At 40.9% G+C, this 144,179-nt stretch overlaps 1 protein-coding gene across 5 annotated transcripts; it reads left to right on the forward strand.

Annotated features, from left to right (window-relative positions):
- Positions 1–28,132: 28,132 nt before the first annotated feature.
- On the forward strand, positions 28,133–99,678 carry TAFA2 (TAFA chemokine like family member 2). Of its 5 annotated transcripts, XR_010922846.1 has the most exons (6): positions 28,133–28,281; positions 30,864–30,970; positions 70,423–70,575; positions 71,579–71,703; positions 87,148–87,395; positions 96,544–99,678. XR_010922846.1 is itself a non-coding variant. In XM_067564136.1 (5 exons), exons 2-5 carry the CDS (start codon positions 30,865–30,867, stop codon positions 87,157–87,159), a joined length of 396 nt encoding a protein of 131 aa, XP_067420237.1. In that variant the 5' UTR covers positions 28,133–28,281; position 30,864; the 3' UTR covers positions 87,160–87,425. The 5 variants fall into 5 exon arrangements, 3 of the variants coding, with proteins under 3 accessions (XP_067420237.1, XP_067420235.1, XP_067420236.1); XM_067564136.1 differs by lacking the exon at positions 96,544–99,678 and having other exon boundaries at positions 87,148–87,425; XM_067564134.1 differs by lacking the exons at positions 87,148–87,395; positions 96,544–99,678 and adding an exon at positions 81,128–81,253.
- The last annotated feature ends 44,501 nt before the right edge of the window (positions 99,679–144,179 follow it).

Below are 144,179 nucleotides of genomic sequence, written 5' to 3' on the forward strand. Positions count from 1 at the left end.
CTCCTCCTTGCTCCACTTTCAGGTGTCTTAAAGGAGCTATGCCTCAGAAGTGCCCATTCCCAAATATTACATTTCCCCCCTCCGCACTCTTTATTTTGTATAACCTGACAGTAACACATTATATAATGTAAACCTTCAAAATTCCAGAAATTCCTTTCGATGTTATCCCGCAAAGTCCGTCAGCCAACATGGGGGCTCACAGGAGCCTAAAGGTCTATTGGAATTGAAAGTTGTGACCCAAACTTGGACTCCCTGTGTAGTCTGTGTACATGAGCCTATTGCACCACTGCCAAGGTCTTTCATCCTGGCTCTCCATTTATCATCAGTGTAACCTTTGGATATGCCAGATACTTCTCTATGTGGTTGTGAACCTCCCATGGACCTGAAATCCTGGGATCTTTAAGAAAGGGGTGTAATAAGTCTAATGATTAACACAACTCTCACCCCAGCATCAGCAAAGCTGGGGACTCTGGGGAACAGCCCGATAATGCTGTAATACTGAGCAGAGATCTTGTGGAAAGGACAAACCCTGGGACAGATGAGTCTGAAACCCATTCTTCAATGTGAGATTAAATCTCTCTACACCCCCATTATCTTGAGGGGGGGTAACTGGGAGTACAGATATGCTAGATCCCTTTATCTGTCGGGAACTGGGTGAAACAAACAGAAACAAACTGTGGTCCATTATCAGTAATTATTTTGTGGGGATAATCCCACCTAGAGAACTGCTCCTCCAGCCAATCACAGATGACTTGTGATGTCACTAGGCTGCTAGCTGATACCTCTGGCCATTAGGAAAAAAGATTGAAGGCTACTAACAGAAATTGCTGATGCTGTGGGACAGGAGTTATTTTTACACATATGTCTAGCTGTATGAACTGCCACAGCCCAGGCTGTAGTGGGGTAGGGATCACAGGTACTTTGGGTGGCTTATGGGATTTAGCATTAAGTAAACATGGTTCACAGTATTTGAGCAACTCTTCAATGTCTATCAATTCCTGGCTACCATACTGCTGGGCAACACTTGTTTCATATGTACCATCCCAAGGTGGCCTTCAGGGACAGGGGCCAGCACCTCTGCCTGCACGGCCTCTGGTACTACCACCCGGGAGCCACAAAGTAGACTACGATGTGTCTCACATGGAAATAAGCCCCCAAATAATGTGGAACAGTTTTTGGCCAACCCTGATGAACATGTCTGAGAACTTCTTGTAGCACTTTATCCTGGGGCCTCTGACAATGATTTGGGAGTGACAAGGGAGAGATCAATCAACGCATATTATCCTCTTCCTGGCTCAGAACCCCCCTTTCTGTGGCTTTGTCAGGTAAAGCCCTGCACAGGTGATCAGCCACCTAATTGAGTTTACGTGGATGGTACTGTACTGAGAAAGTGTACAGATGTAGGCACTCAGCCCATCTGTGAATATGAAGGGGTCAGTGCCTTAACCCGGACAGTGTTAACAGTGTGGATAACGTATGGTGGTTGGTGTGTAATGTGAAAGTGTGGCCATACAAATAATGATGCAAGTTCAAATTGAGAGCCAAATCTTCACTACTCTGTGGAGTGTCAGGAAATCTGGTTCCATCAGGATGTGCTCCCACAAGCGTGGGGAAGAAATCTGCTCCATAAACTGATACTGAATCGTCTCGTCAGAGTTGCAAATTTGCATGTAACTGCTAGTTTGCAGAGGCTGGCTACAAACTGGCAGACTGATTCCCTGGGGAGCTGTGCTTGCTGCCAAAACTTAATATGTTTGAGCATAGCATTGGAGAGTGCTAATGCCCTTACCGCTCCCCTGACATGATATGTTGGTCTCGAGAGTTGAGAAAATCCAAAAGCCTTTGATACCTAGCACATGGAATAGGAGTGCTTGCCTGTGAGCTTGAGCTGCCACTTCCAGACCAGCTTCCACCAAGTACATCTTGAATTCTGTGATCCATTTGGTTCATGGCAAGGGTGCCTTCCTTGGTAGCATCAGGAATAGGGCAGGTGTGGTCACAAAGGTTGGGAACTGTATGGTAGCCAGGGGCAATGTGGTGTGACAACCTCATCGCCACTCTGATATCCCAATAACTTGAAGACCACTCAGGTTTAAATGCAAACAAGAACAAACTATTTCTGGGGTCTTACTGGCACACCCTCTAGGTTTCTTTTCCTCATGACCCCCACCAAGGCCACTCCTTCTCCTCCTGGCTCCACTTCCTGGTTTCTTAAAGGAGCCGTGCCTCATAAGTAGCAGTTCCCAAATACTACAGGAATCCTACTGAAGTCAGTGGAAGTTCAGTAAGTAGAACAAATGAAGCGTATGTCCTAGAACTCCATAGTGCTTACCTTGTTGAAAGAAGAATTTTGCTGAAGCTTGCAGATACAGAGATGGTAACAAATACAACAATGTATTTACATAAGCTACTAATATATCTCTGATATACTAGCTTTGATGAAGGAAAGCCTTACCTGCTGGTAAATACCATAGTTAGAAGGAGTGTTGGTTTGTTTGTTTTTAAATTATTGTGTGGGTTTTCAGCAGAGAAATTTATACTTCTTCAAGTAATTGCACATGTCCATTCTACTGTAGCTGTTTGTGTGCTCCAGTGCCCAGTTGTTTTCCAAATTCAGTACCCACTGAGGTAGCATGAGCACCCTTTGCTGCTTCACCATCATGTTCAGGCATAAAGGGACTGAGCTGTCCCTGACCTCATTTAGTTCCTTCTGACTGCCCATGATGATTGTTGGAGCTCCCTGTCCTTGCTTCTGCAAGTCTTTAGTCAAAACCTATAAATAGCACCCATTGTATAGTTAGTGAAGCTTAGTAGTTAGTTACTTAACTGGTTAGTTCAAAAAAATTGTTCTGTGTAGTTCTGGCACCCAGTCTGGGTACTAGTCTTGGTAGCTGAGATATGTCGTGCTCTCCGGGTTACAAACCCTGCCACTCTTGTGGTAAGGCAATACCTCCTAGTGTACCTCCCCCAGCTGCCTTAAGTGCTAGAGGGAGACTCATGTGAGTGACACGTGTGTCATTTGTCAGGGCTTTAAGCCCTGTTCCAAAAAGACTGGGTAGCCAGACTAAAATACCTGCTGCTTGAATTAGTGCTATGTCCTCCACCTGAGCTGTGTACCTCGGTCCAGGTTCCAGGACCTCAGCATTAGTCAGTAGTGCACCTCCAACACAACTGGTACCAAGATGGATATCAGCGTTGCCAATACCTAAGAAGAGGAGTTGGAAGTTGGACTCAGTGCAGGCACCATTGAAAGATGCAAAGAGGTCAAGCTCTTCTAAAGACTTGGGAGTGCATTCAAAGAGGTAGTACTCTCCAGAGCACACCTCTAAACAGGGGAGTTTGTGGACTCCAGAGCCCAGTATGGGCACGCCAAGACCAGCTCCTGAAGCATCTTCATCAGCATCTCCTCACGCCAGGGTATTGCAGAGTGTCTTCCCAGTACCATCTGTTCCTGAGGCATCTGAGTCTACAAGTGAGCTGTTAAACCTCTTGGTATTGCCACCACTGGCAGTTCAAGACTCATCCAACACTGGCAGCCAAGGTACTTCTGTCAGCGCTTTTACCTCTGCACTGGGCAGTTTCATCAGATTCAGTCATCAGGGGACTCCTTTAAAGTGGTACAGTCTACAGCAAAGCCACAGATAATCTCCCAGGCTCTCTTTTCTTCAGGATCTGAACCCTCTTCACCGGTACCAATGCCTTGGTCACAAGAAGAGGCTTCTCCTTCTTCATCAGACTCTGAAGCAGGATCCTGTGTGTTCCAGCCTAACCGGTCACACCATCAGGAATCACCTGCTCACTCTGCCTCATTTCCAGCAAGAGGATTATAGAAGGGATCCTTGAGCTATGTTCAGTTGGGGGCGGTGGCTGTACCAGTGGCCCTTTCACAACCTGTGAGGCTTTCTCCCTCAGTTGTGAGCACCTTGGCTGGTTCCATCTACTGATCGGAGCATCAATGCCACAAGCACCTTAACGTAGGCACTGAGCCCAGTACCAAACAGATTCAGGAGCCCTCTCACAAGAGGAGCAGGAGCTGGACCAGCCCCCGGTACCGTTGGCATCCTCTTCCTCATCCCCTGATGGGGAAATTATGGTGTAGCCCATTTCTTCACCTCCTGATAATTTTAAGACTCATCAGGAATTGTTAAAGAGGATGACTATAGCGCTAGACATCTGCCCAGAAGAGGTCTGGGAAAAACCCCACAAACTGGTGGACATTTTGACATCTGCATCTCCAGCCAGAATAGCTCTCCCTATAAATGAGGCTATCTTAGAGACTACCCAGGTGCTCTGGCAGACCTCAGCTTCCTTGTCTCCAACTGCAAAAAGAGTAGAAAGGAGTTACAATGTCCCCTTTCAGGGATTCAAATACCTGTATAATGATCCCTCTCCAGGCTCCCTTGTAGTGGCAGCAAGAAAGAGAAACCGAAGCACCAAAATAATGAGGACCAGAAGCTGGACTTACTTGAGAGGAAGCTTTATTCCACAGGTGGATTATAAGCTTCATGTTGCAAACTAGCAAGATTTGCTGTGATTTCACCCTGTGGGTTACCATTTTGGAATTTGAAGAAAAGCTCCCAGATGAGGTGAAACAGGAGTTCAAGTCTTTAATTGAGGGGAGGGCAAGCTGGGTGCCAGAACGGCTCTGCAGGCGGGTCTCAATGCAGCAGATTGTGCAGCTTGCTGCATGGCCTCTGTTATCATGATGAGGACCTGTTCTTGTTACACTCTTCTGGCCTCCTTCCAGAAGTGTGACAGACAGTCCCAGACTTACCTTTAGATGGGCCATTGCTCTTCTCAGAAAAGACAGACAAGACTCTGCATAATCTCAAAGACTCTGGAGCAACCTTGAAATCCCTGGGCATTTGCACCCCAGCAGTGAAGAAGGAGACATTCCATTCTCATCAGTCCCAGTGTTTTCAAGGGTTTGCCCCTTGAGCCCAAGACATGCTAAAGAGAAGGAGCAGAGGTTACCAAAGACTCCCACGACCACACTTTGTTTTGGCAACTGCTGATTAATGAAGGCAGGTGGCATCTTCTAAGAACTCATTTTTATGGGCAGGTTGAGGACAGACTGCCTGTTCTAAGAGTGCCATTTGTTCCTTTTCCAATTTTTGCGGACGCCTTTTCCCACTTCTGTCGGGCTCACATCATAACAGATTGGTGGGTTCTCAGCATGGTGGAAGTGGGATATACACTCCAATTTATTTCTACTCCTCCCCATCTGCTTCCCCATCCATCTTCAGGGACCTCTCTGAAGAGACAGGATTACTGCAAGAAATACACTCGCTTTTCCTTGTAGGAGCTATAAAGGAGGTCCCTCCTTTGTTCAGGGAAAAGGGGTTTTACTCCCAATACTTCCTGGCCCCAAAGATAAAAGAGGGTCTCAGGCCTATTTCAGATCTAAGGCAGTTAAACAAGTTCCTGGAAAATCAAAATTCTGGTGGTCACTCTAGCGTCCATTCCTTCTCTGGATCATGGGGACTGGTCTGCTTCTCTTGACTTAAAAGACACAGACTTTCCCATGGCGATTCATCAGAGCCACAGAAAATTTCTGAGATTCACTGTCAGCGGTCGCCATTATCAGTTCATGGTGCTCCTGTTTGGTCTCTCAGCTGCACCATGTGTTTTTACAAATCATATGGTGGTGGTCGCGGACTTCCTCCAGAGATCTGGGGTCTATGTATTCCCTTACCTAGACAATTGGCTGATAAGAGGTTCATCTCAACCAGGTGATTTCCAGTATAAGCATAATCTGATCCACCTTTAATGCTCTTGTCTGCTGATGAATTCAAACAGGTCAGTCCTGTCTCTGGTACAAAAATAGAATTTATTGGAGCAGTCCTTGACTGTAAAATATCTAGGGCCTTACTACAGCAGGCAAGGTTTCATGCAATGCAAAGTTTCCTTCTGGACTTAAAAGCTTATCCTCTCACCATGGTAAGAAACTGTTTAAGGCTGCTGGGGCACATGGGAGCATGCACCTATGTGGTCCAGTGTGCCAGATTGCATATCCTTCAAGGCTGGTTGGCAGAGTTATATTCTCCAAAAGGCACCACACAGACCTGTTAGTGCACATACCAAGTCGTATCTGATGCTCCCTAGATTGGTGGTTAGGCCTGATCTCCCCAAGATCTCAGTCTACACATAAATATCAGGGAGTTGTGAGCTATCCAATTAGCTTGCATGGTGTTTCTTCCTTGCATCGGGGATGGGGCACTTTGGTGCTGACTTACAATGTGACTGCCATGCTTTATGTAAACAAGCAGGGGAGAGCTGGGTCCTCACTATTCTATAAGGAAGCAATACTACTCTGGGATATCTGCACCAACAACTCTGTATTTCTGAAAGTAGCCTGCCTCCAGGGGTTCAGAATATGCTGGCAGATTGCCTGAGCAGGTTGTTTCATCAATCACCCTGAGTGGTTGCTTTTCCCAGACACAGTAAGGTCAATTTTTCAGCTCTGGGGAACTCCCCAGGTGGATCTGTTTGCAACAAAAGACAACACAAAATGTCATCAGTTCTGCTCCAGAGCAGGACACAGCCCAGGTTCATTGACAGACATTTTTGTACTGTCATAGTAGAGGGTCTGCTGTACACTTTTCCCCATCCCTCTTTTTCCTACAGTTCTGTGGAAGGCCACGCATGACAAAACCCATCTTATCACCCCGGCATGGCCCTATCAACACTGGTTTTCACAGCTCTTCGACCTCTCAGTCAATACCCCATTGTCACTACCTGCTTCACACAGACCTAATCTTTCAGAAGAGGGGCTGCCTCCTCCACTCCAACCTTCAGGCCCTTCATCTAATGGCCTGGAAGTTTCATGATTAACTTTGGCAGAGGAATCCTGTTCTAAAGAGGTGCAGGCAGTACTACTGAATAGTAGAAATCCATCAACTAGGATAACTTACTTTGCTGAATAGAAGAGGTTTTCCAGCTGGTTGAGACTGAAAGGGATCTCCCTTCTTCTCGCTTCTATTCAGTAGTCCACAACCTGGATTATCTTTTGTATCTGAAACATCAAGGATTGGCAATTAGCTCAATCAGGGAACACTTAGTGGTTATATCGGCGTTCCACCTTCCTGTGGATAACTGCTCCTTTTTTTCCAATCCAATGGCTGTAAGATTTTTTAAAGGGTTTGGACTGACTGTTTCCGCATGTACAGAACCCTATTCCACCCTATCAGAGTCTGAATCTACTCTTAACAAAGTTGATGGGTCCCCCTCCGTTGAGCCTCTAGTAGCCGTTAGAGCGGCAGGAGAGCATGGGAGTTGAGGGCATTAGTATCACATCCCCCATACACAGTTTTTTATGCAGATAAAGTCTACCTTTGTCCCTATACATGTTTTCTTATGAAAGTGGTCTCCACTTTTCATCTCAACCAAACAATTTTCTTACTGACCTTCCTCCCAAAGCCTCCCAGTAATGAGGAGAGACTACATACTCTAGACGTCTGAAGAACTTTAGTGTTTTATCTGGAATGGACTAAACCTTTCAGGTCTTCGTTTTACTTGTTCATTGCATTTGAGGACAGAATGAAGGGCAGCCCTGTTTCCAGACAAAGGATTTTATAATGGATATCCAGTTGTATTTGCCTGTGTTATCATGTGTTGGCTCACGTGAAGCCACTGGATAAAGCATTGGGACATTTGACTAGATCCCAAGTGGCTTCTGTGGCATTTCTGGCTAACATATCTGTGTTAGACATTTGCAAGGTGGCAACCTGATCATCATGTCACACATTTGCCCCTCACCTCCAGCTGGAAATGCTTGTGAGTTGCCTACAGTGGAATGGACATGTGCAATCACTTGAAGAAAAAGCTGTTATTAACCTTTCCATAACTGTAGTTTTTCAAGATGTGTTGCACATGTCCATTCCTGGAATCCATCCTCCTTCCCCTCTCTCTTGGAGTCTTGAGGGGGGGGTCAAGGACAGCAGAGGGTGCTTGTGCTGTCCCAGTGGGTACTGCTACGGGAAAAATTCTCTGACAACAGTATACTGGAGTGAACACACACCTACAGTGGAATGGACACATGCAACACATATAGAAGAACAACAATTATGCTGTGTGTTTGGTTTTTTTGGTGTAGGGTTGTAAAACAGTCATGAATTACCCTCAAATATCCGTCAATTAACAGCTGGACAAGAATATTAAGTACTGAATTTTGCAGGCACATTTTTGATAAAAATTAGTCTAGTCTGTTCACTGACCCCTAATTTTCTTTTCCCAGTATAAATACTTTGTAATGAATTGACTCTATAATCTCAATGTGCCTTTTAAAACAATGAACTCTTGACATTTTGTAAAACTGCTTTAATTCAGGAATGGGCTGAGACCAGTAGCTAACATAAAGTAAAATTGTACCTTCTTATTCCTGAAATATACCTAATCTTTTTCACAGAGTAGAAACAGTATTCTGTAGTTTGCCTAGAGTTTCACAAAGGATTCCCAGCTAGTTACAGTAAAAGCACAGCACCTGCATACAAATAGTTTGTTTAAATGGATTTCATGCAATTTTCTTTCTTTCTTTTTTTTTTCTTTTTTTTTTTACAAATTACTTTAAAAGGTGTCCTGTCATTTCACAAGTACTGACAATTGTTACTTTTTCACAGGGTGCAAGATACAGCACTGTACATACTTGACCTAATTTTCTGATTCACAGTACCCTCTCCAATATTTGCACTGAAAAACATTTTCAGGTATCAGATAAAACTAAGTACTTCAAATTTCTGATTAAACATTAAAAAACAAGTTACCTTAGGGCTAATTTTGTGCACTCAAAGTCAGGGGCCACGGAATGCCTTTTTGGTTGAGGGGGCCAAACAAACCAACCAACCCCCGCCCCCTCCCCAGCTTCCACCGCCCATTTCTTACTTTACATTTTCACTTGATGTCATTCTTTCTTACATACATTCATCGCATAATACATATAGAGTATAATTGATTATTATTAACATAATGTTATTATTATTATTAATACAATTAATAATCATGAAATTATTAAATTACAAAAATCACACTGTGTGCAGTAGTATAGGAAGAGTAACTGAAAAACATCAAGATATAACACTCACCAATATTTGTCAGCTCCTTGCTTGTGAATATGGAAGTGCCATTTTATTGTCAATGTGTGTCAAACTTTGCAAAGAAAGTCCTTCTGTGATCATTTATTTGTAAATTTAGAACAATCAGGAGATAATACAGCAAAATATTCCCAATCCCAAATCTGACTAGCCAGATAATAATGACAACACTGATTTAGGCCACTACAAATGAAAGAATTTTAAAAATGTATCGTAGTTGGTAACTACTTATGTGCTTTACTTTCTGCATTTCTCTAAATGTAGACAATGAATAAAAAATAAGAAAATAGAGCATTGGAAAAAATGGGAAAGTTTTAAGTGTAATTTAAACTATATTTGTGGTATGACAGCATTTACTTATTTCTTCACAGCAGGGAAAGATTCCGGGTGGTCATTCTTCAGTGCTGCTCTTGCAGCCTGAAACTTCCAAAGCTGGGCTGTCTGTGAGGATAATTATCACCTGAATGTGCCTGGGGCTGCTGCTCAGGAGGGGGAGAGAGTTGCTGCTATTGTGCTGTGTCTACTGGTGTCACAAGGAGCTTGCTCCTACCTTTTAAACATGTCAGTGTGAAGGTGAGGGGCAGATCATGATGAAATCTGCAACATCCTCAGACTAAGCATAGAGCCTGCTGAGAGTTTGCCTTGCTTCCACTAGCTGAGCCTATTTGTTTTTTCAAGATTGAAAAGTGCTGCAGAGACTCCCAGCGCTGCTATTGGTTCTGCCACGTGCTGCATTCTTATTGGCTGAGCAAAGACTAGGCCAGTGAGGGGAGGAAGGAAGAGGAGCAAGCAAAGTAGTTGTGTTGCTCTGAGTCCTAGCAGGTGGGGGAAGGGAAGGAGGGAAGAGGAGCCAAGCAAGCTACATCACTCCCAGCTGTTGTTATGAAAAATCAAAATGCCATACCCTGCTAAAAGTTGGTCGGCTCATGGGCTGGGTGGCCCACCCCATTCCGCGGTCTATGCTCAAAGCAAGGATTAATTATGAGTGCTCAAAGCAATCAGAGACAAAGTGGATCAACATTTGTAAGTAATCCTGCAGTATGAAAAAAAATCTGCATTTGTGGCATTTGGGGCAAGCAGCAAATTTTTCCAATTGATTACAAGTTTGTTGACAATACATTTTCTGTAGTTGGTATAGCATACAGAAGAAGATGAAACCTACCCTGGAGAATGGGAGAACTGTAGGCTTAATTCATTCATCAAAATGTTGGAGTTAATTGGCTTTGGCCAGATGGCTGAGAGGAGACCTGATTTAAAACCCCGCAGAATTCTTATCGCATGATTAATTTTGATAATTTTGATGATTAATTTTTGAGTTGCTTTTTGTCCCAAATTGGGATAAAAATTCAAAATACTAGAACTTCTTGTAGAATGAAAAGTTCTGAAAAAATTCATTTTGGGCATTCTGTTTTAGGTTGATATTAGTATCTCTATTTTCCAGAGCTCTGCAGCTCTTCTTGGAATTGTAGTTCTGGGTCCCCCATGGCTCCATCCTCCCCATCACTTGAACTACATCTTCCAGGATATACTGTGGTCTTTCCTGTGTCCGAGCTGCCGTGATGCACACTTAGAGGACCATGTCTGATTACTGAGTCCCACAATGCACTACAGCTGCTCAGCAACAGGAAAGAGAATCCAGCCAGAAAGGAAGGGGGCAAAAGGGTCCTAGACCGACAACTCCCATTAGGCACTGTGGCATTTTAGGAGGCCACAGATTCATATTAACATGAATAAAATGTGTTTCCTTCAAGAAAATGCTGCTAAAATCTCTCTATTCCTGTGGAAAATTTCAATTTAGATGAAACTCCATTTTCCAAAGGAAAATTTTTCACTTGGTATTTTTGACCAGCCCTGACTGACAGGCATGCCACATGTGAATATGATAATATTTATACATTTCCTAAGTGTAAAGTCTATCTACACAATATTTACAAAACTAGGTACCACTTTGCTCAGGCAGTATAATATAGAACATTGTGTATATTCCCCTTGAATCAGGGTATTAGCATTTGCTTATGCTGGCTCACGCTATGGATTGTCCTGAGGATGTGATGGAACAGTAACATTAATACACAGGAAATGTCTATTATTAAGGAAGAATGACAACACCCTTCCAATCAACTGATCTTAAAAAAGAAATACAGAAGCTTATGGCTTATGCAGACCTGCTAGCTTTTAATCAACCTTTCTTGTAGAGATAGCCCAAGTCACAAAGTTCTTATCTGGATCTGAACTTCCCCAGGGTTTGTGGGTCTCTGATCTGAGGTTTTGGACTGGACGATCTCTAATTTCTAGATCCTGTTCCTAAAAGTCACACCCATTTGTGCACATGTACCTCTCTGTTTCAACTTTAACTAACTAACTAACTAATAATAATAATAATAATAATTAACACTTTGCATTTTTACAGAACTCTACCTCTCCAATACACTTTTCAGACAATAATTAAGCCTCCCAGAAACGCTGTGAAGAAGGAAAAACTTATTCTGAGGCCTAGGGAGTTAGAGGAACTTGTACAATACTCTACCTGATCCAACTTCAGCTATTTCTCACAAAAGAGTGTTTCTGAAAAAAACCAAACATGGGAAATATCTTATTTATCTTTTGCCACTCATGAGAGGTCATTAAAGCTGAGCAAAGAATTATTACTTAATAAAATTATTCTCTCTTTCTGCTTGCAAAATAGCCAAGAAAACATCAGTTTCCTTAAATCTATTAAAAGAGTACTGTTTTGACTATTTGCCTCCTTCCCGCACATTCATTATTTCCTCAGCTATAATTGCTGTTCATCTAGTAGTTAACAAGCAGATGATGTGCTATTTGGGATCACTAGTGACTTCTAGGGTAAATGCATAACTCAGATCTTGGGCTCTATCTGATTAATTATTTCTAGGTTAGTAGTTAAGATCTAATACAAATGCAGGCTTTGAAGATGTCATTAATCCCATTTTATGTGTAAAGAGCTGCTTATATGCTTTTCAGGTAGATCTGTGCTCACACCCTTCTATTTTTACAACTTGAATTTCCATCACCTAGAATTTTTTCTTGAATTGGGTGCACAATGGCAGCCCAAATACCACTGAAAAATTTATACCAGAAGAAAATGACTTTATGATTTCATAGCTATTGTATTTTTTAGTGAATTACTTCTAGAATTGTGTCCATGGGAGTTCACCGTTCTAGCTGCCAGTCAGACAAAACTGCAGATTTCTCTTAATAGCTTTTGTTTGTGGCAGTGAAAACAGTATAGTCTGAATACATATCTTTCTATGATTACAATGGAGAAACCCCAAAAATGAAAGTGATCATCTAGTCTTCTATAGAAATCTTATTTAATCAGTAAGGCTAACCCACTACCCTGTTTCAGGTAACACATTGTGCAGGGAATTGGCTGCACCATTCATGTTATGATTAAAAACGGCTACAAATTCATGTCTGTGCTCTTTTCAGACGTCTCTCTTATAGACACACTTTTATATTGTCTTATCTTGATTATTCCATTTATCTTAACAGGTTTTCATTGAAAATATGACTTTTCTGTGATAAGTATGTCTCGTTTTTCATACTTCAGTTTCAGACTCACTTGTTGGCTAACTTCTCTTGACCCTGAAAGTTCAATTTGGGGGAAATCCCATTCCCCCCCTCTTTCCTCCAACACATATCCATTCTCACTTACCTTGTGCAAATTCTTACTATACCCAGTTAGGCATTTAGATTAATTAGACATGAACAACAATGATGTGAGTGAACTTATGATAGTTAATGTCACTATTAAGAATACATTTCCTTGCAGCATCTGTACATAATTTGGATAAGGTAGTACAAAACTTAAATTATTACCTTCCTCTATTATTTTTAAAGCAAAAATTGGAAAAATATGATTAACTTGAATTTTTATCTGTAGTTCTCACAAAGAGGTTTATCTTGACTGCACATTGAGACTAGTAGATAAATTTAGTTATGATGCATAGACTTCCTCACCAATGGAGAAGAAAGTCAGGGTATACAAAAGGAGAGGGAAATAAGGAGACAGGAAGTGGAGAAGTCCATAAGAGATCATGTAACTTCTGATGACAAAGGGTCGGAAAACACAAAGTGGAGAAAGCCATTAAATAAAAGGTTCAAAAAGACTTGGAGACAGTCAATAAAATGGAGTCTAATTGACAGCCCAGCTATTCAAACTTTCAGTGTAAAACTGACAGGAAAAGTAACAAGTTTCAGCCATTCACTGGCTATAATAGACAACAAAAAAGTGAATATAGGCCATGATTCAACAAAGTACAAGTACCTCACTTTAAGCAATAGAGTAGTCCCATTACCACAGTCAGGGTCATATTGCATAGTCCAGTGGAGATATTTATCAAAATATTGACCTGTTGAAAGATAAGCTAGAAAATGTGTTTGTTGTCTACTCTTTAGGGCTGGTGGGACCATCTTGACTCAGGCCTCCTAAAATAATGAGCTTATCTGAAAAAATCATGAGATGTTAAAATAATGAATATTGGGTTCTTTTTATTTGCTTCTTGGTTTTTGAGCCTTGAGGGCTCCTCTTTTCAAGTTTTTGTCTGCAGTCACTGGGGAAAATTAAAACTGTGAGTGTCACATAATCAAGAGACTCTAAAGGAGCTTTAAGAAAAACATCAAATACTGCAAGACTTGTGATAAAATCAAAGGAGTTGACAACATTGCAGTAGGTAAGTGAAATTAAGGCATTGCTAGTGAAGAGTCACAATTGCAAATTACACAAGGAGCAATACACGAGTAACAAGAGTCCTTTGTTGCAGCAACATGATTAAAGACTCTTGTCTCCTGTATCTCCTACAATGAAATGTAGAATCGCTCCTCTGAAGCATGCTTTTTGAAACTGGAAGCTGGATAACTTGGATTAAAATTACATTTAAACCTAGAGGATCAACTGACATAAGATGAAAGTTGGTATCATTTTGGTTTAGATTGTGCAGATTCTATGTTCTTCTCAGATTATTCCTTCCTTCAATTTTTGAAGATTACAATGATCTCACAGTATTATACCAACATGTAATGAACTGTTGGTGGCAGTATCAGATCTATATAATTTAATAATGGACTGGCAAACATGATAATTTCTTCTGGTGGTGAATGGCAATGCAATATCTACATCATTTCAGAATGTTTTCTGACTGCAAAGGTGTGAAAATATCATAGTAGTTTCTCTTATTAGATGATGCATACAATATTATACCTGTCTACGTACTATTAAATTGAAATCCTCCTCTTATTAAATTTAAATCTTGATTTTAAAAATAAACAATACTGTGAACTTTTCTGTCTTACTGTCTATCTTCAGAGGCCTTGGAAATTTACTATTTCATTTCTGGCTTTTCCTCTGTCATATTAGCTAATCATCATTCTTATTGAAATGCTCATTAAGTCTTGCACATTTGGAAATTGTTGTTCTCTTTTGGTATATGAGAAACACAGAAAGTATTTTAGGACAGCAGTAGAAGAATTCTGTTAAACTCTAGGACTCTCATATGCTACCAAATTAGATACTGTGATTTGTACAGAAAGCAAAATAGGCATTCTTTGGCTCAGTTCCTAGACTGCAACAATTAATTGTTATAAAATGAAAAACTGAAAAATCAAAACCAACCCTCTCCAATCTCTGCTATAACAGACACTGGATACAATCCACTTTGCCTGAAACAAAAATACGCAGAATCCTAGACAGCTTTGTGTCTAATGTCAGTGATAATGTGAATGATAAAAACACTATACTAAAATAAGCCTCTTTAATAAACAAAGACAAATGAATGTAAATAAGATTTTTGTTCCATTGAGCTTCAGTGAAAACACAAATACAAAGATTGTTAGAAGCAGTTAATCCTGGGTAAATGGGGTAACATCTGAGAATTTTCTCAGCCAAAGCTATTGGATGGAACACACACAAACTTTGGGCAAGATTCTAATATAAATTAATGTACTCCCAGTTTAAGGGCCCTTTACCCTGCAGAGTGAGATAAGGGGTCTTAGTGGCCTTTATTCTGTGAAACACATTCATAGAAAAGTCCTTGGGCTCACTTCTCACTTTGTATCCTACTGCATATCTCCGAAAAGTGTGACTTGTTGTTAAGCTACCTGTGAGGGGTTGACCACTCCCTCCATGCCTACCTTCTGGCCCACAGTATTCTGCCATTCTCCTAAACTTGTGAATCCACCCATCCTAAACTTTTGGGATGGTGGATCCCTAACTGGGTGGCTTAACTATATATAATAAAATATATATGTCCCGCCCCCCCCTGCTTAAGTCTAGTTATTATACTATGTCTGAAAAGGGCAGATATGGAGTCAGCACAGGACCAGATGCTAATACCTTTGTAATAAGCTGCACCTTCCTCCATCAGCTGGGCTGCTTATAGAGTAAAGTGATCACTGTGAGTAAGGTTATTAGAATCTGCCTGAGAAGCCCGTATCTTCAGTTTTCAGTGTAAAAGGAAATAGAAAGGGAGAATTTATCTGAAGAGATTCACTGTGTGGGAGAATGAAAAGATTCAGTGAACTGCAGACATTTATGCTGCATTTTGTAGTGTAAATTATGGGCCTTGGTGAGAGGAACATAATGCAGAGAGTAGCTGTTCCTTGACTCCTCCAAGTGGTCAGGCTGTCCCTCCTTTGTGCCATGGTGTCTTGTTAGGAACAAAGGGGTTAAAGTGTGGAAATGGAGGTAAGTTTCTGATGTTAACTCTTTGAAGGAATTCCTGTGTTAATGTGGGCAAGTCACCTACAATTGGGTTTTCAGAGGTGCTGAGTACCTGGAGCTCCCACTGATTTCAATAGCAGCTGCTGGTGCTAAGCCCTTCTGTGAACCAAGCCAGTGGCCTCTCCTTTGCTTCAACTTCTCCATGGGTAAATGTTTTTTCTTGTTGTTATGAGCATTAATTAATGTATGCAAGTATTTATAAGGTTCCCAGATCAAAAAGACTCTAGAAGTGCACTTTTTGTCCTGAGCAGTTAGTAAAAAATTGGGGTCCTGAAGGCTGTTTCTGCTAAGAGGAGAAATTGATGATGGATGGAGCCAGGTATCTTTGATGTAATCCTACGTATTTACAAAAAAAATTTACAAAGTTCTGTTTTCCTGAGCACAGGAGGAATCACACAACAGAAGATAATTTCTTAGCTCACCGTTCCAAGCCTCTTTCAGCCAGCACTCAGACCAAAAAGATGTCTCTAGGTTTTTCTCAGAGCCACACTTTCAGTGCTTTTTCAGGTGTCCTTGATGGTCCTTCTCTGTTGTCTGTCTGTGTGGTGTTTCTCACTGCTTCTTTCTTTCATACATGTCTCTCTACTAAAATTATACCCAGTGAAACCCCTCTGCCCACATATGCCTTGCATGTACATATGTTTTGGACAGTAACATGTGCCTGTGTTTTGGGTGAAGACGCCTATTGTTTCATCTACCTGGTTCCATAAAGGAGTTTAATAGTTTCTTACATTTTTCTGAATGAAGGATTGAACACTGCTAACTCAGAGACCATTGACTGGCTCAAGACTATTTAGCTGTTTCTAAATGTAACTTTACTAGTCTTGCCCACACTTAATTGCTATGTATTATAAAGGGTGGCTGTGGTGGCTACCTACCTGTTTCAATAAAATATAATCCAGCCCATAATAATAATTAATAAATATATTTTGGCAGCTACTCAACAGGGAAATGCTCTTATATAGACTGTTCTTTAAAATGCGAATCCTGTGCTCCGTTTTTCCTGGGATCGCTTCAGGTTTCCTCATCCCAAGTCAGGTAGGAGAGAGCGGTGTATGGTCTTTAGAATGTGTAAGTTAGAATTGACTTGAAGAAAAAAACATAAGATGCTTAAGCTCCTTCAGAGTTGATATCAGTAGAGAGCTCTGCAGCTAAATCAGAGAGCCAACTGTAACATACAGCAAGTGGAAAATTTTTGTGACACTCCCTGGAGGACTTTGAATCCAGCAATCAATAAGGATGTGGACAAATACAAATTGAGGATGGCACAGATACTTTGCTATTTGTTGTGTTAGGAGCTTGAATGTCACTCACTTTTTGATGGTATTTATAATTTTAGAGAACTCATTCTCTTTATCTCTCTAGATCGCAGATCGCTGGTCTCCTCAGACAACCTTTTTAAACCTATCCAGGAACCCCAGCACAACTTTCTGCCCTTCGGCTTGGGTCCCAGTGCCACAACTTTCAAATCTCATATTTGCTAGGGCATGTATTGTGACAGAGCCCTACCTGAAAGTTAGGGCACCAGAGCTAATATTTAAGTTCTAGGGCTGCTGCCATCCCTGAAAAAAAGGAGTTATAGATAGAGAAGATGTTGGAAAATTCAGTGAAGTTGCAAGGAAGAAGGGGGATGGGTTTCCAGTCTGACTTTTTAACCTCCCCATTCTGAGTCCTCACATAAACCCAACTGTTAGGGTCTGTCCCTGTTCCTAGAAATTCAGTGCATGGATTACTCTGATCCATCATGCAGTCTTTTCAATTGCAGCCCATTATTAATATATATTCATAACTGTTGCAGAATGCTGTGGGAGGGGACACAGAGAGAGATGAGATTGCAGAATTTTGTGACATGTAGTATGATTCTCAGGAAACTGTTTCATTACATTGTGTCGCAGGTGAGGCACCGTGCGTGAACAAAAAAAAAAGGTGATAACACCTTTCACTTCACTGACAGCCCTGCCAGAGCATGCTGCAATATTGCTGTATCAATAACTCTGCTCTACTGATATGCTGTTGCTATGAGAATTGAGGCATTCATTGTGTGTATTACATACCCACACACACAAACATTATTCCAGTTACAAAGTCAAGCATTCAAAATTTAGAAAAGGCCAATTTTAAGACTGCTTGTTCAACCTTAATTCCTCCCACACCGTTTTTAGTGTCCATTCTGAGCACTGACTGAGGCAGTGGTTCTGTGGGACAAATGGCATGTGATCATGAATAAAAGACCTGTATTATCATGAAAACACACCGGGGCCTGAATTATGGTTTCAAGAGCAACTGAAAATCTGGCCTATCCTAACTTTTTGAGTGATTGGTTTTGCAACCTAAATAATCTTTTAACAAAGGCTTTTTGTGTGTATTTCCTAGTGTTGTTTTTTTTGTTTTTTTGTTTTTAAGAAAAAGGTAAAACCAAATCCTATGATATGCAGCCGTAACAAACAACCCACTCTGCATCATGAATATCCAGGATGGTTGAATCCTGACCTTGCAGCACTGCAGTACAGGCTGCTACTACACGAGCATACAAGGCTTGACAGTTTTAGCTGGCAGCAGAAAAAGGCTGTTTACCAAGGAGGGGTGCGTTGCTGGGTCCAGCTACTGCATCCAGCTAATGACGCCCAGACTGGCTTGGCTTTCTCTATCCCTTGCCCCCAGAACTGGACAAGCTCCTACCTCATATTTTCCCCCTGGAGTGGGAGGATTGGCTGTTGACACCATATGGTGGATCTAAGTGGTATCTGGGGGAACCTTGCCCATCTTTCTTTTTCTTCCCTCACCCCCCATGATAGTTTGGAGAGCTTTTGTTCAATGTGGTTCCCCTGAAGCAGATAAATGGTCCACTGAAGCCATGTACTGGGTCTAGGGGGTTTAAAGGGCGGAGAAGCCTGACTTTGCTGTCTTTCAACAACTTTAGCAGCTCCCTGGTGATCCCAATGTAGTGTGTGTTGCTACAACTACTTTTGTTGCAGCATGAGATCAGCCTTGGAACATTCAGCAATTTTGATTACTGCCATTTTCTATTTAACAACTTACTCTTAATTGCAAGTGTGACCAAAAATGCACGGGAGTCATCTATGAAAACATATGGGTTCAACAATGATTGCCTTTGGCCAAAGTGCACGTCTGTAGGCAGATCTAATCCTCTTGAAAAAGAGAGCAGATTTGAACATAAGTTCCTCTGCTGCCTCGGTCACAAACAGAGACCTGCCAAAATGTGGCTGTGCTGGACAAAGATCTTCAGAAGAGCAGAATTTAATCTTCAGGCAGGAAAGATCAAGTAGCGGAATTGTACCTGCACATGTAGCTCTATCATCACTAATGGAAAAGGTGCAAAAGTCTAAAAATTGCTTCCCTAATGTGGTGTGAAAGAGATTATGGATGGGAACAGAGCCGTCTGAATTTAAATCTATCAGCGTTCACTCTTTCTGTACCATTATTTCAAACTTAAATCCTATTGTTTCTTCTGGTTTTATCTTTAAAACAATTTAATTAATTCCTGCAAATAAAAAACTTATGTTTTCTCCAGGTGGCCTCTTGAGGAAAACAATACACCTGCCCATCTTCTTGATTGTGTGTATTTTCACTGCTTCCTGGGTGCTATGTTTCCGTGATGTCATTGCTAGCAAGTTGCGAAAAAAAATCCCTTGGTGAGAATAGAAAGATTTTCAATTTCAAACAAGAGTGATGGAAAAGGGAGTGAGATATAAACAAACGGAGGGAGTGTAAATCACTGAATAACCACCCACCTTCAATCGCATTGCTCTAATTCAGCAAAGAAAGGTACAAAGCTATCTTAGTAATGAATGATCTCACAGACACAAGAGAACTATCTGTTTGGGTCATCTTAATTGTTACAGAATGGAAATTGGGGGCACATTGTAAAGGTATTAAAGGATAAGAGAAAGCATATTTGTCCTGATCAAATCAAAACTAACCAAAAATGATAGCTTGCTCGTTTTTTCAGTGATATTTTATTACAAACAAGGTCTTATCTGATTTATCTGTACTTATGGTTTTTAATTTTGTCTTTTATTAAATTAGAATGATAAATTTGACTTGCTTAAACAGAGAATTTAAAAGCTTGAATCATAGCTCAGGTTGGTAGAGCTCTGTCACTATATTGCCATGATATAGATATTTTAATATTATTTGGTCTTAAGATTTCCTGGTTAACATGTCCTGCTCAAAAAATAGGGATTCTCAAATGATTGCTAGTTTTGAGCATCCTGAAATGTGTGAGGTTCACAGAAACCAGTGTAGACACGGTACCTACCCAGAAAAGCTTGCAGTCTAAAATTAGACATGACTTTGCAGCTAAAGATAATAAAAGGCAAGGAAGGGGAGAGGCAGGAAACTACCATAACAAAAGCAAGTGATTAGTTGGTAAGGCATTCACATATCTTGATGATTTCAAAAGATATGTAATTTTAATGTCTAAATATATTAATTAGAGTTGGTTGAGGAATTTTCAGCAGAACAGTTTTTCATTGGAAAATGCCATTTCATTGAAATATTTCATGGGCATGTGTCAATTTTGATGAAATTTTCAATGTAAAACATTTTGAAATGATTTGAATTTGTTTTGACTTTCTTGCTTGTTTCAGTCTGACTTTGTCTGGTTTGGTTTGACTCTTTCTAAAAAATTTTTTATAAAAAAAATTGTCATTAATGTTGATCTTACATTATACATCTGTGTGTATTATAACGTTTCAATTATCAAAATGACTCAGGTCGAAATAAAATGTCAAACTGTCAGAATTTCCTATGGGACCAGCTCTAGTATTAACTTGTTTGTGGGGGAGACTACAGAAATCAGACTTTAAGGGATTTTGGAGAGGCAAGAAAGATGGCTTGTTGAACAGGTTTGAAAGGGTTTCCATGTATAAGGGGCAGCAGGGTAGGTAGAGGGAGAGTGGGAGAAGGAAATAGAGGACATTGGGGCTGGTTTTGCTGGTGAAGCAAAGAGGGATTATAAAATGAGACAAGGTCTTAGATGTTAGAGCTGTGAGAATAATGGGTTTTTTTTTGGTTCTCCGGGAAATCCAAATTTAAAAACAAAATAATTGTGTGTAGAACTGAAAACATAATTTTTCAAAATTTTTAGTGAATCAAAGTGTCATTTAAAATAATTTTGGAATAAATGATACACTTAGTTTGACATGGAACAAAACATTTCATTTTGATTTCAAACATTATTGAATTTTTAAATTAAAAAAATAAAATTAAAGGAAATTTTGAAATGAAAACTTATTTTGAACTGAAAAAATCAAAGCATTTTGATTTTTCCATATCTTTTTTTAGTTTTTTTTTTCAACTGAAACAATTTGAGAAACTCGAAACAAATTCACAAAATATTTCAGTATCACCAAAACTGCATTTTACACTGAAAGAATGTTCAGTCGAAAATGTTTGCCCAGCTCTGGTAGCTATAGATGAGATGTGAATGATTTAAGCATTAAAAGGCAATGTTTTAAAGGTAATGGGGAACAGAACAGTTGGTTGGAGTCATCAAATATTATCTGAAAGTACTCAAATTGTCAAGTAAAACTAGTGCGTGACATTATTTATTTTTGTATAATTTCTAGGGAACCTAACACCATGGTGTCTAGGTGTCAGGTTACTGGACATTAGTTAGCTTGATACATTTATGGAGGGGATGGTATGATGGGTCAGCCTAATTTGGCAATTGACTGATTTTTAACTACTATCGATAAATACGCCCAATGGCCTGTGATGAGAGGTTAGATGGAGTGGGTTCTGAGTTACTACAGAAAATTCTTTCTGGGTGTCTGGCTGGTGAGTCTTGCCCACATGCTGATCGCCATATTTGGGGTCAAGAGGGAATTTTCCTCCAGGGCAGATTGGCATAGGCCCTGTGTTTTTTTTTTTTTTTTGTCTTTCTCTGCAGCACGGGTCACTTGCTGGTGAATAATCTGTACCTAGAAGTCTTTAAATCATTATCTGAGGACTTCAATAACTCAGTCATAGATTAGGGGTCTATCACAGGAGTGGGTGCATGAAGTTCTGTGGCCTACGTTGTGCAGGAGGTCAGACTAGATGATCATAATGGTCCCTTCTGACCTTATAGTCTATGAGTCTATGAGGAAACCATTTGTGCTTTCTCTTCATGTAAGATATCCCACAGAAATATGTGGGTACCTTTTTGCAGTGAGGGTGAAATGACTTGAAAGTAACCAGTATCATCATAGCCCAGTTTGTGGTTTTCGTCTTGGAACAAATCAGAATCTGACTTGCTGAGCCAAGGTACAAAAGAGAAACATACGCAGAATGATGAAGATATTAACATCTCCTCTGAAAGCTTATCTCTGCCCCTGCAATGGCCTTTATGAAATCACAATACACTTAGTGTTTCGGGTTGCAATGAGACGCTGTTCAAAGCCTAGTGAGCTGTTATCCTTTTTCTCCAGTTCATCTTTAGAAGGTTTAGTGAGAAAGGAATAAAGAAAATGTAAATAACCATCTGCAAAAGGATCAAGTATAAGAGATAAGCAAATACTGTTGCAGTGATGATTAAGTGAATAGATAGTACCTCCTACAACCTAAAATCCCTAAAGCACAGAAATTGAGAGAGAGTTTAAAATGGCATAATAATACAAATGATGTGAATTGGAGCCTAAGCACTTTTATATGTTGAATGCTTAACTATGAGAGCTTATTTTACAGGAGTCTGGAAAATCAATGGCCAAATTAAACATGTTGAGTACTGTAGATACTTAAATATTTTGTAATGCTTCATATTAGGTACTTATAAGTACAACACAATAACAGTTTGGATGTACTATGAGGCACAACCAGTAGTGTTAATTTTGTACTTTGATTTTTATAACTCATAAGGGTTCAGAGTGCATTTACCCCCAGATATATGTTATCTGAGCTCTATTGTCTGGATATTCTGTAATGAAACAGCATTGCTACATCAGATGAAACATTACTTTGTATGAGTTGCTGAACTGATATGGAAAAGAGAGATTAAATACACAATGAAATTTGTCTGTGTTGTCTGAGTTACAGCTGGCTCTTCTCTGTTTTCTGTATTGCTTTTGGTTTTGGTATCGTGTCTGAAAATTTATGAAGGTGAAAATTGCAATCAGTCGTGTCTACAAAGAACTGGTGTTAATTTGGAAGCACTGGAGATGTATTTTGATAGTGGTTTAGAAAGAAGGCCATTCATCAGCATCAGTACCATATCAGTTTTAAAGACAGTATCTACATATCTTATTAGGAAAAAAATACTTCCCGTAAAATTTCAGTAGATTACCTGAGGAGATTTTAGCTATGAGATCCTGTTAAAGTTGTAGAGAATCAGGTGAGTAAAATTAATTTCTTTGGAAATTTAAAGGACCATGTTTATCAGACTTTCTGTACAGTATTATAAATGTAAATATCACATCCCAGCAGTATGAAATATTGTGGGCACATATCATTACTCATATATACTCCTATCTCTTGTATACCAGTTATTGGGCAATTAATTGAACTATACTAAGAGAGTAATTTTATAATTTGTTGCCTGTTTTCACATTTTATTGCTTCAATATTTGGAATTTCTGCATTTTCAGTGTTTTTCATATCTGCTTATTCTCACTGGAGCTTACTCTCTTATGCCCTAATTCAGGAAAGTATTTAAGCACATGTTGAAATCAATCCCTGTTCAGGACAGTGCATGGTTAACATTAAATATGTGCTGAAGACCCATTGTCCCAATACGATTTAAGTATGTACTTAAGGTTAAGCGCATGATTAAATGCTGTCCTGAAAACGGATGTTGTCATGTAGCAGGATCTTAATAGCATGATGTTTTTTTCATGTCTTCTTTACAGAGGTGTCGCTAAAAGTTCTGTGTTGCTGCCACTTGTGCAGCTAGACTGATGGTAACCATGTTCATAGAGATTGTGTAGATCAGGCAGCAGTGTTTTAACCATTTCTGAATAACATCTTTCTGAATGGCAGTGCACTAAACACCCTCCAGGTACCCTGTCCTTTCTACTATAAAAGTATCCCTCTGGTAAAGGATCACTTTGCAAAAACAATACCTTTGCTTTGTATATCAAGATTTCCTCTGTGATTCCTATGCTATGTTTCCTAGTTTTACCAGGCTAAGTGTCCATTTTCTTTCTTTTCTTACTCATCTAGATCAAACAAAGTAGCTTATGAGACTAGACCTGTATTTTTCCCAGCTTCATTTCAGAATCAGAATGCACTTTGTGTCTGTTATAATCTGTGATGTATGAAGCAGAAAGAAGATTGATTTTCACAAGCTACCTTGTACCTGAAGTAATGAGAGTGCCACATTATTTGTTCACTGAGCAAACATGACAGGAATGGCATAGAGGGAATTTATATATATTCAAACACATAGGGGTCACAGAGGTGTTACTTTTACAAAGTGACCTTAGCTACCAGAGGGAGACTTTTAAATCTGCATTAGTTTACAAAAGAAAGGCTGAATAAAGCTGCACTGTTAATAAATAATGTAAGATTCAACATAATGCAGAGTATAATTTAAACGGCTGAATTGTTTCTGTACAAAGACTTCAGCCGCAGGCCCATTTCTACTGGTCATCTAGGACTTTTTAGAAATAGAAAATAAAATATTGACTGTAAAAGAAAAAATCAGAGAATTCTGGTTTGTTATATTCTGTCAGTGGAAGCTTTTATTTCTTGAATACTAAATCAGTGTTTATGGGAAAATAGTCACATTTCTTCTATGTGTAAACATTCTCAGTGTGTACACAAGGCTTGTGACATCCTCAGGGCATGCAAAAGGGACTTGTTTTCTGAAGGCAGCTGTATCTCAAAGGCACTGAAAGTTTATAGGTGTGTGAAACATGAACTAATTAATATTATGGTGCTTCATGGATGCCAGGTTATGTAAATGACTATAAATGAGAGAAATGGATAGAGACATTTTATTTCTATTTAAGATGTTAAAAGGAAAAAGAAAAAAAGTTATTTTTTTCTTACATTCTTTTGCTACAATAAGGATTGCATATGGTTGCACTTCACTTACAATAGGCAATCCAGGCCACTTAAATACTGGCCTACACAGCTAGAAGGTACTGTAAGTCCCAGGTGATTCTCCTTTACTTGAGAGTTGTTGGAAGGGTGCCTCATCTTGAATTCACCAGCATGGGGTTAGCAAAAGGTAAACTTGCAAGCTTGTGCATGCTACAAAGCAGCTGAAGACATCAAATACTCACCCAGGTGTTGGAAGTATTTCTAGGGTACCCACGCTGGGTATCCTTTTGGTGGGCCCCATCAAGTTGTGTAGCAGTGCAGAGGGCCACTCCAACTCTAGTTCTACGCAGGTTTGTACAGTCTCATGGTAGCTTCTTTGATGAACTGGGGAGATGGACCTCAGAGATTTCCACAAAGACAACATAGTGTTCTAGAGTTTCCCTGGGCAGTCTCAGCTGGATTTGCACATTGAGCAAAAGGCATGCAACTGTTAAGATACTTTTGGCATAAATACTTAAGGTGGACTAGGATTGGGCCCTGGTATGGTGTGTTAATGTGCTATTGTTGTACCTATTAGTGGAACTATTTATTCTAAACCAAATGCAGCAAATTAATATCAATCTTCATTAGATAATGGTGTTAGTGAAGTCCTGGTCATAGTGCAATCATCTCCCAGCCTCCCACTGTCAAAGAAGGTTATATTGTTGTTGGGTTTTTTTTGTTTCAGTTGGGTGTGTGCCTAGAATCTAGGGACAGCCCATCCTTCCCTTCCCCTCCCTGCTGATGCACTGAAAAGTGAATTCCAAAGGGCTATACTTACAATTCATTTTCTGGGTTGAAAAGTTGAGACTGAATTGTTTCTAATAAAAATGTTGAAAATATTCTTGTCTGCATCTTTCAATTAGAAACAGACTATTTTGTTTCACATGGAGTTGTGAAATTTCATTCCACTTCAAAATGAAATTGATTTTGAAATTTCAAGTTTTCCTGAATCTTGATGTTCTGATGTTTGAAGTTCTAGCTGATATAATACAACATCACTGGAGACTGGCAGTAGATGGTAACAGGGTTTCTGAAGGGGGTCTCAGAAAAAGAATGAAGGAGGGAGAGTGCCTAAGAGGAAAAACTGTTCAGGTTAATGGCTGCAGTTTGTTTATATAGTTCTGCATCTCCCCTCATAAAGCTTGCAAATAACTTTTTCAGACCTCATTTGTTCTATTGACACAGCCATTATGTTAGTATAACAACAGTGTGACACGCAGAAGTATTGGTAATGGACTGAACTTTATTCCTGGGACCCAGTCACCTGACGTGGTCAGGGTTACAAAAAGGTTAATAAGGCTAAGGGCAATATTTTCTGGCTCCAGTGGCTACTTCTTGTTGTACCTTGGGCTGTTTTGGAAATCAAATGTAAATAAAATATATCAGCCGAAATGACCATCACAGACTAACACTGCCAGATGATGATGATGATAAAAAATTGCACACAGAGATACCTAGGATTGGGTTCAAGATGTCTTTGTCGCTAACTAACCTCTCAGAACCTCATGATTGTCTGAAAGATGGTCATTTTTTCTCTAAATCGTTCCTTTTACAATACCCTGTTGGGCGGCTGAGAAGGACCCACCACTTCAAATTTGTGTTTGCTGCCCTGGTTTTTTGTGCTTGGCAGTGTCTCAGTGGTATATGTTATTTCTGTAACATGAACATGAACGTGAAAGCTGCCTGTAGCATTCTGGAAATCCTCAAGAAAAAAAAAAAAGCCAGTGTTCTTCTAGTAGGTTATACCTCTTGGGCACGCTCATGGAAAGAGGGTGGGCGCTGCTTTTGTCTCAGAATCCAAATCACAGCCAGGTGTCTGTCCCCTCCCTAATGGGGTGGGTAGGTGTAAAAGTAGTCCAAACAAAACGTCAATATACTTCCGCAGCCCACAGAAGGCAAAAGTCCAAGGCCTTTGGAAAGCCATGGAGAAAAGAAAAATAGAAAATAATGGGCTCTTCTCCTTTCTGAGGGGGCCTGGGTCACCAAGACTCTCAGGCTGTTTCCCCAGTCAGCAACCCCTGCTTCCAGGGCTCAGTGTGAAGCAAACTCAGCTGCTGCGGTGAGTCAGCCCCAGACATGCATCAATGAGCTATCACCAAGCAGAGCCTGGATCCCATGACTCCAGGCTCAGGTATTTCTATGACCCCAGCAGAGCTGCATATCAGTCTGAGCAACAGTACAGCCTGGTCAAGAACCCTCCTGCTGCCTTGCAGTGTACCAGACTCCAGAGACTCCCAGCTTGCTTATGGTCTAGCCTTGTCTGAGCCCTATCCCAGTGTTGTCCTGACCTTACATTAGCCTTGCTTCAGTCTTGTCACAGACTCGCTTCAGTCTGGACTCCACCTCCTAATCTCCCCTCCAACCCTTGGACTCTAACTAACTGGTTTTGACCTTTGGCGCATATCTGGACTCCAGCTTTGGTATCAGCTTGTCTTGTCTTTAGATTCTAACAGCCAAGCTGCAACCGTTGGCCTGCCCTAGGGCTCTGGCTACCGTTCTGATTCTGATTAGTCCACGGACTCTGATCTTGGTTTGATCCCAGCATATCCCCTGATCACGATGCCCACACAACCTTTGATCCAGGCCTTAGCCTCCACCTAGCTGTGACCTATGCTCCAACCATTAGGCCTGATTCCCATTAACTCTGAGTTCCAGCCTTATTCTGTCAGAGTGCCACCCCAAACTGATTAGGAACCCTCCCATTTAATGATCCATCTCTCTCCAGGTTTGTCAAGCTTCACAGGTGAATTGGTTTGGGGCTGACTGTACCCAAGAAAGCTGCTTTTAAACTCTTCCTGACTGCGGTTGGGGTCTGCCTCACTTGGTTCTCCTTGGTTTTGTTTAGATGTCTTCCATTCTTCCTGCAGGACTGACCTTCATAGATAGCTATGACAAAGAACCTTGGTTCCTATTGTACAGATGTTACCTTGGCCATCATCGACTTGAAATCAAATATTTCTCTCACTTGTACTGGGGATAATTGTATTTTTCCTATTTTAGTTGCTGAGCATATAGTTTTTTTGTAACTACCTCAGGGTAAATAGTCTTTAGATTAAAAAGTTTGATATGTGTTGACTCTAAGGATTTTGTCCCCTGCCCATAAGTCTCTGAGCTGGCAAGCCACCTGTGCTGACATTTCAGCTGACCCATGTGGCTGTGCATTGTAAGGGCTTCAGGCTCATTAGAAGATTGCTAAAAGATAAAAAGGTGTGAGTATCTGCTCAGTTGAAGATGGCTTTTTAAAGACATGCAACACTTTCACCTGCAAGTACTTAGATTGTGAACACTCACAGCTTCCCATGACTTGATTGGAATTAGGTTGGGATGAATTTAGTGCTGTTGGCAAAGTGATGGAAATGGCTCCATTACCAATAAGTTCACGAAAAATATTGCAACGCTTGGATTATTTGACTTTAAACAACACAGGTATGTTGTATGGTGAACATTGGTTATTTAGCCTGTGGAAGTTCTGATTTATTATTGTCATTAGGATTGAAAAAAATCATCATTAGCATGACAGGACAGTTGCCACTTAGTTAATGTATCAATGCTGAAAACTCCTTTTCTGTGTGTGCAGGCCAGACCTTTTGAGACCTTGGGTTTTGGGGGGTCAGTGGGGCTGCTGATTACTAGGTCACCACAGTCCCACGTGCAGGGCTGGCAGCAGGGAAGGCATGTGTCTTTTTTAACCTGCTCCTTTTGTTACCTGCCATAAGGGGCTGCCGTTTACGGGCAGACTGGTTGCCTTTCTCCTCACTGCCTCCCTCTGCTGCTGTTTTCTCAAGTCCCAGCTTTGTTTCTGCAGCCTGTCTCACTGCAGAGCAAATGAGAGTATCTGGCAACATCAGTGTGTGCAAGGAGGGGCATCATTAACCCCATTTTGCTTACTGGTTCAAATCCCCTTCTGATTCGAGTAGGGCTGGCTGTGCATGGGAGAGACATTATTGTAATGGAATTTTGATGGGCACCAGCATCACAACAGGTGCGATTGAGGACTGGAAGTGAAAGAATTAATTTTTATATTGTTCACATAGATGGCTATAAGTCAACATTGTGAACATGTTTACATTTTTTTATTCCTTTTTTTAGAATGACAAATAATGAATTTCCCTTCAGTTCTGGGCACTTCAGAAACCTGTAGCCGACGGCGAATAAACAAATAGCATTCCGAAAGAACTGGAACCTTAGTGCAAAAAAGAGCAAACTGATATCAGAAATGCACTGTGGCTCACAGCATATTGTGATTGCTACTAAGATTATTAATCAGTCAGACGTTCAGGTGCACAAGCTATTAGCAGAATACTGAATATTGTACTCCCCCAGCTCTGTGTTATCCCCTGGTAACTAAGAAATGTACACACAACCTGAGGGGAACACACCTTCTATAGTAAGTGTGTTACTCCTGTCAAAGAGCATTTAATTATTTGTTTGTTCTGAACTGAGATGTTAAAGGGCTTTGGTACACTTCAATTTAATTAGATTAAAATCTTCTCATTGGTCTATTAATTTGAATCACGTGTTTTACAGGTGGCCCAGTATGAAATCTTGCCTATGTTTAATAAGATCATATTTGTCTCTCCAAAGGAGATTTAAGTTTTGGGGGCTGCCATTTGCATCACTAATGTGCCAGGTCCTGGTATGAAAAGAGAGAAGAAATTGGGATTGCTTTTAAGTGGAAAGAGATCTGGAATTTAACAGTCTAATGCTTAATTCTGAATGATAGTATAGTATAGTGTGCTTTTTCATAGCACTTTTGGTTGTCAGGGTAGTGTTGTGCATGAACAGAGCGAGAGAGAAAGAGGATAGAATCTTTTTAATATTGGCTTCTTATGAATGCAATAGGGGAGAACTGTGGAAATTGCACAACGGTACTGAAGCAGTGCAGATTTTTCTGCTCTGAAGCAAAAAGGCAGCATAGCTCCAGGCATTGTCAAATAGTAGTAATTTTGTTCAAATGGTCAAGTTTTCAGCTTTTTCAGTGTAAATGGTATGGAATGGGCATCGTTGTCCTCTTGACCTATCAGCAGAAACATGACCATCCTGCAGAACTGTTTCTTAGCCAGCTCTCTAGAGGTCTTCCATGGAGAATGAAAAGTGAGAGCGGGTTTCATTATAATACGTCTCTGCAGAACTCTAATTCTCTAGCACTAGAGACAGTGCTACTGTCCTTGTTTTTTGGCACCTGGAGACCTACTTTGCATGGAGTTGCACTGATGTAATCAATGCTCAACCTTGCCTTTTACCATCATGTCTCAATGCCACAGGTACTGCTGTAAAGTCACAATGAACACATCACAATGCAACATCAGTACCTCACGTTGCAATTACTTTGTGACTTTCTGCAACTGCTTTTGACACAGTATCCCCTGTCTATTCTTGTCCTTTGGGGTAGACATGGAATGATACTGGGAATCCCATGTGTTTGGCTCAGCCTTCAGCTACTGCCTTGAGCACCATGGGGACTTCTCATGTTGTGAGGGTGCTGCATTTGCTGGTACTCTGATCAGATTCATTATCATGACTTGTATGCAGGGCTTCAAAGAGTTGCAGGTGGCCTTAAAGCCATATGCTAAATATCATTGCAGTAGAGTTAGAGGGCCAAATCACTATGATCCACTGTGGTGCACATGATAAGGCCTGCTCCAGCAAGATCTGTCGCACCCCAAGAGAGTTGGCTGGGTTTCTAATGACGGTATCCCTTGGGAGGCTTTTCTGGTGGAGGGCGCAGTTTGGGGTTCCATATATGTCCTTCTGGTACAGGGCTCAACTATTCTCTGAATCCCAGAGATGATCCTTCTGTATCAGGGAGGGGGAACATTAGCAGGGCAGAGCAGGGAGGAGAAGACTGCACTGATGCTGTTTATGCTGAACCTCTTCTATGGCTCAGAAGGATTTCAGACTAAGAGTTGTCAATCAAGCACCTTTTACAAGCATTACATTCAGTTTATAGTGGTAAAAAGAAAAATGTTTCATTTAAACACTTATTGTATTTTTATCTTTATTTTCAGGATGAATAAGAGATACTTACAGAAAGCAACAAAAGGAAAACTGCTAATAATAATATTTGTTGTGACACTGTGGGGGAAATTAGCATCTGGGGCAAACCACCACAAAGGTAAGAAATTCTGCTCTATTTAAGTATATTGTAGACTGTGTAACCTCCATCAAAAGACTCAGAATTGTCCAGCTTAATGGCCCCATGCCACCTTTTCTATGTTGATTTGCTTCTCAAGGTAGTTAGTCCACAAATCAGTGTTGAGAGAAGTTTTCAATGAGCAGGAATATTTTAGTTTCTTGAGGATTACTACCATGTGAATTTAAGTATTCAAATTCAATAGTTGTGAATGTCTGACTTTAGCAACTACTCTGCCATTTTGTTATCTAAAATGGTAAAGTTGAAAAATTGAGTAAACACATAAAGATGCTTCCCTCATAAAAATAGATACATCAGACAGAACATATAAGTGCTGTAGATGAGTTGTTGAAATGAGTCTCATAAAGAAATAATCTTCAGTAACATGCATGCTGCTATTGCATGCAAACTATCTGATAAGGGTAACTTCCTGGAGAGTGTGCACTGAATATTATTGTCTATTTCCTCAGGAAAAAAAGAAGAGCAGGGGAGACCCTTGTTTTCCAGTTTGTCTATCTCCCTGTGCATGCTGGCACTTGGACACACTTGTTGTAACAGCAACTCTAATAACTTTGCCTATGTACGGCTCCTTTCCTCCTGGCTGTTCCAGCTTCTAATCTACATGCACATGAGTCTTGACAGTTCCTGGCAGTTTATAAATGCCTCTCCATTTTTACTTCTTTTTTATGGTGAGGGGCCCTAATCCAAGGAATGACTTCCCTTGACTTATGAATTAATATGAGACAACTTCCTATTCTTTCCATAATTAAATACAACTTCAGAAGCCAACTGCAGCCTTTGCAGTACAATATGATTTTGAAGTTCACATCTCCCTCTGCGGGGTCTGCACACTGGCAATTTGTCTTCTGATTCCAGTTCAGAATGAACTAGCGGAAGGCATGAATAAACTCGATGTGGGAGATGAATGTCACTGACAGTTAAGAAGTAGGGAGTGACATAATAAAGAAAATCATTACATCTCTATATTAAAGTTTATTTTATAATTTTTTGTGTGTGATAAGGATTCTATGAGCAAGTATTCCCTATATCTAGCAGTCAGATTTTTTTTGGGGGGGGGGGGGGTCTCTGTGGAGATATTTTTCTTCAGATACATTATTGATTGAACGTTTTAGGATGCAAAGGCATTTTCCACCTAGTCTCTTTAATTTTAAATTTAGCTGTGGTCAAAAGAGATTCTGACATGGTTCATCAAACCACTGAAGCTGGGGTCATATCTTGTTGGAGCCACGTTCAAAACTATGCTTGTGTTAGCTCCTGATTCAACCACAATCCAGTTTAAATTGTGCTGGAATATGGTTGTTATTGTTGCTGAAAGATCCTTGTATTAAGGATCTGTCTTATTTATAACCAGCTTTATTTTATATAAAAATAAGATTTTTTTCAAAAAGCATATTGGGAATTACTGGTGTGTAATTGAGAGGAAATGCTGGCTCTGTAAATTCAACTTTCCAGATATATGCCTACAAATGAGATCATAACAGGGCTATTTCTTTTCTGGGACACATTTGGTATTCTGAGTCCCAGCCTTAGAGCAGAGAGAACTTGGAAAAAAATTGATTTAGATGTTTTTTAGTTTACAAATGTGGGGGAAGGGGAAAGCCAGGTTATTCTGTATTCATGTAGCTTAACAAAAGCTTTCCTTTTTACAACTGTAATTTTACAGGCCTTTAGCAAATAATGCGAAGGAGGGGGTTTGAGCTTCTGGGGAAAAATAGAAAGACGAAACATGATTGAGATATTTAATTTAACCATCTACTTTGCATGAGGATTTTTTGGTTGTGGATTTAGTACATGTGCAGAACATGTGCATTGCTTATATATGGGGAGATTTCAAAGGCACAAATAAGAGCCAGGTGCTCAACTTCCAATGACTTTCAGTAGAAATTCTGAGCCTAACTTCTCTTTGGGCCTTTGAAAATCACTCCCATGGTCTATACTTGGAAGGAGCTAAGATTACCTAAAGAAGACTTAACACCATTCACCTTAGAATACAATTTCCAAATACAAATGAACACAATGGTTTCTTCAGTCACGATTACCTATTGCATCATTAATCTTCATTTATAGAAGTTCCTAAAAACATATTGACATGACAGACCTTAATTACTTTGAAAAAGCCTCTGCAGTCTATTAGATCAATAATCTACATTTTCAAAAAAATCTTTACATTTTGTGACAGGGTTAGACCTGATGGCTACAGGAGGGTAGTAGAGGGGGTCTATATTAGCCCCAGAATGAGCAAATCCCTATTCCCTGGGTGATCCAGCTGGGGCTACTCTGGGGCAATTAGGCCAATTAAGCCAGCTGAGGCCAATCAAGGAGCTTGCCCCCAGTAGTTAAAAGCCTCCCTGTCAGGCAGACAGGGGCAGCTGGAAGGGAGTTAGGAGAGGGAGCGGAGCTGCTACAGGATTTGGAGCAACCACTGCCACATAGTACGGCCCCAAAGGTACCAGAGACGATCGGGGGGGTACCTGTCTGGCTGCGGCCGGGGACCCAAGACACAGGCCTGAGGGAGAACCCCTCCCCACCCAGTTCTGGCCAAGGAGAGGCGACCCAGGGAAGGAGTAAGTCACGGACGTTTGAAGACTACTCCACACAGGGTCCCTGGGTCGGGGCCCGGGGCAGAGGGCGGAACCGGCCCTCCCCCTACACTCTCCCCCCCCCCCCCCCCCGGCGTGCCGTGGTCGTGGCCGAAGAGGGCACCGTACCCACGAGAGGGCTAAACTAGCCGCCCACGCCACAATTTATATTGCCTTAGTCATAAAAGGTCCAGTTCTCAAACACATTTCTTTTTCTTTTTATTTCACACAAGATTATTTTTAAAATGTTCTGTTCTAAACATTGAGTACGGAGGAGTTGTGAACAGCTGATTCTGAGAACCCAACAGTTAGTCTTGTTGCATCTAAGAATTTAAGAGGTATGGCAGACATGAGAAACTCCAAGTCAGTACCAAGACAAGAGCATGATGGCCAATGTGTTAGGCCTAGCTGACAGCCATGTCTCTGGAGCCTGCAGCAGCCAGGGTTAGAACCCAGAATTTCACTCCTACTGAACGGTGCAAGATCAATGGGCAGTAAGGCCATGATCTTCTATGACTTGCATTCTGTCAAGATGCCCAACTTGATGTATGTTACAGAAATCTATCTTGAAGACACTGCTGTCCCAGTGTTGCCTCGGCTAGATGTTACAGGGTATTTAGCATACCATCCCCTGAGTGAATAAAGTAGAACATGGAGTTGTTGTTATTATTATTATTATTATTATTAGTAGTAGTAGTAGTATTATACTCTTTGCATTAGATCTCAAGTACAAGACAAACTCAACTGCAAAAACAAAAGCCATCCCAAACTCCGCCCCTCCCTCCCCCACGCTTGTGTGCATCCACCAAGCGTGTGAATCCAGGGATGAGACCGATATTGACACTCTTCTGATCTACAGACCACCTAACAGGAGTGTGTAGAGTAGCACTTGGTCTGTTATGATCCTTCCTTTCAGGAAGATACCAGAGGGCTGTGGTGCGTAGTTTCATCTGGAAAGGTCTTGCCTCTGGAGACCTTTATGCTTAGTTCTATCCATCATGTTATTCAGCATATTTGTAAGCCCTTATGGGTGATCATGCACTTTAGTGCATGCAGTAGGAAAGCAATCCTGAGCTCTGTATATCCTTCACATCAAATGCTCCAGCACCGTTCTCCAGTTTTGCCAGTGTCGGACTTGAATGAAGGGAAATGTCTGAACTTAAACAAGGGAAGGCATAATTAATCTGCCTGCTAGTCATCAAGTTGTTAATACAGTCTTAAGCTTTTTGTGAAATCTTTGCTGTTCCTGGACACTCACAGCAACAAAGCAAGTAAAGTCTTCTGGCCATAAAGCTTCACTCCTTCCTATAGGATGAGGACCTGACCATAGCGATACATGTGTTTGTCACATGCAGGCACAAGAAACTCCAGTTGCTTGATGTATAGTGTCCCATCTGCTTAGTAGGAGAGAATGATGAGAACACATCACTTTGGTTCTCCACACCATGCGCTGAAGTCCTGTGTTATTCTAGGTCCAGTGGGAGGTCCTGGGTGATCATCAAGCCTTGGCTTTCTCAGGGATTGCCTTTCTCCCTTCCATGAGACCTGCGTTTGTTAGGGATGATGGAGTTCATAGTACCAAGGACAGTGGGAGGGAGCAAGACTTTCTTGGTGGTGGGCCAATGGCCATGAAATGCTCTTCTTCTAGAAAACTAGAATGACCACTGATCATACTGCTTTCAAAGCAACATGTAAGACTTATCTCTTGCCATAGCAGTCCCATAATAATAGCCCTAAGAATGACTTCAACTGCAACTGAGCAAAATCCACGCAGAACTCTTGCAGCATAGTATGAGGAAAGGGAGGAGAAAACTGTCTTTCCCATTGTTTGCTTTATATACATTTTTTGATGTTTAAATACAACAGTGACTAGCACATAAGAAATACATATTACGATGCATATCATTGCTCCTTCTATCTGTATTAAGACTGTGTAACTCAGTGCTAAGTAAGATGAGAATGAATACTAACCTCACTGTGTTCAGAACTAAATGCAAAGCTCCCTTTTTTGACTTAGCTTTCTCTCACTAAGCTTATGCTCTCCCTTTCACACGTTTGTGTGCACACACAAGCTACCTATCAGGAAGAAAGCTCCTGCATGCTGGGATGAACCCAGAATATTCTTTCTTTTTAAATACTTGGGAGGCACTGTTACTATAGGGATGAGTGCCTTATCGGAACCTAGGTACACAGGGATCTGTGAATCAGTACACAGAATTAGACACCATTTGTGCTGCAATAGGTACACACAAGAAGGCAAGTAAATAATGGAGTATCAGTCTTAAAAGGACACTGGCAAGGTTACTAGCCTAAAAACTGATATACCTGGAGAGTAGCTCTGACAGAAAGATTTTTATCTAGAGAAATCCATAAAGCGATTTTATTTTTAAACTGGTACTGATCCTCCTCCTCCTCCTGCCCCTCAGCCCCTGCAGAACAAACAAATGTGCAAAAATACAGTGCTCACTGATAGACATGGCAGGCAGACATCAGTTCAGCATCAGTGGCTGCTTGCTGTCTTCAACATAAGGAACATGCACTGATGTGCTAAACATCAAATCAGATCCCATTTTTAAGGTTTCAAGCATGAGGAATGATCATCTTGGAAAACTATATTGACATGCCCTTATAGGTACTCCCTTTGTAGATAAGACCACTGCTGAAGTACAACAGTTTCTAAGACCAATATCTAGGCAGAATCCCCAAAACTTGAATTTCTTTGGTGGTTTTGTTAGTTTGTGCTATATCCTTAAAATATAAATGCTGCCAAAGTAATGTTATCAACACACAAAAATACTTGAGTAATTTCACAGAAGAAATAAATCATAATTTTGAGATCTGAGTGTAAACTAATGAACCTCCAAGTGCAAAAAACAAACTTTTTATTACATTTTTAATTCTTGGAAAAAATGAACAGTTATCCAAAAACATCATTAATAATAAATGTCTCTGCTTGTCAAGAAATTTGTTATTGAACCAAAAAATATCTAAGTTAGACAAGAAAGTAATTCAGTCTCTTGGGACTTACTAGATGCACCTGAAGTGTTCAATGACTGAGATACTATTTTGTTTGAAAAAAGTAAATGAAATTACTCAGCTGATGACTATACGTTGCTTAAAATACAAACATTTTAAAATGATTTTTTTTAAAAATGTAATCATGGTTCTGATTAACTTGCCCTCTAATACTAAAATTTAAAGGGGACTTAAATCAGTGTGGTATTTTATAGCAAATGTTATACAGCAGGGGATGTAGTTACTATGATGTTTGAGGGTGGAACTTTAGTCCTTCAAAATTTTTGATATCACATGGTCCAGATACTGCTGCTCCTACTGTTCTGCTGATTTGCACTCAAGTAGGAGTCTGAGTGAGTGTCTTGCAGTTAGTAGGGAGAAGATGAATCTCAGCTCTTTCCTGCTGGGGAGTAATTTTGCTAAAGTCAGGCTGAAAGCTAGGCCAACTGAGCACTTTGGTGCAAATAAAAGGATGGCAGGAAGAGAACTCCGAGCAAGGACCAAATAGAGGGCAAAGTGATGATGCTGTACTCAGATTTCACCCACAATCCCAGATTTTTACCATAATCCCAGAGTAGCTGGGTGTTTCTGCTAAAATAATCACCTGTGAAATAGTTCATAATGCTGCTATTTAAATTTTAGTGTTTGATGTTAACACCTCATAGTGAAGAACGGGGCAGTTTGCACTTTTCCTGAGGCTATTGTCTAAGGCTGTGTGTAGACTAAAGACAACAGCAGGTTGGTTCAGCTTCAAGAAGATTTTCTTTCCAATTACCAGCTTTGTCTACATTAGCCTTTTTTTGGGAAGTCTCCTGTTCTTGCAATCCCCCTGGTGCAGCACTATCAGTGACAGGGATGGTGTGATCACCAGGAGAGGGCCTAGGACACCATCTTATTTACAGATGCTGGAGTGATATGAAATGAAAAACCTGTCTGTAACAGTGACAGTCTCCTACTTTCAAGTGCTGCAGAGGTATTTCCTGAAACAGCTGTGCTTTCACTGAGTCATCCTACTACCTCAGTGCAAAACTTCATATATTCTTTGACAAGAATACAAGTGACATCACTGAAAATGTGTGAGGAATTCTGGAATCCCGACAGTGCCCTTGACAGGAGTAAACATTGCAGTTGCTATGGGACCAGGTTAGATTCACTACTTGATTTCAGTTATTCTCCTCAGACTTCTAATTTCTCTTGTATTCTGTTAAAATAAAGTAAAACTACCTTTGGATGGTGTGGCAAAGTGTTGGTGTGCCACTTTGTGGCCAGGTGCAGCACTGTGGGGTTTCATTCTCTGTAGTCCTGATGCTCAGGTCCGCTAGTAGTCTCCTTTCACCTTCTCACTCGATCCTGTGGTTGGGTTGCCTTTGGTCTTGCTTTTTTCAGGGTAAACCAGTGTTCTTCTTAGCGTGATTGCACATGTCTATTCCACTGCAAGGGGTGTGGTGTGTGCGTGCCTCGTGCACAGTTGTCGGGGAATTTTTTACCTCAGTAGTACTTCAGTGCCCTCTGTTGCCATAAGCTACTGCATGCCCGTATGAGAGGGTAGAGATACCCTTGACCCCCTTCAGTTCCTTCTTACAGCCAGTGACGGTTGCTGGAGCACTTCTAATCTTGCTATCGCAAATTTGTTTCCCTCACTCATTGTATATAATCTATTTGTCATTTAGTAGTTAGTTAACTATAGTGTATAATTAGTGTTTAGGTTTCAGTTTTTAGATCCTTTTTGGACCAAATTTGATTCTAGGTATTGGGACTGGGATTGGAACCATGCCTCGCTCTCTGAGGTTCAGATCCTCCTGATCATGTGACAAACTGATGCTGCTCAGTGACTCAGACCCCAGCTGCCTAAAATGTTTGGGAGAGTCCCACATCAGTGACAAGTGTCACATTTGTAGAGGGATTTAACCTGGCTCAAAAAGAGAGAGAACAGTGAGATTTAAGTGTCTCCTTATGGAGCCAGCACTTCACTCTCCATGTGTGCTCCAAGTGCCGCACCATTGGTACAGCGTGCACCTCCCAAGATGTCTTTGGCACTGCGTTCTGTATTTCCATTAACGAAGAAGAGAGAAAAGATCTTCCAAGGACATGGTGTCTTGTTCAGCAAGACGTTCAGTACTGAGGCCAGCCAGAGGCATCGACTCTAAGTGGGACTCTGCAGGAAAGCGTTCCCCAGAGCATTCCTCTGCTACCGAGAGGGGGAGGTTCATCAACTCCAGAACCTGTGCCAGGTCCATGAAGGTCGACCCCTGAAGCTCCTATATGCCAAACTCAAGGCCCAATTCTAGTGCCAATACCACCAAAGGCATATACTGCTGGCCAGAGAATTCCTTAAACTTTTGGTACTGGTGTCTCTGGCAGTGCAGGAAGGGTTTCAGCTAATACCAGCGACTGTAGTTCCTACACAAGCCCCGCAAAAGCATGTAGTTCTGATGCTGCTTCCAATACCTAGGAGGCTGGTATTTTCCCGGGGCAAGCCACCATTAATATCCCCGGTATCACCATCTCCAGATTCGACTTACCTATTGTTCTCATGGGTTCTGCTCCATCTTTATTGCAAGACTCGGAGTCATGTTTGTCGGATTTGGAAGTGGGGTCTTTTGTATCTCAAACCAGATACAAACAGATCCATCAGAGTGTTGGATTCCATGGATGTCACAACAGTCCCAGCAGGGGGCACTTTGTAAGGGACAATGGCATGAGTAATCATGGGGCCCACCACCACCATGTGGTATCCCTCCTTCTGCTAGGATCTCCTCTTAGCTGTCTGAGTTGACTTCCTCAAGTGTGCACCAAGATCATCAGTATCACAGACAATCTCCGATACCTGGTACCAGCGTTAGCTGAGGTTCTGCCAACTCAAAGCTCTTGGTAAATTTACTCTGTGCAAGATGGTGTCAGGAAATAAATCAAATGGAGACACAGCCATCCAGCTGATAGATGGACTGGTAGAAACAGTATAACACGAGTGCTCTTACTTTAAGGCTCAAGCACTTACACACGTCCACAACAAGTTAGTAAAACACCCCAACCCTCAATAATTACCAAAGTTTGTGGTGGCTTTCAAATGGAAACAGTGACAGCTTTCCGACTGGCCTGATCTTCCAGCTGTCATTGGAGGATCCCGAAGCTGTGTCCAAGAAGAGATCCCAAAAAGCCAAATGTCATCCCTCCCATTTATGCTTGTTAGTAGACAATAGCATGCCAAAAAAGAAAAAAACTTGTTGGGCCAACAGTTTCAAAAGCCAGATCTAAGGTCGCCAGAGTACCAATTAACTAGATGTGTTCCTACAGAATCTGCATATCTTGAGGCCCAGACAAACATCTCCCAGAGGGCATGCATAAATAAGCTTCTTGGTCTTTTCCTGAAACACAGATCCCAGCTCATCCACCAGAGACTTCATCAGGGAGGGTTGCCAGGTCAGGCAAAGGTTGAATAAGAGGCTCCTTTCCCTCCTGGCTTAGTCATGCCAAGGTTGCTCAGGCCTGTGGGAAGGCCTACCGATTTCAGCTGCTGTTAGCAACAAATATGATAGTGTAATATTGACTATCAAGTGGCCCCTGGCCCGTTTACTGATCTATCAATATCTCCCTGTACACCAGTACCGGTACTCAGCAACTGGAAGTTGCTCAGACAGCTTCTCCAATGCAAGAGGCCGGTCAGCCATTGCCTCAGCATCCTGGTTTGTCTCCTTCCTCATCATCAGATAAAACTGTAGAGATGGTGAGCGATTTTCCACCATTAGAGGATTACAAGGCTCATAAAGAACTGTGTAAAAGGGAGGCCTTGGTTTTAGATATTCAGGTGGAAGAAGTCCATGAGAAATCCCACAAAATAGTGGATGTATTAGCATCTGCGGGGCACTCCAGCGTGGCTCTTCCAATTAATGAAGCAATTCTAGAGCTGATTAAAACACTTTGGCAGACCTCTTCTTCCATCCCACCTTACAGCTAAACAGGCAGAGAGGAGATACTACGTGCTTTCTAAGGGTTTCAAACACCTCTGCTCACACCTGCTCCCAGGCTCTTTGGTGATCGCAGCAGCTAGTGAGAGGGAGAGGCAGAAAGACCAAGTGTCAACACTGAACAGTAAAGAATCACAGAGGCTGCACTTGTTTGGCCATAAACTTTATTTGCCAGGAGGCCTACAGCTTAGAATTGCTAACCAGCAAGCTCTCCTAAATCACTGTGACTTCACCCTATGGGAAAACATCATGAAGTTTAAAAACAAGCTAGCAGAGCACTCCAGGCCTGCATTTACTTTGATATTACAGGAGGGCAAGCTGGTGGCAAGGACAGCTCTTCAGGACAGCTTGGATGTGGTGGAGTCAGTAGCTTGATCCATGGCATCTGCCATATCTAGGAGGAGGTGTTTGTAGTGCAGTCTTCTAGTCTTCCTCCCTCAGGCCTATTGTAGATCTAAGAGATAAAAAAGTAACTGAAGGAAATAATTGTTACCATAGCTTCCACTATTCCTTCCCCGGAACAGGATGACTAGTATGCTGCTCTCAACTTAAAGGATGATTATTTCCATATTGCGATCTGTCCAGACCACTGGAAGTTTCTCAGGTTCATAGTGAATGGAACCCATTATCTATTCACAGTATTTCCATTGTGTCTCTCAGCAACCCCTTGTGTTTTCACAAATTGCATGGCAACTGTAACTGCGTATTGGTGAAGATTAGGAATCTATGTATTCTCCTCCCTGGACAATTGGCTGGTGAGAGGTCATCTGAGTCTCAAATACTGTCCAATATCACTGTCATTGAGTTCACCTTTAATGCACTGAGGCTATTACTTAGTCTGGACAAATCCATTCTAACTCTTGTGCAAATAATAGAGTTTATCAGCGCACCCCTGGGTGCTATAAAACCCAGAGCATTTCTGCCCCAGTCAAGGTTCCAAACGTTCCATGACCTGGACTTAGATCTAAAAGCACAACCTGTTATGATAGTGCACACTCGCCTCTGACTTCTGGGGCAATAGCAGCATGTATCTATTTAGTATAGCACGCCAGGCTAAGCCTCAGAAGGACGCATTGTTGTATGTCCCCTATTGACATTGTCTGGATAATGTGATTTGCTTTCCAGAGGTAATTTTGTCCTCTCTGGACTGGTGAACAGACCCTCAGAACGTATGTCCCTTCATTTCTCTGTAACCAACGCTCACTTGGGTCACTGATGCCTTGTCTCTTGGTTGCAGGGCCCGCAACAGGATCCTGCAAACTCAAGGGCAGTGGCCTTTGCAGGGTCTGCGGACTCAGAGAGTTACATGCTATCCACCTAGCCTGTTGAGCCTTCTGTCCACAAACTGTGAGAAAAAGTCCTTTGGACCCTGGGTCCAGGGTCTTTCTGATAGCACTCTGTGAAGCCACAGGGGAACCCTGTCTCTGTCTTTATCATGGGCTTCAGCCTAGGGACCCTTGTAGCAAGTGGTTACAGACTCTGTGATCAGACCTTTTGCTTCTTTCCTGGGCTACTTCCTACATCAGCCCACCTTCTATTCAGGGGACTCATTCTCAGCAAGGGTCTGCCCCAGGCACAAGCCCCTAGTCTCAGTCCTCAAAATAACAAAGGAAAAGGAAATAAAGAGCAGCACCAACCTCTCTGTGCTACTGTTCTGTTTTCACAGGCAGCCAAAGGTATCTTGGGCTCTCTGCTGTGGTCCTTCGTGGGAACTGAGAGTGAGAGGTCCATCCTTCTCCCCACACTGAGGCCTTCTGAACTGAGTTTCTCCCTTTTTAATGTTCCTTCTCCAAGACTGGCATGCCTCAGAGGTGCAGCAGGTGGGGCTGCCTGGGTCCAAAGCTCCTTAATCTTCCTTAACTCCTTCTTGCCTTGCCAGTCAAAATGGATTATAAATGGCTATTTGCCCTGAAGTAATTTATGAGTAATGTACAGGGTCTTTTGTGGACAATGGGCTAAAAGGCTGCAGACTTTGAAAAAGGCATGATATAATTTAATCAGAGGTACTTTGAGAATTGTATGAATTTATTTATGAGCTCTCCAACTTTTTTAATGATAAATCTCTTTACAATTAAAGAATTTTAAAGCAGATACAGAAGCCTAAATGGGCTAGATTGTGTCTAGTCCTGTGGGAAGAGCTGGAGACACCTTTAGCTCTTCCCTATGGAGTGGCTAGATACTAACTTAGGCTTTTGGTTCCAGCATTCAACAGGAGAACTTGAGTACATACAGTGGTGCTAAAACCCCATTAGATAAGGGAGGGGCAAGGCCATGATTATGCTTGATCCTGCAGCCCTGCCCTCCCTGTCATAGGGAGAGTTAAAATTCTACTGTGTTAAAAGGTGTAACACTGGCTATAGCTGTGTGCTCTCGCCCATTGCTCTCCTCACATTATACCTATCTTAGACATAGTGTACCAAATTCACTGATATACTCTGGCTACTTTGTGCTGCTCCAGTGATGCAAAGCAGATGTTAATATGCCTTAAATGGTGGGTTATGCCATGTTTATGGCTGCTTTGCATCATCCGAGCAGCATAAAGCAGTTGAAGCGTGTAAGTGAATCTGGCACAATGCCTCTAGGAGCTGCCACTGATGTGGGCTGTGGTTTAAAGAGTTTAGTCCCTTGTTGTTACAGCAGCCTTTCCCCATGGCAAGATTTCTACTCTTAGGCTAAGTCTCAGCTACCAACCTTTATTGGTATAACTATGTCGCTCGGGGTGTGAAAAATGCACATCCCTAAGTGATGCAGTTATACCGACCTTTCCCGCTGTGTAGACAGGGCGATGTCAATGGGAGAGAATCTCCCATCAACATAGCTACCACCTCTCAGGAAAGTGGATTAACTATGCCAATGACAGAAGCTCTCCTGTCAGTGTAGGAGCGTCGTCAGTTAAGCGTTACAGTGGCTCCGCTACATTGGTGCAGCTGCGCCAATGCAGCATTTAAAGAGTAAACCTGCCGTAAGAATGCTATGGCTATGAGTCATCCAATCCTGTGTGTTAAGTGTACTACTGTACGCACATTTCCGCTTCAGCACAGACTTTAGTGTTTAACTGAATTGCACTCTCATTAAGGGTACATCTACACCGCAATAAAAGACCAGGGGCACGGAGTCTCAGACCCCAGGTCAACTGACTTGGGCTCGTGGGGCTTGGACTGTGGGGACAAAAATAGCAGTATAGGCATTTTGGCTGGGGCTGGAGCCTAGGCTCTGAAAGTCTGCGATGGGGGAAGGGTCTTAGAGCCCAGGGTCAAGTCCGAGCTGGAATGTCTACACTGCTATTTTTAGCTCTGTAGTCTGAGCCCCATGAGCCTGAGTTAATTGACCAGGCTCTGAGACTCCCTCTAAGTACCCTCTAAGGCTCTCTTGAATCTTTATTGTGAGCACTGTTGCATAATACTGACCTAGTTAAACATACAGTAAGAACACACATTGCAGATATTTCTAGAAACTGATGAATGATTCTAGTAATTTGCTTGACTGACTTGCTGCTGACAATATTGTAGGTCCAAGGACATTTTAATTTAAATTAAAAAGTAAAATGTTAATAAACAAAACTTTAATTGTACACATACTTTATATGAAATAGAAAGTTGCAAAGGAAGCATGACCTATCCCATGAGAAATCTTGTTAACACTGTACACATTAAACCCAGTTGCGACAGTTTGAGAGGAGTTTTGAAAACTGAGAGATTACACTTCCCCCATCGCAATGTAGGACTTTACTACAATATCTGTTAAACTTTAGAGCTTAGTAGATAACAGCTAAAGATATCAAAATTCACTGAACTTCTATTATTACATAAAAGAGAAAAATAAATTACATTTATTCCTACAACTATGCCCATATAATTACAACAGATTACTAGGGTTTATGTACAAACAACGAAGACAAAAGTAGAGTTATGCTCTGCTGTTGACTCCATAGTAGTTAGTAGCTGCCATGAAAAATGTTTTTCCTTACAGCGATACTTTAAAGAAAATATGAATTTATGCTTATTGGTTATGAATTTGGCTCCTTAATCTTTTTCAATGGTAAGTAAAAAAAGAGTAACAACCTGAAAATTATTCAGTTTGGCCTTCTCCTATAATCTTTATGTAAAACTCCCATGCAGCTTTCCGTGAGTAGGAATGCTGGATCTGTGCTTACTACTCTCACTGCATATTTGCTTATATTTAATATAATATTAAATTAAATAAAATTGCATCAAATTTGTCATCTTTTTTTAAAAAGCAACCAGAATCCTGTAGCACCTTAAAGACTAACAAATTTCTGCGAGCATATGAGTTCTCACCCTTGGATGTATATATATACCTCCTATCTATGGTTTCCACTTCATGCATCTGAGGAAGTGGGTTGCAGCCCACGAAAGCTTATGCCAGCAGAAATCTGTTAGTCTTTAAGGTGCTACAGGACTCTCGTTGTTTTCGCTGTATACAGATTAATACGGCTACCCCCCTGGATCTTTTTTTTTGTTATACATTTAATCCTAACTTCCAGAAAGCAATAGAAGATTTCTTAATATTTTCAGTAGGTTTTTTTTATTTGTAATGTTATCTTTTCTAGAATGGCTAGATCACTCAGGCATAATTTCTATACCTGATTTCCATTTTGGAAGATTAACCTTCCCCTTGCTCTTTGTTACTAACAGATTATAAAGATGTTAGGATTTAAAAACCTGATATTGTGCTAACCCTGCTGTTACTTCTTCCTGTAATAAGTAAACATATGGACATTTCCATAATATAGGAATAAAATCTGCTTTTCCAGTTTCACAACTCCAGCATTTATAATTCGTACTGATGATACCTGCATTCTTTATGAGTCGGAGTTCAATATGTTCTAAATCATGTATTCTGCTGGATTCCTTTTAAACTTGTATCTAGAGATGGCAGGCTGGTTATGATCAGACACTATAGGGATAAGTGATTTTATAAAAACTTAAATTAAAAAGCACCCTCTAGATACCCAGACTCATTCAATTAATCCTGTTATCTTAAAGATCAAAATTCTTTTTAAGTAATGCCAGTTTACATAATACCATGGTACATAATAATTTCTTGCAAACATTGTTAAATATGGGTTTATCCCATAAACTACATTCTCATACATATGTGAGATTAAGAGATTGAATAAAGTTTGCTCAACTTTGGCACATGCCTATTTTTCTCACATGCTTTATAGTAAACAGGTCATCTGTGATTATTCTGAAGATAATGGCAGTTGACTTCATGAAATAGATATGGCCTTAAAAACAGTCTTCAGATTTTGCCTATTCTGCTGTCACTTTTCACCTTTTCATTATAGTGGACAATCTTGATGGTTACAGCTCTCTTGGTCTAGGACTCTGAAATCTCCCTTTTCTGGCGAAGCAACATCTTTTACATTATAACTTTATTCCCCTCCCCCCCTTTCTTAAAGAAAGCCTTACAGCATTGTATTAATGTTTTTAAAGTGTTTAGGAATTTAAATCAGTGAGCAATTAAAACAGTTCTTAGAAAATCCAGCTATCACACTGTTTTGTACTATACTTACCATTTCCCGCCAAACTGAACATTGAAGATTACCATTTTTGTAAATTTAATTGAATGGGTCACTATTGGATCCAAATTTAAAGATCTCAATCCTGAAAGACGATCTGATTGAGTAGAATTTGTATTCTGGAGGAATGTACAGTGGGCCTCTAAGCTATAGATCTCTTGGCCATCATTATTCCTGTGTGGTCTCTCCAGATCACTCTGTCATCAGGCTTCTTCCCAATGGAATTCCATTGGAGTCATGTTGCCAAGGCTCCTATCAGCTGTTGCTGCTTTTAGGAACCCTCATCCAATTCTCTAAGGGGGTTACCCTAGTGTAGAGCATGTTATGGAACAGATGACCCAGCTTCAATCTACTTTCCACTAGCTCTCCTGTAGCTATCCAGTAGAATTATGTGTTTATCCTCTGACTCTTCTCCTCCACCTGGAACTAGAAATATCCATGCAAAGGGCACTCCTCTGTGCTGGCGATCATGGGACTATATTTGCACAAATCAACCATTCTCAGTCAACAGAGTTTCTGTGCATGTGTGTAGTTGAGTTGCATGAAACAGAAAAATATAAGATTGTCATGGATGACCCAGTGTATTACTGAGAGTCCCTTAATGTTTTTAAATGCAAATTACTACTATTTCTTTTCAGTGGCTTCCATAAAGTGCTATGCATTTTCCAAATATAAAAGGAGAGACAGTGCTTTTCCCAAACAGCTTACAAGCGATTGAAAAGATTTTGGAATTTTCAGGAAGCCTGTTTAGCAAGAGAGCATCCCTGGGAATCAATACTCACACTCCTCTGTTTGTTAGTGGAAAAACTTTCTTCTAGTATTTGTCATATTGACTGTGGAAATTTCATTAAATGGAAACCAGAAGGTGTGCTAAGTGCGACACACTGTAGGGTGAAAGTGTTTATGTGTATATGTGAGATTTCCAGTGAGTGAATATTGAGAAAATTAGGCATCTGGAAGAAGTGGGAATTTTGGATTCTTAATTGCATCATTTACCTCATAACATCTGCCAGAGATATTAAGAGCAAAGATAATGGCATCCAAGGGAAGACAGGGGAGAACGATAATATTGTGCTATATTGCTGAACCATCTTGCATTGTCCATATTAAGATGAAGGCTGTGCCTCTTCCTCTGATTTTGGTTCAAATACATACTAGTGAAATGAAATGGAAACTTGTCATTATTATGGTTTCAGAAGCCATTGGCTGCATTTTGAGTTTGATTTATGCAAAATGGAAACATTAAAATGAAAACTAGGTTGAAATGATGCTATCATAACCTAGCAAATTGTCTTATTTTCATCTTTCACCGTAACAGGACATTTTGTAAAGAGTCAGGAGACAAAGTATGTCCTGATATTCAACATTGGGGACAGCTAAGGAAAGTACTCCAAGAAACCAGAGTCACCCTTGGAGACAATTCTACTCTGTCCCCATCACTGGTGTAGATTAGGGCATCATAAGGATTGCTTTAAATTATGCTGTCGGGCTATGACTCCAAGAGGCTGATGTGCTATTCAAAGATTTCTGGAAAACAGTGAAGCCACACCCCTTTCTTCCTAGACACACTTCCAACTCTCCCCTCTACACTGGGGTTTGGGAGGCTGGATAGTATAGTGGTAGCTACAAAGCTCTGATCTACTTCCTCCCAGGCCAGGAGAATTTCCAGTTGGTCAGTTATGCCTGTTTCTTGGCCTCTCTGCACAGCCAGAAGGACTGGTGCAGGTCCAAGAATCTGCCCCATAGTGTCATATCATTGCACACATTTCCTCTCTTGTGGTTTGAGGTCATCACACAGTGACCATCTTTTTCACACACTTCATTAACATAGTTAAATTTTGTAGCTTTTACATTGAAAAGCTTCTTGTGCAAATGTGGAATAAAAGGGAAAGGGTTAAGAGACAACTGTCCATTTTATCAGAGAGATGGGTTAGTTATGTTGTTAAAACAACAGGGAACATACTATCATTAAAAATTTCAAATAAAATCTATTTTTGAGCAAAAATAGAAGATTTTAAAATCTCATGTCACTTTTTTATTTGCTTTTTAAAAACAAATAGCAAAAGGACCAGTGAACATTGTTGCCTGTAAAGTGTCATATTTTGGAACAGCTGTTGTTTAGTTATACAGGTGCCAAAGAACTGTTCAAAATCAGTAAGCTATTTTTGGAAATAGCAAAACAAAAATTATTTAACTAATTCTGAGCTTTGACTTCCATTTATAGTGTTTCATCCCCGAGAAAATAAGTTCACATTATAGACATCTACAAAGTGAGTTCACAGCAGAAGGTCTAACACAAACTTAACTAGAGTAGTTCAAAGGGCATTGTTGTAATAGACAGAAATTATATTTATTAAACCATACATATACATTTCTTTAGTTGGTTATCCAGTTTGTTTTTCAGGTAATGTGATTTATTTTATGATGTGCCAGATTCTACCCACCTTCCTTGTGATGAGTAGTACTTTATTTCTTGAGTAGTCCTATTAAATGTAATGGTACTAATCACAAAGGAAGTAGGAATGGCAGAACTAGCTCTTTCTAAACTTCTAAAAATCGTGATGTCATTTAAAGAAAATGCTTTTCTCAATTCAAATCCTTGCTTCTGTTTGGGATCATAACTTCAGTCCTAAGGAGTGTATTCACACCTAGATATGCTGCCATAATCATCATTATCATAGCTTCTCGCTCCAAAACCACAGCCAAGATGGAGTCATAGAATCATAGAATGTTAGAGTTGGAAGGGACTTCGGGAGGTCATCTAGTCCAACCCCCTGCTCAAAGCAGGGCCAACCCCAATTAAATCATCCCAGCCAGGGCTTTGTCAAGCCACACCTTAAAAACCTCTAAGAATGGAAATTCCACCAGTGCTTCACCACCCAGTGCTTCACCACCCTCCTACTGAAAAACTTTTTCCTAATATCCAACCTATACCTTCCCCCACTGCAACTTGAGACCATTGCTCCTAGTTCTGTCATCTACTACCACTGAGAACAGCCTAGCTCCATCCTCCCTGGAATCCCCTTTCCAGTAATTAAAGGCTGCTATCAAATCCCCCCTCATTCGTCTCTTCTGCAGACTAAACAAGCCTAGTTCCCTCAGCCTATCTTCATAAGTCATTTGCTCCAGCCCCTAATAATTTTTGTTGTCCTCTGCTGGATTCTTTCAAATTTGTCCACATCCTTTCTGTAGTGGGGGGCCCAAAACTGCACACACTGCTCCAAATGAGGCCTCACCAGTGCCGAATAGAGGGGAATAATCACTTCCTTCGATCTACTGGCAATGCTCCTATTAATGTAGCCCAATATGCTGTTAGCCTTCTTGGCAACAAGGGCATAATGTTGACTCATATTCAGCTTCTTGTCCATTGTAGCCCCCAGGTCCTTTTCTGCACAACTGCTGCCTAGCCAGGTGGTCTCCAGTCTGTAGCAGTGCATGGGATTCTTCTGTCCTAAGTGCAGGACTCTGCACTGTCCTTGTTGAATTTCATCAGATTTCTTTTGGACCAATCCTCTAATTTGTCTAGGTCCCTCTGTATCCTATCCCTGTCCTCCAGTGTATCTACTACTCCCCCCCAGCTTAGTGTCATCTGCAAACTTGCTGAGGGTGCAATCCACTCCATCCTCCAGATCATTATTGAAGATATTGAACAAAACCGACCACAGCAGCGACCCCTGGGGAACTCTGCTTGTTACTCACTGCCAACTGGACATTGAATCATTGACCACTACCCGTTGAGCCTGATGATCTAGCCAGCTTTCTATCCACCTTATAGTCCATTCATCCAACCCATATTTCTTTAATTTGCTGATAAGAATGCTGTGGGAGACTGTATCAAAAGCTTTGCTAAAGTCAAGGCAGGGGTTGGCAACCTGCGGCATGCATGCCAAAAGTGGCACGCACGCTGACTTTGATTGGCATGCGGTGCCCTGGCTGGAGCCGCACCGCTCCATGCTCACCACTGACACAGCCGCTGGAATGGGGCTGCAGACTGCCCCCGCCGCCCACTGTGGACACTGCCGCAAGGGGCTCCAGACCCGCCCCCGCTGCGGACACAGCTGCAGGAATGGAGGCTGCAGACCTGCCCCCACCAATGACACTGCCGGTGGAATGGGGCTGCAGACCGCCTTTGCCATTGACACTGCTGCTGGCACTGGGAGAGGGATGGGGGGGGCCCTTGAGTCAAAATATATCACATCCACCGCTTTCCCCACATCCACAGAGCCAGTCATCTCATCATAGAAGGCAATCAGATTGGTCAGACATGACTTGCCCTTGCTGAATCCATGCCAACTGCTCCTCATCAACTTTCTCTCTTCCAAGTGCCTCAAAATGGATTCCTTGAGGACCTGCTCCATGATTTTTCCAGGGAGTGAGGTGAGGCTGACCAGTCTGTATTTTCCTGGATCCGTCTTCTTCCTTTTTTTGAAGATGGGAACTATATTTGCCTTTTTCCAATCATCTGGGACCTCCCCCAATCACCACGAGTTTTCAAAGATAATGGCGAATGCCTCTGCAATCACATCAGCCAATTCCTTCAGCACCTTCGGATGCACTGCATCTGGCCCCATGGACTTGTGCGTGTCCAGCCTTTCTAAATAGTCCTGAACCTGTTCTTTCAGCACTAAGGGCTGCTCACTGCTTCCCTATTCTGTGCTGCCCAGTTCAGTATTCTGGGAGCTGACCTTGTCTGTGAAGACAGGCAAAAAAAGCAATGAGTACTTCAGCTTTTTCCACATCCTCTGTCACTAGTGTAAGTGGGAGAATGGTCCCGCTATTGTGGGGAACTTTCCTGGCTCATACACTACCCCGGTGGAGCTGGCTTGCAAAAGGATCTGAGTCCTTGCCCCGACTCCCTTTACCCAGAGACCTGCCTGACCTTGAGGGCTCCCCTTCTACTCTTTTGTGTGACAGGGTCCCTGTAACACGGACAAGGCTGGGCCCAGGATTCCTGGGAGGCTCAACTCCCAATCTTGTCATGGTCACTTAGGGCAGGGGCTTGGGTGTCCCCACTCTGGGGGGTCTCTCTGCACTGGGTGCTTCCCTGACCCACTGACCACTGCATACAGTTCAAAGCAGATACAATTTATTAAAAAACTATCAATTAAAAAAAGAAAAGAGGAAAAATGTTAAAGGAAAACACCTAAGGCCGCCCCTGGCCCGGGGGCACCACACACAACGTCTCTGGGGTGTGAGGGATGTTGTTCACAGTCGGTGTCTCACACGTCACAGGTCTCCTGGCTGTGCTGCAGGGATGCAGAGAGTCAGACGTGCTCTGGCAGTGGCCACACATTCCCAGGCTCTGGGGAACAGGGCTCTTCTCCCCAGTGTCTGCCCCCCCAGTGTCTGGGTCATGATCCCCTCCAAGGCCTCTTGGCTGATGCTGTCTCCCTGGAGCTAGGCTCTTCCCAGGTCCCCCTCACTCTCACTAGCTGCTCACCACATTTGGCTCCAGATGGCTCCAGTCCTAGCTCCAGCCCCACTCTGCATCAGCGTGGCTTGGCTCTGCTCAACTCTCTGGGACGCTCCTCGGGCCACTCTGATTCTGCTGCTGTGGGTCACCTCAGCTCAGCTCTCTGAGCTTCTTCTTTGGCCTCCGCACCCAGCTCCCGACGGACCCAGCCCCAGCCCCGGGGCTCTCTGGCTGCTCTTTGGTTCTGTGGCCCTGCTCAGCTTAGCTCAGCTCCCCTCCCAGGGCTGGGTTCTTCTCTCATCTCCCAGGCACTGACTGCTCTGTCCTTAGCTCAGCCCTGCTCTCCACCCAGGCAGGCACAGGCAGGCATCTGCAGCTCACACAGAAGGTGGGACACCTCCCCACCCTCCTGGCTCCCTCACTGGCCTCATGCCCTGTCAATTAGGCTGACTTGAGTTGGCCTCTCTCCACTGGCCCTGGGGGCTGTGTCTGTTTCAGGGTCCTGCTTCTTTAAGAGATGACCAACCAAAAAGACCCACTAAGTTTCAGTAAGGGGCTAATAGATCCCTTACATTAGGTTGCCTCCTATGGAGTGTTGTCACTTATCTTGAATAACTCCTCAGGAGTACAGGTTGTTGACAAGGGGCACTGCAAGTGTTTGCTTAAGCTCTCCATATTCACATTTGGGGTCATTCCTCAGCTTCCACTTGATCTTTTTGTTTATCAGTCACCCCAGCTCTCATTCTATTTAGATTACACAAGATGTTTCTGTTTGACATCAGTGCCTGGAGGATATTGCTCTGAAGAAACCAGGTTCTCTCAGAATATTCACATTTTGCACCATTTTGTTACTGTGTAGCCTTCTACAATATTATTTTGAGGTACAGGATTTGCAGCGGCAAATGTTTTTCTGTACTTCAGCCTCTTAAGTAGTGGAATGTGTCCTTACAATAGCTGTCTTGGATTTTGTCTCTCTTTTTTACTGAAGGCATTCTGGCATTATTGACGGTGGTGCAATCCCTGCAATGCAATGTATTGACAGTTAGGGAGTTGGTTTCAAAGTCCCTTTGATGATCCTGCAGGCTTGAGTCCAATAATGATTTTATGTGTAAGGCTGAAGATGAGTGTGACCATAGTGAGGCACAGTACTTTGCAGTTGAATAACTGAGGGTGAGACTGACTGCTTGGATTGTTTTGGGATTAGCTTCCCATTTTGTATTGGCCAGTTTCTGGAGTACAGAATTCCTGGAATTCACTTTCTTTTTTATTTTCTTGATGTTCTGTTTGAGTGTCAGTGTTCAGTCTAATGTGACACCAAGGTACACTGGATATTTGTAGTTTTTCAAGGATTGTACCATCCCACAATATCTGGACTTTTTGCTTAGCCTGATGGTGTTTCTGGTGGAAAGCGCACATTTGTGTCTTACTAGGATTGGCATTCAGAAACCATGTGTGATAGTATTTTCCAATTATACTTGGGAGCCAGTTAGAATGCACTCGCTGTCCTCCAATCTTTCCAGCTGGGTGGTGATGCAAAGATCATCTGCATAAATGAATCCCACACAGCCCTGAGGGAAAGGGCAGCCATATTGTCTCTGGCCATTAGGTCATAGAGTTCTGAGAGGGAGAACAGCCACATTGACATTGGCCATTAAGCTGCACCTCCTGAGGCTAAGGGGGTTGGGGGACACATCTGCAGGGCTATAGTGACCCTTGTGTGCCCCAAAAGGGGGACAGACATGGTTGCTATACGAGAGCTTTGTGGAGAATGTGGGAAATGCTCAGGACCTGCCAAAGAGTTTCATAGGAGGGGAGAACTGTAACCCACCACCTTCCTTCTGCTTCTTGTTCCTCCTTCTTTCATGTTTTTTTTTGTGTTGACCATTCTGAGGCCAAGTAAAATGGAGGTAGAGAAGATCTGGAAATGGCTGCTGGATAGCCAACAGATGGCAACTCAACAACAGTAGCAATTGGACCAACTGCAAGAACAGCAGCAGCAGTTGCTGCAGGAAATGTTGGCGCTACACGAGGCATAGTAGGAGCACCTGGTGCAGCAGTTGGCAACATTGTTGCAGCCCAACATCCCTCTGCCCAGGCATGCCTACAGGTGGCTTGACAGGACCCCCTGTATGGCTAACCAAGATAGGACCCCTCAATGACCCCAGGGACGTGAACCACCACATTGCCACCATTCCCGGCCAGAAGATCCACAGTAACCACTGGCCATTCTGAAGAAGATGTGGGACGTGGTCCATGAAGAACTCCAGGTGATGCTGGAAATGGAAGTAGTAGTAGAGTTACAGAGCGAGTGGTGGAGCCTGATCGTGTTAGTCCCAAAATGTGACGGGAGCGTATAAGTCTATATTTACTTCCCGAAGATGAACATGGTATTTCAGTTTGATGCCCACTCGATGCTATGAGTTGATGAATTACTCCAACGGTTGGGTGCAGTCAACTTTATCTTCATGCTAGACCTTACAAAGGGGTACTGGCAAATATCACTGACCTCTGTGTTCTGAGAAAAGATAGCCTTCCCTACCCCTTTCGGGCTGTACCATTTAATCACCAAGCCCTTTGGTCTACATAGGGCCACAGCGGCTCATGGACCATTTATTGCAACCCCATCACCAATATGCCACCACCTACATAGATGATATTGTGGTATACAGCCCCATCTAGGAGGGACATCTCTGCCACCTCACTGCCATGTTGCAAGCCCTGGGAGAAGCAAGACTTATGGCCAACCTGGCTAAATGTCATTCTTGAACAATGTGAAATGACTTATCTGGGATATACAGTGGGGTGGGGGACACTACGGCCCTTGGTTGCAAAGGTACAAGCCCTGAGAGAATACCCAACACCCAGGACAAAGAAACAAGTACGCCAATTTCTAGGTCTGGTAGGATATTACTGCTGCTTTGTGCTGGACTTTGCAACCCTGGCCACCCCCTTGACCAACCTAACCAAAGACTCCCAACTGCAGACGGTCCAGTGGTCAGAGGAGTGCAGAAGGCCTTTCAAAATCTGAAGGACTGATTGACCAGGGAACCTGTCCTATTCCACCCTGACTTTGCCAAACCCGTCATCCTGCAGCAGATATGTCAAATGTGGGGCTAGGGATGGTGTTGTCCCAAGAGGTCAACAGAGAGAAGCACTCGGTCCTCTACTTAAGCAGGAAATTGTTCCCCTGCGAATGAAAGTATTCAACTATAGAAAAAGAGGCTCTTGCGGTGAAGTGGGCAGTCAAATCCCTGAGATATTACCTGCTGGGGAACCCCTTCTAGTTGGTCACTGATCATGCACCCTTGAGATGGCTCTACAGCATGAAAGAGATCAACGCCCAGATGATGAGGTGGTATCTCTCCCTACAACCCGATAACTTCCAAGTCACTCATTGACCACATAAAACCCACGTGAACACAGACGATTTCTCCTGGGCAGGAAGAGAAGATGGGGGAGGGGAACCAGCACCGGACACCCTATTGAGGGTGCTTGCCCTACACTGGTTCACCAAGGTTAACTCTATCCTGTGGGCTGAGGAGGCCAGGTCCCCACAACGCTGCTGGGCATGCTCCGGCTGGAGACTAGGTATAAGAGGGAGTCAAGCAACTCACTCGGAGCTGACCACTGAAGAGGGAGGACATAAGCTGCCTGCCGACCAGATCTAGCGGGAGCCACCCTAGCTCCCCCAGCCAGCAGCCAGTCCCTGGGCTACTTCCTATCCTGTCTCCTCGACCCCAGCCACCCCAGCCAGCAACCAGACGGGGTCAGCATGATGTGGTTGGATCCTTGCTGACCCAGCAGCAGAACAACCTGCCATTGTCAGGGCCCTGGGCTGATACTCAATGGAGTCCTCCTATCCTGGCTGCCACCTGCCACCCTATTGTCTCTAGCCATTAGGCCTTGTTATTCTGTGAGCCACGGCTGGGCTATCGACCCCTGCCACTAGGCCTTGCTGCCCTGTGAATCAGGATCTCTTACAGCCTGCAGCCACTGGGCCACATCGCCTTGAGGGAAGGGCAGCCATATTGATTCTGGCCAATGGGCCATAAAGTTCTGAAAGAGAACAGCCACATTGACTTTAGCCATTAAGTTGCAGGCTAAGAGTGTTGGGAAACACACGGGGGATGGGCACGCTTTCCCCACGACACTCAGACTCATTAATTGTACTTGCAGTGGTCTTCAGGAAAGGGACCTCCAGAGATCACCATTCATTGTCTATCCATCCAATGGAATAAAAAAGTAGATAAAATGGATAATGAGCAAAAGAAGAGGATGAAATTACTCAATCAGGATATACATTTTAGAAATTCTGATTCTGGATTTGTGAGTCTATTAAATATGTTGCACATATTTATGAGTCTTTTAAATATGTTGCACATATCCAAACAAAGAAAAAGAAGCAGTGTTTATTAGTGGCTAGGCACTAGACTGGAATTTAGCTCCATCTGGTTTCTGTTCCCGGTTTTGCTACTGACCTGCTGTATGATTGTGCGCTAATGACTTCAGATCTCTGTGCCACCCTTTGTCTGTCTTGTCTGTTTACCTTTTGAGGGCAGTGACTCTCTGTCACTATGTGTTTGTATAGCACCATGGGGCCCTGTTCTTAGGTGGGACCATTAGGTGCTATCATAATAAATAATGATATATAGAGTAAGAATTTGAATTGAATAATTCGAGACAAATTTCTGCAGTTAATTTTTTTTAGTTTCCCAGCCAGAGCCACTTTTTAAATGTAAATGACTATATATAGTGCAAACACTTGAGTAATAATAAAAATAAAGATAATTTTAAGCAGTCTCTTCTGTTCATGTGGGTGTAGTGCTGCCATGCATGCTTTTCAAGCACTGAAGCCTCAATGCACAGTTGATAAATTTGACATCTGCATGTCAGTGATGTCAGAGGACAGTGTATATATGCAAAACCTATGTGCTGTTAGGCTCTACAAGATGCATGTGCAGGTGTTAGTGTTCTAAAAGTGCACATACAAAAATGGAGACTGGGTTGAACCTCCCACTCCTGTGAAAATTTGGACCACAATATCTGAAATAATAAACTAATTTTATACCTTGTCAACACTTCTGTTTTACTAATCCTGAAACTGAAATGTGATCGCTAACCATAAAGAGAAATAACAAGCTGTGTATCATACATGTTCTTGCTTTTGTGATTTTTGTTGACTTTCAGATACATAACTGCTAAGCACTGCAGTATTTTGACACAAAACAATTTGCTGTTAAAGCGGTGGTAAACTACTGAAGTCTGAAAATGCTGGCTCTCTTGTTGAATATTCCGTTTCCGATCCCCTTCCCTTTACTTTGTTTTATAATGCTCTACTACACTCTGCTACACCTAGAAGATTTGAGTTAAGGTTATTCTCAAGATTTCACTGACTTGCAAGAACTATGAAGATAAGGTACCCACCAGATATGTTTACGTGACCAGACAAGGTACCTCATGAATGCTTTTTTGGCTAGAACTGCATCGTATCCCTTGCTGCATTGCTTTTTCAGGTGCCTGGTGGAGGGGGGAAAGAAGCCCTTCAAGATTTCTCTTTTGTTCTCTCCCCTACAAAGGCATTGTGCTGTGACAACCTTCTCTTCAGCATTGTGGATAGATTATTCTTGGCTTTCCTCAGAACCTGTCAGCACCACAGACCGGGGAATATTATTTAATACACACCTAATTCCTTTTGGCCTGGGAATTCAGGGTTAGAACGGTAACAGTGTTTAAGATTCAGCAGGTAACTGGGAGGTACCCACAGAGGTCATGGGTAATTTAAGTACTGTTCTATAAAAGTTTGGTGTGCTCCATAAAAGCAACATACGGTCCTATGGGTGTGCATAAATCAAGAAATGTTCTAGTGTCATTTATGGGACAAAGTTAGGCACTGCAGAAACCTGGACTTTGCGTATACATCCTATCTGGTATTTAAGGGTTTGTTTCTTTAACCTACTCTTGGCCTTCTGAAAGAGTTAAGTGTTTGTTTAATTTTCTAGGCTGACTGTATTAACTACTTATAGGTCCAAAGGTCTTTCAATTATTTGAAATTAAAATGAAGATTAGAAACTGATTCTATTCATAGAATAGTCTGTGTTTTGAGGTCTGAATGTGAAACTTTTCACTGAAAACCCTTGTGTCCTTAAATTGCAAAGTTCTAAAGGCCTAATTTTTAACCACAGACATAGCAAACATGCTTGCTGCAAAAATGGTGCACATGGTATTCAAACACTTTCAGTGTGTGCACAAATGGGCATTTACTTGTACAATTTGAGAAACTGTGTGCTTTTAAATGCTTGTTTGCATTCACAATAACCTGATCTGCAAACAGTTCATTGGTGTGCACATGCTCATCGTGCCTGTGCATGAAAATTTAGCCCTTAACATTTTCTCTGTTCATTACATTTGCAGAACTTCTCCTCAACCACTGCACTGTACAAAAATGATTTTGGATGTACTGAGATTGTTTGAATCTTTCTTTGCTCTCCCTACTGTAGTTGTACTTGTAAGAGCAATTTACTGGAATGATGGCCTCCAATAGGAGCTTTGACTTGGCCTGGTCTCTTGAGTCCTTCTCATCCTGAAGGGGTGCTAACTACAGTATATGGGTCTCTATTGAGGGAATCGTTAAACCAGGAAAGATTCAGATCATCAGAGCTCTGAAAAAGATGGAGAGGACACCATCACTTCCAGAAAAGCAAACTACATATGACCTGGCATTATTTATACCTTATATTTCAATGTGAATTTTGAGGTGTGGTACATTTTGAGAGGCTCTCACTCCCCCACAATTTTAAATCACATTTATATAATCCTGGTGACTCGTATAATGTTTTTGGCTTCTGACTATAAGGAGTAATGGGAGTGATATTTATTGTTTCTAACAAATGCCTCTATTAATTGGGGTTCCTTGTAGAAACAAAACAAGTGTCATGTCTGGAAAGCCTGCTATAAACTCCTTAAAAGAAATCTGATCTGCAGGAAGAGACATCAGAAGATATTATCATGTGGGAATCCCTGAACAAAAAAATCCCAGATGGCATTGCCCTGTATGTTTCCCCTGTTGAACTGGTTGTGGGGTGTGTGTGTGTAGGGAGGGGGGGGGGGGGGGGAAGGGGAGGGGAGTGGTGGTGTTTTTTTTTTTTTTTTAAATAATAGCCAGTTTGTTCCCTGTCTATTCAGGTTCATTTCTTAGACTCTGTCTAGATACTTATTGATTCATCATGCCCATGTCTTAGACACTTGCTATTTATATGGAATCAATAACGTGGAGGGAAGATTGTAGCAGGTAAGATAATTCTAAAAGAGAGGATTTCACAGGACTAGACATGTGCCTTGTTAACTATTTTTTCTAAAGGCTTGAGTTAAGTTCCTCCCTTGATGCTGCACTTGAAAGAGTTTGCCTGAGGCTCTACAGAAAGAAGCTGAAACTTAAAATTAAGATCTTTCTTTCAGTGGGTGAGCTTAGTCCTGGGACATTCTACAAAAATTTCTCTTGAGCATGAGAGAGAGTGTTGGTGGAACCTGATGTACTGTAGAGGATTCCTTGAAAGAGGAGGGTAGGAATGAGAGGGTAAGAAAAGAACTACTGTAGTTTTCATTAAAAGCAGGAATGCTTATACATGCTTGTGTTTTGTGAGAGGTATATTTAGAGTCAGAGATAATCTTTGATATTCTGCTTTAGTTGACTGACTACAGAAAGGGAAAATGTATTAGAGCTGTGAAATGGAATGTAACCTACTGTAAAAATGCACTGTAAAGGTACAGAAACTTGTAAAACATTAGTTCAAGTAAACTGCTCTGTTAGGATATTAAAAAACCCAAACAAACACACAAAAAATCCCCCAAAACAAAACACACCACAACAAAAAAGGAAGTTAAAAGGTTGGAAATGTAGAATTTGAGGGATTCAACCTTTAGGGGAATTTAGATTATATTTTATCCTCTATACATGCATTGAAGGCAAAATGATCCTTTCACAAAACTCCAGTGCTGTGTACATAAGAGGAGCATAATATCAAAGAACCACTTGGCAGTTGGAGAACAAAATTTTATATTGGGGAATAATTATCTATAATGTGGATCTTGAAGTAGTATTTTCACATTTCACATAATGATCTTATTAAGTGAAATATATAGGTCATCAATAAAGCACAATAGTGTTTCTTATAGCACACGTACCATAAAACGGACTCTAGTTAAATCAGCTTACTGGTGCCTTCTTAAAGTTTTCAGCTGTTCAAGCAAGTGATGTTCAGGCCCATCCTTAAAAAACTAAAATCATCATCAAGAAATGATGACCTTGTGATTTATCACCTTCTCCTTACTCTTCCTCTTTTGGGGGGAAGAAATTGAGAAAGTTGTGATGAGACAACTTTGGTGTCATGTAGAATTTTCTGGTTCCTTGATTCCTTTCAGTCTTGCTCTGTTTCTGCATGTGGCACAAAGTCTGCATTAGTCACATTAGCAGCGGATTTTCTAGTAAAGAATAAAATTGAGGTGTTAATACTGATTCTTTCAGCTGTGTTGGCAACATTTGATTCCATTGACCACAATGCTTTCTTGACCTATCGGGTAGACCCTGACTGGGGTAAACAGTTCCATTCAGTCCTATCAAAAAGTTCCCAGAGGGTGTTTTGGGGGTAATTAATTATCTACCTTAAGTGAATTCTTGTGTGGTGCTCTTTAAATAAGGTCTGTAAGCATCACCATGTCTGTTTTATAGGTAGGGTAACTGAAGAATAGAAACACTAAGTGCCTTTCTTGCAGTCATGGAGTGAGTTAATGACACAGCTGGGGAAAAAGCACAGGTCTTGTGACTCCCAACCATGTCAACACACCACAGCTGGCCTTTACTAGGCTTCAATTACTCTTACCACTGTGGCACCTGAGATCTGCCGAGGTGCTTGACCTAACAGTCCCTACATGTAACCATGTGGGGGCTGGAGGCAGGATATTCTAAGTATAGCTTGATTCTGAAATTTGCCTTCCCATCTGTCCAACAGCACTTGAGTCTATTAGTATATAGGGGTGCAGTGTAAGGTTCTTTTTTCTCCAGCTTTTATTTGAGGTGGAGCAGGGTGCAGCATGGGAATTCATTTCTGCGGGGAAGGAAAGTGGAGGAATCTTTTTTGCTGACTCTCACAATTCAGAATCATGTATTTTTGTCGCATGTGTCCTGGACAGTGCAGGTCACATTTAAGAAATGAAAGAAGTTTAATAAAAAGTGAATCATTATGGAATACTCAAAACAATATTTTCCATAAATTTTGTAGATTATCATAGAAACCATGAGCTACCTGCTGTAGAACTGAAGAAACAAAAAGCTTTTTTTTAAAAAACTCTGTCAGCTCCTGAAGGCTGCTCTGAGACATGTGCCACTGCTTCTTGCTGAGTTGAGATTTCTGGCACATGGCCCATCAAGTGAGAGAGGGAAAGGGAATAAAAAGTCTTTGTGCCAAGTGTTTCTTTCAGTGCCTCAGAACTGGATGTTTTCCCCCTATTAAATCGTATAATTTGTAATCTTGAACCTCCATCTGTTCGGATATCTGTTAATTTGCAGAATGTCTACACACTTCATTGTATCATTTGCTTAAGAAGTTCAATAACATCCAAGGAAAGAATGGCCATTCTACCTCCTGTAGCATTCATAAACAGCTCCCATTATGGGCTCTGTTGTGCCCCTTCAGCACAGCCCTGTGTTGGGGGTGATGTCAAGCTACATCAACCGAGTGGACACACAGGAGGCATTCTGGCTACCAGTAGCAAAATACCGCATGACACTCAGCTCCACCATTGATGCACCGGAGAGCACACAAGCCGCCGCACTCATTTAGGGAGTACAGCATTCTCCTTCTCACATGGCTGATCAGCTCTCCTGGCTAGCCCCTGTGGAGGTACGACATCATGACTGACAACCTGTTGTCACTGTACATCTACTTTGGGGCATCGTGTGCCACTGTCGCTGCATCTGATTAGTAGTCTTGCATTCTCCCAAGTGCAGCAGAGCCAATTCTAGCTGGTCTTTACAGCTATACAGATGTAGGGAGTTTTCTTCCTCTCTTCCTGCTCCTGTGTGCGCAAATGACAGGACTAAAATGATCACTGACCCTCTTCCCCACAACCCTCATCCCAGAGTTGTATGCAGTCTCATGGACCCAGCAAACATAGTTTTCTAACGGTAAGTGATGCCTCAAAAGGACAAGTATATATGCTATATATAATACTCATTCAGGATAGTTTTAGGATAAATTATTTTTGAATTCCTTTATCAGTCATAGCTTTGCTAGTGAATCCTCATCTGTAACCATAGCCATCAAAGGGCGTTGACTTTTGAGAGAAAGAAGATTAGCGCAGCTGTGCCAAAGGACTGATTGAATAAAATTAGCCTCAATAAGTCTAGGAGGATAAAATCAGATGGCTCAGAACTCGCCAGGTCTAAGAGATTCTACATGAAGTATTCCATCTGTGGTTTTATGTTTTGTAAATATGATGTACCCAGCTGGGGCCAAGCCAGTTTGCTGTGTTATTCCAATAGGTCTTTTATTCAGTCCACTGAGAACTTAATCCTGCTTTCCATTTCAGGACCCAACTGGTGTCATGGGAATATTTGGAGCTCAGTTTCACTGGGTCATTAGTGAGCTGCTCTCAGGAAAATGCTTGCATCATAGTTTTCTTGATGTTTTTCCCAAGGGGGCAAAAGTCTTTCCACACAGATGGCTATAACTGGTGGCTGGCAGACAACCGACAGATGAGATTTTTCTCTGGCACCATGCAGCAAAGCATCCTTGGCAATGTGATTGCGGCAAACCATTCTTTAGCTTTGTTTTTAAAAGGATATCAGGGATGCTGTCAGCACACTGACATGTGAACTCTGCCTACCATCTTTCATCTAACTGGATTTACTTGGTTAATTGCATGGTAGAGGTAGCTGGCCAAGTGTAGCTGGGCTAACATCTGTAGGACAAACACTTATCAAGAATGACTCCGATGATTTTAGAATGTCTTTCTGTGGAAGCACTATGCTCCATCCAGCAAGCCTAGTAGGGTTGCTGTTTGAGATATGCAGGGTCTAATGTTCACACATTACCTGCTTTTGCTGTTGGGTGGTAATAACACAAACCCTATCTGAATGGTCAAACAAGTATCTGCTCCTGTATTTGTTTTAAGGATTCAAGTGAATGAACTGGTTCAAAACCTGTCCCGTAATGTTAGAACATACAAGGGGAAAAAAAAAAAAAAGGATCCCAAAAGAAGTGCTGTACATTTAAATCAGTTAAAAGAAAGTTTTTCTTTACACAGCATATTCTACTTGACTTGTGAATGGACTTTGCTGCTGCATGAGGTCTTTGAGACAAATAGTGTAGCAGGACTTGAAAATGACTTTCCATAACCCTTGCACTTATTTAAGTTTAGGACAATGTGAAAAGGGTAATAAGCAGGGTTGGCAATCTGATCAGTTTACCAGTTCAATAATGTCCACTGCCCACCTATTATTTGAGCACGCTCAAATATTGCCAAATATTCTAACAAGAATGCACTGATGTAGGTGGCAGCTACCTTTTTTTTGTTGCATCATGGTGCCATTCTTGCATATTTTAGAACTTAATTAAATTGCCTTTCACATTTTCTGAGTTAAAATACTCAGTTAAGTAACTTGTTTTTGTAATTGGGCATAAGTATCTATCAAAGGCTAAGCCTATTTGAGATAATAAAGTCTTACTCTTTGTTACTGTTCTAATAAACTAGTACTTTAAAATATTTGACCATTTTTGACATTATTTGACCAATATTTGAAGGCAAATTGACCAGTTGTTTTTAGATTGGTCAAATGTCCAACCCTAGAATAAGCTCTCATGTGCCAGACAGCAAGATATGTTTTATTAAGGGATTGAAGGTATATATGAACAGGAAGGAATTTCCCATATCACACATTATGGTTTTTTTTAAATCATTATCTTATATAGCGAGTGTCGTATCAGGCTACAGTGGACCATTCTGATTTGCTATGGCAATTCTTCTCTTCCACTTATTACAAAATTTTTTAGTATGTGCCTTTTTATAGCTGTTGATTGATGAGCCTGATGCATAAACCTGTCTAATGTAAGATGTTTCCTTGCTAGTCTGTGTAGATTTTTAGCCTATTGCTTCTTGGTGGCATGATCTTGTTAGAAAAAAGTTTTGCTAAAGCTTACATTAACGTTCTCTCTTTCTCCCTTTCCTTGCTTGTTTTTCCTTCCAGATGTTCACAAATCATAATGGGCTCAATCATCAGGTGCATGAAAGTGACACTCTGCACAAATCAAGGAAGAGGGAAAAGTTGAGAACTTTATGCCATCTTTATACCCTCTTCTCCCCAATACTGAGGTTGCCGAAGAACCATTGTGCCCCCGCACCCCGTCAGCCTAATTTACAGCTGCCTCATTTATGCTTGTAATGAAACCCTAATGGCCACGACACTGGCCTGGGTTTACTAAAGTGCAGTGTGGTCCCACCACACCCAAATATGCCTCCTTCCCCTCATTGGTGTTCTTCCTACACTTGCCAAGGAGAGATACTTCCCCTGTTCCTCAGGTGAAGAATGTACTCCTGTGAACGCTACCCCACAGTCACAAAATAGTACAGGGAGAATGGGACTATGTCCCATGACCCTCTCCACCAGACACAAAACCTGACTAGCTGCTCCCATTATGTTCTTAAGTGAGCAGCCCTCCAGTTTGTGGCTGCACCCTGTGTGGATTCCAGGGGTGGGGTGGACTTCCTGGTCCCTCTCTGTCCTCTGGCATTTTCATGGAAGGCTACTATGATTTGGCACATAGTATATTCTAGATATTTGGAAAATAAATGCTCAAGACACTAGACTCTGAAAAAGCGGAAAAAGGTTACTTCACAGGGGGAATATAAAGGTACATTTTCCTACATGTACTGTAACTGTGAATTACCTGGATATGCTGAATTCCTGAATATGGCATAAGTGAAGGCCTCTGAAGGAAGGATTCGAGTCTATTGAGTGAATAGCACATCTGTGGGAAAAATATCAAAATAACTATTTAAGTAGAATGGAATGGTGCAAAGGGCAGGATGAAATTATTTGTTTTATGGCAGATTCCATTGTGCTACTTCATGTGTCATCTGTAAAATGATGCAGTAAGAATGCTGTAACTGTTACCCTTCCAGAGACACAGCACTACCATAATATGCCTCATGGTCACCACTGAGGATGTGAGAATCCCACATGTTGCCTCAGACATGGCTATAAAACATAAACTGAGGCTAAATATGGACTCTGCTCCTGTAGTCATCTCTCCTAGAAACTGAAATCATCTTATGTCTGGGGCATGTGCGGTTGTCAGAGAGAATGTCCCAGTTGTTATCTAAGCTCCATGTTTTTATAGCAATATGATTTGTTAACTCTGCCATTAAGGGCCTGATCAAAAACCCACTGAAGTCAATGATAGACTTTCCATTGATTTACGTAGGCTTTGGATCATGCCCTTAGTGAGTTATCTTCATTCAAGTTAACTTTCGTATAAATAAACCATTGCTTATATAGTTTTCATTAATGAAACACAAAACTCTCCTTTGCTACTGTTGGGTGAACATAATACAAATAAGTTGAAATTAACCACATAAAATAATTGTTCTGTATTTTTCATTTTTGCACAGAAAAAGCTGAGTTGGAAACCTTGTCTCAGCCACAGATTTGTATTTCATTTTACCTTTACATACACAAGTATACTCTTGTACCTACTAGCATTTGTTAATATAGCTTTTAAAAACTATGAAACCCGGATTTTTTTTCCTAATTTTGCAGAGATATTCATATCCTTCCTATCTAGAGTGACACAGCGAGACTGACGTGACATATTGAAATTGCTGAAGTGTAGAGGAAAGATAACCTAAATTTGCTTTCCATGTCAGTCAGTATGAACAAAGCAAACATTCTCCATGTGAAAAAACCCAGTGCTTTCTCTGGTCACTTAATAATATACTGATTTAGGGCTTGAACTGGAGGACATTATAATCAAACTATTAATTTTGTTTTACTTTTTCTTCTATTAATAAAAAGTCATACTTCTTTAGACATTACCAGGGCAGAATTTTGAATAATCATTCATTGTAAACCATTCAAGGATGTGGCAGGTTGGTAACCTGCTGCATTTAGTACAGGGCTGCTTATTCTGTTGTTCCATTTTAGTTCTTATTGTAACTACTCATGTGGATAAGGAAAATTTGCATAAATAAAGACTACTCACATGAATAAAGGTTTGAAGGACAGGACTCCTCTGCATTTATTTTGTGCAGGATGTCTCACCCATTAGGCAAGAGAAGACTGGGAGGCCCATACTATCAGAACTCTACTTTAGCTATCACTGGAATATAACTTCATGTCAACAAAGCTTTTACCCTTTCCTCTCCCTTCTTTTGCGTCACCCATTTGTTGTTTCTTGTTTCAGCTAGGGGTATGATTCTGCAATGAGCCTACAAAAACTTGTACATGTCAATGGGACTACTCACAGTACATTAAGTTAAAAGTGCCTGTGGGCTTAAGATTGTTAAATCATTAAGACAGGATGGGGGTTTAAGATTATAGGGTTTTTAACTCCTGTACAGAACGTAGCAGAAGGGACCTAGACTTGACAGGGACCTTTATATGCTATTAGATTACAAAGTAATAAAAAGAACATTGAATAGTGGAGTTCAGCTGAGCCCCACCCTTATATATAATTTTAGTGACTTGCATATAATATATTCATGTCTGTTAAAGCAAAGGACTAATCCTGTGTATAAAAAACCCCAAAAATCTTAAACAAATTTTGCCACCAGATGCATGTGTGCAAATCCCATTGAAATTACGTTAAGCTGAGGGCAGAGTCTGCCGCTTGAAGATAAATACATTTTAAAACTAAATAACTGGCTTTTATGTATAAGCAGGAATCTATAGCATATATAGTTTAGGGAGCTTTTCTTACTGAGTTTAAAAGCATTCTTTAACATTGTGCAAACTAAGGGATAATAACTATCTAGCCTTAATTTTTTCATTAGCATAACTGGTTAAGTTTCAAGGTATAAAAATTGTGTAAATACTCTTTTATATGGTAACTGTGGACCATATAACTACATGAAAACTACTATAAAGTGGTAGATTAATTACAGCACATGCCATTACAGGGTAAAGACCTGATTATTTCTGTTTTCTAAATTGCACTCTAAGGTTACATAATAGCTTCTGGAACTACTATGTGTAATTATTAATAGCACTTTGTATGTATACAAATACTTTAGGGCATGATTCAGCAAACCTCGCTCACATGTATGTTCCTATTGATTTTATAGAATTAGACATGTGAATAAGGATTACTCACCTTAGTAAAGGTTGCAGGATTGAGTCAATATGCTGTATTTTTGACTAATGAATTTCTGTAGAATTCCAGAAATGACACAGCACACTTTGACGTCTGTGCTATGAGAAGAAGAAACAAACCAAAAATGTGACTCTTATAAGCTACTATCTCAGTTTGGAATGGTTCAATGGTTTAATGAGGTTAATTTGTATTAGGTTGAGGGAAATCCTTTATCTACAGTATAGAGGCTTTCATTTCACATGAATGTGACAGATATTGTAATTACTGCACTGGAACTTAATTATTTGATAGCACAAGGAACTGAAATTCCCACATTTCCTCTCTAGGAACATTCACAATATACTCTAGATGATAAATAGAAACTAGAGGATAGTTGCCCTAGATTTTTAGTGTATTGAAGAGCCCTGGTAGCCTTTTCTGGAAGACTTTATTTTTCTACTCCAAAAATGGAAACAGTTTTACTAAACGGTCTCTGAAATGCTATCGTTGGCATTTGGTTATTTTTTGCTCTAATCCAATCTTCACATATCACAGCATCTTTTGAAATGCTTTTCCTTACTGTTCACAAACATAAATGATTGTTTCATTTAATTAGATTACTCTGGCGTAAAAGCCTTGAAAAATGCTCCATGTTCTCTCTAATGACTACAAAGTAAGAAATTAGCTATCTTGAAAAGTTTTTGTTTCAGCAGTCATTTTTTCCTCAAAGCATTATACAACAACCTAAATCCACTAACTAGCTTGCATTTCAGATGACTATTGGTGCATGTAGGTGATGCTTTATTTCTGCTTAGAAGGTGTAATATGGAGTCTCTAGAGAGCCAGTCAAGCTATGTAAAACTGTTAAATAGAAGAGCATAGAGGAAAACAAAATTTCAGAATCAATGAGACAAATCAGAATACAAATAAGGACTGAAATCTAATAGAAAGAAAAATAAGCACAACAAATTCACATCCTGACACTACATTTACTTTATAGCTTCAGTGTCAGGTTTGCTATGTGAATTTCATGTCAATTCACTTAAATGAATTTGTGTTAGTGTGTGTGGGTTTGAAATGCATAATTGCCTATTATAATAAAAATGAATGTAACTTTTCAGAACAGGTATGTATGTCTATTCTATGTTCATGCTATATATTATATATAAGAAATATAGTATATAAGTAATTTATTTTACTGTATACACAAGTTAAAGATGCTCTATACTCTATAAAACATATACAAGTTTAGTTGAGAAAAAATATATGTAATTCTTTGAGTCAACATGTTAACCCATGTCAACGTTTGGAAAGTAATTACAAATAATTTTCACTGTGACTACCATGTACCAATGAGCCTAAAAATATCTGCTTAAAAATTTCATGGATATTGGGATAACATGACCCACTAACTTCTTAGAAAAGGTCAGGTGGATAGCATGAGCAGCATCCCTCTTTCTCAATTTTATTACCTATAGTTAAAACTTTTTAAAACATAGAAAAGCATTTACTCAAGTTCAGTTTTTCAAAAGGTGGAACCTCTTTTGAATTTCTGACCTGATATGTCATCTTTCAGTGGATCATAATTAGAATGACCATGGTTCGGTCAGTCACATTGTGTTATATCATTTCACCTGTAACACTGTATGGTACAATACAACATAATCCAACCTGGCACTGTATGAAGTGATGCTAAAACTGAAATGTGTAGAGAGTGATTACAACAATCGCAACCTGCTTGACTGGCTTTGTTCTAGTGAAAAAGACGTATTGCTTGAATATAATGTTCTAAGCAGTAGTTTCCATTTTGATAACTAAGAACCAGATTGTGGGTTGCCCCTCTATGGCTGTGCATGGGGCAAGAATGGCAATTCAGTGGTTGCACAGTTTACAATAGCTGTCCTTGAACTATTGGGAGGGTAGGAATTTGCTTGTTCCTGCTGCCTGTTCTCTCAGGAAGAAAGACTCTGAAAAGGTGAGGGTGAGGGAAGAGGCAGGGTTAGGCCCTGCTTCCTTTTCTCCCTACCACTGATCAGCAGACTGGAGCAGGTTCACTGAGGGAAGCATCTGCTGTATCTTAATGGGTAATACAATCTCTTGAGTGTTCATCTTGGGTTACTGTGGCTCTGCCTCAGCCCCAAGTTAAACGCTAAGGCTTAAATTCATAATCTAGTTTTAAGAATATTGGCTGCTTGCCTGAGAGGGCAGTTTGCGTTAGAACGGTTATAGATTCCCCATACACGGTAGCATGTGAAGAAAAAGCAAAGTCAAAACTGCTTGTAAAAGGGCCCAGTCCTACATACCAGCTCCAGGCAAGACTCCCATTGGAGCCCCACCTTTTGTATTTGTTTGCTTTGCCAATTCATGGAACCTTCTTATCAACTTTTGGAATTTGTGCAAGAAGGGATGGAGAGAGTCTATATTCCTGATAAACTATCATAAAGTATTTTGCACTTGCTACCTCTCCAGTGCCCCCTCCATGTGATTTAAATATAACTATCAAAGCTGAGGCATTATAGACCTGAGAAAAAGAATTTTTACACAATATTTTCTAGTAGTCTCCCCAAGGTAACATCTCACAGTCTTATTTGGGGACAGTACAAGTCCTATATATAGAGAGTGACTCTCTAGTACTTTAGTAGTAGTTTTGCAATCTGTTCATGATCTGCCCTACAATTTCTAGCAGCCACTGGTGCAGCTTGCAGTCTCTGTAAGCTTTGATTAAATGCAAATGATACAATAATTAGTTACAATACCTTAGATAGTTAACTCTTCCTCCAGGCAGATTTTCTCATGGGACTGCTATAGTCTCAGGGCTGCAGTAGTTCCTGTGACTGGTTAGCTCATCCTGAAGCAAGAGAGAATGGCTAGTGTGTCTGAGTAGTCATTGATCCACTTCCCTCCATGCCTGCTTTGCACTGCAAAACAGAGAGCTCCATGAGATTACATTCCGCGCACAGGGTCCCAAAATCCTGCCACATCTCCTTCATGGAGCTGACTAATGAAATGAAAGAAACAAACAAACAAAAAATGGGACATTTCAGGTGTCCTGAAGAAAGATCCCAGGACATCATATGAAAAACTGGATCTGTCTGGGGACATGTGGTCATCTTATGTTTATTATGTATGCATTCCAAAATATATCTACCTGCTGCTATTTTAAAGTCTTTTCTGGGTGTCACCTTAAGAAAATATATCTTATTAATTTTATACAGAGATGCAGATGCCTATGATATTCTGGAAATAAATATATTTTCTATGGCCTTTTCAATGCCTCTATATTTTATTCCACTGAACTGGTATAATGTACATTCTTCTCTATTTGTTCTTACTTCACCATGCATTTTCTGTTTGAATCAGTTATGCTGTGTTTACTAAAGAAATCAACTTTGCTTTATAGAGTTGGTATCATTGTAATTCTAGTTTGGTCCATGGCAGATGACTTTACAGAACTAAATGTATTGTATTTCTAATTTAAAAAAACCAAACAACTGTACCATGCTACCTAGCAACATTATCACCATCATCCTCTTCTTCTTCTTGTTTGCACAGCTCACCATGTTAAAACTGGAACGTGTGAGGTGGTGGCTCTCCACAGATGTTGTAATAAGAACAAGATAGAAGAAAGGTCACAGACAGTCAAGTGCTCCTGCTTTCCTGGGCAGGTAGCAGGTACCACCCGAGCAGCTCCTTCTTGTGTTGATGGTGCGATGACTTCTCTTACTTCATTTTGTTGTATTTCTTCTAGAGGGTTTTGGGAATCTTTTTTTTAAACCTAGCAGTGTTTAAAAGTGTTATGAAGGATTCTGAGGTTTCAAGGGTATCTCCAAGATGAATGGGAGAGGAGGCTATGAAAAATGAATTATTTGCTATTACTCTGTGGAAACACTATGTGAAATTATTAGACACAATGTGCCTCTTGAGAAACAAAATGTGTTCTAAATAATAGAATGCTCTTAGTGTTGTATCAAGTTAATTTAATTATAAGTGTTTATGCATAAGTTATATCAGCATGTTATTTTCATATACTGCAGTCTCATACTTTATTTATATATTACTTTGTCGCAAAAACATACAAGCAGAGCATAGTTTGGGCTCATTTTAGGCTTTTTAGACCAATGCTCCTTTTGCTATCCATAGTTCAATATTAATATTGTGCTTAACAAAACTGCCATGGGTTTATATGTTTTATTTTGGAAAATATTGGCTCATTTTGCACAGCACTTCCTCTGAAAAAGAACAAGGCTGTTTCGTCCTTTTCGTGAACTATTTACTATTAATATGTTTGCTGTCATAGAAGCTGTAAATCTATCATCTTCAGGGAATAAATTTAATCATACACTGGAAGTACAGTACTTCAAACACAATACACTAACTCAAAAGAAGAGATTATGCTGCAAACTTAGAAATCTAACCAGGAAAGAATTGATGATTGAAAAGGAATGCTGTGAAATTTGTTCTTGAAGCTCTTTTTAAACAAATGTTTTTTTTAAAAAAAGGAATAATATTAATAAGATGCTGGTGCCAAATTCATACACAGTGTCCTTCACAGAGTCTTTATTTATTTATTTATTTATTTATTTATTTATTTAGAAAGATTCTGACTTGCAGTGTAGTTGTTGGACAATATACTTTTTTCAAAAAATTTTGTGCAATATAATGGGCACTTTACTGAGTATATAAATGTGTATGTTTCCCCCTTTCATAGCTTCAATAGTGGAACAGAAATGGTGGTGCCACATGCAACCATGTCTTGAAGGGGAGGAATGTAAAGTTCTTCCAGATCGGAAAGGATGGAGCTGTTCCTCTGGGAATAAAGTGAAAACAACTAGGGTAGGTATAGTACCAGCATCAGTTGTTATCAACAGAAAACTAACACATAAGCCCTAAGTAAACACTCAGAAGGAAACAGCCTAGAAGAATAACGAGGTGTGGGTAAGGAGTTATATTGAGGTTGGGTTTCCTGACCCTGTTTACTTCCCTGAGCATACTTTGCAGTTGATTGATCATAGTGTGCATTGTTCCTGTCATTTTCAGGTTTGGGTAATGCAGAGAATAGAATCAACCCCCTTTTCAGTTGCTACTAATAATAACCTATATTTTATTTGATCTGTTTGTCCCTGTATGACTGGTTGCAAAAAAGCCAGCACACCTTGTAATGTTCCTGATCCATGAAATATTGGTTTACAAGGTATAAAACAAATGCACTGTTGTCAATTACTTGGAATTATCATATTTCTACACAGACACTCTTGAATATGGCAAGCATTTACTGTGTCATTGCAGAACAATCTTCTGGTTATTTATGTCTCATAAGACTGAGAATTACTACAAAATTTTGACAGCGGTGCAATATGTTCCCTTTTCCATTTGACACTTTTGGTATTATTTGATCAAAATTGCATTAGTAGAAATCCTTCTAATATTTTGTCATACGTGATTCATTGAAAACAAAGTAAACCTGGTGTAATATGTGCTTTCTAATTGCTAACACAAGCAAAAGAATCACAAATTACCTAAGATAATGCTAAGAATTAAATACTCAGACTTCTAGAAACCACAGCTTCAAATCCCTACAGGTTCAACTCAATTTTTCATCCTTGTGAGGCTAATTAGGGTCCATGCTGCAAATGCACACACAAGTAAATGTTCTGTGAGTAGCAATGGTTCAAGTTAGTCAGATGAATAGTTGTTTGCAGGATCGAGCCGTAACTAGCTACAGTGAAGTTTACTCTGTGTGTGTGTCTCTTTGAGCCTGTGACACAGGACAAAATATTTCCCCTCGTCTCATTGTAGGGTAGTGTATTATGTACTGACTGGCTACATCCCTTCTATCCCAGAGGTGGCTGAATGGTGTCTGTATGTCTGAGTTGTAAAGCACTTCGACATTCTTTGGATCAAAGTTACTTCATTAGTGTAAGATATTCCATTCTTCTGTCTTAAATCCTTGTTCAAAACACTCATCTCTGCTTGAGTATTGTCCCCAGCTAAATGTGTGTATGTACATATTTAAAGTGTGTACACACACTCATTTTAGATTAGTGTATATGTATGTATGTACTATATATGTGGAGTGTGTGGTGATATCCAGTTAGAGGAAGAGGATTCAACAACAGTAACTAACTGCAAATGGAAAAGAAATTGGAAAAATGTCTCTAGTTCATGTCTCTCTCTCCTTTTATTTTGGCATTGGGCTTCTTCTCCATGTTGTTATGACCTGTTTATATGTAAATTGTCTAAATTACATGATAAGGTTTCTGGGTAGGGATTTTTCTCCTTATATATTTGCAAAGAACCGTGCCCTATATTGTCCAAATACTATAGTGTTAGGTATAAATGTTTTTGTTGTTATTGTACAAGTATGTCATTTTGGCAATATTTTTAGTAATATGATAAGCTCCCTGTTAGCACTTAACAAATAATAAGTAATAGGAGGCTGAATCATATATCCTCCTATAGAATAAAAGGAGGATATCTCAGCAAGAATTCTCTTGCAGATTTTCCCCTGGTATTCTCCCTTGAGAAACAGACCATAAGACCAGACCTGAAGCCCTGCAAATCCAAGGGGATCTGTAGAAGCCCAGGGCTATTCTCATGGAGGACTCATGTCTCTGCTGCAGTTCTGGCCCCCTGAGGGGCTCCACTCTATTGCCCTCTCGCCCCCTTCGATGCCCGGTCCCAGGCACTCTAAAACCTCTCTAGGGGCAGTTCCATGGAAAAGGCAGTGCAATCCAAGGCTTTATTCATCATCATGCTGAGGCCTACAGGTCCATTGCGATGGATACTTCAACCTTGTCACAGCTTGGAAGCCGTCAGTTTGTGGCAGCAGGGGAATTTCTTGCCTCCTGAAGTTCCCTCCTGTTTTACCTGCCTTGCCACTGGCTCAGACAGATCCCTTCCCTTCCCCTCCCCACCCCCTTCAGAGCTTTTCTTAGGGAAATCTCAAACTTTATTTCAAGTTTGCAACTAACAATTTGGTTCAATAATATGGGAGTATAACTGTCTGGGCTCTGAAGTGTTAATCCTGTCTGTTTATATACATGAAATTGAACCTTGAGTATCTCTGAATTTGAGATGTCCTAGAATACCTACACTGCTGTTAGAAGGCTGAATGTCTTCTTTGGCTTAAGAGAGTACCCTGTTATCAAAAGCACGTACTCATCCCTAATATATGGAGGCTGCAGTGTGTTTGTAGCTCCTGTCTATCCCAAAAGGTTCTAAGGAAAAGGAAAAAATCTGAAGAGTTTACTGATTTCAAACACTATATTCAGAGAAAAATAATAAAGAGCCCGACAAAGAGTTAGTATTAAGAGAACAAGTATAATAAGCTTTTCATTGTCAAATGAATAACTCATATGTGTTGGTCATGTATAATGTACAAGCAGCAAGAGCCAAAGGGAGCTGGCAAGTTAGTGTGATTTCAACACACAGCTAATTCTGTGAAAGCCTTGCTGAAAGCAATATAACATATTAGGTTTAAATCTACTTCTAAACACTGGGTCAAATTTTCCTCTTCAATAATACATGTGAAAATAGTAGTTAGATTGTAGCCTCATAAATGCTTGCAATGCAACCCTCTCTTCCAAAAGTTATCTGATTTCAAAACAGCTGGATTTCCAGACCGCAGGATGGCAGTAATGGAGTATTATGTTAGGGAATGGAGCCAGCCTCTGGAGGGAGGTATTTTTATTGCACATCTCTGGTAACACATAGTACCATCCCCTCGATGCTGTGGTATTAGTCACTAGGGAAAGAGTCCGGATGCATAATGGGAGAAGACAAATGGATTTTTCTAAAATGTAACCTGGTTGAAGTGTTGTATGTTGTTCAGAGATATCTAAGAATATACATGAATAATGAATTAGTAATAGCATGAATATTGTGGTACTTAGAATTCAAATGTTAAGGATATACAGGTAGATATTATTTACACTAAGAATGCAGAAATAGGCAGTATAGAATTATGTTGCAGTGGAATCACAATACATACAATGTCAATGTATGGCCAACAGAGGAGAGGGTTAATAAGGATTAGACTTAGGGAAGCAGTAAATCTGGAGAGGAAGAGTTTAGAGGCTGAATTTACATTTTTTACTGTGTTGGAGTTTATATTTGGAAGGGTGGAATTTGTGCCTCTGTATTCAGAGAGGTCTGAAGAGAAAATTGCTAAGCTAGCTAAAATAGTGATTTATTTTTAGGCAAAGATCTTAGAGTATATGTCTGCCTAGGCTGTGCACTGAAACTGGAGAGAGTGTTTAGAAATAGATTATTAAGGCTATGAAATAAAAATAGTTCAGAGATTTTCCAGAGACATCCTGGGATCCAGGATGCACTTCTAGGATTATGATAAGGTACCGCTGGTTGAAATATTTTTTACACAAACTTTCCATTTATTTTTTTTCACATTTTTCCTGTTTGTTGACAAAAATATTGAATATTTTTCAAAAACAGTAAACATTTGCATTTCAGTTTGAAATATTTTCTTTGTAACTCCCCCCCTCTTCTCTCACCTTTTATATTTTTCACTGGAAAGGAAGAAAGAACAAAAGAAGAAAAGCAGTCCTTTCATCTGTCAACACTTAAAATAAGCTTTTTTTTCTGCACACTTTTCCAGTGCGGAAAAAAGAGAGAGGTGGGAAAAAAATCAGAGAGTGAGAATTTTCCTCTAGTTAGAAAACCAAAAAATGTAGTTTACATTTTTTTTGGAGGTGAAAAATTTTCGTTTTCAATGAAATCCCCTTTTCCAAGACAAGTGTTAGTTGAAAAAACTTCGACTAGCCCTAGTTAGGAATTTAATCTGCCAAAGAAAATGAGCCAGAGGCAAGATTGTTTTCTTACAGTTGGAGAGGTGTCTTTGAATTGATTGCTTGGAGTTGAAAAAGAGAGAGCTTATAAGAAAGACCAGGGGACTTACTTACAGAGATTTTGACAGGAGACAACCACATCAAATATGTGAGCACAGGGGCAGTACTATTAGAAGAGTCGTTGTGGGATAAACTAAGTTAGCCTGAGACACACTTAATATGGCATAATTATGTTACAGTGAGTTTGTTTCCTCTATCATTTAGGCAGCATTAAGAACCCGAACCCTTGAACTATGGAATGTTCCAGATCAGTATCTGGGTGCAAATTATACTCTTGCAACCGTGCTATAGCTTTTTGATGTGTGCATTTTTTCAGCTTACAAAAGTGGGTGAAGAATGGGAGGAAATTCAAAATACTCACATATTAGAGTTCACACTGAACCCCTCCCCAGAAAATGACATGGCAGTGAGTTGTCTTGCCTGGGTCAACTTACTTGGGCTTGCGATTTGGGCTAAAGCTGTGAAGACATTTGGGGTCAAGCTGCTGAAACCCAGTGTGAGGGGGAGATTTCTTAGAGCTTGGACTTCAACCTGAGCCAGGACGTCTGCACTGCCATTTTTAGCCCCATGGTGTGAGCCTGAGTTAGGTGACCTGGGCTCTGAGACTAGCTGCCACAGGTCTTTTTTCCCCCCTTCAGTGTAGAAGCACCCATAGAGTTTAAGGGACTGGTACTACCAGATCATCTAGTCTGACTTGTATATCACAGGCCACTGACAGCACCCAGCACCTGCACACAATCAAACCCAACAACCAAAATTAAATCCAAGTATTACAGCCGCAGGAGACTAGCCAGTTATGTGCCATATGCAGAGAATAGGAGGGATTCAGGTGCACTGGTGACCAAGGGCCCCTGCAATTAAGTGAGATATATCCAGTTAATTCCAGCAAATGACCCACACTCCATGCTTCAGAGGAAGGCAAAAACATCCCAAGGTCACTGCCAATTTGACTTTGGGGAAAATTTCTTCCGAACCCCACGTATGGCAGTCAGTTGAACTCTGAGCATTTCAGCAAGACCCACCAGGCAGACATCTGGGAAAGAATTCTCTGTAATAACTCAGAGCCCTCCCCATCTAGTGCCCCATCTCCAGCTGTTGGGGATTTTTGCTACCAGCAGTTGCAGATCGGCCATGTGCCATTGTAGGCAATCCCATAATAACATCCCCTCCATCAATGTATCAAGATCAGTCTTGAAGCCAGTTAGGTTTTTTGCCCCCACTGCTCCCTTTGGATGGCTGTTCCAGAACTTCACTCTTTTGATGGTTAGAAACATTTGTCAAATTTCAAGCCTAAACTTGTTGATGGCCAGTTTACATCCATTTGTTCTTTTGTCAACACTGGCACTTAGCTTAAATAACTCCTGTCCCTCCCTGGTATTTATCCATTGATATATTCATAGAGAGCACATCTCCCCTCAGATTTCTTTTGGTTAGGCTAAACAAGCCAAGTTACTTGAGTCTCCTCTTGTAAGGTAGGTTTTCCATTCCTCTGCTTCAAACCTTTCTCTACAGCTGTTCCAGTTTGAATTCATCTTTCTGAAACATGGGAGACCAACATTGCACATAGTATTTCAGATGAGGTCTCTCCAGTGCCTTGTATAATGGTAATAACACGTCCCTATTTTTCTGGAAATACCTCACCTGATGCATCCTACGACTGCATTAGTCTTTTTCATGGATACATTATATCAGCAACTCATAGTTTGATATACATTTGCAATAGCAAATCAGGCAGCAATATCTTTCATTTTCTGTTAGTTCTGGGGTCTTTAGACTTTGGATCCACCTTAATAAGATTTAAAAAAAATCCCCAAACCTAAAATCTTTCTATTCACTAAATATGCAGTTATGATCTGATTAAACATGTCCTATTTTGAATGTGAGAGCAAAATTCCAAGAATATCATCCAACAGTAACTTACAACCACCGTATGTCATTTTCAAAGTGACTTGTAGGTGTGAAATTGTTACTTTTCATTTGAAAAATATCTCAATTTTTTTGTTATGGCCATGTTCTTCACTGGTATACCTTTATTCACACCTGCTGAAGATGTATTCCACAATGCTGACATATAGTTAGTCTTATTTAACTTAAAAAGTGACTAAAATCAGTGACCTCAGAGTTCAAACCACTATTGACAAGGCATATTTATATATGCTAATCACTGTATTGAAGGAGCAAGTGACTGAAATCTGACATTGCATAAGAGAAAATGCTCACTCATGTTCTTTGAAAATCACCAGCTCAGATAAGTGAACCATAAAGTCCAATCATGCATTATTCTCTTAATAAAATATGTAAGTGAAGCAATATTTTTACATATGTAGAAATGCATGTGTGAATGCATGGTCCAATTTTCAGAGATGCTGACTGCCCATATCTTATCTTTCAGTGGGAACTGTGGGTGCTTAGCACTCTTGAAATTGGGTTAGTATTATTTAATAATGTGTGGGGGAAAACACACTTCAAGTCAGAGAGAAATCAATATTGAATATATTACTATGTAATTATATTCCAAACCAATATCAAAAATCGATTACTGTAAAAACCATAACTATTGTAGGGACATAGAAAAATAAGAGAAGTATTACAGGGGCAGAGAGAAACGCATATTGAGGGTATTTATCTACATTCCAAATCCAAATCTGCTTTCCAAATCAATACTAGAGATCGATGACGAGTTTGAAAAACCAGAAATATTACAAAGACGGAGAGAAATCCATACTGAGTGTGTTTCTCTACCTTCCAAAACAATATTAGAGAAAGCCTGAAGTCAGATATTCATGATTTTTCATTTAATCTAATTTTGTATCATGGCATCCAAAGTTTAGAAGAAAAAACAATATCAAACAACATGTTCTTGGAAGAGGAGAAGACATGATGTCCAAACTTGCCAATTGGCCATGCATAAAGCCAAAAGGTAGTTGACATGACCAACCCACTACATTAAATAAACACACTTTGGTTTCTGTGCATTCACTGGTACTAATATTTTTACCTCTGTCTCCCCCTCTCTTTCACATACAGATGCTGAAATGTTTCTAAATTAATTACAGCAGCTGCTAGTGGCAGCATTAACTTTATTTGTATTTTAATCTATAAGATAAGCTGGTCACAAACTCACTTGGCTCATGGAATAAAAAATACATCAGTTAGATGACTTTACATATGGTCACAATGTTGGCAATTAAAGGAACAGACTCCTCCATCAATAAAAAAAAATCCATGCTCTTTCTCATAATCCCTTATGTAACACCTCCATGAATAGTAGAGTCTTGCAGTGTGCAGTGTAGTTTGGCAGATTTGAGGTCTGTTCAAATGATTTCCTTTGCCTTTTGCTGCTGCTATTGTTAAATTTGAAATATGTCAACTACTGACATTGTAAGCCAACAGGCTTAAAAAATGACTCTGTTGTCTGTCATGTAAAATCATTTTAGAAGTTGCTTTCTTCTAATACTGAACAAGGAACGTTATTAGAAAAAAAAACCCAGTGTTATCCCTAACGCTACCCTGTCTCTCTACTTCACTGCAGAGCTCCTACCTAGAATCTTCCCCTTCTGTCTTGCTTTCTGCTTATGGAAACAGTACACATATCTTCAATGTCTAGCAATATTCTGTGGTTCATAGAAAGGGTGGGATCACAACACAATTAACAACACAATTATGTGCACATACTGTAGCAAACTATTAGCCATAGAAAAGAGTGATTACTCTTTATTACGATCTCATTGTCATGGCGTTTCTTTTGAAGTCTATGGACAATCAATTTTTTAAAAGAATGTTTTCACCACCTGAGCACATGCTTATCAGAGCTGCTCCCTGAACCCCAATATCTCATAATTAAAATGGTAGTGTACAGCAGATAAAATTTTTAAGGATTAAGTGCATTTCATGAAAAATATATAAATCCTCGTGTCGTAAGCCAGCTACTCATAGAGATAGAGTGCAACTTTCCCTGGGGGCAGGTTAGGTTCTGTTACTAGCCACTGTTAGAGACAGAATGTTGGACTGACCTGCTATCATAGTTTTTGTGTATGTACCAAAGAAAACAGAGCTCATCATACAAAGGAAGCACTAAGAAGTTGGCTGTAAGAGCTACTGTTTTCTTTGAGTCCTTACACACATTTCTGTGACAGTGGCTAGCACTCCTGCCTATCCCTGCTGTCATTTTGTTCATGTACAGCCCTTACTGTAGAGCCACCAATCTTCACTGGCTATAGAATAGCTGAAATTCCTAGAAATAGCTGCTGTGCACATCACTGCATTTTATGGATAGTATTTAAGTTACTATGCACTGGGTGTGGCCACTTCGCCCCCACTTGCAGTACTTCATTCAGTCTGGCTGAATTTCAGGCCAATGTGGGCTTAGAGCTAGTTGTTTATTTATCTGTTTATATAGCACCAAAAGCATACAAAGCCTAGAAAAAACATAATTTCCAGGCAGAGCTTACAATATAAGTTTAGCCAAAGCAACACAAGTGATAATCACAGATACAGGAAGGACAGGATATGGGGAAGCAGGCTATGGGGTTGCTTATTAATCTATATTCTTAGCTTGTTGGTTCTACAGGTTTTCGTTCTGTTTGTCTTTACGGTTGCTTGTATAGTGTTTTTTGGAACTGGCTGGTTTGATGCAGCGAGGTTTGCTCACCACGCTGATCAGGATGCACACTTTATTATAGAGTGCGGAGGGTCTTGTGGCACAGGTGCTTAGCGTTAGCAGTAGCATTGTGGCTCTGCACTTCTTTCAGCAAGACTGAGTCCACAGGCAGCCCATCTTCATTACTAAATGTGCAGCATCTGGAATCTAAATCATATATTTAATTAAATGCAAAGCCCTTTGTTGAGAGAATTGAATACCAAAAAATAAAGAAAAGCAAAATTTAATGTTCCAGTAACTACATTAGCTCAGCCAATTTTCACACACTGGGCCTGTTTTCCAATCTGGCCTTAACTTGGTCTCCCTTTTCATACCCACCTGTTTGGTACCTTAGTTGTCTGTAGATGCAGGTTAGGTCACTTAGACATTTACCTGATCTTCAGGTGGAACAGGTACGTAGGGTCTGATCCACAGTCCAATGAAATCAATGGAACAATTCCCAGGGACTTCAGTGCACTTTGGATCAGGCACTCAGATATCTGTTTCTAAATACTAGTAAGTTTGAATGTCACAGACCCACAAACCAAAACTGAATGTTGGACCCTGTGGACATACATTTCTAATGTCAAGCTGTGAAATAGTGGAGCCTTAGTCAGATTTCCACAAAGGGCAGGAAAGTTTGTTTAAGAAGTAAAGACCACTACAGAAATGTTCCAGAAAGCCAACACCAATGCAGATTGCCAATTTCAAATGGATGTACTTTACCTGTTTAGTTCCTTTCAAATTCCTATAGGTGCTGAGGTTACTGAGAAAGATTCTGAGGAGATACAACAGCATGAATGCTTCATAAGAACATATAGACTTTTTTGAGGATAAGGATCTTGTCAACATGACCTTCAAAAGAAGAGAGCTTCTGAACACAGACTGTAGTTATTTTTTGATGAGTGGCTGTTTGGGAGCTAGTTGCTCTATCTCTTTGCATTCTGTCCTGTTTGATTTTTGTGCCCAGCTGCTTGCCCTGGGACTTGTCCCTTTGGCTACTTTCCTACAAACATTTTTTTGAGGTCCCTCAATTCACTTTTGTATGACGAGAGATACTACATAAATCTTAAGAGGTGAAATCCGTTGTGAATTATGGCCTCAATCACATTTAAAACAACCTTATATTGTTAATAATAATACATATCATGGTATCATATTTAAGTACATTTTGGAAAGGGGATAGCCTCTCTTCAGTTAAGGTTGCAACCATTAGACAGTCCTATTTTAGCACCTGTGTAGGTTGAATATTGCCAGATTTACCCTGAAAGCGAAGAAGAATGTTTTTGCAGTATTCAAAGAAAAAAAAATCAAATGGTATTCGAATTATAGGTAATTAATTAGGTCATTTTGTCTAATGTTTCTTTCTTCCACATGGTGACGCACCAGTTCATTAGTCCAGTACACAGGGTTTTCTGCCTTTGTCTCACAAGATTCCTCTTGTGATTTTTTTTTCAGTTGCTTGTCAGCACCCCTCACTGGCATATTTGAAATATTGTATTCATGTTTGGAGAGCAATCTTCTGCTTCCATGGTGAAAAATGTACTTCCAGACAGGATTTTGACTCATTCATTGAAGCATTAATGGAAAGCTGGGGATTTTCCTATTCTACTGGTTTTCTCCAGGACTTCCCTATCAAGTACAATGGGTTCAGTGCTAACATAAAGAGGTCTCAGCTCCAATTTTCAGCTCCACATACCTGAAGCCTCTGCCCATTTGTTGCAGCAGTACTAGGAAGACTTTTTGTGGTGTTTGGTGGACTTTTCCCATGACAGAAGTGGCTCTTTAGGATCTCACTGCCAGCTTCTCCTACCTCTTGAGTTGCTCATAGTGAAATGTCATCTGGGAGACAAGATCAGGTCAGTTAGAGGGGAAAAAAATGATTGAAGTGTGGGACTCGTATAGTGGTAGGCTCTTTTTGCCCCTCCTACCCAGGTAGTGTTCTTAGCTTGTATGGTAGATCCAAACTGTGCTTTCCATCATTCGGCATCTCTGGTACATCACTTTTATGCCTATTTAACTCTATCAAAATCAATGAAATGATATCAGTGTAATACTGAAATAATGGAGTGGAGAATTGGGCCCCATGTACCAAAGATGCATGACTTCCCCTCGTCCTGAGTCTTACAGTTCTCACCAGACTGCTCTCCTCTAGCAGTGTTTGTAGAAAACCTCAAGAGTACCATCTTCCCTCATTTCTTTGACACTTCTCCCCAGGAAACAGATTTAGTTACTAAGAAAAGAAAACCGTAGCCTGTGTCATGCTCAGAGGAGTAGTCAGTCCCTCTAAGCCCAGAAGAGGGAGGAGAACTCTCCTGTTCTGTCTTGGACCAATCTGAATCTGATGATTTAGGTACCTTTTCTTCCAGGATAAAATAGATAAGTTGGTGGATCTTGTTAATTAAAAATAATTAACCCAGCCATGCAGTTCCCTTCAGCCTAAGACTCATTCAAGATGAAGCAAAGAAAGCAGGATACAGTGCCTTTCAGGTATCAGAATTGCTGGAAGATATAGTGGACTCTGAATAGGCCGACTCGGAAAAGAAGCAGTTCATTATCAGTGTCATCCAAAAATGACACCAAGTTCAATTGCATAAGACCACCAAATCTGTTTCTGTTCCCAAGATTGATGACTCCTCCTTCCACCTCAGTCAAAACCAGTTTCATCATAGGGAAGGCTCAGTTCCTGTGGATGGAGCTAGAACTCCAAAGGACTTAATACTCTAGAAGTTTGAGCTCTCTAAAATGGACTTTGAATCCTCCTCCATTGCATTATAAGCATCTTGAAGTCTCAGCTTGCACTGCCTTATCCATCACTCATTCCCCCACTACACCCACATAGAAAGAGATTTCATAGGGACCTAAGGGAAGATTCTAGATAAAGAGATGTTAAACTCATCCTGAGTTTTATGTACTATGCAGCCTGTGATGTTATCAGGTTCTTTGCCAGATCCATCCTCTGAAACCTCAGGTTTGCAGAGATGTGTGTGACCCCCAGGACACTTGTTATCAAGGCACGCTTCAATGGGGTGAAACTTCTGAGAGAATTGTTTGAGAAAATGATAAAGGATTCTTCAGACCTGAACAAGATCACATGAAACCAACCCTTTTCTAGAGACTCCAGAGTGAGCAGTAAATACTTTATACCACAACTTTTAAGTTTCAGCAGTTCAAAACCATTTATCTTTTTGTCACTCTTGTTCCATTGATGCTAGAAAATATTTTCCAAACTACAACCTGAGAGGGCCCTCACATGCAGCTTCTCCTTCCTGAATGAAGCTTGTTGGATCAGAAGCACATCCCTATAAGAGGAAGACCGAAGAACTTTCCTCGACCTTGAGCCTTTAGTATTTCAGGTAGATGGGCTTTTGAAATAATTGCAGAAGGACCCCTTAGGGATTTTCAAGATTCCACTCTTTTCTCTGTCCTGTCATCTTCTCTTCCTCAGGGCCTCACAAAATGACAAGCGTCTCTGAACAATGTAGCAAAACTCATTGATGTAGAGGCCATCATTCCCAATGCCAGTAATCAAGAAATGTTTAGGTTTTTAGTCAAGACCTTTCACAGTGCAAAAAGAGAGCAGGAGTTTTTCCCCCATTCTGGGACCTGTCAAGGATGAATCTAGTAGTTTGCAAAGCCCAATTCTGGTTAGATACCACCACTCAAGAATTTGCCTCTCCAGATTTTCTTTGTTCCATTGATTTCAAATAGGCCTATTGTCATATCTGTGTACATCACAAATGGTACCTACCCTTTGCAATTAGATGACAACAGTCCATTTCAGGCAGTGCCCGTTGGCCTTTTCTCCACCATTCAAGATTTTATAAAACATGTTTATCTTGATTAGCTTGTCTGAATCAGAAAGGCATCCATATTTACCATTACGTGGACCACCCCAGAGTAGTTGCTTTTTGGACTAGCCATCAGGATTATCCAGATTCTCAAGAACCACAGGTTCATAGTCAGTTACGAGAAGAACTCCTTAATTCAGTTTCTGGAACCCATTCACTTCGTCTGGACAAGCCTTGGTCTGGCCCATATGCCCACAAGATTGAAAATCTGATCAAGATGTTTGTTGATGAACAACAGAAGTCAGCTCACCAGGCCTTTCATTGATGGGTATGATGGTGTCCCCTGCAGAGATGAAGCCATGGGCAATACTACATCTCTCCTTTTGCAGAATTTTCTCATTGATGGTTGGATTATAAGAACAGGAGTTGGATCATTTGCTCACTCTTCCTTTTGCACTAAAATTATTGCTTCCCTTGTGGATATCCCCTCAACAATTATGTAAAAGTATATTTCTGACCAGTCAACCAGCAATGACCTTGTCAGGATGGGGAGCACAGATGGCCTCCCACATTATTTAGGGCAAATGGTCATTCTGGGAATGACATCACTGTCTCTATTTCCTGGAGATTTTTTTGGAGATATTTTGGAGATATTTTTTTTGGAGATATTTTTTTCTGCCTGGAGATTGCTCTGTTGTTTTCTAACTTGTTCTCTAGTTCTCATATTCCCTCAGCTATGGCAGTATTCCCAGGAGTCAAATATGAGTGCACAACCCCAAAATGCCAACAGGGGGAACTTGCAAGTAAGTGGGGGGTGGGGGGAATCACAAGAGGAAACTTTGCCTCGGAAGCTTGGGGCAAAGGCAGAAAACACAGGAGTACTGCACTGATCGACCAGCAGGTACCCACACAGAGAAGCTAAAATCACAGGTAAGGACACCATTTTTACTTTTGTCTTCCTCTAGCTCATGTGGCTTGTTGCAGCTTTTTCAATCTTCCCATTCAACTTCCCTTTAAAAGGAAGAAGAAAATAGGCACTGATTAAGTGCAGCTAATTCAGGGTTTTTACTGGGGATAGTTTGGGGCACACTCTTGCTTCCATGGTTTCAGCTGAAGTTATGGATTTAGTCTTGTCCCATTAATGTCAAAACCAACAATAATATCAATTTATTGTAAAAAGGAATTAATAAAGAATTAAGGATACTAAATGACTCTCAACCTTAACTGGATTTGAAACTGTTTTTTTTTCTTTAGAATAATAGATGTCTACAACCATGTGTTATATTTTTCTCCTGTAATTATAATTCCCCCTGTTGTCTGTAGATTAGAGCAGGACATTAGGCATTAGGAAACAAGTTCTAATCCTAACACTGGTACTGGTTTGCTGTGTTACTATGGATAGATCAGTGTGAGACTTCTCAGTACCTCTATGAGACCCCTCTGTGCCCCAGTGTTCCCATGTGCAAAACAATCACGTCTTTGTCTTCAGTTTGAGATATTCAAATGGAAAGCGCTATAGAAGTGAAAACTATTATTAGTATTTAATTAACTGTTTTATAGCCCAGTTATGCAATGCTATAATTCCACTTTGGGGTTCTGATCACAGCATAAACCACATATTCTTCTGTTGCATTTTTTATCTTTTATAGGAAAAAACCAGAAGATTTCTATTTGAAAAATGATTTTATTTACAATTATGTCATCCAAAAATGTGCACTTTGTACTAATATGTCATAACAATTTTACTATGAGACTTTCATTTGTATGCTGCACTATGGGAACAATACAGAATACATAGGTATTATGCATGTGTGCACAAGTGCACACATGCATACAAAGCATATATACGTTTTAATTGAGTTACTTTTTGGAAGATGATGCAAATGAGTTACATTGAAAACATTAATGGGCTAAATTTCTCCTTGATGTAACTCCACTGTCTTCAGAGAAGATACCTGAAGGATGTTTATCTCAGTGAATTTTGTAAATGATCAAATTCAAGCAAATATACAAACCAAAGACAAAACAAAACACTCCCCAAATCCTCTCTTCCCCCACAAACAAACCAGTCCCTTCCCACCCACCCTTTTATTTGTTTGCTTGCATTTTAACATGTAGGGACACAAAACACCAGAATATTGAGTTTATAGGTCAAATCTTAGATCTCATTGCAAATGTCTTCAATGAAAGGCTGTATGACCTTTGATTCTTAACACCCCAAAAAATCAATATCCATACCTAGGCAATACCTAAATAAAATAGCCTGATTTTTAGAGGTGCTAAGCACACTGATCCCACAAACCACAAATGGACTTGTGGATGCTCGGCATGTCTGAAACAAAATCCACAGGCCATTTATTTAGATATCTAAATATGGATCTAGATGCCTAACTTTGTGGATCTAATTTTGAAAAGTTTGGCCTAATATTTTATATACCTATAAAGATTTATGTATAAAGGTCGGGGTTTCCTAGAGCATACACCACAATGGCATCGAGCGTAAGGAGAGTTCTCGTCCGACTATTCATCCAATCCAAATTCCCAAACTGGTGCTATGATTTTTTTTTTTCTTTAACCGCATATGGGAAGAACAAATGCATCTTTCTTTCAGAAAAATAATTCTTACTTTGTCTGTTTCTTCTGTAACACAGGTCTTATTAATTACTTATTTTCAAAGGCCTTTCCAGTATTTGGCTTATCAGAATTAAGAATTGTTAATTTACTTGTATGAAATTAATGTTAGTGATTCATTTCTGTTTGTTGTTGCTGACAGATAGAATATTTTGATGAATTTAAGTATGTTTAAAACTTTCCCACTGAGATTACTGTGATTGTTTTTCATTTGATATCATGCCTTTTTGATAAGGGAAGTTATCTTTCTTCAAAAACATTTTTTGGTCATTCTGTATATTCCATGAATCCGTTTTGTTTGATGTAATTTATTCCATAACAGTGTAGTTCCTGACATATGTTTGTTTCTTAGGCAAACGTGTAAAACTCTTCAAGTCCGAATGGAGAAGTAGAAAAAGGAGATTTCTGCTGTGCCTGATGACAATTTTTGATTTTTACACACACACAAAATATTCTGGCTCCACGCTGGAGTCCTAGTTGTGATGAATCCTAGGCTTGGTCGGATTCTAAGGAAGGGCCAGAAGGTTCGTTGAGGAGTAAAGAGTCAAAACCACTCCAGAAATGTGTTCCAGCCCTGGTTTATTACTCACACAGCAGCAGGTGTGTACAAATACAGGTTTCCACAGTCTTAACAGGATTTGCTGTACCTTATTCTTTATTGCAGCTACTTGTAGTGCGCCACATGCCCATGAACCTTGGGTTACTGTTAGGGAAAATAATTGGGTGTGTCTTCAGGAAAGATGATGTACTCTGCTGCTAGCCATTGTAGAGGTGTCAACCAATTAAGGCAGCTGGGACCTTTCTTCCACTTTTAATTGTCTTTCTTAACTCATTCTGCTCTCAGAGATAGAGAAAACTCCTTTAATTTGGGTTGGTCAAGAATATACCAAGAACATGTACCAATACTCTACTGGAAGGGACTGAGACACTCTGGAGATTAGGGCAGTATGAGAACCTACATAGAACAGAATAGAAGAATATACTTGGTACTCTCAGTTAGGCATTGTATATCTTCATAGGAAGTAGCTCTTCATCCTGCACTGGATCACTCAAAACTCCAGAAAAAGTTTAGCATAAGGCAAAGAGGGGCTTTACTATATTCCTAAAGGCTGGTAGATGTTGAAAACTTTTCTTTAAAAACAGCATTTTAGATAAAATACTGTAGAGCTCTGTGCAGTTTCCTGAAAAATATGCAGTGCTCTAAAATGAATAATGATTTGTCTACAGTCTGAGCTTTAACAATGGTTTAACACATGCTAAGTGGGGATGGACTGAGTGGCAAAGTTCAGGTTAGATTCAAGCACAGAAGAGAGACTCAGGAGACCTAGATTTCTTTGCTACTGACTTACTGTGGGATCCTTGGGAAATTGCATAGACCAAAATTTTCAAATGTAGGTGGCTAAATTTAGGCAAATTAGAGTAAAGTTTTGAAAAGCACCTAAGTGACTTAGGCACCTAAGATCCTACATCTCATTAAAAGCTAATGATCCTATGTTTACTGCAAATATCTAGTAAGTAGCCTGAGGTGCTGAGCACTTACAAATGTAACTGAAGTCACTCAAGTTTGAAAATTTTGGTTCATGTGATTTGCCCAAGCCAAATATCAAGTCTATGGCAGACCAGGAAAACAGCCTAGGTCTCCTGGCTCTCCACTTTCTGTTTTAAGATCAGGCTTATACTATGAAAGGTATGGTTGAATGGTGTTAAAGTTTCCAGAGCCCTTTGAAGCAGTTTCCTGAGCTCACATGGACTTGGCTGCCTACAGTTGGGAATACGTAAATCCATATATACCTACTGTATATTATATCTGGATTTAGATGCCTAATTGTAGACATTCATGTTTGAAAATTTTGTCTTTAACATCTCTTCTTTACTTCTAAAAAGAGAACAATAAAATACTTATCTCACATGGATGTTATGAGGCTTATTTAATTAACATTTATAAAACATTTTAAAATTCTCAGATGCAAGGCATTATAAAAGTGCACAGTAGTGCAATGATATCAGAGAATGCCTTCCAATTTCACAAGCCGATCTTTTTCAGAGTGGATGAACATGCACAAGTGGCAGTACAAACTCATCTGCTTTCATAAATCACACATGAATGATAGTTTATGGCAAGCGCACTGTATGGATGTCAAAGTTCCAAGAAATAGTGCATGTCCATCTGTTCAAAAGATTTGTTTTTAGTCTAGATCTTCATTTGCAGAGTGCAGGAAACTAAAAACTATTGACAGATGTTTGTTTCTGGTTGTGCGGGCCTGCACTGATTCTGAATTCTAATATTAATATTAGGCTTTGAAAAGAAAAGCGTCATTATTCTTCCCATAGATACGTGTAACTAGCACTAGCCGGTTGGATCTATTCCCTGTTAGGAAAAAACCACAAATGAATTGTTTTTCTGAGCCTCTTTTCTTAATGTTTTTGTGAAACATTAATGCCTTAGTATGAATGTGTGAACAAGAATTAGGAAGCAGAAAAGGAAGGAAGTGTACTGTGTCCACATTAGAGAACTCCTTCTTGTTGCACAATTACAGAACTCTGCCGCCATTCCCAACTTTTACAAATATAAAACCTAATTCTCTAAAACTTTATTCACATAGTAAGGATTGGAAGGAGAAGGTCCAATAAACAAGCTTATATGAATGTTATCATATGAAGAGGTAGGTTAGGCTAGCTTATCATATTTATCTTATCTTGTCAAGGAGAATAACATGAAACTCAGGGTACATAGCCAGGAATTTCTGTGAAATGCCCCTTCCCTTCTTTATTTAGTATAAGGGGGAGCTAGCAGCAATCACTATGTTTTGGTTGCCTAATGTTATCCATTATAAGAAATTCTTGCAACCTTTTCTTTTAAGAAGGTCTCATACTTCCATTGTTTGCAGCTGCCCTTTGATATTCTGATGGGGATCCCTGGAAAGTGCCTTTTCTTTGTCCCATGAAATTCCATTTAGATTAGGGTGAGATATAAAGTGTTAAAAATCACCAGATCCCTTCTCTTGCTTGCGTTCCTCAGAAAACTGTTGATGGCCTGCCAAAATCACCAAACATTCCCAGGCCAGGCTCATGGAGTGGCAACATAACCACACCCTCCGTTGGGATCACCAGAGGATTGGCAAGCTGTAGCACGGTTGGAGAGAAGAGAGCTGTGCTGGGTCTTCCAGATCCAGAAATAGCCTTAGTATTCCATTAACTCTTTCCCTGGGAGTGGTATGTGAGACAGAAGCTCCATCAACTCCTGGGGAGGGGGAGGGGAGAGAAAGAGATTTACAGCCTCAATTCTGTCCCCTTGCGTATATACATTATGATATAATCTTTTAACTACATTATAACATGTTTCCCCCCCCCACAGAACCTCTGCCTTATTCAATGCACAGGATGGGCACACAGGAGACAGCGTTACAATTGCATGGGCAATCTTAAATCTGGCAGTTCCTAACTTTTGAGTGCCTGACTCTGCAACCTAAATAACATTCTTTTAATATAATTGTGTATGTATAATACAATAAATGTAGTAAAAAAAACCATGAAAAGAGCTGTCTGTCAAAAAGCTGATAATGATCAAAGTATGGTAAAAAGTAGATGATGGACACAGAATGTTCCAGTGCACACGGATTTCAAAATATTGTGCACCGTTGGCTGGCTACTTATCTTCTAATGTTATTAAACTATTAAGTGAGAATAATTATTACACTTAGAGACTACCCTATGGTTAGCAAATACATATAGATGTATTTACCACTCTGAATGAATAGGTCTTTATATAAAAACACACTGAATCACATATGGACTGGATCCTGCAACCCTTACTCACATTAATAAATGACCCTAATTCAGTGGTTGCCAACCTTTTTGGCTCGAGGGCCATAGATATCATTTTTACAACCCTGAAGGGCCACCAGTCTCTGCCAGCAGGCCCCCCACCTCCCCGCAGCCAGATGGAGGTCGTTCAGTGAGAAGGCTGTCTCCTTGCTGAGCTCCCCTCCCCCTACCTCCCCGCAGCCAGACGGAGGTCGTTCAGTGAGGAGGCTGTCTCCTTGCTGAGCTCCCCTCCCCCTAGCTGCAGCAAAGAAACTGAGCTCCATCTGATCTCCCATCCCCTTGGCTGCAGCAAGGAGCCTGCACCAGTCTTTTACCCACACGGAAACGCACTCCGCCTGGGTCCTTAGGCAGCAGCTCCTGTCTGCAGCCAGCAGGAGGGGAGCAGTGGGCCACTTTGAAAACTTCCACGGGCCACTTTTGGCCCCCAGGCCACAGGTTGGGAACCACTGCCCTAACTCAAATAGTCTCATTGAGTAAAGAGGGACTTTGAGTTAAAGGTTGCATTTATGGACATGATCTTGCCCCCACAGGTGTAGAGAGGTGTAAGCCTTGGTCCTGTGTAAGCAGGAGTTGTTGTATCGGGGGTTCATTCCCAGGGGAGGGAAGACACTGTTTCCACTATACCTCAGTCCTGGGAATTTCACCAGTGGAAGGCAGCTTTAAGTTGTATCTAGAGTTCTAGGACTGGAATTTGTCCACAGAATGTATTGAATCAGTGTCTACCAAATCAATTGGTCGTGCCCCCTCCTGGCTAGCAATGCCAACTTTTTGTACTGCACAGGATAAGTCTGAGGTTCATTTCCATGGCATCTTCTGAGTCCTAGTCTACACTACACGGTTAGGTTGATGTAAGGTGCCTTGTGTTGACCTAGCTATGGAAGTGTCTTCACTTAAATTTGACTCCCTCCAATGTAAGTGCCTCTCTGTACTGATTTAGTAACACCACCTGTGGTGTAGAGTCACAGTTGATGTAATTAGGTTGACAGTGTCAGTGTAGACACTGTGTTACTTACATCAACTGCGTTACTTACATCGAGGTGGCCTTCAGGAGCCATCTCACAATGCCCCATACTGGTAATACAATTGATACAAGTCCTTTGGGTAAAGATGCACACCGCTGACACAAGGAGCCAACCGTGCCCCCACACAAGCAATTTAATAACTGGTGGCTGTATGTTAATGTAAGTTAGGTCAATATAATTTTGTAGTGTAGACATGGCCTCAGTTACACTGGCAAGAGATGGTGTAACCCAGGCTGAATCTGACCCTAAATGTTCACCCAACCACATGAAGAAATATGTTAAAGTTCACTTGTATTAAATTATATAGTTTTGTTTTAAAATAAAGCAAGTGAGTTCACATCCAATTACAGCCAACTTACAGCAGCCACTCACCAATTTAAATTAAAAAGCCTGCAACTGCAGAGTAATTATACTTTAATTGCACATTTACAAAACAGAAATGAAGTAAGTCTAATTCATTGTATTCATAATATAACAACCATGTGAAAAAAGACATTAGCATAAAGGGAGCAATTATGTTCCAAGTATGAACAAATTAATTCAAATAAATATTTAGGTGTTGAAGGTGTTATGTCCTTTTTTCACTAAGCAGCAGAAAAGTTAATTTTCAGATTTATTATTAAATGAAAAGTTGGTTGGAATTGATTTGTTCCCATTTGGTGTATTACTGTTCTCTTAGGATTTTAAAGATCGAGTATGTACTGCTGTCAAACCTTGTTTTTCCATAAAAAAATATATTGGCACCATACCTTGCCTTCCAGCTGCTCAAATGAAAAGCTTGCACACTATCCAAAACTAAACATTTCTGTAAATAATGCAGATAGATATTAGCTAAAATTTAACTGCTTCTTCAGGAAATTGACTTCAGCCTCCAAGGGATCTATTCTCCCCTTAATGTGTGTGCGTGTAACTTCCATTACTGTTAATAGCTGATGTGTGCTTACTCATAACAAGAGTCACGTGGTACATAAAGGCAAATACGGACCACTGTGTGAGTCACTCAGATTAACAGTATGTGACCTGTAAATTAAAAAAAAATAAAAAAAGGAAGACAGGTGGAGTAACATCAATGCTGGCATGGGAAAGCAGTTAGAAATGCCAATGAAATCATTGTAATGAAAAACAAACTGAAAAATAGTCAGTGAGGCTTGATTTCATATTCTGTATAAACATGATTGACATCCAGTGCAATAGTGTTGTGCAATACTGTACAACAGATTGTCACAAAGATTTATTATAACTGTCTATTCTGTGTATCACAGTGCAAGTGTGGGCACATTCCCCAGATTTAGTGCTGGATTTTTTAAAAGTCTGACTTCTGTCTTTACACAATTGTGTGCCCAACTACAGCAATGGTACATCTGCTGTGAAAACAGTCATGGAGATATGTAACTGACCATTTGGGTGTGAAAATGCTCATTTTGCTTGAACATATATCCATGTTTGTCCATAGAGACCTTTGGTGTTACAAAAATAATTAGCATTTGCATGTACATTGCTACACACATTCAAAGGTTTTTGACCTGGAAATCTGACGATAAAATCATTGTAGCTGTACATCAACTCATAGTATATATGTAGTGGTGCATTACATGTGATAATTTGCAGAGCCCTGTGATAAACTTAATATTATTATATGCCTTTTACCACCTCAAAGGTGTAAAACATGGTCCTGCCACTGTCCAACAGCAAATAGTATAAAACAAGGTTTAGGATTTGGTATACAGGGATCTGAGTCTCGTGGCAATTACACTAGGAAATTCATGTCAGTGGTGAGAAATCTGTTGACTGAAACACACAAAGGAAAAAAATCAAAACTAGGCAAAAAGCACTGCAAAGGAAATTGAGTGATTGTGAAAAACAAACGTAATTAAAATCTATCAAAGTGTCTTTTTTAGAGAGGGTGAATATTGGTTAGAGTCTCTTATCCTGTCAAACAGTCCTTTTTGGTGAGGAAGAAAGGATTAGTTCTGTTGTTCAGTTTTGAATTGGGAACGATAATCTCTTTCCTGCTTTTGACAGAAGACAAACGCAGAAGGGAGAGAAGACATAGGATAGTAAAGATGGGGAGAAATAGGTTTTTGGTTCATGTTCTTTGGCCAGACGATCTGTATCCTGTCATGGATGGATGCTCTCTGCTGGCAAGTAGGCCACAACAGCTGTTGCTCTGCACCCTGGCTTGCCTCCCTGGACAGGAACATAATCTGGTTGTTCTGGTCAGATCCCTCTCTTTCACTGGTCCTTCTTGGGCCAAGCAGAGTTGAATGGGCATCTCAGCTCCCTGCACTGTGCCATTCAGCATAGCTGATTTCAGGATGAGATGAGGTCTGAGAAACTGAGAGAGAGCTAGGACAGGAGAAAGGTAATGGGGAATGGAAAGGGACACATGAGAGAGGGGAAAACAGTAGAATCTCTCAAGTATCAGGATGGGTTCCTTGCTGGTGCGGCAGTGATGGTCGAGAACCCACTACTGGAGCATCTGGGCGTTATGGCAAATATCCTTCCACCACAGCTAAGGTGGTGGCAGAAGTCTTCTTTCTTTCTTTCTTTTCCCCCAAGCCTCTTTTTAAGGGCCACAAAAACGGGTAATGAGTGGAATGGCTCCATCTGCTCATTGTTTTGACCACTAATTAGGCCTAATTTTCAAAGCACTAATTTTGGTGCATTAATTCCCAATCCCCTACTCCTCTTGTTTACCAGTCATAATTTTAATAGAATACTTGGGTGGTATCAGGTTAAATTAATTCCGTCTTTCTGTCTCCTTTTTAAAACTTTTAAAAACAATTTTATATAGCAGGCCATTGTGACAATTCATGAACCTTTTACTCACTTTCCACTGGTGTATTTGCCATGGTACTAAGCAGGAAGATGTCTCTGTGTATCAAACTCCGAACCTTGTTTATGCTGTTCAATGTTAGGCAGTTTCAGGTTCATATTAACTCTTTGACTCTTTTGACCAATTTGTTCCATCTAAATTAATACATCATCTGCATTTTAACCAGTAATCTGTCCCCTAGGGATCCTAGCATTCAAACCTGTGAGCAGTTTCAAAGGGCTGCCATTGAGGGGGAAAATGCTACAGAAATGTTTCCTTCTCTTGCCATATCTCCCATTCTATCTAATATGGAATTCTTCTTCTCCCAATTTACACTGGTCTGAAGTGCTGGATATGCAATATTCCAACTTGGATCAACAACAGATTTAAAGGCTCCTCTGTTGTGAACTTCAGGGCTAAAAATATGCTGACTTGTATGACCGTGGTAGTTTCAGTGATATAAAGCTTTCTCAGTGCTGAAGAAGCCAGAACAGAATACACATCACAGTGACTATCTTTTCACAGGGTGCATCACAGGGGTCCTCACAGCTATTCTGCATTGACCATGGTGCCATGGCCATTGAGTACCTGCCCTCTTTGGGGAATCTAGCACTGCTACTAGGATTTTCATTCTCCAGGCACTCCGTCTTACCATTGACTATAATTTGGAATAGGCCTATTTAATCCACTACAGTTGCCTATATATTTTTCAGATTAAAGTAGCATGAATCTACCTAAAGAATGGATCTGGGGTAGGTATGCTGTGTTGGCCATTTATTTTTTTGAATGCCCAATGCAATAATAGTATTATTTCTTGATTTTTTTTTCAGACAATGTTGCAGAATAGAAATAGTCGTATGAGCCAGTGAAAACTAGGTAAAATAAATGTAATAAACAAACATATATCATAGAAATCACAATTTCGTTACTGCTTTTCTAGTGCAAATTCTAGAAATTACCCAATGTTGAAGGCAAAACTAAGTAATGAAACTCCTAAATCAATCCTTTTAAAATTCTGCTCAACGTTTCTGCTCTGCAGAGCTGACAAGAGCTGTATGCAAATGATTTTGCTGAGGGCAAAGGAATGCTTCATCATTAACAAGCATGACCCTTCTCTCTATGATCAAAATGTAAAACATATGGCCCTTGATGTCATAGACTGTTATTATGACCAATCCAATAGGTTGCTCCTCAAGAGTAGGGATAGTGTCCCTTGACACAATTTTATATTAAAAAGTAACATGATTATTAATTGTATCCACTGACACAGCAGAAATATTCCTCAAAGTAATATTTCTTTAATATGACAGGTTTTTTTAAAATGTTTCATGTATAAAATTCAAATCAGACATAGGGAAAATCCAATTACTGTGAAATATTTTGTCTCCCGCTTGCTTTTCCTGTGGTCCTTCTGGTTTACATTAGCTTGGGTGAAACTGCTCTAGGGAGATTTTTGATAGTTATTGTATGAACAGTGAATAATAGGGTAACCTAGCTCTTGTTTATGGTATGTGTGCTTTTCTTCTCAAATGCTCCTTTTCCCTATTATGATTAGTGTTTGCTAAAATGTAGTTAGTCTTTAACAGCATAATACATCTTAATATAATATGAAAATATGAAGAAATAAGAAACAAATTTCTAAATCACTCTTACTGTTCAAGCCCAGCCAATAACAGTGTTGTGAAAGCAGAGTTGTTACAATTCATAACCTCTTAATGTTGGAGCTGATGGAGGTAGTGCAGAATAGTCCTTGTGAAACTCAATACTTCTGACTGTGTGGTGACTGAGATTTTGTGACCTTTGATATTTTTTCAGGACAGACAACCCCACATTTTAAAGTGCAGTCACAGTTAAGATATCTAATTCCCTCACGCCGGCCCCAGTGAAGCAAAGCACTGAAGTACATACGTAATTTAAAGATTGGGTAACCCCATTTTGATATCAGTGGGACTAATCACTTGCTGATAATTATGCCCACATTCAAGCACTTCACTAGACTGAAGTTTCATAAACCCCTTTTCCAGTACCTAAAACCAGATGCTATGTCTAAAGTTTTGATATTCTTTAATTTTCTTTTTCTTTATAGGTAACCCGATAGCTAAAGAAAACTCAAGTGTATCTCAAGGCTGATAATGCTAACATAACAGGAATTTCATACCTACATGCAATCCTTGAAGTGAATTTTCTCTGCTGGGGTGTATTGGCTTGTAATCAGCAACAGCTTGAGATCAAAACTACTGGAAAATCATTGTGAACTTTTTTGTCACAAAGATTTCAACTGATTGAACTATATACACTTACAAAATTGCACTTGCTGAGGAATTTATGGCTGCAATCTAAAGCGGTGATGCTCAGAGGGTGTAGAAGAGGCAGCAATCTTTCGGGTTCTCCATTCCAGACCGACGGCTTTTCATCTTTTCAAAAGCAGTCTTCGAAATGTACTGGTTCTTTCACTCTGAAACGTTCCCTGGTCCTTTGTACAAATTGCTGGTGGGACTGCACGCTACTTTAATCAAATTTATGTTGCAGAACTTGTCCTCTGGCATAGCGCAGTTTTAGACATTTTTATTTGTATTTCTAATCTTGGAGCTCTGAGGCTACATGTTTCAACATCTTGAAGTTGCTTTTGTTATAGGAATGGAAATATATATCCTTCATTAATAATTATTGTTGACAAGTAATAGTTATTGGAATACATCAATCAAATAAGAATGTATAGCCAGCCTGACAGGTTTCCCTAAGGCTAACCAACTACTGCAACTCTTTGGCAGTTGAATAAGTGGTGGTCAAAACTCAATTGCCATTTTCATTATAAGTATTTTATACCTTTAAAATATACATTTCCATTTAGTCTGAAGATGATGGGTGTTCCTGGTATGTCCTTTATTTCCTTAACCTTAAGTCCTTCCAAGTTGACAGTAAGCAGTAAATGACATTAGCTAGTCCCTTTTTTTGTAAAGGTAGACAGGGATGCATGCAAGTTTTACAATTCTGAGATTGGATGCCATTCATTCAGAGTTTCTTTTAGTTATTTATTTTTTAAAACTATCTCTTGCTTGAACACAAGTACTATCTGGATGCTTATGTAGATGTCTGCTCAGTCTGTTGATAAAGGAAAAAATTATTTCCCCTCAAATCTGCAGTTCATGAATGTTTTGCTTACAGTTATCCAGTCCAGGTCTTCTAGTCCTTCCCATAGTCAGTTTCCCAAAAACAACATTTATTTTCCTATTTTCTATTTCTATAGCAATTTTTTGTGATGTGCTGCTCCATGAAAACCCTTAATATTTAAAGGCCTTAAACATCTATGAACTTTGTTTCTAAGTTATTACCGAATGTATAATTTTATACTCCATTTAATATATTCAGTATCACTGATAATAATAAGACGAAGGAACCCTTAGAATCCATTATTGTACTGTATTGACGCTGCAGAAGCATTCTAACTGAGAGAGAGAGAGAGAGTTATACAGTATGCTTTGTTGTGTAAATTGAGACAAAGATCACACCACCTCAAACCTAGTGAAAATAATTGTATGGGCAGTTTCATTCAAATGGCCTGCATGGTTACTGGTATCTTAAAGAAAGAGGGAAGTCTTTTAATAGTTACAAGCCGTTGACTTGGCTAATTAGTTATAAATTGGGTTCCATGATGGATGAACACCCTGGAATGCTTTGGTTTGTTACAGTAGCCACGGCTCTTTCAAGACCATTTCATTATCTCTCCTGTTTTATTGCACAGGAAAGCTAAAAATTAATGATTGTTGGGAGTAATTTAAGATATATCTTTTATCATTCTGCTGAGAAATAATCAAAACTGTTGGCAGGGAAAGATATTCTTTTCTGATTAAAATTTAATTTGGATAAACTGTAGTAACACTAGTTATCTCAGTATTTTAAAATGGATTAATATTGTCTTGGTTTGTGCTAAAAAAGGTGTGGGGAATTAATAGCATCTTAAAAAAGAAAAGTAAGTCCTTTGTTTGGAAGAGTACAAAGTATAAATGTGTTATTTTGTAGAATATGAGTTTGGTCTTAATTTGGCCAAAATTCTGCATCATGCTTCTCAATATATGTTTCCTTTGACTTCGTTCTTTAAATCAACACTGAAAATACTGTATTATATACAAGTGTAACACATGCTTATCAATAGGTGAAAATAAATGGATTTTCAAATATACTGAATAGATTATCTGCAGTAGATTAATGTTGTGACTATTCATAACAAGTGAATAAAATTGTGATATCAAAATGACTCCCTGTATCGATATGCACTTAGAATATCGGTTCTGTTTACTCATAGAGCAAAGGGTTTTATCCTCAGTGGAAAAGAAAATCATGGACTATATTAATTTCATGTTTCTTTAGAAAAACTTGGAGTAAAGTCTACCATTTTCAATTTTCAGAAGGAAGCAGTTTGAAGAGATATTTTAGCATTTTCTTCTATGACACACACTTTTATTTAAGGGAACTGTCATGTTTCAAATGATAAATATTAGAGTTGAGCAAAATTCAGAATTTTCATCCTGTGGTAAATTCTGACATGGAAGCATTTGGTTTTGGGACAAAATATTGAAATTTTTCCCAGAATGGAAATTCTGAAAAAATTTGATTTGTACATTTTTGACCAAAACAAAGCATTTAGATATTCCCAAAATGAAAATATTTTTGTTTTGTTCTGTTGTACTGACCTGAAACACTTTGTCACAAGTCAGTCAAACACTAAACTGCATTTTCCTATTGTGGTGGATTGACTCCTGGGAGTTGTAGTTCAGGAGCCTGGTGCCCCCGTTTTCCCTTATGGGCCAGGCTCCCTGGTTGGACCATATCTGCAGTCATGTGACTCCCACAATGCACCATGCAGCTCAGTCAGAGGAAAATCCGAATTGCATTATGGAAGATGGAGTCATCCAAAGAGCCCAGCCACATGAAGGAATGGGAGCCCGAATTATAACTTCCAGAAGGCAACATTCTGATAGGAAAATGCAGTTTAATGATCTGGTGAACTATTGAAAACCAAATATTTTGGGTCCATGTGACAACATTAAAATGTTCCAGTTTATGTCAAACTGACCTGAAGTTAAATATTTCATTTCTCTTTTCCTGATAGAAAATGTAAATTTTCAGGAAAATCTAAATTTTCCTGTGTCATTTGTATTTTTCTCTCTGAAAATCATTTCAACAGAAAATTCCCAACCATCTCTAATAAATATGAAATTCACTTAAGAATAACCTTGCAAACATATCTCTTGTTAGTGTGTTGAATATTGGTCAGTAACCTGTCAAATATTTCCATTTTTAATAGCACTGAAACCATCCATTCCAATAGTCTAGCTGAAGAAGCCATTCTGATTTAAACACAAGGAAGTAAAGAGCCACCCTTGACAATTTTAATTTTGTTTCAATGTTTCAACACTTCATTGTGACACCACATTTAATTTATTGCAACTTTTTCTGTATAGTATCTTTCATATAATCTCAAAATGCTTTACATCATTACACAAAATGCATAGAACAGTTTTGTTTTAAAACTACAGTATATTTTAATGTATATTATTCTGTAAGTGATCTGTCAAGTATTTGCATAATCATAAATTCATATGCATTTTGTTAACAAGTTGTGATTATATAGCTATCATCTAACGTATATGACATATATAGGAATATAGATAGAAAACACTAAATTATTATTGACACTTATTCTGTTGATTTACTGTCTTATTCCTCAGCCTGGAATTATTGCACATCAGCTGCTAGCCAAGATACTGGCAAGTGGAGCGTGGTTTTGATTTGCAGTGCTAATATCATCTTAATCTTTTTTGTTTTCTTCCTAATAGTAAAATCTCTTGAGGTCTGCATTAAAAATGTCACAGCTAAACAATCTGATGGAATTAAATAGTTTCTCATAATTTCAGTGCTATTAGGAACATTACCTAATCACTGCTGTCAGGCTTCACAGTTCAGTTCTTCTTCTGGAAAACACTTACTGTTTGTTCTTTCATGGCATTAGAAAATGTTCCCAAATTAATCTTTAAAGTCATTTAGGAGAGCTTACAAAAGCTATCTGTTGCCACTTCACTGTCAGTCAGACTAAATATTTTGGTGAAAATGTCCTCCTTGGCTTCCTGTTGTGCAACTTCTATGTGGGCTTGCACTACTTATGTGCTGATTACAAGATGTGATACGCAAAATATCTGAATGTTCTGTTACGTCATTCTGACAGCTAATGACATATGTTGCCAACATCTCTTAATGCAAAGAGAAGTTTAAGACTGTCTGACAAGAAAACTATTTCCAGTCACACATCAAATATTATTAGTAAGCTCTCTCTCTCTCTCTCCCTCTCAGATCTCTGTTAAATGGGCTCCTATGGGCAGCAGTAGCTAGGGGAAGTTCTGGTAGTTCAGTTCCACCACAGAGCTGCTGGGGACACTGAACTAGTGTGGCAGCGTAAGACTTCTGCGATAATCCGAACCTCCCATTGATGAGCAAGGCCTGTATGGAACTGTATGGCTCGGAGAGCAGGTCTGCCATTGTCAGGCGGTGGGGAATTTTGCTTCATTTTCCAAAGGAACAATGTGCGTTTAGGGCCTGATCCAAACCCCATTAAAGTCAATGGAAAGACCCTCACTGACTTCAGTGAGCTTCATAGGAGATCCACATTGGGAGTTGAGGGTGGACAGCACCTGCAGGATAAGGCTTATAGGACCCAATTCAGCAAGTTGCATAAGGATGTGCTTAACTTGAAGCATGCGACTACTCAGTTAGGCACATGCTGTAAGAGTGTTGCTGAATTGAGGCCTTAGACTGCATAACTGCTGAAGTCAGAAATGGTCTCACCTTCCACTGGAAGGCTTGCCTCCAAAAGGAGGTGCTGAGAGAAGAATGAGAACTAACCATCTAATTTTCAAATACAATTTCACATTTTATTGTGCAAAATATTTCTTACCATGAGAGAGAGAGAGAGAGAGAGAGGTCAGGGTGTGGTATTGAGCAGGATGGCAAAATTATTTTAAACAAATTGAAATCAAGGGTATTTCTCCAGGAAGGGCATCTGTAATTCAGTTACATTTATAATCTTCCTATAAAGTTTACCTTTTACAAAATATGAATCCTTTGTTTCCCAGCTAGTAGAAAATATACACTGTGTGCAGTAAATGAAGAAGGCAAAATAAAAAAACTCCTGTCTTTTTTTACACTGGGGGAAAGGAAGTCAAGGTTCCCCTTTGTAGTATATGCTGTAGGAGCTACTCCCTAAACCTCCCAGATCCCCAGGGATTAGTTCAAATCAGTAGGAGGCAGTGGACATCCATGTGGGGGTGGGCCATGAGGGTCCTTACAGGCTCTGTAGCCGAACGGGCGCTAGTCCATGGCAGCATCACTCTAATGTAGTATGAAAGTTTCCTGATATTTGTAGATCCTCAGAAAAAACTGTGAGGGAAGCACCTGTTTACTAGTCCTAGGCTTCTGGACAGCTATCACATATCAGTGACTTTTGGTCACTTTTGAGCTGGTCTGGATTTGAACAGCTAAAAATGTTTCATTTTCAAATAAATATCCCATTTTTTACATAATGAAAAGTGTTTTCTGCCATGTGAACTTTTAGGCTTATGCTATGGAAAACTGGTAAATTCTTTTCAAGTTATTTTCCATTTCTCCCTATTATCACACACTAAAATGGTTTGTGGTAGTGTGGCTAGAAGAGAAATAGAGCTCATCCTGTTTGTTTATTGAGTGTCATTAGTATTTACAGATAAAACATCACTCATCAGATCAACATCAGCATTGATTTAAGATTTGCTGTCAGAATCCGATTATAAGGCATTTCCATACTTTCAAAACTTTATTTAAAAAAACAAACAGGCCTATTCTGTTACATCAATGGAGGTTCTGCTTTTATGGAAGGAGACAAAATAGTCATGGCTTCTGGGCCAAGAGATGCAGAAGGGAGGGAGTGCCATTTTGATAGCTCAATCCCATTGTTTCCCTTTCTCTCAGACCCTGTGGTGCACCCGATGGGCCCTGTCATAAGGGATCTATAGCCTGGAATGGGGCAGGCCCAGTGGAATTTACATCATCCCACTACCCACTCCTACAGGAATCCTCACACAAGTTAATATGGAGTCAGAGTTAAGTGTTAATAAAGCCTCTGTGCGAAAAGCCCTGTGCTCTGGTGGTGAATCCTTGAAAATTTGCAGGACATAGGAGTTAAACCCCTTGCACATTTGGTGATCTGGGGATAGGCAAACTCTGGCCTCCCAGTACAGAAAGGAAATTCTGCAAGTGAACCTCACTGAGCTTCCAGAAGCCTACACTGTTTTGTCTAATGTAGCATGTATCTGATATTTTCTCTAGTTTAGGCACCATTATCTCTGTGTCACTATGGCTTCTGATGCCTGACTACTTGATACCTTCAGTTGGGAAAATTTGATCAAAATACTTTACTTTTTCTGTTCTAATGAAGCATTTTCTGGATTTAATTTGATTTTTTTCCTCTCTCTAGAACCTTGGAACATGGTAGGTAGAGTAGCATCATGTTCTTCCATAGTTATTCAAAAAACCCCAACAATATAATATCTTCACTGTCTTAAATTCATGAAGCCCAATGCTGGTTTCATCCACATTCTTTTGAAAAACACTTTTTGGGCTGAATGAATATCAAATGGTAACCCAGTGAACGAGTTTCTCCCTTGTGAAATATTAAACATGGGAATCATTGAACTTCCTTTGTCCAGCTCTATCTGCCGTGGCCCTGATCTGGCATCTAGAGCACCAAAGAAGTGCAACCAGCTGATTTTTTTTATTATATCATCATATATAGGTATCTGATAATCTTTTCTCTTCGTATCTTGGTCAGTTCAGGCAACATAATCTGTTTAGAGGGAAGTGCCAATGCTTGGGAGTAAGGAATATAAACTCTCCCCTTACTGGTGTTGTATTCAATTAACTTTTTCTCCTTTATTCCTTTTTTTTTTTGCCTCCTTTAATTTTTTTTCTTGAGCTGGGATCCAGCCAGTTCTGACAAAATGGCTCATTGTGCGCAGGCAGGAACTAGGAACACAGAGCAATCTGAGTGGTAGTTAAAGAGGTAAGTGCTTTATTAGCAGTGGCCTGGAAGTGACATAGAAAGATTTTGCAGCACTTCTGGGGGTAGTGATACATTATCATTTCCTAAAGTGGTTTCCAGCACAGCGGACATTAAAACATTTTTGCCTAAATGTAGATGATATGTACTTCAATATGCTCACTGATCATAAAGCTGATGGAATGGTCGTCTTTGTATGGCAGATGATATCAGCAGAATTTACAAATAGATGAAGATTATTTTTCTAATGTCCATGGGGCCAGGTAGACAGAATTTGGTCCCAGATGCTCTGCCTAATATTCACGGTAAAAGGGACTTGAAAACAATGCCTCCATATGCCATAATTGCTGGAGTTATTTCTTAGACATATTCCCTTGTCATCCTTCATATGTGGAGCTCATTAGATTCCTAGTGGGAGAACATATGGAAGGGGAAGATGATGGAAACATTATGAAACAGATTGTATATTTACATTTATATTATAAAAGACCTCTGTGCTCACAGAAAACATGATGGAGAAAGTTCGGACTCATCCTTCCCACTTCATAATGGGATAAACATTTTTACAACTATCATCTTAGTCCTTTTAGAAGACACTTAAACACAGTGGGTGAAATGCTGGCCCCACTCTCACCAATGGAAGTTTTGCCATTGACGTCAGTGGGGCAAGGATTTTATCCACTTTTTCTAAAGTCATAATCAAGTCATGCTCCTGCAAACTGCTTGTGTAGAATCCTATTGATTTCAGTGAATTCTGTGTGAAGGCAGGGGTCCATTTGAATAGCACTGTTACAGGATTGGGCCATTAACTGTAGGTTTGTTACATAGGCTATGACAAAAGCAGGGTCTAAAAGGGTTTTTGTCCTAAGTTGAAGGTTTTTTCCGTCCAGCTCAGCTGGTTGGTGAACAGGATTCCGCCTTGAATTTTTACCAATCTAGCTCTATAATCACTGTGGAGGAGTATTTTTTTTAAAAGGTAAACTATTAATAATTAACTATTTGGTTTTTACTTCATGATTTCCCATGACAAAAAAGTTCTCCTAATTTAAAATATTGTGTGCAATGACTTTTCCTATTTTTAAAATTAAAATGAATTTTTCATGTTGCTGCCATGACAAAACCACGACTTTCCCCATCTTTTTCCAACTATTCAAGTTGTATGTGGGTGGATAGTTCCCTCCCTCCTCAGAATGAAGAGCTATTGCAGTTTAGTGACCTGATAAACATGAAGAATCACCACTGTTGGAATTTTTTCATCACAAATTGACCAGAGTTAGTGCCATTTCCCTGTGTTCTGAGTAGTGAACATAATAACTCCCCATAAAATGAATGGATTTCAGAGCATTGGGGAATCAAGAACACTAACTGTCAGGACAGGAAGAAATGATACGTTGTTCTTTAAATGAAGACCACATTATATGCTACACGAGCAAACAGTGCCACTATTAATAATTTATGTGATGTTCTTCCTCATTACAAAATGAATGTTTTCACTACTTATATCATTATGGTAGTATGGAAACAGAAAAAAAATAGATAAAATTTTCAAGAAGCACCAAGTATAATTATTGGCTCTATTATGCTGTCTGGACATAAATGACCATATTCCAATAGTTAAGGGTTTAAATAGCTATGATCTGATACCAATTTTTATTTGCATTTTTTCCATCTGTTAGCATTGTAATTGAGTGGTATATTTATATTAAAACACTAGTGATTTTTCCCCCATGTTCATATTCATATGCACCTTTCTTCATTGTATTACAGATTATTCATTCTTTACAATACCTCTTTATCAGCTACCAGTTGGAATCAAGCACAGCTTCTCTATGCACCCAAGAGAAATCAGTAAAGAAAACACTTTTAAAGATATTAATTCTGTAACGTACCATGTGGTTATCGACTCCATCAGTGCTAGGGCAAGAAGTAAGAAGAGCAAGTGATGAAATAGCCCTGGAGGTTTATTCACAGAATTACTCTCAGGCATGCAGTTAGATCCTGCTCACTGAAGGCAGTTACTACTCATGTGAGTAAACCAAGGAGGTTATTTCCCATCATTTAGAACATTCCAAGTCCTTGCTTTGAATACAATCTTATTGTTTAAGATCCTACACGTCCCTTCAAGGTAGAGTAGTGAACAGAGTATAGTAGTGCATTGAGTAGTAATAGCACCTTGCTGGGTAAAGCTGAACGTACTAATGTGGGTCCTGAAAATCAGGGCTGTGCTTTAATAATGGGGGCAGGGCAATAACAGACATATGCATATTTAGCATATGGGAGGAATTTAGGCTGGATCTTCATATATGGGTCTCTCTCTGCCTCAGTTAAAAGTTACTCCAGAAATTTGGGAGCTGAACTCATGAATTAACTGGACCTTAGTCAGCTGTGGCTAAATAATTCTCTTTTTGTTATCTTCTACTAAATGGCCTGGATAAAACCATAGATTTAGCTAAGACATCCCATCTGGGACCTTATATTGGTCAAGTGCCTTTGGCTATTTGGAAAAGAAATACAAAAGTAACTAAGAACTAGTTCATTCCTGGGTGATTTTGTTGTCTTTAGTGAAGTTATTCCAAGGATGAATCTGGCCTTAAATGACTATGTTATGTAATTTAGAATCCTGCGTTTCAGTTCATTTCAACATCTATATGAAAAGGGAGACTGAGGGTATGTCTACACTGCAGAGTGAAGTTGACTTACTTAAAGTTGACTTTCACTTGCAGATTTTTAGAAGTTCCTGGAGCATGTACACACCATGCTCTTTGCGCTGGGCTCGTGCATCCACACTCACATCGCTTGTGTCGACATTCAAAGCAGTGCATTGTGGGTTGCTATCCCACAGTGCAACTAGCCGCAGTGGCTGTTGGGTTGAATGTCATTGCCCCATGATGAAACGCTCCTTCCCCCTCCCTTCTTCCCCCAAACAAACAGGAAACCTATTTTCACACCGTTTTTTTACGCCACGCACTCGTCATTGCTGCGGAGACATGGAGCCAGCTCAACTCTGCACTATTATTGTGAGTGTCACAAATACATCGCGGCTTATCATTGAGTATTTTCTAAGCAGAGCAAGAAGCCGAAGCACAGGCAACAGCGATGCCACCGAGGCTGCCCTGCTACAAGCCATCGAACGGAACAATTCCCGATTCCTGCAGGCCATAACGCATCATTTGCAGTCCATGGAGTGCCGGTGCTCGTCCCGGGAAACAAGCACAGAGTGGTGGCACTGTATCGTTATGTAGCCGTGGGATGATGATCAATGGCTGCAAAACTTTCGTATGTGAAAAGCCACTTTCCTTGAACTTTGCTCGGAGCTGGCCCCGTCCCTACATGCTTGAGACAAGCTCTGAGGGTGGAGAAGAGAATCACCATCGCTCTGTGGAAGCTGGCAACCTCCAACTGTTACCGCTCGGTTGGGAATCAATTCAATCTACTGTGGGCGCTGCCGTGATTCATGCGTGCAGGGCCATCAACAGACTTCTGCTACGAAGGCTAGTGACTTTGGGAAATGTGCAGGACATAGTGGATGGGTTTGCCGTGATGGGGTTCCCAAACTGCGGGGGGCCATTGATGGGACACACATCCCTATCTTAGCTCCTGCCCACCTAGCAACCGAGTACATAAACCACAAAGGGTACTTTTCCATGGTCCTGCAGGGCCTTGTGGATCACGGGTCGTTTCACCGACATCTGTCTGGGGTGGTCTGGGAAGGTGCATGACGCGCACATATTTCGGAATTCAGGGCTGTTCCCTAACATGCAGGCAGGCACTTTCTTCTCTGACCAAAAAATTTACATCAGGGATGTGGAAATGCCAATAGTGATCCTGGGGGATCCTGGTTACCCCTCGCTCGCTTGGCTAATGAAGCTGTACACTGGGCACCTTGACAGTGACAAGGAGTGTTTTAATAACAGGTTAAGCACTTGAAGAATGGTTGTTGAATGTGCATTTGGGCGTTTAAAGGCCAGATGGAGGAGTCTGCTCACTAGACTGGACATGAGTGAAAAGAACCTCCCATCAGTGGTATCTGCATGCTGTGTTCTTCATAATGTGTGTGAAGCGACGGGGGAGAGGTTCCTCCAGGGTTGAGGCAGGGTGGAGGTAGAAAGACTGGCCACCAGTTATGAGCAGCCAGATGCCAGCAATATGCTGAGAGCTAACCACAGAATGCTTTGCATTAGGGAATCATTGAAAACCAGGACTCTCCAAATCCCTCCAAAACAAGATATGATTTAATAAAGAAACATGTGTTGAAATGATGCAAACTTTTACTTATGAACATTCAAGTCGGGGTGGGGGGGGGGAGTGTGGTTTCTTGCAGGCGAGCTGTCAGCGGGGCTGCCGCTACTTTCTGCTCACCTCTACCAGGGTGGAGTGCATCATGTGCTGCAGCCTGGCCATTCTCCTCCGAGAACTCTTGGGGTAGGAGAGAGGCAGGGCAGCAAAGCCATAAGCGGAGGAGCATTATAGAGGAGCAGCAGCAGGACTCTGTCCAGCCTCCGCTCCTCCTGGAGCTCCACAAGCCACCGGAGCATGTCTGCCTGATCGAGCATGATTTGCAGCATCTCCTGCGTGGTACTGCGATCATGTTCCTGCATTGCTCTTCAACTCTCCCTGTCCATGTCCATATTCTGGGACAAGGTAAGCCACCACGCTCGGAGCTCTGTCTCTGCAGCTGCGGAGGCATTCATGAGCTCACCAGACATGTCATCTCTTGATTTTTTTCCCTCTTTCTAATCTGCGATAGTCTTTCCGCAGCATTTCTAGAGGGTTGGGCCAAGGCCGAGGTGCCTACAGAACCAAATGAAATGCACAAGGTTGCCATTGTTAGCAGACCCAGGAAAATGAAAAAACTGCAACAATGTATAAAATTCTCCCCTTGCAGTGCACAAGGCAAACCCAGACTCTCATTTTGTTCCTAATATCCCAGAAGGGTCAGCTCGCTGTGCCGTTACAGAGATGGTAAACCAGGGGCACTTTACTGTGCTATCGAGGGGATTAATGATCTTTAAAAAGCTCATTTCAAATGCCCTGTATTAGAGGGGTGCCTGGGCAGCATGGTTTAATTTGGGTGACCGTTTTATCACGAGGCAGTCACAGGGGATCTGAGGACAGTGCGAGGGGTGGAGTTAATAGTCTCTTCTGAAACCAAATCAAAATAATTAAAGTGACTTGGTAGGACACTACAATGGGGAATACAGAGGTACAGGGTATCTGCTGTACAGCTCTGGTATTTTAAACATGCGCCATCTTCCCTAGGTGACCATGAGCGATATCAGTCTCCTGAGGGTAACGCATGAGAAAAGGGAAGATTTGCTGCATGCAGCGGAGTACCGGCCTGGCCTTTATGCCGCCATGCTGTGTTCCGCTATGATGCCGGCTCCCTTGATTGCAGTGTGGCACGGCAAAGTATCCTACTGGGGAGGAAGGAACAAGGCTTCCCTCCCCCGAAACCTTGTGCAAAGAATAACAGATTACCTACATGAAAGTTTCCTTAAGATATCAACTGATGATTCTCGGAGCATACCTCTGCACATAAATAATCTGTTCCGGGGATAACCCACCAGTAAAGTCTGCTAAACCCCTGAAATCCCCTTCCCGGCCTCCCCCCCACTGTAAAAGGACAGAACTGCTAAGAAGAATAAAAAACCTCACCAGATGTGCCTTCCCCGGGATCATTATTGCTGTCCTGCATGCTGCTGGACTGCTCTGGGGTCAGGAATAGGTCCTGACTGTCTGGGAGAACGGACACCCCGCTCTCCTGCACCCTGCTTTCCTCAGCCTCCTCCTCCTTCTCGTCCTCATCATTGTCCATGGACTGTGATCTAGCTGAGGTATCGATGCTGCGGGGTGGCACTGTGGTGGGATCACTGCCAAGAATTGCATGCAGCTTCTCATAGAAGCGGCATGTTTTGGGCGAGGAGCCAGAATGGCTGTTAGCTTCCCTGGCTTTCTGATAAGACTGCCACAGCTCCTTGATCTTCACGCAGCACTGCTGCGCGTCCCTGTTGTGTCCCTTCTCCAGCATGCCCTGGGATATCTTCCTGTAAATGTCCAAATTCCTTTTGCTGGCTCTGAGCTGAGTCATAACGGACTCCTCACCCCTCAGACCGATGAGATCTAAGACCTCTGGTCGACTCCACGCTGGAGCGCATTTGGGCCTTGCAGTAGCCATGAGGAGTCTAGCGACAAAGTTTCTCTCCAAACTGGCAGCAGAGGAAATGAAAATTCAAATTTTCCCGGGGCATCAGGGGAGGGACCATTTCCGGGTAGCTTGACCACGTAACAGCAGAGCGTGAATGTCCAGAGCGGTCACAACGGGGCATTGTGGGATACCTCTCGGAGGCCATTAACATTGAATTACGTTACGCTCTGTCTACATTGACCCAATAAAATCGAATTAGGTGCTACGCCACTTGCGGAGGTGGTTTTATTACATCGACTTTTGCTGCAGTTTAAGTCGACGGAACTGCTGTACCAGTGTAGATGCAGGCTTTCGGAGTTTGACATAAGTGATGTTACGTCGACCTTCGTCGCCAGTGTAGACCAGGCCTGAAATAGCATCTGACTAAAATACCAGCACTATGCAGGTTACAAAGAGGTCTGAATCTTCTCTACAAACAGCACTTTCCCCAGTCACTGAAGAACTTGATACCATGATGATCACAGACCCCAGCTCCTTTGTCTTAATCTTTCCACAGTAAAACCACACGTAAAAGGAATCTCATCACATGCACTTGGAGTAAAATTCAACCTGTGCCTCATTTCACTCCCATGTATACCCTGAAAATAGGATTAAGCAGCTCCTAAGTGGTGCATAGGCCTGTGATTCTCCTCTGTACAGGTTTGAAATTCATCCTTACTATCTATGTCCTGCAGTCAACTTTTCTTAAGAATTTAACTATTCTCCTGTCCCCAATATTAATCTGGCTGGTAAAAAAATCTAGATTTAAAAATGTGCATCTATTTATACCTGATCCTATTGTGATATAGTGAGGGCAGAGGGCAGTAGGAGACTGCTCGAAGGGGTCATGTAAGCCCCAGAATGCCCAGGGCTCTGTTCCCTGCAGACTAGCTAGAAGTCAGGAGGGGGGAATTAGGAACAGCTGAGGCCAATTAAGGCCCAGCCAGGTGCTTGATAAAAACCCTCTGCTCCAGACAGAGTGTGAGTGTTGTGGGCAGGAGTGCAGAGTTGTGGGAAGGTGCCGGAAGGAGTGCAGAGTGTGTGGAGGAGCAGAAAGGAGTGCTGAGGAAGGCACCGGGCTCAAGAAGCCAGATGAACAGAGGGGGGAAATAAGCCCAGGGGAAAAGATGGCAGCTGTGAGTACGGTGCCAGCAGCACATGGGTCCCTATCCTCCTCCCTGGGGAGACGGGGTAACTGGTGACGCCCTGGCTCACCACAAGAGGCAAAAGCGCGAGACTCATTAGGGTGAAGCCGGCTGTTTGCTGCACTATGCAATGACTGCAAAAGGGCTTTCCTTGCATTGTGTCACTCCTTTAAGATTATTTAAATATCACAAATAGGCATAAACTCAGTCAACTCATTCACAATAAAAAGCTGTGGTGCCTTAAGCTACTTTTTATCAGTCACAGGAATGTCAAGGTGACCTTTCCTGCTGTTCCAATTACAAAGCATTGCCGTCATTTAACTGTTAGAATGATGGAGACATGCACTTTTCTATTTGAGAGGCAACATTTCTAGAGAGGGAGCCCTGAGAGAGTGGGTATAAGAGGAGATCTCTCTCTCTCTCTCTCTGTCTCTCATTAAGGGGTTGAGGAAGACTAAACCTAGTGGAACACTCTAGTCCTGAAATCTAAAAATCCTTTTGGAAAGCTTTCTGTAATCACAATCTCTCTCACTGATGCTGAATCATTAATAATGATTACATTGTACTTGATTTCTTCACTGTAGCTATTTTGGCTACATGCTGTAAACATTCAGGTTGCCGCCTGGTTTTTACTTCAGGGAAATTTTCACATGACCTTGAAGATATGCAAGTAATGGAACCTTTTAGAACTTCTTTTTTTCATGTAGTTTAAGTTCAAAATGGGTTGATGTATTTTATTCAACAAATTTTAAAAGCATTGTTACCATGTACATACTTTGGCTTTGGTGTTTTGACCATCAGTCATTACAGAAATATAGGAAAACACAACCACTGCAATGTTGTTAAAATGCATTTGTTACTGTAAAATTTAAGTAATAACAAAGATGCAATATATAGTTATAGCTAAACTCTGGGAATGATCTAAATATACTGTAATTATTTATTTTTTTTAAACAACTCTTTGAACAGCTATTTTAATTCCTTTGATTTTAAGTTTGAGAAAAATGATTTCTACACATATAAAAATGCAAGCCACATATTTAAATACATATGTAGGGCTGGACAAATAGTGGAAACCTATTATTTGCAAATAATTACATGAAGACGACTGCATCAAACTTTTCATGACTAGTATTTACAGCAGTTACTCTAAATTATGCTAGTTTCAGAAGTCCCATGGGATCTGCTGTACTAACCCAGATCAGTAGCTTGCCATGTGCTCCAGTCTTATCCTCCTTACACATGACATGCCTGCTATGTGGAAATGGAGGAAGACAGAGCAAGTTGTGTAGAGCCAATTACTCTGGCTCCATGCCACCTTGGAGTTCCCCATATCCTCAGCTGTGCCTTTAGGGCAGCTGTACGGCTGCTTTGTACTGATAAGGCTGTGTGAACTAGTATGATGTTGGGTCAGATGCTCATACCCATAATTTTTTGTGGGTTGGAAAGAAAGAAACTTGAATTAATGTTTCCTATGCAAAAATGTAATTTTAAGAAAACCATAGTTTATATTTTTAAAGTGCAATGAAAAGAGAAGCACAGGATATAATTTCGGTGTCTATGCAAGTGCAGTGAATTGCACATCGTTGCCTTCCAGAAAATTATTAGATTTGAAGTTTTGAAAACATAGTTCTGAGCCTGCCGATTGCCATATAAAAGACTGACTATTGCATGATAGTAAAATTAAACACATTCCCTTTTTCTAGTGTACACAGGAAGGCTTGACTCTGTGTTTGTAGTGGGCAAAATCATTAGAAAGACTTAGGTGGTGTCAAACCTTTTTGTCTCTTTGGAATGATAGGAGTAGTGGAATTTTAGAATGGTGCATAGTAGACTGTGGAAGCATTGCAGGAAAACACAATATATGTAGACTTTGCAAGGTCTTTCTCTCCATCAGTGCTTAGATGATTTATGTGCATGATGGTCATTAGCACTAGTGGGACTTACCTGCAGAAATCTTTATGGGCCTGATCCAAACCTCACTGAAGTCAACAACAGTCCTCCCATTGTCTTCTGTGGGCCACTGATCAAGCACTAAGTGTGTAGATGAGTTGATTTGAAATATTGTTCTTTACAGCCTTAAAATTCCAATATGCTTTATTCATATCTACAACTATAAAAGCTGTGTGCATACTTAAGTATACTTTTAGAATGTAAGACAAAGATTTGGGTAAGGAATGCATTGTTGCAGAGGGTGCTAATCTGTGCACTCACTGTCATGTGACTAGTTCAACACTGTGCAAGCTTCGAAGCCACGTGAGCTAAGTTATGAATCTGAGGGCTTGATGCAGATGACTAGGGAGGGATATGATAGAAGTTTATAAAATCATGAATGGTGTGGAGGAAATGAATAATCTAGTCTTATTTATCCCTTCACATAATACAAGAACCAGGGGTCACCCAATGAAATTACTAGGCAGCAGGTTTAAAACAAACATAAGGAAAGACTTCTTCACACGATGCACAGTCAACCTGTGGAACTCGTTGCCAGGGGTTTGTTATGAAGGCCAAAAGTATAACTGGGTTCATAAAAGAACTAGGTAAATTCATGGAGGATAGATAAGAGGGTCAGGGATGCAACCTCATGCTCTGGGTGTCCCTAAATCTCTGACTGCCAAAAAATGGGACTGGACAGGAGGGGATGGATCACTCAATAAATTGCCCTCTTCTTCTCAATCCATCTGAAGTATCTGGCACTGGCCACTGTTGTAAGATAGGATATTGGGCTAGATGGATCATTGGGCTGACCCCGTACGGCCATTCTTCTGCATATTTACATGAAGTCCTGTTTATAACACTTTGACAGTGAAAGTATATATGTAATTTCTGCCTACTACAAGCCCCTGCAAACTGCCAGAGTGATGTAAATGGACCTTAGTATAAATAAGAATCAGGCCCTAAATTTTTAAAGTAAACATGTGGATCCATTTCATCTGAGATATTTTAGATGGTTGAATCTCACATGTCCAAAGCATAACTGGAGTTGCAGATAGAAAGGGATGTGAAGGGTAACAAAAAAGGTTTCTACAGGTATGTTAGCAACAAGAAGAAGGTCAGGCAAAGCGTGAGCCCCTTACAGAATGGGGAAGGCAACCTAGTGACAGATGATGTGGAAAAGGCTGAAGTACTCAATGTTTTTTTGCCTCTGTCTCACAGACAAGGTCAGCTCCCAGACTACTGCACTGGGCAGCACAGAATGGGGAGGAGGTGAGCAGCCCTCACTGGTGAAAGAACAGGTTCAGGTCTTTCTAGAAAAACTGGACATGCACAAGTCCATGGGGCTGGATGCAATACATCCGAGGGTGCTGAGGAAGTTGGCTGATCTGATTGCAGAGCTCTTGGCCATTATCTTTGAAAACTTGTGGTGATCAGGGGAGGTCGTGGATGATTGAAAAAAGGTAAATACAGTGCCCATCTTTAAAAAAAGAGAAGGAAGAGGATCCAGGGAACTACAAACCATTCAGCTTCATCTCAGTCCTGGAAAAATCATGGAGCAGGTCCTCAAGGAATCCATTCTGAAGCATGTGGAGGAGAGAGAGTTCGCCAGGAACAGTCAGCATGGATTCACCAAGGGGAAATTATGGCTGACCAACCTGATTGCTTTCTATGATGAGATGAGTGGCTCTGTGGATGTGGGGAAAGTAGTGGACATGATATACTTTGTCTTTAGCAAAGCTTTTGATACAATCTCCCACAATATTCTTGCCAGCAAGTTAAAGAAGTATGGGTTGCATGAATGGACTATGAGGTGGATAGAAAGCTGGCTAGATCATTGGGCTCAATGGGTAGTGATCAACGGCTTGATGTCTAGTTGGCAGCCGGTAACAAGCGGAGTGCTCCAGGGCTCAGTCCTGGGGCCGATCTTATTCAACATCTTCATTAATGATCTGGAGGATGGGGTGGATTGTACCCTCAGCAAGTTCGAGGATGAGACTAAGCTGGGGAGAGTGGTAGATATGTTGGAGGGAAAGGATAGGATACAGAGTGGCCTAGACAAATTGGAGGATTGGTCCAAAAGAAATCTGATGAAGTTCAACAAGGACAAGTGCAGATTCCTGGACATAGGACAGCACTGCTACAGACTGGGATCGACTGGCTAATCAGCAGTTCTGCAGAAAAGGACCTGGGGGTTACAGTGTACGAGAAGCTGGATATGAGTCAACAGTGTGCCCTTGTTGCCAAGAAGGCTAATGGCATAATGGGCTACCTTAGTAGGAGCATTGCCAGCAGATCAAGGGAAGTGATTATTCCCCTCCATTTGGCACTGCTTAGGCCACATTTGGAGTATTGTGTACAGTTTTGGGCCCCTACTATAGAAAGCATGTGGACATATTGGAGAGAGTCCAGCAGAGGGCAACAAAAATGATTAGGGGGCTGAAGCACATGACTTATGAGGAGAAGCTGAGGAAACTAGGCTTATTTAGACTGCAAAAGAGAAGAATGAGGGGGCAATTTGATAGCAGCCCTCAATTACCTGAAGGGGTGTTCCAGGAAGGATGGAGCTAGGCTGTTCTCAGTGGTGGCAGATGACAGAATGAGGAGCAATGGTTGCAGTGGGGGAGGTCTAGGTTGGATACATGAAAAACTTTTTCACTAGGAGGGGGTGAAGCACTGGAATGGGTTACCTAGGGAGGTGGTGGAATCTCCATCCTTAGAGGTTTTTAAGATGCAGCTTGACAAAGCCCTGGCTGGGATGATTTAGTTGGGGTTGGTCCTGGTTTGAGCAGGGGGTTGGACTAGATAATCTCCTGAGATAACTTCCAACTCTGATTTTCTATGATTGTCAACTTCCTAGTGTTATTGTATGCAATACAGATCCCCAAACAGTGAGCTACTGACCACGGAAAGGTGGACACACATTTCCTTCAGTGCCACCTTCTCTTACCCTCTCTGTCTGTCTTTGTTTTGTAAACCTCCAGGAGCTCTCCCAGTCCATTCTCCCTCTTGTGACTGCAGAGAGGCTGCATTGCTTCTCTCACACTTCCAGAACTCTCACTTCCTTCTGCTCAGCTGAAAGTGCTCCATGTATTTGCTGAAGCTCTCATGTAGGGTGCGGAATGTAACACTGTTCAGGGGAGCACTGCACTTCCTAACTCTTTACCTGCTTTATACACTGGGCTGTTACTCTAACTCTTAGTGTGTGAAGTGAAGAGTAGGAGCAGGAGACAAATAGATATTGAGGAACCTACATGGAGCAGGACCCAACTCTAGAATCTTAGTAAACAGGCTACGTTGCCCCAGGCGTTGTAACAATTTTTCAGTGCCATGTGTATTGCTAACCACACAATGACTGCATTGACCTACACGGTGACTGCACTGTGAGGGTGAAACCCTGGACCTACTGAAGTCAATGGCAAAACTCTTACCGAAGTCAATGGAACCAAGTTTTCAGCCTCAGTGTCACAACCAGGGCCTGGGCAGTCTCACCTAGTGGTCAGAGCAGGAGTTGGGAACAAAGACAGATACCAAGAAGTCAGAGTCCAAGACAAGCCAGAGGGCAACCTAAAAGTCAAGTGTCAGGCTACCAGGAGATCAGAGTCCAAGACAGGCCAGAGGACAAACCTGGAATCAGGTAGTAGGCAGGTCAGGTTACCAGGCATCAGCAGTAGGTACTGCAGGAGAAGCATTCTAAAACAGGAAGATCCCAGCTATATGGACAACTTCCTATTCTTGCGCTGAGTTTATATAGAAGCTGTGACCCAATCAGGATCCCAGCATTCTGCCAATCAGAGTCCAGTTCTGGAGTCCTCTGTCAGGCTTCAGCTTCTATTCTGGCCCCTCCTAATTGGTTACTGGCTGGCAAGTTAGAATATGCTAGCTCTTAAGCACCTATGGACCATGTTCAAGACCTGTGCTCTCTGAGGCTTTGTGTATAACTCTTTACTTGTGGAATGATGTTCTTCTCAACTTAAATGGGAGCCAATAAGTGTGGAAGGTTTAGGAGGAGGAAAGGGAGCCCAGACAAGCAAGGACATGTTGAAAGTAGGATGAGATGAAACTGGACAGCTTGGCTGTTCTATGAAGCATGCTATCCTAACCAAGCTGATTTCCAATTAGAGTTAATGCTGTTCAAAGTGTTTATTCCTACAGCCTGCCCCCAAATACTTTGTATCCTTTGGATATTTTAAAACTAGGTTCTTAAAATATATATTGAGGTTTGTCCCTGTGCTGTGATAACTGCTGGCTTCTGTAATATAGGAGGCGTGGGTTTTGCAGTGATTCTTTAATCAACTGACTCCATAAACATCACAGTTTCAATGAAGATAGAATTCAAGACTTTCTGCTCCAAAAACACAGGGCCTGGTACTTTGGGCAAAGGTGAGAGGGTCTTTATTAGTCATCGTCATGTTAGAGCTATTCTCCATAAGCCAGTCATTAGAGGGAGAGATGAACAGTCCTGATATTCCATTTAGTGGAGTACAGCTGTCTCCATACACACACTTGCCAGTACATGACAGCTTGGCAATACATTTGGAATTTATCTTATTCTGCCACAGTAGTGACTAAGCATATTTCCAGAAGATGCCAGTTTACATATTATGAGAACACACTTGTTGGTAGCTAAGCTCTGGAATAGGCTTTCAAGGGAGGATGTGGAATCCCCATAATTGGAGGTTTTAAGAAGAGGTTGGACAAACACCTGTCAGCTTCACTTGGTCTTGTCTCAGCATAGGGGGCTGGGCTTGATGACTTTTTAAGGTCCTCTCCAGCCCTACATTTGTATGAGTCTATGAAAAGATGAAACTATAGCATTGGCTTCAAGAATAACTTGTGTGCTAGAGTAGAGTCACTTACCTGGAGGAAAAAGCTACTATAGTGCTAAAGTGCTATAGTACTAAAGTAGATAGCTGAATACATCTTGGATACTCAGGAGGTCAGTAATGGCATATGGAACCCTTCATCTTTAGGTTATCGGTTCAAGTTCAGTCTAAGTCAATAGAATTGGAAAGTTGTTGCCATCTGATGGTGGCCCAAGTCAATCTTTTCATTCTTAGTTTAATTTCTAGTGGACTGTATCTGTATTACAAAACTATCACTAATGGCTAGAGCTGGTCAAATAACTGATTTTTTCAGTTTCCTGGCACTACTGAAAAATCAAAAAGAAGTTTCAGTTCATGTCAAACTGAATTAGAAAATTCTGAAAATATTTGGCAAAGTGAAGAAGTCCATTTCTGGATTTCATGAAATATGTTGTTTCTGGACATTTTAAAAGGGCTAGAGTCACAAAATAACCAGAAGAGGTGATAAAACACCTTACAACTTTTATATCCATGGTTAGGGCATCCACCTGGGATGTGAAAGACCCTGTTTTAAAGCAGGGATTTGAATCCCAGTCTCTTTCATTCATGTAAGAGCCCTCACCACAAGGCCTTAGAGTCATTCTCTTTCTCTGGCCCAATGGCTATTCAAGTAGTTCATATACAATGGAACAGCTTCAACAGGAAAGGTGGAGAAATACTCATTCCAGGTGTGTTATAACCCCGTAATTATGGCTCTGAGCTGGGGTGGGAGGTGAAGTAGATTGAAACCTCTCCCTCAGAGCAGGGATTTGAACCAGGGTCTCCCACATCCCAGGAGAGTGTCCTAACCACTGTGGTAAAGTAATAAAATGGGCGCCTTCTCCTCTTCTGCTGCCACCACAATTGCCTGGTGGATCTAGCCCTAAAAAAAAATTCTGTCTGAAACAATTTGTGTCAAATTTGTGAATAACTTCAGTTTTACCAAAATTGCATTTTTTGGCAAATAAACTAGTCATCTGAACATTTTTTGCCCAGATCTAGTAATGGCTACCTGTTTAGCAGTGTTTTATTTGAAGGGTTAAGGATAGAATAGGTATGGACTCCCAAGTTCTCAAACTTGAGACGATCTGTCTCAGTCAGGGCAGAGGCACATAAGTGAGACACAGAGAAATGTACACTGCCAGTAAGCATGATGTACTTCCTTTCTGGATAGATGGAGAATTCCAGTCCACAAGACCATCAATGATTAATTGTGCATTAGAGAATATTTACCGTTAATTACTAAGAAAAATAAATTTACTATCAGTCTCAAACTGTTCAGAAAAATAAAGGATTCTTACTCTTTTATGCCATTACTATAAATTACCTGCTTTTCTTCATGAAAGCATAAGAAAATAGGCATTCAAGAGATCACAATTAAGGCACAAGGGCCCCAGCAATGGTTAATCTCTGCAGTCCCTAAATGAAGTGAATTGATGTAATCTTATACATGTTAATGGAAAATACTATGTGAAGATAGTAACAATTATCACATTCGAGCAACAGATGGAATCCATGACAGTCTTTGATCCACTCACATGTAATATAAATTTGACACTATCTAGAGAAAAAATAGCCTCAAGAAAACTGTGAAATTGTTTGATTTGACAGGATTTTAAACACATGCAGAGGAGTCTGATTGGGAGGTTTACTTAGCAAGTCTATAATGTGTAGAAGACAGACACATGACAGATAGATACACAGGCACCGATATAGAGCTACAGATACACAACAGACATAATACATGTTGATATTTTCATCTTGATGTGTCAGTGTTGTGTGTCTGCTTTGACACATTCCTACTTAACATATTCTTGATTAAGAAGTTTTCATTTGGTAGGGAGATGAGAATCACAAATTTACAATTGTGAGGGTTCTTGGGTTGCCAGGACCATGAGTCTACTAGTAACCCTTATGCCTTCAGTGAAAGGGAGATTTGCTTGTGCTTAACTGGGTGCCAGCTCCCTGACGCCACCAGCCTATTAGTTACCCAGACTGGCTCCTCAGGGCTCTGCCAGCCCTTACTTTGCTGTGCAGGTTAACAGTAGATATAACCAGAGTCCCTTTGAAACGTCTCCTTGTAGTGTCCAGCCCTTTATCCATTGAATACTCTCAGAAAGACCACCTTTCCTGTCACCAAGGGGACAGTGTACGCATCAGCTTGAATGATTCAACTCAGGATCAGCTCCTTGTATAATACCACAGCACTGAGATACATTTATAGTGAAAACAACAACACGTTTATTATCAAAGGTTCAAGAGTCAAGAGCTACTGAGACAGTCCAAAAGGGTTACATATAAAATAAAATCATAACATCATAAAATCATAACATAAGGATTTATAGAGACTAAACATAACTTAGCAGCTGACTTTCTGTCTAGAGAAGTTTATCTTGCCCCAAATTTCTTTTGCAGCAGTTCAATCAAGCCTGGTTGAGATCCCGTTTTCATGAATGTAATCCCACTGCCCAATTCCTTCCTAGCTGCAGGATAAAGTGGGGAAAGGAAGGCCTCCCTTGCTTTCTCCTTATATCCCCCAAAGTTCACTGTCTGTACCTGAGAGTCAGGATGACCCTCCCTGTAGTTTATTCTCCAGTTTGTTGCCTTCCTGCTGACTTCGCAGCTCCTGTAGACTTTGTATGTAAATGACTCCCCCTGTGTTAATTTACAATGTTTGATTTACATGTGGACCGACATAGACAGGTGACTAAACATTCTTTGCCTTGATTCAGACTTTAGGAACATATTTTCAGTACAAACATAACTTCATACATAGTACAAATATTTCACAATGATGTTAATGGCCAGTGTGATCCTGGATTTTATTTAAGACCTCACATGATATTATTTGGTGAACCAGAATGTTACATTCTTGTAACACCCTTGTCACTGAGGGATTCTTAGAGTCACAATAATCAACTATAAAATGAGGTGAAAGTTTGTTTTTCATATTGAGGTGGGGGAAGGAATGGAGAGGCAAGAAGGAAGATCTGTACAACTTTTATATTTCCTTGCAAGCAAACTCAGAGAAATATATCATTTATCCTTTCTCAGTTCATATGCATATTATTAATAATTGCTTGGTCAACCCTTTATCACTCTTAATTAGCATGACCATAATTTAAATTGAAAGGATAACCCTGATCTCTGCACAACTTCACAACCTCCTCAAAAAAACCCACAAACCTTTAAATTCTCCATTAGATAATTTTCATATATTTACTCTTCAAATGCTTCATGTCCTCACAGAGAAACCATAGCATTTCCCGACAGCCTTTGTGTGTGTGTCACAGAATGAGGTTTTTCCCCCCCTGTATTATGAATGGCTGGTTTTAAAGGACATCCTCTTTCTCACCTGAATGAGAAGCAGCACCTTGTGAACAGTACAGCTTTTTTGTTTTCTTATCAATGCTTATAATATCATAATATTTATGAAAAAAGTGATTTGCTTCATTAATTTTTCCATTAAATGTGGCAAAAGACCTCCTGCAGTGAGAGAGCCACACACATTTGCTTGCCACTTTTGCTTGCTTTTAAATTAGGGCTGGTGAATGCTTGTGCAATGATTTGGGAATCTGTCTGTACACATTTATGAATTCTGGTTGATAGTATGAAATTATAATGGTGTCATTATAGAGCCACAGATTCCAAGACCAGAAGGGACCAGTGTGATAATCTAGTCTGACCTCCTGCATAACACAGGCCATCGAACCTTCCCGAAATACTTCCTTGAGCAGATTGTTTAGAAAATCTATAAAAACTGCAGTACTATAAATGCCTCTTTGTATATATCTTTACCAAACTCCATTTGGCTTCTTTACTGCCTGTTTGCCAGTATGTTTGACTGAAATTCAAAGGCTGGTGGCAAAAGAGTAGCAAAAGAGAGTTGTTCCAGAGGAGTAAGTTAGTCTGTGTACAGCAAAAACAATGAGAGTCCTGTAGCACCTTAAAGACTTATAAATTTCTGCGGGCATAAGCTTTCATGGGCTGCAACCCACTTTGTCAGATGCATGAAGTGGAAACCACAGATAGGAGGTATATATGTACATCCAATATAAAAGAGAGTTGCTGACTTAAAATGCTCCACTACTGAAATGTGATCACGCTAGATAATATGATAGCTCCCAACTGAGAGGACTGGTTTAGCTTTCCTTGGCAGTGAAATCACTTGGCAGAGGTTTGTGATCATCTGGACAAGTTGGTGAGGAGGTCACCTGACAAAAGCTTCTCCTGGGAGTCCTTGGGAGGAATTTCTGTGCTCAGGAAAGCAGGTATAGGCCTGCATACTGGGTTGCTGCTTTCTCCTCTGGAGCTGGAGAAAAATCATCAAAGATCCAGAGAGATCAACTCCTCTCTTTTTACAACCTTTAAAGGCCTCTACCTGCAGTATGCAGGCCTCTACCTGCTTTCCTGAGCCCAGAAATTCCTCCCAAGGACTCCCAGGAGAAGAGTGAGCTAGTAAGGGGCATTGTGGTTAGGTGGTTTATTGTTTTCTAAATGATCTGTACTCTCTTGTGCTTTATCCAATAAGTATAAAAGAATAATTGTGAGATACTCTGGGAAAAAGTGTCTTTGTGTGCTAGATGCTTCACAATTACCACATGCAGCCTGAGGGAGTTAAACTGTATACCAGAAAGTTCCTATCTTTCGGTGGGATTCTCTGTTTGGTAGGGGAGTCTGAAGTGTCAGCACTGTGCCCAAGGGCTAGGCAGCCAGATAGCAGTGTTCCAGTTCTTGGGATGGGATGCTAGATACTGGGTCTGTGCCCTGAAAGTGTCCCTTAGGGATTCCAAGATTGGGGCTGTGGCTGGACTCCATTCAGGCTTTGGAGGCTGGAAACATCTGGGGACCCAGAGGCTTGGATTCCCCTCACAGCGATCTGGTGGGTGGCCAGCGGGGGGTGGACCTAATCAGATCTGTAACAGCGTGGAAAGAAAATATAAACCATACCGAACCAGCAGGGTGTGAACCAGACTTCTGAAACATGAACAGTGGGGCAGCTTCTCATCTGAATCTGAGCTTCCCTCAGGCAATGTGAGAGGAAGTGGCAGTTTCTTATGATATATTCTGCTACCTCCAGCAGCTTTCAGCTAGTGGAGAGTTCCTCTGCACAGGGCAATTTTCCACTGGCTATCTCTAGCCAGCTTACCTCCATTCTGTGCTGCCTAAGTTGTGGAAAGTGCATTTAGTCAACTGGAGAATCAAGCTCCAGAGTTTCAAGCTTAAGCTGAAACAATATCATGAGAAGAAAAAAAATGTCTGCATTATAGCCACATTATTTTGCAACTAGTTTATGAACCAGTACCCAGGGCATGGGTGGTAGGCCACTGTGGGGTCAGGTTCCTAGAGCACTGCACCAAGGTCCCATCCTTAGAACTTGGAGACACCTGACTGATTCTCTTTGTGGCTGGTTCTTTCCTGCCACCCACACTCTTCCCCTGCAGTGCAATCTGTCTTGGGGAGAGATCATGATGTGGTGGCATTTATATTGTGACTCTGTGTCACAAGGACATAACATAAATGTTGTGTTGTTGCAAAATGGCTTGGTTTCAGGCTCACTGGACGTTGTGGACAGAGTCATCCCTAATATTTATGCTATGGACCTATCGACCCTCATAAATGACCATCTTCTGAAAATGGCATCCACCACTATGAACTGTTTGCAAACTTCCTGGAACCTGCATGCTTGTTCGGCTGTCTTTATGTGTGCACATTCTGACATTTCAGAGTTTAAAAAAAAAAAGATTTCCTGTGGTATTTTTATATGAAGTTTAATTAGAAAAAGGGGTTATTATATCTTTACATGGAAAGGCTTTCTGTAAAGAAAAGGTTTCTGACAAAATGGACTTGACATGTTTTCCCTCTCCTATTGCTCAAAATGTCCATTTCTATTACTGTTTCTTTTTGTTCACATTCCTCTTGTGAAAGCTTTTCTTCTATTACAGGAAAAATTCTGTAAAGGATCATGACATGTAGTATGCATAAATTGGCAAACATCTGGCAAAATTTCCATGTCACAAGCTGTTGAGCACCTGCAGTGCTGTAGAAACATCTGAATCTTATTTTCTTAGAATCTTAAAGTTCTTTTCAATCACAGGTTGAGATTTATTTTTAATGGTGCATTTTATATCTCCTGACTGATTTTTAGGATGGGAAAGTGGAGCAATTCATTAGTACTTCCAAGGGTAGCCACTCTCATCCACCCTACGGATGTTTTAGTGTTGGGCTTCATTTCTGTAGAGAGACTGTCATGAACACTTCTCTTTTCACCATTGTGCAATGTACCTGAGAGAACTATAACAACTGCTTACATGGAAGGGTAATAGTAGGCAAGTATTTAACTGTTTGTATCTCTACTCAGTGTGGTAGATGTTTAGTCTGTTTTGAAAAAACAAACAAATAAACCCCACACTCCTCCTGTTTCTGCATTTTACTAAAGATCTTCCTCCCATCTGTTCTTTATTCTCCTAACCTGTACATGCGTGTTTCTTTGTGTCCTGGCCTCTTCTCCTCCACAAGCCTACATGTGCTTCATTGCTTCCTGCCCTTCCTCTCTCCTTCCCCTACGTCTGACCACCAGCTCTTCTTCTCTCACTCTTTCTGTGGATAGTCCTCTTCCTCTAGCAGTTGTGGTTCCATTGGCAACTCCTGATTCCTCTCCTGCTGTATGCAGTGTTGTTGTAGCTGTGTTGGTCCCAGGTCTCCTACTGGAAGCTCCAGTGCCATGGTTCTGGTTCTTTAAGGTTGCAGCTGTTTTCATTTCCCTCTTTTATAGCTACAGCTGTTCCTAAGATAGCGAGGCAGGCCTCTCCTTGTTCCCACATACTTTTACAGGCAACCAGCCAAATAAAGTTTGGTGGAAAAGATTTCCATATGTCTCACTATTTAGCTTGTGAGTGGATGACTACCCAATTATTTTAAGATCTTCCCCACTCCTTCAGGATCCATAACAGTTTTGAAATTTCCATTCAAATTTGGAGCTTTCTTGTTCTGTATCTAAGAAGAGTGGGATCCTTGACATCAGAAATGCAATTCTCTCATTTAGAGAAGCCTGTAGCTCTCTCTCCATTGTCCCCACCACATACATCCAACAGTCCCCCTGTCAAGGGTCAGAATAGCTTCTGTCCTGCTCCCCTGTTAACTTCACTGTTAGGCAACTAATAGGCTCAGCTGCCTTGCCCTGGAGGTGCATGATTAATCACAACACCTGATTGACTGCAGGATCAGCAGCCTGATTTATCAGCCCAGCAGGAACAGCAGAGCATTGATTGCTCAGCACACATGCCTGTGGAATTTCTGCCTTGCTGTACTCCCCTCACTCTAGGCATGCTTCTGCCTGGCTTCTATCCTGCTCTAGTCAAGACCCTGGACCTGGCCTGTTCTAGTCCTGTCCCAGTCCTATACATTCCTCAGAACCAGACCTGTTCCTGACTTCCCTGGCTCCAGATACTCCAGCTCTGATTCCTGGCTTTGACTCTGTCTTGACCCTTGGCTCTGACATTTGTATTCTGACTCCAATTATGGAATCATAGAATTGTAGGACTGGAAGGGACCTTGAGAGGTCATCTAGTCAACTCCCCTGCACTCATGGCAGGACTAAATATTATCTAGACCATTCTTGACATGTGTTTGTCTAACCTGTTCTTAAAAGTCTCCAATGTCAGAGATTCCACAACTTCCCTAGGGAATTTGTTCCACTGCTTAACTACCCTGACAGTTAGGAAGATTTTCCTAATATCCAACCTAAACTTCCCTTGCTGCAATTTAAGCCCATTGCTTCTTGTCTTGTCCTCAGAAGTTAAGGAGAACATTTTCCCCCCTTCCTCCTTGTAACAACCTTTTATGTACTTGAAAACTGTTATGTTCCCCCTCAGTCTTCTCTTCTCCAGACTAAACAAATCCAATATTTTCTATCTTTGCTGACAGGTCATGTTTTCTAGATGTATAATCATGTTTGTTGCTGTCCTCTGAACTTCCTTCAATATGTCCATGTTTCCTGAAATGCGGCACTCAGAACTGGACACAATACTCCAGTTGAGGCCTAATCAGCGCAGTGTGGAGTGGAAGAGTTTTTTCTTGTGTCTTGCTTACAAGACTCCTGCTAATACATCCCAGAATTATGTTTATTTTTTTTTTTTGCAACAGTGTTAATCTGTATGACTCCCAAATCCCTTTTCTGCAGTACTCTTTCCTAGGCAGGCATTTCCCATTTTGTATGTGTGCCCCTGATTGTTCTTTCCCAAGTGAAGTAATTTGCAATTGTCCTTATTGAATTTCATCCTGTTTACTTCAGACCATTCCTCCAGTTTGTCCTGCTCATTCTGAATGTTAATCCTATCCTCCAAAACACTTGTAAACCCTCCAAACTTGGTATTGACTGCAAGCTTTGTAAGTGTATTTTCTATGCCATTATCTAAATCATTTCTGAAAATATTGAACCGAACCGGATCGAGAAATGATTCCTATGAGAACCCACTTGATATGTCCTTCAAGCTTGACTGTGAACCACTGATAATTATTCTCTGGGAATTGTTTTCCACCAGTTATGAATCCACCTTATTGTAGTTCCATCTAAATTGTATTTCCCTAGTTTGTTTATGAGAAGGTCATGGGAAACAGTATCAAAAGCCTTACTAAAGTCAAAATATACCATATCTACCGCTTCCCCCCATCCACAAGGCTTGTTACCCTGTCAAAGAAATCTATTAGGTTGGTCTGACACAATTTGTTCTTGACAAATCCATGATACTGTTACTTATCATCTTCTTATCTTCTAGGTGTTTGCAAATTGATTGCTTAATAATTTGCTCCATTATCTTTTCGAGTACTGAAGTTAAGATGACTGCTCTGTAATTCCCTGGATTGTCCTTATTCCCCTTTCCATATATTGGCACTATATATGCCTTTTCCAGTCTGCTGGAATCTCTACAACCACTCCTCCTACTCCAACTACTAGACGAGATCACCTACAACCTAGTCTCCTGACATCACTTCATTACTGATGCCTTAAAGAGTCCATTCTATTCTGGAAGAGGATGGCCCTGGGCTGTAATGCGGGCATGAACAAAAAGAGGAAAAACACACCAAAAGCCAACACTATCACTTTAATATATACGAGTTTTTCAATAGAAAACTTCTCTGTTCTGCCAGATCTCAGAGACACAGGAACAAGGCTTACCTTAGCTTGATTCCAACAGAGAGAATCCACTTGCAAATACAGGCAGGCTCACTTCAGCCATAGGAAACCAAAATAAGGGAGAAATAAACAGTCTGAAGTTAGAGTCTCTGGTGGGAAGTAGAATATTCTCTCTAATCAGTTAGTTCTCCAGGCTCTCCAGGCCTCCTGACTGGGGCTTGGTCTGTGAATTTCTTGCTTATTTCTTGTATTGCTTCCTTATATTCTGTATGGCATCATCACTGAAGTGAATGCTCCTTTGACCATTTTTTCAACTGAAATAGAGGAAAGTGCAATAATGTGGCTATACCTCAGTTGTCCATGTGGCAAGGAGCTATTCCTCTGTCCCCATCTTTCTTTTAACTGGGCTATGTTCAGAGGTCATTCCATTGTAAGTTGAAGTTTCCCATAGCTCCCTTTCTCAGCAAGTCAATAATAAATGAGGATCACTGTCCTCATCATGTCTCTTTAAGGAACTTTATTGTGCTCCAACTCCACAGAGGAGGCTGTAATATTGGGATTTTTCCATATGCGGGTACAGAATAGCTGCATTACAACATTGCTGTAATATAGCAGGTGACATAGAAACAACAAGTTCAAAGTAGCAGATAGCTGATTAGAAGCAGAGTCATTCCATTTGAAATTATTTTGGTGCTCATTCTTCCCTTGGAATAGCTTCTTGAAGAGTGAGGTGTTTTTTTCTTTTTATTCTGTGTATAATGAATGGAACTTGTTAGGATCATGCATATTGTCTTGCACCTTGATCTAAAAATGACATATCTACTTATAATCATAAATGTCACCATTAATAAAATGTGCGCTAAACTAAGCTCCACCTAGACCAACGGTTCCCAACCTAGGGGGTGAGACCCCCTGGGGGGCAAAGATTACTTCCATGAGGCTTCAAAAATACTAAGGTCATTTAGCCCCCCGAGCTGTGTACCAGGCGCAGCAGCCTCCAGCTCCACACCGGTCAGAGCAGAAAAGCAGCCCCCCAGGATCCATGTCGGCTGGGAGCAGCCCCCACTGTGGCCAGAGAGGAGTAGCACCCCAAACACCACTCTAGCTCATGTGAATTCACACTCCCTAGCTGCTACTTCAGTTTCTTGGCTTTTTCGTGTTGGGAACGGAGGAGCAGCTGCTCCCAGCCCCGCACTGGTCTTTTCTACAGTTGCAGCAGCAACAGTTTTGAAAGAGTTGGAGTGTTTTTCTCAGTGCTCCTGCTGGGACACCATGCTTCTCAACAAGATTAAACTGCCATGTTAGACAACTTGTGATACTGAACATAATGAGAGGGAAAGAGGATATTCCACATTGTGACAATCAGCTGAAAAATGTTAACCCTGTCTTTAGAAGAGTGGTTTTGAGAAGGGAATAATAATAATAATAATAAATACCATCCATTTATGTAGCGTCTTTCATTGCACACGCATCATAGAGAGAGCTCTTTCACCCAGCACTGAAATACAACTATTGTAGAGTAGAAGACAACAGTCTTTAAATAGCACACAGCAACACAACATGACAATTCAGCAAAGAATGTGATGTATATCTCATCTGATTGAAATTACTGGGAGAATTATGTAGGCAGAAAAGAATATTTAATTAGAAAATTATGTTTTAAAATGATCACTTTATCTCAGACTAATGGGCTAAAAATTCAACACCTACTTCTTTTGAAGAAGGATACATTATGTATTAATACATAACATTTGAACACAGATACTATAATTTAAATTAGCCTTTCTATTCAGTATGATGTTCTGCTACTATAACCTGTCAGTTAAATTGATCTATTAAGGCTGGTGGATAGACTCAGGACATAAGGGTTCTATTCTTGGCTGTACAACTGACTCGCTATTTAGCCTTGGGCTAGTCATTTAACAGCTCTGTTCCTCAATTTCATTATCTGTAAAATGGGGATAATGATCCTGTACTCTCTATTGAACAGTAATTAAATATCTTTCAAAGAAAAGTGCTTTAAAAGTTCTAATATTTTCAATTAAGGCACCCACAGCCACATTTAAACAACTTAATTAAGTGGTTTGATTTTCTGAGGTTCTGGTGCTACCTGTCCATTTCTAATGCAACCATTTTTGTATTAGTCTCCAGTAGAAACATTGGAACTCACTGAGATACAGCATGGATTGCATCTGAATGATTTTATTGGGTAGTTCTGAAATAGGTATAATAACAATGTACATCTGTTGAAAAACTTTGTCATACTGTATTAATTTATGGGAGTAATGGAACTGCAAACTGTGGTATGTGCTGTAATTTTTTTTTGGCAGCTGTAAAGTGCTTTTTATCTAAATATTCAGTAAAAAGAGGATGAGAAAACTTAAAGCCTCATCTTTTGCAGTTATTTCTTCTCATTTTTTCCTTTGGGCATGAAAATAGTTATAGCAGTCAGAGTCAGATGGGGACTATTGTGTTTGCTGATACACATACATTTCTGCTATAGTATTTCTTATATCTGTAATTGATAACAATTAAATAATCTACAGTAGTGGTGCTCAGTGGACCGGGAAGAAAAAAAAGGGACTCATTTAATTCATTTTAAAATGATTAGCAACCACTAAAAATATAGTCATTTATTGGCTGTAGCCTTAGGCATCTCTCTGATCTTACTGTATCAAGTTAGATTTCTGTTTTATATGTTTCAGTGTCCACTATTAGTTATGTCAGTCTGTCACTATATCAATAACGCTACAGCTTCCAAGTGACCAGCATTTGACCTATAGGAAGTAATTTTGCTCAGTGTGGAACATGCGCCGGTACAACAATATGCCAATTTTTAATTAAGGAGGCAACCTAGAAAAGGCACATAGGAACATTTTAACAGTTACATGAAACTAGACATCAGAAACACCCTGCATCTGTTACTGTTTTATGCCTCTATCTTCCCCTGCTCCCTCGGATTATGGAGGTGGTACTGCCAGCTCATTAAAAGAGAAAAGCTTAGCCTTTAATTTCACACTGCTAGTTTGTTAAAAGGAAGGGTTCAGCCTGTATTCTTACACTAGTGTTTAATGAGCTGGTATGTCTATAATCGGAGGAGGGAGAGGTACCAAATGTACCTGTAAAGTTATATTAGTGAATTATTAGCCATTTGGAACTGCAGCTCACAGCACATTGGAGTAGAATCAATGGGGTGACACACACTTAGCAATAGGGCATTTATATGGAAAGCAATCCTGAAATATAATTGGTAATAAGAGATCTATTAATGTCTTAAAATATGTTAACAGGTTCATTACAGTAAGCCAGTGAATAATGTAAGTCAGAGATAATAATTAGGAAGTAAAATGTTTGAATGGTAGTGGAAACCATATGCACAGGAGTAGAAGTATTCCCCCTAATGAGATCACAAAGCCTGACTGTCTGCAGCAGATCTCAACATGCTTAATTTGGGGACAGTACGACTAGTTTATCATATGATTTGAACATTCTTAGGGATATTTTCTGATCACACTTTTGTTTTTCTATGTTAACAGCATATTAGGTGGTTTAAGAGTTTCCCACCAGCCTGTCAATACCTTTAAAAAATTGTAGCTGCTGTCTCGCTTTCCCTTTTAACTTGGTCTTGCCAGAGCTCATTCCAGAGACCAGCTAGGAAGGAGGATCCAGGCACTATGCAGTGTTGTGGCTGGGGAAGGCTGAAGCTTTCTACTGTATCAGAAATCTGCAATATATAGGTTTCATGAATTAAATACAATTAGATCAACACCAAAGGGTCAAATCCTGAAAACAGCAGTCTGTTCTGCACTGGACTTCTCTGCTGAGGATAGGGAAAAGGAATTCACACTTTCCAACACGAGAAGGACTCTGTGGTTCCTGAGGCTGTGAGAGGGGCTGCAGGCAGACAGCAGAGATGGAGTGATGGTGTTCAGAGCATGGACTGGGGGGCATTGGCCTCGAGCTAATCCCCCCAGTGACCGGGAGGAAGCACCAGTCTGGCGGTGAGGGAAGCACCCCATGACAGTAAGATTTAACTTTTATCCACTTGTCCTAAATGATATCCAGATTCTATCTTACATACTCAGATATCACAATGGTGGAGCTCTCCACAACCCATGTGAGCTCAGGGAAGAAAGAAACTGCTGGGCGGGGCCACCCAAAACTTAGCTGGTTGGAGTAGAAAAAGACAGCTGCAGCATGAGGGGTAAGTGGGAGCTGAGACCAAACTGTGGTTACCCACCCCGCAGAACCAAAACCAGGGTCTTAGAGGGCAGCAGTTCACTAGCTATCAGTTCACTGGTTGCATGGTTTGGCTGTCTTCTCGACATTCACATATCAAACTACCTTTCATTTTCTATTTGTGTGGTAAGTCATTGTAATTCCCATGTGAGGTTCTGATGCAGTTCACTGTGACCATATCTGGCATGGTCAAGCCAGGTGGGTGGCTTGTAGGATCCATAATTAGTCCTTGATTCTTGACCCTGGTATTTTCCCACAGCCTCTCCACTTGTCTTTTGGTGATAATCCTGGGGTTTTGGCTGCCAACTAAAGAGGGCTCCAGGACTTAAGATGGCATATCGGGGATGGGAGTGGGGGAAAGCTGGAGACCTTCATAGATGGACAAGTCTGGGTCATTATCATGTGGTCGTATTCTTGTATTATTGCTACTTTCTCTTCAGAGGGTTGGTGCACAAAGATGGAGAGCTATACTTCAGTGCTGACTTCATCACTCTAACTCTTATAGAAGCCTTCAATAACACATCAGTAAGTTTCATATATATGCTACCTATATGTACTGGTGCTCAGTATTCAGCTGCTGTGAAGATGAGGTCTAAGGCGGCTGTCCACAGGTATGAGCATCTGCTTCCCAGCTGGTCCTAGCTAGTTTGTGGTTTATATTGTTCCTAGCCTTTATCTTGTGAGCAGTCTTCATCTGATGTTGATGGTATATGAGGCTGTGATCAAGAACCACTGCAATATATTTCAGGAAATCCTAGTGCCGGAGTTTATGTTCACAGAAGGTGATATTGAGATGCTTCTTTGCATGGTGGTTGCTCAGGTGAAATGCAGAGACAGCTGGTTTTTTAGGGTTTGGTTGGATTCACCATAACCAGTAGTACCCTTCCAGATTTTTCAAATCTTCTGTGAGGATGCATTCTTCTTCAGTTAAAGTGTATGTATGGTGAGCGTGAGATCATCCACATATTCAAACTTCTGTGACTGGGTGGATGGCATGTGGCTGATATAAATATTAATGAACAATGGTGCCAAGATGGATCCCTGTGGGAGCCCATTGTTCAGTAAACAAGGTCTGTTAGTAAGTTCCATTGGATGTACACAAAACTGGTGGTTTATAAGCATAACTGTCAGTAGATGCAGTGTCGTTTTGCAGAGCATTATTTTTGACAATGTTAGAAGCAGGACATCCTGCCAAACCATGTCATATGCCAAACACAGGTCCACAAAGGCTATTGCTGTTTCAAGCCCATGTTGATAGCAGGTTTTGATGCAGGTCATCGGTATGACTATCTTATCGCAGGTACTTCATCCTGGTATAAACCCGGATTTCTGTTTAGGGATGTAGTCGTCAAAGATGAGAGTAAATCTCTGGGGTAGCATCCTTTTCAAGAGCTTGTAAATTATGCATAGTAATGATATTGGCCAATAGTATTTTTTGGCTCAAAGTCTGCTTTCCCCAGTTTCAAGATGGCAGTGACCTTTGCCTGTTGCTGTATCTTGGGCATTTAGTTAAGGGCATTGTTGGGATGGTATTAAATTACTATAAATCACTGTGGTTGACATGAGTCTGGTAAAGCTTGGTAAATCTGAGTGTTAAAGGATTCTGGGAGCAAGGCCTTTTAGCATTAGACAGATTATATGGCAAATCACTAAGACTACAGAACTTGCACTTGGCACTGACATAAGCCATAAATGTTTATCCAGGCCCTGTGTGTAACTGTGCTGATGTGACAGACCAATGATCATGATCAGCCAATGGCCAGATCTCCTAGTGTGTACACATGGGTGTGTGTAATGGTGAATCTGGGACTAACTGACCTGGGTCAACTGACCCTGTGGAACAGCACATCAGGTGCCCAGGTGAATATTTGATAATATGTACATGTCAGCCGATCCCTGTTGTCCCTTCCACAATTAATTAGAAAAACAAGTCATAAATAATCATAATATGTTAAATAAGTGTTAGCAGAGCATATTTTGGGGACATCTGACTCCTTTGGGAGAAGGGTATAAGTATTGGGGAATATCACGTGCCATATGGAGAAAGAGAGAGAAACATTCTAGTTAACATCTATAGAGGGACTTTAGAACCAAGGGTCTCAGGGTAGCCAACAGCCTACCACAAGGGACCATTAAATAAATCAGGTACTTAAGAAAAGGAAGAATCAGGGAGCCAGGGTAGCCAAGACCCTGCTACGAGGGACTCAGAAAACAGACCAAGTACCTAAAGGAACAAAAAGAAGGAAGGAAACAGTCTCCATCTAGAATTGGTATTGGTACCTGAGTTGTTTGCTAATCAGGATACTATGTGGGGCCAGCATAGTTACTGAAGGTTTATGGTTGGGAAATTGAGGCTTACTAAGGAGAGGCATTGTATAGTCCTTTCTATTTGTCTGTGATGCCTGCTTTTCAATAAATAGCTCTGCACTGAAGAGATTGAATCGTGGTCTTCACTGGTATGGTTTTTGGGTGCCCAGCTGTGGGCACATAAATTGATTGAATTGATCCCCGGCCCAACGGGCATGAACACAGGAAAAGAGGAGTATCAGCCAGTCGTGGCCATGCTAACCAAGGTTTTTCAGAATTTTTGGGCAGATGCCATTGGGCCTGTAGCCTTGCCAAGTTTGGTTAGTGTTATGGCCTTGTCCACTTCTTTGAATGGCTTTAATAGAGTTGATGGTGCTGGACAGTTGGATAGGGAGTGATAAAGCTCTCTCTTCATTTTCCTTTTGTGATGACAATCTGTTTGATGCTTATGATGAAGGCACTGACTGTGACATGTGGCACTCTGATTTGGGAGGGTTAGCACTGCCAAAATTATGGAAAAGGCTTCAGGATTTCCTGCTTGAGTGGGAGAAATCTAGGTTCTGCATAGCTTTTGCCCATCACTCTCATCAGCGATTACAGGAGTGCAGTTGCAGCTGCAGGGCTACCTATTGTCCTATCATTCTTTAGGAGTGCCTCACTGACTGCCAACCAGCAGGGAGTGTAAGTTTTCCTGTAGTCACAGGGGATGTTCCTTCTCATGGCCACTTAAAGGAGGCTGATGAACCTGTTGTAGTCATCATCTTTGCAGGTATTCAGTACACCACTTTTTCCATGGTTTCTGTGTAGCTATTCCAATCAGCCTTCCTAAACTTCCAACATGGATTTGGTAGTGAGGTAATTAGGGGAACTCTGAGACCAACATGTATGATGATGACAGTATGTTGGCATTGCATCGCCACACTGATGGCACCAGTCAAGCCAAAGCACTTAACAGGGAGGACCACATGAAGGTTGCCATCTTCCTCCCCATTACAAAACAACAAGCCATAAAACAGTCATGGTGTCATCATTTATGGGAATCTTTTAGATAAATTCCCAAAGTTGCAGTTCAATAGACATTCTGTGTGTGTGGTGTTAGAAGTTTGTGAGTTGCTTATTTTGTAGTGTGCATCAAGCCCCCACTTGTGGCTAGCTGGCCAAGATGTACAATTTGTACACCAAGGCCTTTGGATTCTGTCACACATTAGTGTAAAGGATTTTGCATTAGCTTCATTAACATTTAAAAATGGAAGCTTTTATTGAATTAAACATGAACATGAATAATCCAACCACTAGAATAGCCTTTGAGGTTTTTCATTTTTACACTGAATTCAACTTATTTTATAGATTTCAGTTTTTGATGCACCATATATTTTTGTATTGATAATAGTAACTGTATTATAAAAGTTTTTAGTGGAGAAGCTGGAGATTTGGTAGCTAAATAGGGGTTATCTGAGGATTTTGGAACATAAGAAAGTGTGGTGTAAGCACATTAGTTAGACGTTTCTGCTTCCAGTGTAATGCTGTGGCTAAGAGAGCTAATGTAATCCTTGCTTGTATAAGCAGGGAAATATTGAGTAAAAGTAGCAAGGTGATATTGCCACTATATGTGACAGTGGTGAGACAATTGATGGAATACTGTGACCAGTCCAGGTGTCCACATTGCAAAAAGAATGTTGAAAACATTGGAAAAGGTTCACAAAAGAGCTGAAAGAATCATCTGAGCTCTGGAAAACCTGTCTTACAGCAAGAGACTTCAGAAACTCAATCTATTTAATAGATTGAAGAAAAGATTAAGAGGTGACTTGATAGCAGTCTATAAACGACTATATACAGAGAACATTTCTGATAGTAGATGGCTATTTAATTTAGCAGAAAAAAGTCTGATAGCTAGAAGATAAAAGTAGGCAAATTCAGATTAGATATAAGGTGTACTTTTTTAACAATTAGGGTCATTAAGCATTGGAATGACTGACCTAGGCATGTGATGGATTCTCCATCACTTGAAGAATTCAAATCAGGATTGGCTATCTTTCTAAAGTACATGCTTTAATGCAACCAGAAGTTAAGGGCTTGATGCAGGAATCATTAAATGAAATTCTTTTTAGAGGTGCTATGGAGGTCAGACTAGATGATCATAATAGTGCCTTCTGGCCTCAGTCGCCATGAATCTATTAAATGATCTGCAGTGGAATAGTTAATAATATTCACATTTAAATTGTTGTCATGTGGGTTAACCCAGAATTAGAGTTCATGTATTTGCACTTAGCAAGCATGAGGGACAGAAAAACATGAGGGACACTGTTAATGATATAAAGTCTTAGATTGTGGAGCACAATTTTGCAGCCAGAGGCGCACATGCTGAGGAAGGGTGCAACTCTTGCCCTGATAACAGTAATCCCAGAGTAGCGTTAAAGTCCATCAGATGGTTTGACAAGTCTTCTAAACAAGAAGTCTCCTCAAAACAAGTATTTTGAGTTTGAGAAGTCTCCTAAAACAAGTATTACTATTTACAGGTCATACACGGCTCATCAGACCTTTGGTGAAATTCATTAAGTCTGTTGTATCTTTAGCCTACCAAGTTATTTTTGCAGGCTATAGAGTCCACCTGGACTTGATGAATAGTTGTAACGGGGATGGAGGTGGGCAGGCTCTCCCTTGGCCATAGGTCGCAGAGGCAGCAGCTGGAAATGGCAGCCCTCGGCACGTCTGAGCCTGACATAGTGCAGGGAGCGGGCCTGGCTTCTGGGTTGTGGGATGGAAGGTGTGCAGCTGCTATAGAGCCTCCCAGTCCCTAGTCTCACCAGGCAGCTAGAGCTACACACAGTTATCACAGACACATAGAAAGGACTGTAGAATACCTCTCCTTAGTAAGCCTCAATATCACAAGCATTAACTCTCAGTAACTAGGCTGGCCCCACATAGTATCCTGATTAGCAAACAAAGTGAGGAATATCTACCATTCCTAGGTGAAGACTGTCTCTTCCTTCTTCTGGTTCCCTCAGGCACTTGGTCTATTTGCTGAGTCCCTCGTAGCTGGGTCCTGGCTACTTCAAGGCCCTCTGGTCTCAAGTGCCTCTTTTGTCCGACAGTATCACCAGCCTTCTTGGATTTATGCGTGTACATAGAGATATAGATAGATACCATTTGATCTTCCTAGTACTTATACCCTCTTCCCAAAGGAGTCAGATGTACCCAAAATATGCATAATACGCTTTGCTAGTGTATCGTATAGCATATAATAATTAATACATAATTTGGGAGGGGGCTACAGGGATCGGCTGATATTCACTTTCCATTAACTACTCCCCCCAGGCACCTGACATCACGTTGTTCTATACAGTCAGTTGACCCAGGTCAGCTAGTCCCAGATTCACCATTACACACCTCCATGTGTACACACCAGGCTAACTGGCCATTGGTTGATCGTGACTATTGGTCTTCCACATCGGCACAGGTGTTTATACAGGGCCTGGAAAAACATTCATGGCTCATGTTGATGTCAAGTGCAAGTTTGGCCTTTTTCAGTGATTTTCTACTGTCTAGTGCTAAAAGGCCCTGCTCCCAGAATCCTCCAGCACTCAGGCTCACCAGACTTTTCCATTATAATACTATATAGTGATTCATCACCATCCCAACAGAGCTGCCCATATATTCACTAAGTTGGACCTCTGGGGGGAGGGGAGGCCATGCAACCTTATGAAAATCAAGGAAGGGAATGAGTGGAAGACCACTTTCTGAACACACTATGGCCACTATGACTATCTCATAATGCCCTTGAGGTTGACCAATGCCATCTCCATTTTCCAATATTTTATAAATGATGTGTTCAGAGACATCTTTGACCAGTATGTATTGGTTTACCTAGATGATATATTGATCTTCTCTGACTACCCTGAACAGCATACCGCTCATGTCTGAACCATTCTGGAAAGCTTATGGCAACATTGTCTTGACACTAAGCTCGAGAAGTGTGCCTTCTGTCAGGCCTCCACAGAGTTCTTGAGCTTGGTCTTGTCCCCAGAAAGGATCCAGATGGACACACATGAGGTCAAGCTCTCAGAGACTGGCTGATTCCTGACACGGTATGAGACCTGAAATGCTTCCTGGGGTTTGCCAATTTTTATTGATGATTTATCCTGCATTTTTCAAAACAAATGGAGACCCTTACTGCTCTCCTCTGGAAGAAAACCCATAGCCATTGGTCTCCTGAGGCCTAGTATGCATTTGACCAGCTGAAACTCGCCGTTACTAGAGCACTCATATTGGTTCATCCACACATCACATAGGCATTCATTATAGAAGCTGATGATTCTAGGATGGTGATCGGGGTTGTCCTCTCCCAGTGGCCTGGTCCTGAACAAATGTTACACACATGCACTGATTATTCAGGGAAGCTTGCTCCTGCAGAACTAAACTAAATACTTGATAAGCAATTCCTGGTGATAAGAAAATGCCTTTGTAGAATGGTAGCACTACTTGGAAAGAGCTCGCCACCCAGTGCAGATATTCACTGATCATGAAAATCTGGAATACCTATGTAGGGGAAAAGCTTTAAACCAGCTGCAGCTCTGGTAGGCCCTATTTGTGTCATGATTTGATTTCACTATCACATAGCATCCCGGATCCAAAAATGGCAAGGCCAATGCCCTGTCCCAAAGATATGGTACCAACCCATGAGGCTGCAGCCAGGAACCAACCTTCATTCTTAAATTCCATAACTTTCTCAGTGCATCTTGTCATGGGGATATACACAGATTAATATGCTCAGCCTCTGCCTCAGGAATTCCGCCTGATGAACAAGCGATTATCCACAAGCAAATGCATGACTCCCAGGAAGGGATCACATATATGAGGGACTGTGTTTGTATTTCCCTAGACCACTAAGAGTTGCAGTCCTGCATCTATGCCATGACTGGGCCACATCAAGACCCAACAAATCATGTCTTGCCCCTTTTGGTGGCCCTGGATGCAACCGACGATGCTGTCCTGCATTGCCTCCTGCAATATTTGTGCCCAAGCCAAGACACAATGCCACAACTCCTGTGATCTCCTCCTGTCCTTGGACACCCTATCTCAACCTTGGGTGGCCATCACCATAGATTTCATTGTGGAATTACCAGAGTCCAACAAATTTACAACAATTTTGTAATTTACCAGAGTAATTTACAACAATTTACAACAATAAATTTACAACAATTTTGGTGGTAGTGGACCACTTTAATAAAATGATCCACTTCATCCCTTGCACAGGCCTCCCTTTTGCCAAAGAGACAGCTCAGCTATGGATTAGCCATGTAGTTTGCTTCCATGGCCTTCCAGAATGCATCACCTCCGATTAAGGGTCTCAGTTCACGGCCCAGTTCTGGTGTGAGGCCCTGCACCTGCTGGGGGTCCACACATGTTTTTCCTTGGTTTATCATTCCCAGTCCAACAGCTAGATGGAAAAGGCCAACCAAATTCTTGAGCACTATCTGAGATGCTACATCATTCATCACCAGGATGATTGATCCTCACTTCTCCCTTATGCAGAATTTGCCTACAATAACACAGACCATGCATCTACATGCCAAAGTCCCCTTTTTAACCAACTATGGATACCACCTGCAATTCCACCCTTAATTGCTCATGTCTTCTCCCAAACCAGCCACCTCAGACCAAGTGCAGCAAATTTGTTGGGCCCAGGAAGAAGTGAAGAAGCACCTGGAGAAGCAAGAGCAGACTATAAGTGGCATGCAAAAGAACATTGACACAACGTCCCACTTACTCACTAGGACAAAAGGTCTGGCTCTCCATGGAGCACCTCTGTGTTGACAGACCAGCTCACAAAGCTGGACTTCTGGTTTTTTGGCCTTTTTAAATCCTGCGACAGGTTAATCCAGTCATGTTTGAACTTCAGCTACCCTGCTCTCTGAAGATTCACTTAGTATTTCACATATTGCTTTTGAAACCTTACATAGAGAACCCTTTCCCTCACAGGCCTCAGCCACCTCTTCCACTGGTGCAGGTACAAGGCCATGAGGAATATGTGATTCATAAGATCCTGGACTCTAAACGAAAATGTGGCAGGCTATGGTATCTTGTTGACTTGGATTAGTATGGTCCTGAGGAGAGCACCTTGGAGCTGGCAGAAAATGTACATGCTCCCACATTTGTGCAAGCATTCCATAGGAATCATCCTGAAAAGCATGGTCCTATGTCATTCTGAAGGCACCCCTTGGGTTTTGAACCCAGGTTCACGGACCTCTTAAGAATTGGGTAACCCTGACCTGCTAACAGCTGCTAGAGTAGCAGCTGAGCTCTAACAGAGGACTCCAGTCCTGGGGTCTGATTGGTATAACCCTGGGGGTCCTGACTAATCCCCAGCCTCTATTTAACTCAAGCACAGTAAAAGGAAGCTGGGTTCTCCCCACTAGGACTGCTTCCTTTGAAACACCTGCCCCTACAGCTTGCTGCTGATCTCCTGGTAACTTGATCCTTCTTGCCTCCTGACATTTGATTTGCCCTCTGCCCTGTCTTGGACTCTGACTTTCTGGTATCTGGCATGGCCTGACTCCCGGATCCTTCTCTGACCACTAGGTCAGACCTCCCACATCCTGTTTGTGACAGACGCTCCTTAGTAAAAATCTGATTGCACCCCTGAAGGAGTCAAACAATTGTACCTCCGCAGTGAACAATTTCAAAAAATAGGCAGCCGCCTCTTTTGGAAATTTGACATTTAAATAGTGTACTTTGGATCATCACATCAATGTTTTTTATTCCTGTACCATGGCATCAACTGATACTTCATTCGATCATGGAGAAAATGAGAAAAACATGAGCTGCTCAGTTATGAGGCATCTTCTCTCCTACCATCATCTAGCATGGAGTGCTTTCTCCATCCATTTTGACTCTGGTATAGTATGAAGGCTCAATCCAGCTGATTCCTCATGGAAAAGGGTAAGTTACATTGCAACTATAATTTTCACTATCCTTACAGTCTTGGTGTATTTGTTAGTGTCAATTGTTATTTCTTTTAGGGGTGGACAAAGTCATTTTGCTAAATTTTTAATGGCATCAGATATCATGGGGTGTGAAATTTAGTCACTAACATTATCAAGTTCTCATTCCATGTGAGAGAGACTGTGAAAATAAGAGCAGAGAGGAAAAATAAATACCGAGAAATTGAGAGAAAAAGAACATAGTTTAATTGACTCTCCCTTTAAAAAAACTAACCTTGGTTTAAATTATGAGATTAAAAAGTTTTGCAAACTTAAAGAGGGTTTGCAGCCTCCCAAAATATCGTGAGAGGTTTGCAAACCCCCAAACAGTTCTAAATTCACCCATCATTTATTATTATTAAGTTTATTTCTAACAGCTCCTGAAAATGTACTAAATGCCTTACAGTACAAATAAGATTTTGTCCACACTAGCGAATTGTACTGTTTGTACTGAACCAGTTTAAGCACAAAGGGATAGACTCACAAAGGAATTTAGGCATGGCAATGCTCAGTGTCATTACACCTAATTTTTAGGCTGAGGATCCTAGGCTCTCTATACTATCAATGGGGAGAGACATGCCTCTGAGTGGGATTGACAAAAGTCAGAATGCTAGGTGGCTGCTAGTCTAAATAAGACAATGGGAGGTGCCAAGATGTGCACCCTGGCCCTTTCAGGAAATTAGGTGCCTAAATTCAGGTTGCAGAGAAGTGTCTCCCTCTGCTTGGGATTCTCAGATGCAAGTGCTCTCTTCTCATTAGGTGCCTATCCTGTTTTTGCAAAAAGCCAGGGATGGGTGGGAGAGGACATGGGTGCTAAAAGGACTGCAAAAGTGGGGGCAGGGAATCAACCAACATGGGCCAAATTTGAGTGACATGACCCAGGCACCCAGATCGCAATGGCACTCACTCAAATTTGGACTGGCTGCCCCTTCATTCTGCCAGTAAGGAAGGGTCTCTACTGTTATGCCACCCAGCTTCAGTCAGGGGTCCAACAGAGCCTGGAATCCCCTGACCTCTCTCCTCATTGCACCCCTGCTGAGTTCAGGTTCTCAAAAGTGGGAGGAAGTGGCTGTCTGTTTACGAAGTGTGTGTGGGGGGGAAAGAAAGCACCCTCCCCCCAATCTCCAGTACCTATGGAGGAGGACCTCCTTTATAACTTTTTTAGCCCAGTAGTTAATGTACTCACCTGGGATTTGGGAAACCCCAGTTCAAATAGTCTCTCCACATGAGGGGGGAAGAAAAGGGATTTAAACGGGCCTCCACCACCTCTCAAGGGGAGTACCTTAACCACTGGGCTAAGGGATATTCTGATAGGGGGATGTGGAGGGGTGGTCCTCAGTCTCTCCTGTTGAAGCTGTTCCACTGTGGCTAACTAATGAGACGGTGATGTGGCCAGCAAAAGAGAGAGAGAGCATGAGAATTAGTGGTGATCAGAGCACTCATCTGGGTGGTGGGAGACCCAGGATCCAGTCCACCTACTCCAATAACTCTTTCATTAGTTAGCCACAGTGGAACAGCTTCAACAGGAGACAATGACAAAATCTCACATCAGAATATCCCATAGCCTAGTGGTTGGTGCACATGCCTAAGAGGAGGCAAGTCCCTGTTCAAATCCCTTTGCCCCTCAGTAGAGGGGGTACTTGAGCCTTTGGTCTCCTAGAGCCTAGGAGAGTATCCTAACCACTGGGATAAAAGTTATAAAGGAGGTCCTCCTCCCAGCCCTGGCTGTTCTTTGTGAGCTCGCCTATGGGGGCCCAATCTGGTACGCAAGTTCTGACCATGCTTACTGGATTGGGCCCTGCAGGCAAGTTAGAGTTGTATAGTTCTGGGCTTAGGCACCTGGATGTCTAGAGTGAGGCCAGAGTGGGCATAGGCACCTAGGGAACTACAAAACGTAAGTGCTGGGTTTGTTTAGCTGCCTACAAGGTTCGGTGGCAGCTGAGGAAAAGTTTTGTGAATCCCAGTGGAGCCTGACTGGGATTTAGGTGCCTAAAGTAGCAGTTAGATACCTAAGTCCTTTTGTGAATCTAGGCCAAACTGCTCAGTTCACACTAGCTATGCAGAAATGGTTTAAGTATCTCCTAAATCATTTCAGTCCTCTGGGTACTTATATCACAATTCTTGACTCTTCTCTCAAAAGCAATGTACTCTGGCAATATATTTTCAAGGCCACCAATTCACTGGTGGAACAGTAGTGAGAGGACTAGGTGAACTGTTTCAGCTTGTCTGTTTGCTCCCTGGCACTAAACCACTTCAGAAAGAAGTGAGTTAGCTTTAGCCAGTCACTAACTTGATTAAAGGTAGCATGTGTTAAATGGTTATTAGACCATTTGGAAAATTGTTGTGTGTGGATGCAAAGCTTTGTACTAATGCCTGAAGACTTTAATTAAACTTCTCTATATGGGGCAAAAGGAGAAGATGTTCAAGGAAACTAGTGGGATCATACTTAAGTTTCCAAATAGTCATGGCAAACTGGATGAGTTAGATGCACTTGCTGTTCCCTTCCTCCACTAAGACCCATCTCCCCCTCTTTACTTACCTCTCATCCTACTAGCTGGGAGTGAGGAGAACATCTCCAAAAGTAGCACCTGTAGATGACTGTCCAGAGAAAAGGTCTTGGCCAGTTCTTGAGCTACAATTGAGGGGCATTCTCTCCTCCTTAGGAGAGGGTTGTTGAAAGGAGGCCATAAATCACACTAAGAGTCTTTGCTTTAGACTAGCTTGGGAAGGGAGAGCTATACTATGGTCTCTAAGCACAGTTTTTCAGCTGTTTGAAAACAACATCACCGGGGAAGAAAACAGTGCTAGAACCATACTAGGTATTAGCCTTATTGGAAAATAACTGTCAAGCCCAGGTAGGGCACAGCTATAGCCAGCACATTTCTGTTCTTAGTAAGGGCAGCAATTTCATTCCTTCCCCATGTGTATTCCCTTTTCCCCTGGGTTTATTTCCATGGCTGTCTTTTTCTCCATTTGGCTACTGCATCAGGGAAGTTTGAAATGAGACCCAAGAGGTCACTTACTGCATCCTATTGGCAAAAGCAAGATTGTCCCCTCCAGTGTATTCTCCAGGACTTGCTGTGTTTAACTTTCAAAAGGATTTCGAGCAGGGGACTATTCTATATTTTAATATAGGGATAGTCAATAGGGAGACCGCGAGCCAAATCTGGACCAGCAGATGCTTTTGAACAGATGCAAAATATTTGTATTTACTTATTATTATCATTATTGTTGTTATTTTGTATTTGATCTGGAGTGTGGACCTTGACTATAGCTTGACCAGGAAATTTGGACTTTGAAAAAAATAATTGATTACCTTTGGTCTAATAGATCTCATCCTTCCCTCCCTACAATTTCTCCCTTGATATTCTGTCTAAATTGTCCTTAATTATATACCTTTACTCCCTGTATTACACGTCATGCATTTGCAGGCTCTTAGCATGTCTCCTCTTAGTGGACCTATGGATACTTCGCTCTCTTAATCTTTCCATATAAATTGTCCCCTTCAAGCCCCCATATTACTTTTGTCCTTTTAATCAAACTTCCTTCAGTTTTCCAACATCTTTCTGATTATGATCCGTCCATAACTGAAGACATTATTCTAGGTTTTAGTGGTTCTAATAAAAGGGATTTTCACTTCTCCATTGCAAGACATGATGTTTTTGTATGTGCACAAAATTACACTGGCCTCTTTTTGTTGCAACATCACGTATATTTCTATCTTATCTTATCTGTTGTCTGCTCTCACACTAATATCTGTGTTTCAGTTTCTGTTTCTACAGGCATGTTAGTTGTATTTTCTCAAACTCCATGTCATTTTGTTATTTCCAGCATATATGTCTAACGTTTCTAGGTTTCATTGTATTA

Source organism: Emydura macquarii, unplaced genomic scaffold (genome assembly GCF_026122565.2).
Source record: "Emydura macquarii macquarii isolate MOO-44397 ecotype Brisbane River unplaced genomic scaffold, CSIRO-AGI_Emac_v2 contig_2636, whole genome shotgun sequence".
NCBI classification, from domain to species: domain Eukaryota; kingdom Metazoa; phylum Chordata; order Testudines; family Chelidae; genus Emydura; species Emydura macquarii.

Coding starts and splice junctions, on each gene's coding strand:
- TAFA2 (XM_067564134.1), top strand. CDS start 30,865: ATGAATAAGAGATACTTACAGAAAGCAACAAAAGGAAAACTGCTAATA. Junction 30,971..70,422: donor TGGGGCAAACCACCACAAAG/GTAAGAAATTCT, acceptor TTGTTTGCACAG/CTCACCATGTTAAAACTGGA. Junction 71,704..81,127: donor ATAAAGTGAAAACAACTAGG/GTAGGTATAGTA, acceptor AAATTCCTATAG/GTGCTGAGGTTACTGAGAAA.